Genomic DNA, 144,179 nt, shown 5'->3' with positions numbered 1-144,179 from the left:
CCCTTCACCTGGCCGAATAATGGTCACCAACAAGGAGCAAATTTGAAGCTAAGCTCAGGTTAAACGGACAGTCAAAGAGATGAGCTTATCAGCAGCTCATCAACAGGTAGCCAGGTGAAGTGGATTTGAAGGGATTGCCAGAGGGAGGGAGTGAAGTGACGGAGACGAGGGAACTGGGAATAAGCAGCAATCCAGAGCCTGGGATGGCAGGGGGCTGGCCGGGAGGTGTCACTGACAGAAGGAGCAGCTGAGGGGTGGAGGGAGCTGAGGGTGGAGGGAGCTGAGGGTGGAGGGATGGAGGGGTGGAGAGAGCTGAGGGTGGAGGGAGCTGAGGGTGGAGGGATGGAGGGGTGGAGAGAGCTGAGGGTGGAGGGAGCTGAGGGTGGAGGGGCAGAGGGAGCTGAGGGTGGAGGGAGCTGAGGGTGGAGGGATGGAGGGGTGGAGAGAGCTGAGGGTGGAGGGAGCTGAGGGTGGAGAGAGCTGAGGGTGGAGAGAGCTGAGGGTGGAGGGAGCTGAGGGTGGAGGGAGCTGAGGGTGGAGAGAGCTGAGGGTGGAGAGAGCTGAGGGTGGAGGGATGGAGGGGTGGAGGGAGCTGAGGGTGGAGAGAGCTGAGGGTGGAGGGATGGAGGGGTGGAGAGAGCTGAGGGTGGAGGGATGGAGGGGCGGAGGGAGCTGAGGGTGGAGGGAGCTGAGGGTGGAGAGAACTGAGGGTGGAGAGAGCCGAGGGTGGAGGGATGGAGGGGTGGAGAGAGCTGAGGGTGGAGGGAGCTGAGGGTGGAGAGAGCTGAGGGTGGAGAGAGCTGAGGGTGGAGGGATGGAGGGGCGGAGAGAGCTGAGGGTGGAGGGAGCTGAGGGTGGAGGGAGCTGAGGGTGGAGGGAGCTGAGGGTGGAGAGAGCTGAGGGTGGAGAGAGCTGAGGGTGGAGGGAGCTGAGGGTGGAGGGAGCTGAGGGTGGAGGGATGGAGGGGTGGGGAGAGCTGAGGGTGGAGAGAGCTGAGGGTGGAGGGAGCTGAGGGTGGAGGGAGCTGAGGGTGGAGGGAGCTGAGGGTGGAGGGATGGAGGGGTGGGGAGAGCTGAGGGTGGAGGGAGCTGAGGGTGGAGGGAGCTGAGGGTGGAGGGAGCTGAGGGTGGAGAGAGCTGAGGGTGGAGAGAGCTGAGGGTGGAGGGAGCTGAGGGTGGAGGGAGCTGAGGGTGGAGGGAGCTGAGGGTGGAGGGGCAGAGGGAGCTGAGGGTGGAGGGATGGAGGGGTGGAGAGAGCTGAGGGTGGAGGGAGCTGAGGGTGGATAGAGCTGAGGGGTGGAGGAAGCTGAGGGTGGAAGGATGGAGGGGTGGAGAGAGCTGAGGGTGGAGAGAGCTGAGGGTGGAGGGATGGAGGGGTGGAGAGAGCTGAGGGTGGAGGGAGCTGAGGGTGGAGAGAGCTGAGGGTGGAGAGAGCTGAGGGTGGAGGGATGGAGGGGCGGAGAGAGCTGAGGGTGGAGGGAGCTGAGGGTGGAGGGAGCTGAGGGTGGAGAGAGCTGAGGGTGGAGAGAGCTGAGGGTGGAGGGAGCTGAGGGTGGAGGGATGGAGGGGTGGGGAGAGCTGAGGGTGGAGGGAGCTGAGGGTGGAGGGAGCTGAGGGTGGAGGGAGCTGAGGGTGGAGGGATGGAGGGGTGGGGAGAGCTGAGGGTGGAGGGAGCTGAGGGTGGAGGGAGCTGAGGGTGGAGGGAGCTGAGGGTGGAGAGAGCTGAGGGTGGAGAGAGCTGAGGGTGGAGGGAGCTGAGGGTGGAGGGAGCTGAGGGTGGAGGGGCAGAGGGAGATGAGGGTGGAGGGATGGAGGGGTGGAGAGAGCTGAGGGTGGAGGGAGCTGAGGGTGGATAGAGCTGAGGGGTGGAGGAAGCTGAGGGTGGAAGGATGGAGGGGTGGAGAGAGCTGAGGGTGGAGAGAGCTGAGGGTGGAGGGATGGAGGGGTGGAGAGAGCTGAGGGTGGAGGGATGGAGGGGCGGAGGGAGCTGAGGGTGGAGGGAGCTGAGGGTGGAGGGAGCTGAGGGTGGAGGGAGCTGAGGGTGGAGAGAGCTGAGGGTGGAGAGAGCTGAGGGTGGAGGGAGCTGAGGGTGGAGGGAGCTGAGGGTGGAGGGAGCTGAGGGTGGAGGGATGGAGGGGTGGGGAGAGCTGAGGGTGGAGGGAGCTAAGGGTGGAGGGAGCTGAGGGTGGAGGGAGCTGAGGGTGGAGAGAGCTGAGGGTGGAGAGAGCTGAGGGTGGAGGGAGCTGAGGGTGGAGGGAGCTGAGGGTGGAGGGAGCTGAGGGTGGAGGGATGGAGGGGTGGGGAGAGCTGAGGGTGGAGAGAGCTGAGGGTGGAGGGAGCTGAGGGTGGAGGGAGCTGAGGGTGGAGGGAGCTGAGGGTGGAGGGATGGAGGGGTGGGGAGAGCTGAGGGTGGAGGGAGCTGAGGGTGGAGGGAGCTGAGGGTGGAGGGAGCTGAGGGTGGAGAGAGCTGAGGGTGGAGAGAGCTGAGGGTGGAGGGAGCTGAGGGTGGAGGGAGCTGAGGGTGGAGGGAGCTGAGGGTGGAGGGGCAGAGGGAGCTGAGGGTGGAGGGATGGAGGGGTGGAGAGAGCTGAGGGTGGAGGGAGCTGAGGGTGGATAGAGCTGAGGGGTGGAGGAAGCTGAGGGTGGAAGGATGGAGGGGTGGAGAGAGCTGAGGGTGGAGAGAGCTGAGGGTGGAGGGATGGAGGGGTGGAGAGAGCTGAGGGTGGAGGGAGCTGAGGGTGGAGAGAGCTGAGGGTGGAGAGAGCTGAGGGTGGAGGGATGGAGGGGCGGAGAGAGCTGAGGGTGGAGGGAGCTGAGGGTGGAGGGAGCTGTGGGTGGAGGGAGCTGAGGGTGGAGAGAGCTGAGGGTGGAGAGAGCTGAGGGTGGAGGGAGCTGAGGGTGGAGGGAGCTGAGGGTGGAGGGAGCTGAGGGTGGAGGGATGGAGGGGTGGGGAGAGCTGAGGGTGGAGAGAGCTGAGGGTGGAGGGAGCTGAGGGTGGAGGGAGCTGAGGGTGGAGGGAGCTGAGGGTGGAGGGATGGAGGGGTGGGGAGAGCTTAGGGTGGAGGGAGCTGAGGGTGGAGGGAGCTGAGGGTGGAGGGAGCTGAGGGTGGAGAGAGCTGAGGGTGGAGAGAGCTGAGGGTGGAGGGAGCTGAGGGTGGAGGGAGCTGAGGGTGGAGGGAGCTGAGGGTGGAGGGGCAGAGGGAGCTGAGGGTGGAGGGATGGAGGGGTGGAGAGAGCTGAGGGTGGAGGGAGCTGAGGGTGGATAGAGCTGAGGGGTGGAGGAAGCTGAGGGTGGAAGGATGGAGGGGTGGAGAGAGCTGAGGGTGGAGAGAGCTGAGGGTGGAGGGATGGAGGGGTGGAGAGAGCTGAGGGTGGAGGGATGGAGGGGCGGAGGGAGCTGAGGGTGGAGGGAGCTGAGGGTGGAGGGAGCTGAGGGTGGCGAGAGCTGAGGGTGGAGGGAGCTGAGGGTGGAGGGAGCTGAGGGTGGAGGGATGGAGGGGTGGGGAGAGCTGAGGGTGGAGGGAGCTGAGGGTGGAGGGGCAGAGGGAGCTGAGGATGGAGGGGTGGAGAGAGCTGAGGGTGGAGAGAGCTGAGGGTGGAGGGAGCTGAGGGTGGAGGGATGGAGGGGTGGAGGGAGCTGAGGGTGGAGAGAGCTGAGGGTGGAGGGAGCTGAGGGTGGAGGGATGGAGGGGTGGAGAGAGCTGAGGGTGGAGAGAGCTGAGAGTGGAGGGAGCTGAGGGTGGAGGGATGGAGGGGCGGAGGGAGCTGAGGGGAAGAGAGAGCTGAGGGTGGAGGGATGGAGGGGCGGAGGGAGCTGAGGGTGGAGAGAGCTGAGGGGCGGAGGGAGCTGAGGGGTGGAGGGGTGGAGGGAGCTGAGGATGGAAACAGCTCGGACGATTTGATGGGGTCAGGAATCTGGAAGAGGAGAGTGTGGGGACGCACGAGACTGAGTGTGGTAGGCGGCTCAACCCTAGAGGGGGCAGAACCGTTCCAGAGAACACAACGGCGATAACGTAAAATAAATTATATCGTTCCCTTTTACCCGCTGTGTACTGTACATGTACAGGAGACACTGAGACACACACGGGCCGTACAGTACCAGACGGGAGTGAATTGTTCCCTTTTACCCGCTGTGTGCTGTACATGTACAGGCGACACTGAGACACACACGGGCCGTACAGTACCAGACGGGAGTGAATCGTTCCCTTTTACCCGCTGTGTACTGTACATGTACAGGCGACACTGAGACACACACGGGCCGTACAGTACCAGACGGGAGTGAATCGTTCCCTTTTACCCGCTGTGTACTGTACCTGTACAGGAGCTGACACCGAGACACACACGGGCCGTACAGTACCAGGCGGGAGTGAATTGTTCCCTTTTACCCGCTGTGTACTGTACATGTACAGGAGCTGACACTGAGACACACACGGGCCGTACAGTACCAGACAGGAGTGAATCGTTCCCTTTTACCCGCTGTGTACTGTACATGTACAGGAGCTGACACTGAGACACACACGGGCCGTACAGTACCAGACGGGAGTGAATCGTTCCCTTTTGCCTGCTGTGTACTGTACATGTACAGGAGACACTGAGACACACACGGGCCGTACAGTACCAGACGGGAGTGAATCGTTCCCTTTTACCCGCTGTGTACGGTACATGTACAGGAGACACTGAGACACACATGGGCCGTACTCTACTAGATGGGACTGAATCGTTCCCTTTTACCCGCTATGTATTGTCGAGACACACACGGGCCGTACAGTACCAGACAACAACAACAACTTGTATTTATATAGTGCCTTTAACATAGTAAAACATCCCAAGGTGCTTCACAGGAGCGATTATCAAACAAAATTTGACACAGATCCACATAAGGATAAATTAGGGCAGGTGACCAAAAGCTTGGTCGAAGAGGCAGGTTAAAGGAGCATCTTAAAGGAGGAGAGAGAGGTGGAGAGGTTTAGGGAGGGAATTCCAGAGCTTAGGGCCTCGGCAGCTGAAGGCACGGCCGCCAATGGTGGAGCGATTATAATCAGGGATTCTCAAGAGGGCAGAATTAGAGGAGCGCAGATATCTCGGGGGGTTGTGGGGCTGAAGGAGATTACAGAGGTAGGGAGGGGCGAGGGCATGGAGGGATTTGAAAACAAGGATGAGAATTTTGAAATCGAGGCTTTGCTTAACCGGGAGCCAATGTAGGTGAGCGAGCACAGGGTCGAGACTGGAGTGAATGATTGCCTTGTACCCAGTCTGTATTATGTTTGAATATTTGGATTGAGTTGCAGTTTCGGAAACATCATCATGACTGTGTGATGTTGTTAAGACCATGAACTATGGAACCTCCTCAGGGTGCAGGCACCCGCTGCAGACCGAGACGTGAAGCCACAGCCATGTGTGGGTACGGGGCTCCGAGTGTGACTCGATCTGGACTGTCATCCACAAACACAGCCCAACAGAAAGGTCAGTGGTGATTCATTATCTCCACCATTTCTGCTATCAACACTTGGCAATCTCCCAAACACAGAGCCTCGGTGTACTGTGAGCTACCTGTGTGTGCACAGTTCACACCCGCCCCCTCTGATTCATTCACACAAATGACACTCTGCACTGAACATCAGGCCATGTTGGCTCGCTGTTCCGAGTTCAGTCGCATTCTCGAACTTTCCAGAAACTTCCTCGGAGCCCGAGGTCGGAATCCTTGTTTAGGAAAGCATCGCGTCCAGTGGTTATACCAGGACCAGTGAGTGTGTCAGGGCCAGTGAGTGTGTCAGGGCCAGTGAGTGTGTCAGGGCCAGTGAGTGTGTTGGGGCCAGTGAGTGTGTCAGGGCCAGTGAGTGTGTCAGGACCAGTGAGTGTGTCCGGGCCAGTGAGTGTGTCCGGGCCAGTGAGTGTGTCTGGGCCAGTGAGTGTGTCAGGACCAATGAGTGTGTCAGGACCAGTGAGTGTGGGAGGGCCAGTGAGTGTGTCGGGGCCAGTGAGTGTGTCGGGGCCAGTGAGTGTGTCGGGGCCAGTGAGTGTGGGAGGGCCAGTGAGTGTGTCAGGACCAATGAGTGTTGGAGGACCAGTGAGTGTGTCAGGGCCAGTGAGTGTGTCAGGGCCAGTGAGTGTGTCGGGACCAGTGAGTGTTTCAGGGCCAGTGAGTGTGTCAGGGCCAGTGAGTGTGGGGTGACCAGTAAGTGTGTTAGGGCCAGCGAATGTGTCAGGACCAGCGAGTGTGTCAGGACCAGCGAGTGTGTCAGGGCCAGCGAGTGTGTCAGGGCCAGTGAGTGTGGGGTGACCAGTGAGTGTGTCAGGGCCAGTGAGTGTGGGAGGACCAGTGAGTGTATCAGGACCAGTGAGTGTGTCAGGGCCAGCGAGTGTGTCAGGGCCAGTGAGTGTGGGGTGACCAGTGAGTGTGTTAGGGCCAGCAAATGTGTCAGGGCCAGCGAGTGTGTCAGGGCCAGTGAGTGTGTCAGGACCAGCGAGTGTGTCAGGGCCAGCAAGTGTGTCAGGGCCAGTGAGTGTGTCAGGGCCAGTGAGTGTGTCAGGACCAGTGAGTGTGGGAGGACCAGTGAGTGTGTCAGGGCCAGTGAGTGTGGGAGGACCAGTGAGTGTATCAGGACCAGTGAGTGTGCGAGGACCAGTGAGTGTGCGAGGACCACTGAGTGTGTCAGCGCCAGTGAGTGTGTCAGGGTCAGTGATTGTGCAAGGACCAATGAGTGTGCCAGGACCAAGGAGTGTGTGAGGACCAGTGAGTGTGTCAGGGTCAGTGAGTGTGTCAGGACCAGTGAGTGTGCAAGGACCAGTGAGTGTGTTAGGACCAGTGAGTGTGCGAGGACCAGTGAATGTGCAAGAACCCATGAGTGTGTCAGGACCAGCGAGTGTGTCAGGACCAATGACTGTGTCAGGACCAGTGAGTGTGTCAGGACCAGTGAATGTGTCAGGGCCAGCGAGTGTGCGAGGACCAGTGAGTGTGTCAGTACCAATGAGTGTCAGGACCAGTGAGTGTGTCAGGACCAGTGAGTGTGCAAGGACCAGTGAGTGTGTCAGGACCAGCGAGTGTGGAAGAACTGGTGAGTGTGCCAGGACCAGTGAGTGTGGGAGAACCAGTGAGTGTGTCAGGACCAGTGAGTGTGTGAAGACCAGTGAGTGTGTCAGGACCAGCGAGTGTGAGAGGACCAGTGAGTGTGTCAGGATGGTGAGTGTGCGAGGACCAGTGAGTGTGCCAGGACCAGTGAGTGTGCGAGGACTGGTGAGCGTGTCAGTGCCAGCGAGTGTGCGAGGACATGTGAGTGTGTGAGGATCAGTGAGTGTGTCATGACCAATGAATGTGTCAGGACCAGTGAGTGTGTGAGGCCCAGTGAATGTGTCCAGACCAGTGAGTGTGTCAGGACCAGTGAGTGTGCAGGGACCAGTAAGTGTGCAAGGCCCAGTTAGTGTGTCAGGAGCAGCGAGTGTGTCAGGACTAGCAAGTGTGCGAGGAACAGCAAGTGGTCAAGGACCAATGAGTGTGCGAGGAACAATGAATGTGTCAGAGCCAGTGAGTGTGCGAGGACCAGTGAATGTGTCAGGACCAGTGAGTGTGTCAGGACCAATGACTGTGTCAGGACCAGTGAGTGTGTCAGGACCAGCGAGTGTGCGAGGACCAGTGAGTGTATAAGAACATAAGAACATAAGAAATAGGAGCAGGAGTAGGCCAATCGGCCCCTCGAGCCTGCTCCGCCATTCAATAAGATCATGGCTGATCTGATCCTAACCGCCAATCTACTATCACAGAACCATCTCCTGAATCTAACAGAATTAGACACACGAAATAGGAGCAGGATCAGGCTACACGGCCCCTGGGCCCGCTCCGCTACCCACAGGGCCATGTCCGATCCGAACCTAGACTCATGTCCAAATTCCTGCCCGCTCCCCGTAACCCTTAATTCCCTTTACTTCAAGGAAACTGTCTATTTCTGTTTTAAATTTATGTAATGATGTAGCTTCTACAGCTTTTTGGGGCAGCATATTCCATGGACCTACCACCCTCTGAGTGAAGTAGTTCCTCCTCATCTCAGTTTTGAAAGAGCAGCCCCTTATTCTAAGACTATGCCCCCTAGTTCTAGTTTCACCCATCATCGGGAACATCCTCCCCGCATCCACCTGATCCAACCCCTTCACAATCTTATATGTTTCAATAAGATCGCCTCTCATTCTTCTGAACTCCAATGAGTAGAGTCCCAACCTCTCCTCATATGTCCATCCCCTCATCCCCGGGATTAACCGAGTGAACCTTCTTTGTACTGACTCGAGAGCAAGTATGTCTTTTCTTAAGTATGGACACCAAAACTGTATGCAGTATTCCAGGTGCAGTCTCACCAATACCTTGTACAACTGAAGCAATACCTCCCTATTTTTATATTCTATCCCCCTAGCAATGAAAGCCAACATTCCATTGGCCTTCTTAATCATTTGCTGCACCTGCATACTAACCTTTTGAGTTTTGTGCACCAGGACCCCCAGATCCCTTTGTACTTCAGTACTTTCCAGTTTCTTGCCATTAAGACAATAACTTGCTCTATGATTTTTCCTGCCAAAGTGCATAACCTCACACTTTCCAGTATTGTATTCCATCTGCCAAATCTCTGCCCACTTACTTAGCCTGTCTATGTCCCCTTGCAGGTTTTTTATGTCCTCCTCACTCATTACTTTCCCTCCCATCTTAGTATCATCTGCAAAGTTTGATATGTTACACTCAGTCCCCTCCTCCAAATCGTTAATATAGATTGTAAAGAGTTGGGGACCCAGCACTGACCCCTGCGGAACACCACTAGTTACTGATTGCCAGTCTGAGAATGAACCATTTATCCCAACTCTCTGCCTTCTGTTAGATAGCCAATCCTCTATCCATGCCAGAATATTACCCCCAATCCTGTGATTTTTTATCTTAAGCAATAATCTTTTGTGTGGCACCTTGTCAAATGCCTTTTGGAAGTCTAAATACACTACGTCCACTGGTTCCCCTCTATCCACCCTATATGTTACTTCCTCAAAGAACTCCAGCAAATTTGTCAAACATGACTTCCCCTTCATAAAACCATGCTGACTTTGTCCTATTAAATTATGATTATCCAAATGTCCTGTTACTGTCTCCTTAATAATGGACTCCAAAATTTTACCTACCACAGATGTTAGGCTAACCGGTCTATAGTTTCCAGCCTTCTGTCTACTGCCCTTTTTAAATAAGGGTGTTACATTAGCAGTTTTCCAGTCTGCCGGGACCTTTGCCGAGTCCAGGGAGTTTTGGAATATTATTACCAATGCAGCCACAATCCCTACCGCCACTTCCCTCAAGACCCTAGGATGTAAGCCATCAGGTCCAGGTGATTTATCCGCCTTGAGTCCCATTATTTTACCGAGTACCACTTCCTTAGTGATTTTGATCGTGTTTAGCTCCTCCCCCCCTATAGCCCCCTGTTTGTCCAGTGTTGGGATATTCTTAGTGTCCTCTACTGTAAAGACTGATACAAAATATTAATTCAGTGTTTTTGCCATCTCCATATTTCCCACCATTAATTTCCCGGTCTCATCCTCTAAGGGACCAACATTTACTTTAGCCACCCTTTTTCTTTTTATATAACTATAAAAGCTCTTACTATCTGTTTTTATATTTTTTGCTAATTTACTTTCATAATCTATCTTCCCTTTCTTAATCAATCTTTTTGTTATTTTTTGCTGTCTTTTAAAGTTTTCCCAATCCTCTATCCTCCCACTAGATTTGGCTACCTTATATGCCCTTGTTTTTAGTCGAATACTATCCTTAATTTCTTTACTTAGCCACGGATGGCTGTCTTTTCTTTTGCACCCTTTTCTTCTCAGTGGAATATATATTTTTTGGAAGTTGTAAAATAACTCCTTAAATGTACACCACTGATCATGTATCGTCTTACCCTTTAATCTATTTTCCCAATCCACTCTACTCAATTCCACTCTCATACCTTCATAGTCTCCTTTATTCAAGCTTAGCACGCTTGTTTGAGATCCAACCTTCTCACCCTCTAATTGAATATGGAATTCAACCATGTTATGGTCACTCATTCCAAGGGGATCAATGAGTGTCAGGACCAGTGAGTGTGGGAGAACCAGTGAGTGTGTCAGGACCAGTGAGTGTGCAAGGACCAGTGAGTATGTCAGGACCAGCAAGTGTGGAAGAACTAGTGAGTGTGTCAGGACCAGTGAGTGTGGGAGAACCAGTAAGTGTGTCAGGACCAGTGAGTGTGTGAAGAGCAGTGAGTGTGTCAGGACCAGTGAGTGTGTGGGGACCAGAGATTGTGTCAGGACCAGCGAGTGTGGGAGAACCAGTGAGTGTGTCAGGATGAGTGAGTGTGCGAGGACCAGTGAGTGTGTCAGGTCGGTGAGTGTGAGATGACCAGTGATAGTGTCAGGACCAGTGAGAGTGTGAGGACCAGCGAGCGTGAGAGGACCAGTGAGTGTGTCAGGATCAGCGTGTGTGTCAGGAGGGTGAGTGTACGAGGACCAGTGAGTGTGCGAGGACCGGTGAATGTGTCAGGGACAGAGAGTGTGTGAGGACAAGTGAGTGTGCAAGGATCAGTGAGTGTGTCATGACCAATGAATGTGTCAGGACCCGTGAGTGTGCAAGGCCCAGTGAGTGTGCCAGGACCAGCAAGTGTGCAAGGCCCAGTGAGTGTGTCCAGACAAGCAAGTGTGTCAGGTCCAGTGAGTGTGCAGGGACCAATGAGTATGCAGGGCCCAGTGAGTGTGTCCAGACCAGCGAGTGTGTCAGGACCAGTGAGTGTGCAGGGCCCAGTGAGTATGCAGGGCCCAGCAAGTGTGTCAGGACCAGCGAGTGTGTCAGGACCAGCGAGAGTGTCAGGACCAGTGAGTTTGCAAGGAACAGCGAGTGTACGGGGATCAATGAGTGTGCAAGGACCAATAAATGTGCCAGGACCAGTGAGTGTGCAAGTACCAGTGAGTGTGTGAGGACCAGCAAGTACGTCAGGACCAGTGAGTGTGCGAGGTCCAGTAAGTGTGTGAGGACCAGTGAGTGAGTCAGGACCAGTGAGTGTGCCAGGACCAGCGAGTGTGCAAGGCCCAGTGAGTGTGTCCAGACAAGCGAGTGTGTCAGGTCCAGTGAGTGTGCAAGGACCAGTGAGTATGCAGGGCCCAGTGAGGGTGTCCAGACCAGCGAGTGTGTCAGGACCAGTGAGTATGCAGGGCCCAGCGAGTGTGTCAGGACCAGCGAATGTGTCAGGACCAGCGAGTGTGTCAGGACCAGTGAGTTTGCAAGGAACAGCGAGTGTACGGTGACCAATGAGTGTGCGAGGACCAATGAATGTGTCAGGACCAGTGAGTGTGCGAGTACCAGTGAGTGTGTGAGGACCAGCGGGTACGTCAGGACCAATGAGTGTGCGAGGTCCAGTAAGTGTGTGAGGACCAGTGAGTGAGTCAGGACCAGTGAGTGTGCAAGGACTAGTGAGTGTGGGAGGACCTATGAATGTGTGAGGACCAGTGCGTGTGTGAGGACCAGCGAGTGTGTCAGGACCAGTGAGTGTGTGAGATTCAGTAAGAGTGTGAGGACCAGCGAGTGTATCAGGACCAGTGAGTGTGCGAGGACTAGCGAGTGTGTCAGGACCAGTGTGTGTGGGTAGACCAGTGAGTGTATTAGGATCAGTGAGTGTGCGAGGACCAGTGAATGTGTGAGGAACAGTGAGTGTGTCAAGGCCAGCGAGTGTGCGAGGACCAGTGAGTGTACGAGGACCAGTGAGTGAGTCAGGACCAGTGAGTGTGTGAGGACTTGTGAGTGTGCGAGGACTTGTGAGTGTGCGAGGACCAGTGCGAACAATCACTGCCCTTTAAAGTTCCGTTAAAAGACTTGACCATATGCAACTGTCATTGGCTCACGTTTGGATTTCATAAAATCATAGAAGGAAACAGCACAGCAGGAGGCCATTCGGCCCATCATGACAGTACCGGCACTTTGAAAGCTATCCAATCAGTTTCACTCCAATGCCTTATCCCCACAGCCCTGTAAATGTTGCACCTTCAAGTATTTATCCATTTTTGCTGGTGATTTTATTGTCAGGTTCAACAGATTCCGATCAGTTTAATTTCGAGAGCTGTCAGAGTTTCATGGGGGGTGAGGGGAAACTGGCACTGTGATCGAATGGGAAATTTTATGCCAACTGTCCCATCAAACACTCCCAGGGTAGGTACAGCACAGGTTAGATACAGAGTAAAGCTCCCTCTACACTGTCCCATTAAACACTCCCAGGGCAGGTACGGCACGGGTTAGATCCAGAGTAAACCTCCCTCTACACTGTCCCATCAAACACTCCCAGGGCAGGTACAGCACGGGTTAGATACAGAGTAAAGCTCCCTCTACACTGTTCCGTCAAACACTCCCAGGGCTTGTACAGCATGCGTTAGATATAGAGTAAAGCTCCCTCTACACTGTCCCATCAAACACTCCCAGGGCAGGTACAGCACGGGTTAGATATAGAGTAAAGCTCCTTCTACACTGTCCCATCAAACACTCCCAGGGCAGGTACAGCAGGGGTTAGATACAGAGTAAAGCTCCCTCTACACTGTCACATCAAACACTCCCAGGGCAGATACAGAGCGGGTTAGATACAGAGTAAAGCTCCCTCTACATTGTCCCATCAAACACTCCCAGGGCAGGTACAGCACGGGGTTAGATACAGAGTAAAGCTCCCTCTACACTGTCCCATCAAACACTCCCAGGGCAGGTACAGCACGGGTTAGATACAGAGTAAAGCTCCCTCTACATTGTCCCATCAAACACTCCCAGGGCAGGTACAGCACGGGTTAGATACAGAGTAAAGCTCCCTCTACACTGTCCCATTAAACACTCCCAGGGCAGGTACGGCACGGGTTAGATCCAGAGTAAACCTCTCTCTACACTGTCCCATCAAACACTCCCAGGGCAGGTACAGCACGGGTTAGATACAGAGTAAAGCTCCCTCTACACTGTTCCGTCAAACACTCCCAGGGCTTGTACAGCATGCGTTAGATATAGAGTAAAGCTCCCTCTACACTGTCCCATCAAACACTCCCAGGGCAGGTACAGCACGGGTTAGATATAGAGTAAAGCTCCTTCTACACTGTCCCATCAAACACTCCCAGGGCAGGTACAGCACGGGTTAGATACAGAGTAAAGCTCCCTCTACACTGTCACATCAAACACTCCCAGGGCAGATACAGAGCGGGTTAGATACAGAGTAAAGCTCCCTCTACATTGTCCCATCAAACACTCCCAGGGCAGGTACAGCACGGGGTTAGATACAGAGTAAAGCTCCTTCTACACTGTCCCATCAAACACTCCCAGGACAGGAACAGCACGGGTTAGATACAGAGTAAATCTCCCTCTACACTGTCCCATCAAACACTCCCAGGGCAGGTACAGCACGGGTTAGATACAGAGTAAAGCTCCCTCTACACTGTCCCATCAAACACTCCCAGGGCAGGTACAGCACGGGTTAGATACAGAGTAGAGCTCCCTCTACATTGTCCCATCAAACACTCCCAGGGCAGGTACAGCATGGGTTAGATACAGAGTAAAGCTCCCTCTACATTGTCCCATCAAACACTCCCAGGGCAGGTACAGCATGGGTTAGATACAGAGTAAAGCTCCCTCTACATTGTCCCATCAAACACTCCCAGGGCAGGTACAGCACGGGTTAGATAGAGAGTAAAGCTCCCTCTACACTGTCCCATCAAACACTCCCAGGGCAGGTACAGCACGGGGTTAGATACAGAGTAAAGCTCCTTCTACACTGTCCCATCAAACACTCCCAGGGCAGGTACAGCACGGGGTTAGATACAGAGTAAAGCTCCTTCTACACTGTCCCATCAAACACTCCCAGGACAGGAACAGCACGGGTTAGATACAGAGTAAAGCTCCCTCTACACTGTCCCATCAAACACGCCCAGGGCAGGTACAGCACGGGTTAGATACAGAGTAAAGCTCCCTCTACATTGTCCCATCAAACACTCCCAGGGCAGGTACAGCACGGGTTAGATACAGAGTAAAGCTCCCTCTACATTGTCCCATCAAACACTCCCAGGGCAGGTACAGCACGGGTTAGATACAGAGTAAAGCTCCCTCTACATTGTCCCATCAAACACTCCCAGGGCAGGTACAGCACGGGTTAGATACAGAGTAAAGCTCCCTCTACATTGTCCCATCAAACACTCCCAGGGCAGGTACAGCACGGGTTAGATACAGAGTAAAGCTCCCTCTACACTGTCCCATCAAACACTCCCAGGGCAGGTACAGCACGGGTTAGATACAGAGTAAAGCTCCCTCTACACTGTCCCATCAAACACTCCCAGGGCAGGTACAGCACGGGTTAGATACAGAGTAAAGCCCCCTCTACACTGTGTGTGTCTGTCTGTATTTGGTGTGTATATGTAACGTGAGTCATGCTCCCGGACAACACTCGCTGTCGGGATGCTAACATGCGAATGACAGTCACATTCAGGGGAGTGAGGGGAGAAGTGGCGGTGCTTGGAGTTACTGAGCCAATGAGACAAGCTCTGAGGTGGTCAACTCGATCCAAGTTGTCCGAAAACTGGTCACAGCAGTTGAAGGGAAGCTCACCGATGTACACAGGATTTTTAATTGTTTGGATGTGAATAGAGGAAAGTAAGAGTTTCAGTCTCTGAGTCACCCTCACACTGATGAGCAAAGCAGAAGTGAAACGTTTTACTTCAAATAAACCGAAGTAGAATTCCTTTAATTTCTCTATTTTCGCATGATTTCCCTCTGTATGTTTTTATCCAAAACATAAACACTATCACAATGTCACTTTCTGACTGAAGGATCCCTACACGTGTTCCAGACCCGGAGACACAGGCCCTTCAGACAGATGCATGTCCTTGGAAACTCTGCTAACCGTGTGAGCTATCCCGAGTGTTGTGTTAAACATGCTGCAGGGATTCTCGGGTGACAGTTCCCCCCGGTCCTCACTCATCGCACAACACCACCAACTGGCAGAGCATTCGTGGGATGGCTCCATGCTCCCAGCGGGGGCAACAGCCTCGGGTCGAGTGAGTCAGGGACACAACCACAAATATTGACAAATGACGGAGAGAGAGGGTCAGAGGTTGGAGTGAGAGAGGGTCAGAGGTTGGAGTGAGAGAGGGTCAGAGGTTGGAGTGAGAGAGGGTTCGAGGTTGGAGTGAGAGAGGGTTCGAGGTTGGAGTGAGAGAGGGTTCGAGGTGGGAGTGAGAGAGGGTTCGAGGTTGGAGTGAGAGAGGGTTTGAGGTTGGAGTGAGTGAGGGTTCGAGGTTGGAGTGAGAGAGGGTTCGAGGTTGGAGTGAGTGAGGGTTCGAGGTTGGAGTGAGAGAGGGTTCGAGGTTGGAGTGAGAGAGGGTTCGAGGTTGGAGTGAGTGAGGGTTCGAGGTTGGAGTGAGAGAGGGTTCGAGGTTGGAGTGAGAGAGGGTTCGAGGTTGGAGTGAGAGAGGGTTCGAGGTTGGAGTGAGAGAGGGTTCAGAGGTTGGAGTGAGAGAGGGTTTCGAGGTTGGAGTGAGAGAGGGTTCAGAGGTTGGAGTGAGAGAGGGTTCAGAGGTTGGAGTGAGAGAGGGTTCAGAGGTTGGAGTGAGAGAGGGTTTCGAGGTTGGGGTGAGAGAGGGTTCAAGGTTGGAGTGAGAGAGGGTTTTGAGGTTGGAGTGAGAGAGGGTTCGAGGTTGGAGTGAGAGAGGGTTCGAGGTTGGAGTGAGAGAGGGTTCGAGGTTGGAGTGAGAGAGGGTTCAGAGGTAGGAGTGAGAGAGGGTTTCGAGGTTGGAGTGAGAGAGGGTTTCGAGGTTGGAGTGAGAGAGGGTTCGAGGTTGGGGTGAGAGAGGGTTTCGAGGTTGGAGTGAGAGAGGGTTTCGAGGTTGGAGTGAGAGAGGGTTCGAGGTTGGAGTGAGAGAGGGTTTCGAGGTTGGAGTGAGAGAGGGTTCGAGGTTGGAGTGAGAGAGGGTTCGAGGTTAGAGTGAGAGAGGGTTTCGAGGTTGGAGTGAGAGTGGGTTCGAGGTTGGAGTGAGAGAGGGTTCGAGGTTGGAGTGAGAGAGGGTTCGAGGTTGGAGTGAGAGAGGGTTCGAGGTTGGAGTGAGAGAGGGTTCGAGGTTGGAGTGAGAGAGGGTTTCGAGGTTGGAGTGAGAGAGGGTTCGAGGTTGGAGTGAGAGAGGGTTCGAGGTTGGAGTGAGAGAGGGTTCGAGGTTGGAGTGAGAGAGGGTTCGAGGTTGGAGTGAGAGAGGGTTCGAGGCTGGAGTGAGAGAGGGTTCGAGGTTGGAGTGAGAGAGGGTTCGAGGTTGGAGTGAGAGAGGGTTCGAGGTTGGAGTGAGAGAGGGTTCGAGGCTGGAGTGAGAGAGGGTTCGAGGTTGGAGTGAGAGGGTTTGAGGTTGGAGTGAGAGAGGGTTCGAGGTTGGGGTGAGATAGGGTTTTGAGGTTGGAGTGAGAGAGGGTTCGAGGTTGGAGTGAGAGAGGGTTCGAGGTTGGAGTGAGAGAGGGTTCAAGGTTGGAGTGAGAGAGGGTTTGAGGTTGGAGTGAGAGAGGATTCAAGGTTGGAGTGAGAGAGGTTTCGAGGTTGGAGTGAGAGAGGGTTTCGAGGTTGGAGTGAGAGAGGGTTTTGAGGTTGGGGTGAGAGAGGGTTTCAAGGTTGGAGTGACAGAGGGTTCGAGGTTGGAGTGAGAGAGGGTTCGAGATTGGAGTGAGAGAGGGTTTCGAGGTTGTAGTGAGAGAGGGTTCGAGGTTGGAGTGAGAGAGGGTTCGAGGTTGGAGTGAGAGCGGGTTTGAGGTTGGAGTGAGAGGGGGTTCGAGGTTGGAGTGAGAGGGGGTTCGAGGTTGGAGTGAGAGAGGGTTCGAGGTTGGAGTGAGAGAGGGTTCGAGGTTGGAGTGAGAGAGGGTTCGAGGTTGGAGTGAGAGAGGTTTCAAGGTTGGAGTGAGAGAGGGTTCGAGGTTGGAGTGAGAGTGGGTTTTGAGGTTGGAGGGAGTGAGGGTTTCGAGATTGGAGTGAGAGAGGGTTCGAGGTTGGAGTGAGAGAGGGTTCGAGGTTGGAGTGAGAGAGGGTTCGAGGTTGGAGTGAGAGAGGGTTCGAGGTTGGAGTGAGAGAGGGTTCGAGGTTGGAGTGAGAGAGGGTTCGAGGTTGGAGTGAGAGAGGGTTTCGAGGTTGGAGTGAGAGAGGGTTCAGAGGTTGGAGTGAGAGAGGGTTCGAGGTTGGAGTGAGAGAGGGTTCCGAGGTTGGAGTGAGAGAGGGTTCGTGGTTGGAGTGAGAGAGGGTTCGAGGTTGGAGTGAGAGAGGGTTTCGAGGTTGGAGTGAGAGAGAGTTTCGAGGTTGGAGTGAGAGAGGGTTCGAGTTTGGAGTGAGAGAGGGTTCGAGGTTGGAGTGAGAGAGGGTTCGAGGTTGCAGTGAGAGAGGTTTCGAGGTTGGAGTGAGAGAGGGTTCGAGGTTGGAGTGAGAGAGGGTTCGAGGTTGGAGTGTGAGAGAGGGTTTCGAGATTGGAGTGAGAGAGGGTTCAGAGGTTGGAGGGATGGAGGTTTCGAGGTTGGAGTGAGAGAGGGTTCGAGGTTGGAGTGAGAGAGGGTTTCGAGGTGGGAGTGAGAGAGGGTTCAGAGGTTGGAGTGAGAGAGGGTTCGAGGTTGGAGTGAGAGAGGGTTCAGAGGTTGGAGTGAGAGAGGGTTCGTGGTTGGAGTGAGAGAGGGTTCGAGGTTGGAGTGAGAGAGGGTTTCGAGGTTGGAGTGAGAGAGAGTTTCGAGATTGGAGTGAGAGAGGGTTCAGAGGTTGGAGGGATGGAGGTTTCGAGGTTGGAGTGAGAGAGGGTTCGAGGTTGGAGTGAGAGAGGGTTTCGAGGTGGGAGTGAGAGAGGGTTCAGAGGTTGGAGTGAGAGAGGGTTCGAGGTTGGAGTGAGAGAGGGTTCAGAGGTTGGAGTGAGAGAGGGTTCGTGGTTGGAGTGAGAGAGGGTTCGAGGTTGGAGTGAGAGAGGGTTTCGAGGTTGGAGTGAGAGAGAGTTTCGAGGTTGGAGTGAGAGAGGGTTCGAGGTTGGAGTGAGAGAGGGTTCGAGGTTGGAGTGAGAGAGGGTTCGAGGTTGCAGTGAGAGAGGTTTTGAGGTTGGAGTGAGAGAGGGTTCGAGGTTGGAGTGAGAGAGGGTTCGAGGTTGGAGTGAGAGAGGGTTTCGAGATTGGAGTGAGAGAGGGTTCAGAGGTTGGAGGGATGGAGGTTTCGAGGTTGGAGTGAGAGAGGGTTCGAGGTTGGAGTGATGCAGGTTTCGAGGTTGGAGTGAGAGAGGGTTCGAGGTTGGAGTGATGGAGTGTTCAAGGTTGGAGTGATGGAGGGTTTGAGGTTGGAGTGATGCAGGTTTCGAGGTTGGAGTGATGGAGGGTTCGAGGTTGGAGTGATGGACGGTTCAAGGTTGGAATGATGGAGGGTTCGAGGTTGGAGTGATAGAGGGTTCGAGGTTGGAGTGATGGAGGGTTTGAGGTTGGAGTGATGCAGTTTATTGAGGTTGGAGTGATGGAGTTTTCGATGTTGGAGTGATGGAGGGTTTCAGGTTGGAGTGAGAGAGGGTTCCGAGGTTGGAGTGAGAGAGGGTTCGAGGTTGGAGTGAGAGAGGGTTCGAGGTTGGAGTGAGAGAGGGTTCGAGGTTGGAGTGAGAGAGGGTTCGAGGTTGGAGTGAGAGAGGTTTCGAGGTTGGAGTGAGAGAGGGTTCGAGGTTGGAGTGAGAGAGGGTTCGAGGTTGGAGTGAGAGAGGGTTCGAGGTTGGAGTGATGCAGGTTTCGAGGTTGGAGTGAGAGAGGGTTCAAGGTTGGAGTGATGGAGGGTTTAAGATTGGAGTGATGGAGGGTTCGAGGTTGGAGTGATGGAGGGTTCGAGGTTGGAGTGATGGAGGGTTTGAGGTTGGAGTGAGAGAGGGTTCGAGGTTGGAGTGAGAGAGGGTTTCGAGGTTGGAGTGAGAGAGGGTTTCGAGGTTGGAGTGAGAGAGGGTTCGAGGTTGGAGTGAGAGAGGGTTTCGAGGTTGGAGTGAGAGAGAGTTTCGAGGTTGGAGTGATGCAGGTTTCGAGGTTGGAGTGAGAGAGGGTTCGAGGTTGGAATGAGAGAGGGTTCGAGGTTGGAGGGATGGAGGGTTCGAGGTTGGAGTGAGAGAGGGTTCGAGGTTGGAGTGATGCAGGTTTCGAGGTTGGAGTGAGAGAGGGTTCGAGGTTGGAGTGATGGAGGGTTCAAGGTTGGAGTGATGGAGGGTTTGAGGTTGGAGTGATGCAGGTTTTGAGGTTGGAGTGATGGAGGGTTCAAGGTTGGAGTGATGGAGGGTTCAAGGTTGGAGTGATGGAGGGTTCGAGGTTGGAGTGATGGAGGGTTCGAGGTTGGAGTGATGGAGGGTTCGAGGTTGGAGTGATGCAGTTTATCGAGGTTGGAGTGATGGAGTTTTCGAGGTTGGAGTGATGGAGGGTTTGAGGTTGGAGTGAGAGAGGGTTTCGAGGTTGGAGTGAGAGAGAGTTTGGAGGTTGGAGTGAGAGAGGGTTTCGAGGTTGGGGTGAGAGAGGTTTTGAGGTTGGAGTGAGAGAGGGTTCGAGGTTGGAGTGAGAGAGGGTTCGAGGTTGGAGTGATGCTGTTTTTGAGGTTGGAGTGAGAGAGGGTTCGAGGTTGGAGTGATGGAGGGTTCAAGGTTGGAGTGATGGAGGGTTTGAGGTTGGAGTGAGAGAGGGTTTGAGTTTGGAGGGATGCAGGTTTCGAGGTTGGAGTGATGGAGGGTTCAAGGTTGGAGTGATGGAGGGTTTGAGGTTGGAGTGATGGAGGGTTCGAGGTTGGAGTGATGGAGGTTTCGAGGTTGGAGTGATGCAGTTTATCGAGGTTGGAGTGATGGAGGGTTCAAGGTTGGAGTGATGCAGTTTATCGAGGTTGGAGTGATGGAGTTTTCGAGGTTGGAGTGATGGAGGGTTTGAGGTTGGAGTGATGGAGGGTTTATCGAGGTTGGAGTGATGGAGGGTTCGAGGTTGGAGTGATGCAGTTTATCGAGTTTGGAGTGATGGAGTTTTCGAGGTTGGAGTGATGGAGCATTTGAGGTTGGAGTGATGGAGGGTTTTTCGAGGTTGGAGTGAGGGAGGGTTCGAGGTTGGAGTGAGAGAGGGTTTGAGGTTGGAGTGAGAGAGGGTTCGAGGTTGGAGTGATGGAGGATTTGAGGTTGGTGTGATGGAGGGTTCGAGGTTGGAGCGAGAGAGGGTTCGAGGTTGGAGTGAGAGAGGGTTCGAGGTTGGCGTGAGAGAGGGTTTGAGGTTGGAGTGAGAGAGGGTTTAAGGTTGGAGTGATGGAGGGTTTGAGGTTGGAGTGATGGAGGGTTCGAGGTTGGAGTGATGGAGGGTTTGAGGTTGGAGTGATGGAGGGTTCGAGGTTGGAGTGATGCAGTTTTCGAGGTTGGAGTGATGGAGGGTTCGAGGTTGGAGTGATGCAGTTTATCGAGGTTGGAGTGATGCAGTTTTCGAGGTTGGAGTGATGGAGGGTTTGAGGTTGGAGTGATGGAGGGTTCGAGGTTGGAGTGATGGAGGGTTCGAGGTTGGAGTGATGGAGGGTTTGAGGTTGGAGTGATGGAGGGTTCGAGGTTGGAGTGATGCAGTTTATCGAGGTTGGAGTGATGCAGTTTTCGAGGTTGGAGTGATGGAGGGTTTGAGGTTGGCGTGATGGAGGGTTCGAGGTTGGAGTGATGGAGGGTTCGAGGTTGGAGTGATGGAGGGTTCGAGGTTGGAGTGATGGAGGGTTTGAGGTTGGAGTGATGGAGGGTTCGAGGTTGGAGTGATGGAGGGTTCGATGTTGGAGTGATGGACGGTTTGAGGTTGGAGTGCGAGGGTTTTTCGAGGTTGGAGTGCGAGGGTTTTTCGAGGTTGGAGTGCGAGGGTTTTTCGAGGTTGGTGTGATGGAGGGTTCGAGGTTGGAGTGATGGAGGGTTTGAGGTTGGAGTGATGGAGGGTTCGAGGTTGGAGTGATGGCGGGTTCGAGGTTGGAGTGATGCAGGTTTCGAAGTTGGAGTGATGGAGGGTTCGAGGTTAGAGTGATGGAGGGTTCGAGGTTGGAGTGATGGAGGGTTTGAGGTTGGAGTGATGGAGGGTTCAAGGTTGGAGTGATGGAGGGTTCGAGGTTGGAGTGATGGAGGGTTCGAGGTTGGAGAGCGAGGGTTTTTCGAGGTTGGTGTGATGGAGGGTTCGAGGATGGAGTGATGCAGTTTTCGAGGTTGGAGTGATGGAGGGTTCGAGGTTGGAGTGATGGAGGGTTCGAGGTTGGAGTGATGCAGTTTTTGAGGTTGGAGTGATGGAGGGTTTGAGGTTGGAGTGATGGAGGGTTCGAGGTTGGAGTGCGAGGGTTTTTCGAGGTTGGAGTGAGAGGGTTTTTCGCACCCACTTTGTGTGACCTCTCCCTCACAACAATATTGCTCAATATTGGCAGTTTCTCCAGATGGTGTCGGTTGATTCTGTCTTACAGTTGCGAAGTAGAAAGGCTTGAGTTTGGTTCTGGTAAAGATTCAGATTAACTTCAATTCAGTTCAATTTTATTTGTCATATATGCAGCAGACGTGTGTACTGCACAATGAAATGTTGATTTTTACGAGTCCTCCCAACATTGGAATAAATATGGCATAACAATGATAAAAATACTAATAGAAATACAGTAATAATAAATAAAACAACAGTAATAAATAATAATAAATTATACGTTCATGAGTCTTATGGCCTGGGGTTAGAAGCTGTTTCAAAACCTGCTGATACGAGACCGTATGCTTCGGTATCTCTTACCGGACGGGAGCAGGGCGAAGAGGTTGTGGCTGGGGTGGCTCGTGTCTTTAATGATTCTCAGGGCCTTCCCCCCGGCACCTCTCGGGGTAGATATCCTGCACAGCAGGTAGTTTAATTCCTATAGTATGTTGTGCAGCTTTCACCACCATCTGTAGAGCCTTGCGGTCTATGGCGGTGCAGTTGCCATACCAGGTAGTGATGCAACCGGACAGGATACTCTCGATGGTGCACCGGTAGAAGTTGGTGAGAATCTGGGGGGCCATTCCAAACTGTTGTCTTTGCAACAATGAGTGGAAGACTGTCTGGTCGAGTGACGGTGCCTCGTCAGCCTGGCCAGGAACGGTGAGATATTGAAAAACAAAAACAAAATGGAATCCTGTGGTTTAACAGGGATGAATACTTTGTCAGAAGAGCAGTGAGAAGCAGCTTGTGCAGACTGAGAGAGGACTCGGACTGATTGTCAGGTTCTGGAAGCTGCAATGTGGTGGTTATGGGTTTCAAGTTGGTGTTCTCATTATAGACGGGCTGTAATTTCACTGAAACAGGAGTGACATTTTACTATGTGATTGGGGCGGTTCTGTGTGAGTGAATTTGCTGTTTTCTGAGTTCACTTTATTAACATGAACAACACAGAGACAGTATATTAAAACTTCGTCACCCCTGTGACTCACGGGGTAAATGCGCTGCCCAGTGCGGTGCTCAGCCAACACAGCAGGAAGCATTTTAAAATATATTTGTTCTGTGGTTGTGGGTGTCAGTGGCGAGGCTGGATTTCTTGGCCATCACTAGTTGTACTGATGAGGTGGCGGTGGACCTTCTCCCTGAACCGCTGCAGTCCGTGTGGTGAAGGTACTTCCATGATGGTGTTAGGTGGGGAATTTCAGATATTGGCCCGGCAAAGAGGAAGGAACAATGATATATGTCCAAGTCAGGATGGTGTGTGACTTGGAGGGGAACTGGGAGCTGGTGGTGTTCCCATGCGCCTGCTGCCCTTGTCCTTCTCGGTGGTAGAGGTCGCGGATTTGGGAGGTTCTGGTGAAGTGACCTTGGCGAGTTGCTGCAGTGCATCTTGTAGATGGTACACACTGCAGCCACGGTGCACCGGTGGGGAAGGGAGTGGAGCGAGTCCAGTGGCAGGGACACCAATCAAGCAAAATTGACCTGTTCTGGATGGGTTTTAAGTGTTGGAGCTGCGTCCATCCAGGTGAGTGGAGACTATTCCAGCACACTCCTGACTTGTGCCTTGTAGATTTTTTTTAAAATTCGTATACGTGATGTGGGAGTCGCTGGCAAGGCCAGCATTTATTGCCCATCCCTAGTTGCCCTTGAGAAGGTGGTGGTTAGCCGCCTTCTTGAACCACTGCAGTCCGTGTGGTGAAGGTGCTCCCACAGTGCTGTTAGGGAGGGAGTTCCAGGATTTTGACCCAGTGACGATGAAGGATCGGCGATATACTTCCAAGTCAGGATGGTGTGTGACTCACAGGGGAGCTTGGAGGTGGTGGTGTTCCCATGCGCCTGCTGCCCTTGTTCTTCTAGCTCGTAGAGGCCGCGGGTTTGGGAGGTGCTGTCAAAGAAGCCTTGGTGAGTTGCTGCAGTGCATCTTGTAGATGGTGCACACTGCAGCCACGGTGCACCGGTGGTGGAGGGAGTGAATGTTTAAGGTGGTGGATGGGGTGCCAATCAAATGGGCTGCTTTGTCCCGGATGGTGTCGAGCTTCTTGAGTGTTGTTGGAGCTGCACTCATCCAGGCAAGTGGAGAGTGTTCCATCACACTCCTTACTTGTGCCTTGTAGATGGTGGAGAGGCTTTGAGGGGGTCAGGAGTCTGACCTGCTCTTGTAGCCATGGTCTTGACATGACTGGTCCAGTTCAGCTTATGGTCACTGGTGACCCGAAGATGTTGATGATGGGGTACTCGGCAACACTGGTGCTGTCAAAGGTGATGGCGAGGTGGCTGGGCTTGCTCCTGTTCCAGATGGTCACGACCCGGCCCTCGTGTACTGGGCCACACAGACCAGGTAGATATGCCTGTGTGCTTGAGCCAACTGATCTCAACCAAGGAAACAGCAGGAGTGCCACAATTAGCCACAGTGTCCGGAGCGAGAGCGGGGGAATAATCTGCCAGGGTTCCCCGCGATCACTAACCACCACCTCTGGTTGACTGGAAACAGCCACTGTGTGAATATCAGATGAGAACACAGTGGGATCCGTTGTGATGCCCTTCATGGTAGACACTCGCTGCCTAGATGCACGAGAGAAAATGTCCAGTGGATTGAGGTCCTGGAGGGGGACTGTAGTGGAACTGAACCCAGTACAAGCCAGTGCCTTCTGATGATGAGGGAAGAATGCTGGTATCATTATCAGACAGTCCTGTCTGCTCTGTTTACAGATGATTAACCATTTTAACTGTTTCTCATTTTGACAGTCTTCCTCTCGTCCTGAATCCCCTGGATTACTGGCTCTGATTGTGTCTTTCCATCTGACTTTTTAACTATAATTCTGAGACTTGTGTGGGCTTATACAAGCTGCTGTGGTTTTTGCAAAGCCGAGAGAATTCTCGAGCTATCGGGTCTGAACATCTTACGTTCATTCTTTGCGAAACCTGCAGAAAAGCTGCACTCTGCCTGTCTGGGTGCAGAATTAGTGCAGTTGGATCTCACAGACCTGGCCAGCTGCAGCGTGCAGGCTGGTGCTGCAGAACGCTGGTGACAACTGATGCTCTTCCTGTTCCCTCTTACCCGTGACTCTGGCACCAGCCCTCCTCAGTACCTCACCTCAATGCCATTCCCGCATGTGCCCAGAATTGTTTTTATAAAATTATTAATTCTCGGCATGTGGCAAGGCCGGCATTTATTGTCCATCCCAAGTTGCCCCAATACAACTGAGTGTCTTGCTCGGCCATTTCAGAGGGTGGTTTAGAGTCAACTATATTGCTGTGGGGCTGGAGTCACATATATCGGCCAGACCGGGTAAGGGTGGCAGATTTCCTTCCCTAAAGGACATTAGTGAACCAGTTGGGTTTCAATGACAATCCAACAGCTGCGTGGTCACTTTTACCGAGACCAGCGTTTTATTGCCAGATTATTTTAAAACTGAATTCAAATTCTCAAATTGCCACGGTGGGATTTGAGCTTCTATTTTCTGGATTATTAGTCCAGTAACAGAACCGATACACCACCGTGTCCAACACACACCCCAGGCGGAGTCGCTGGCCAGAGATCAGAAGCAGGAAGCCTGGCTGTCCGACCACCACCCCCCCCTCAAAGAGGTAGAAAGCCAATGAAAGTTCCCCCTCCCTCACCGCCATCTCCACTGAGATCAGTTGAGTCAGAAGCAGCTTGGGACTTTCCTGGGTCGTGTGTGTGTCACGTTGCACAGAGCATCCGCTCACCCAGAGAAGAGTGCAACTCCTGCTGTGCAATTTACATGCAAATTGTAGGAAGGGGCCTTTAGTGAGGGGTGGATGTCACTCGAGCCCAATGCACAGAGCAGCACTGAGGGGTGCAGGGATGTGCATTGGTCTGGTGGTGAATCATTTTCATGTGGGTTTTTACTGTGACTGTGACTGCAGCATGCAACGGCCTGAATCAACTCTCATTGCTCAGTGCTTCTTGTTTACACCCCAGCTGCAGCTGTTCTGCTTTAACTCAACACCACACTCACTGCTACTGCTCAAAAATAAAGAACTTTGTACATCTGCGGCTCAATTTACAGGCTCCCGCATGGGGGGAGGGGGTGATTCACCTGATCACTGTGTGTTCGCGGCTTCACAAAGCACAAAGACTTCTGCTGGTGATTCTCCGAGTGTCTGCCGACCATTCCTTGAGGATCCTCACTGGGAGCGCTAATGCTCCCCACCACATTCCCTAGGTGTCCCGGACAATATTCCTCCCTCAATCAACACCCCACCAAAAAAAACAGGTTAACTGGTCCTTCATCTCACTGCTGTTTGTGGGATCCTGCTATGCGCAGATTGGCTGCCGCACCAATCAAGGACAGAGAGACTTGTATTTCTCCCGAGCCTTTCACATAGAAACATAGAAACATAGAAGATAGGAGCAGGAGGAGGCCATTCGGCCCTTCGAGCCTGCTCCGCCATTCAATGAGATCATGGCTGATCATCCAAATTCAGTACACTGTCCCTGCCTTCTCCCCATATCCCTTGATCCCTTTAGCCTTAAAAAATAGATCCAACTCTTTCTTGAATATAACAACAGAAAATGCTGGAAAAACTCAGCAAGTCAGGCAACATCCGTGGAGAGAAATTTGAGTTGACGTTTCGGGTTTGACCCTTCTTCAAAACTGGAGAGAAAAGGAACTAGATCGAAGGCAGGGCTGCGATCGGACAAAAGAATAAAAGAACCAAAAGAAGTAAAAGAGATTAGAAGCTAGACGAGATGGTAATAGGCTGTGATTAGGTGTAAAGTGTACTGGCAGGGCAAAAGATAGCTGCCAGGTGTGAGAGAGAAACAAAAGGAAAGGGGGGGGGGGAAAGGAAAGGAGTGGAAAAATATAAGTGAAAATGAAATAGGGGCCGAGGTTATGATCTGAAATTGTTGAACTCGATATTGAGACCGGAAGGCTGCAGACTGCCTAATCGGAAGATGAATATACTTGAATATACTTAATGAACTGACCTCCACCGCCCTCTGTGGCAGAGAATTCCACAGGTTCACCACTCTCTGGGTGAAGAAATTCCTCCTCATTTCAGTCCTAAATGGCTTACCCCTTATCCTTAGACTATGACCCCTGGTTCTGGACTCCCCGGCCATCAGAAACATCCTTCCTGCATCTAGTCTGTCCAGGCCTGACAGAATTTTATAGCTTTCGATGAGATCCCCTCTCAATCTTCTAAACTCCAGTGAGTATAAGCCCAATCAACACAATCTCTCCTCGTACGTCATTCCTGCCATCCCAGGTATCAGTCTGGTGAATCTTCGCTGCACTCCTTCCATGGCAAGAACATCCTTCCTCAGGTAAGGCGACCAAAACTGCACACAATACTCAAGGTGCGGTCTCACCAAGGCCCTGTACAACTGTAGCAAGACATCCTTGTTCCTGTACTCGAACCCTCTTGTTACGAAGGCCAACATACCATTTGCCTTCTTAACCGCCTGCTGCACCTGCATGCTTACCTTCAGCGACTGGTGCACAAGAACACCCAGGTCTCTTTGCACTTCCCCTTCTCCCAATCTATTGCCATTCAAATAATAATCTGCCTTCCTGTTTTTGCCACCAAAGTGGATAACCTCACATTTATCCACATTATAGTGCATTTGCCATGTTTCTGCCCAATCACCCAACCTGTCCAAATCGTACTGGAGTTTCACGACATCCTCCTCACAGCATACCCTCCCCCCCAGCTTTGTGTCACAACCTCAGGACATCCCAAAGTGCTTTACAGCCAATGAAGTACTTTTTGAAGTGGAGTCACTGTTGTAATGTAGGAAACAAGGCAGCCAATTTGCGCACAGCATGATCCCACAAACAAATATGTGAAAATGACCAGATAATCTGTTTTAGAGATGTTGATTGAGGGATAAATATTAGTCGGGACACCGGGGATAACTCCCCTGCTCTTCTTTGAAATAGTGCCGTGGGATCTTTTACATCCACCTGAGAGAGCAAATGGGGGCCTCGGTTCAACGTCTCATCTGAAAGATGGCCCCTCCGACAGTGCAGCGCTCCCTCAGTACTGCCCCTCTGACAGTGCGGCGCTCCCTCAGTACTGCCCCCCCGACAGTGCAGCACTCCCTCAGTACTGCCACTCTGACAGTGCGGCGCTCCCTCGGTACTGCCCCCCCGACAGTGCAGCGCTCCCTCGGTACTGCCCCTCCGACAGTGCAGCGCTCCCTCGGTACTGCCCCTCCGACAGTGCGGCACTCCCTCAGTACTGCCCCTCCGACAGTGCAGCACTCCCTCAGTACTGCCCCTCTGACAGTGCGGCGCTCCCTCAGTACTGCCCCTCCGACAGTGCGGCGCTCCCTCAGTACTGCCCCTCCGACAGTGCAGCGCTCCCTCGGTACTGCCCCTCCGACAGTGCAGCGCTCCCTCAGTACTGCCCCTCCGACAGTGCGGCGCTCCCTCAGTACTGCCCCTCCGACAGTGCAGCGCTCCCTCAGTACTGCCCCTCCAACAGTGCAGCGCTCCCTCAGTACTGCCCATCCGACAGTGCGGTGCTCCCTCAGTACTGCCCCTCTGACAGTGCAGCACTCCCTCAGTACTGCCCCTCCGACAGTGCGGTGCTCCCTCAGTACTGCCCCTCTGACAGTGCGGCACTCCCTCAGTACTGCCCCTCCGACAGTGCAGCGCTCCCTCAGTACTGCCCCTCCAACAGTGCAGCGCTCCCTCAGTACTGCCCCTCCGACAGTGCAGCGCTCCCTCAGTACTGCCCCTCCGACAGTGCAGCGCTCCCTCAGTACTGCCCCACCGACAGTGCGGTGCTCCCTCAGTACTGCCCCTCTGACAGTGCGGCACTCCCTCAGTACTGCCCCTCCGACAGTGCAGCACTCCCTCAGTACTGCCCCTCCAACAGTGCAGCGCTCCCTCAGTACTGCCCCTCCGACAGTGCAGCACTCCCTCAGTACTGCATTGGAGTGTCAGCCTAGATTTTTATGCTGTAACAACAGTGACTGCACTTAAATAGTTCAACCTGGTTGTGAAAGATGTGGTCGGGTGCTATATGAACACTGGAATAATCCAGGGTATTTGCAAATGGTACCAACACAAGGCTGCCAGATTCCAGCTCCGCCCCATTCCCGGGTACATCTTGTGTATGGAGTTAAAAAGAGGGATTATATTCGTAAAACTGTCACTAGAAGCCGCTAAATGACAATTTAATAAAATAATATATCATGAAATGTCGCATCCTTCAAATAACGTCCTGCACTCTCAAAATTCCGCCCCCCAGCCACTGCCTTGGAGACTGGTGATGGTTCCACAGGCTGGCCTGTCCCCCGGGTTGGCTCTATATTTTTAACCTTAAACCACATCCTGACCTTTATCAATCTATGACAGAGATGACGTCAATGATATGTAAGAGTTATCTGAATGTTCCATATATTGAGTGCAGTCCCGAGAGAGGCACCTGGGGGCCTTTCAGTGCTGACCCTGCTCTGGTCCTGGGCCCCTGCCAGGGAGACGATGGCCAGCCAACAACATGGACACACAAGCCCTGCTTCTGATTCTGATTCCCACCGATGTCTCAAGCTGCCACTGACAGGCGGAGCGCCAGCCTGAGGGTTGCTTCTTGTGGCGAGTTGATGCAGGATCTGAGGCTGGTAAGTCAGTCAGTGTGTTGTGAGATGATCTGGAGGGTGGGGTGGGGCGGGGTGGGGAGACCCTCTGGTTGTCAGATGGGATGTGGCTTCACTTCTGCCCTCCCTGCTCACCGCAACAAACAGACTCGCCCTGTGGCTCATTCTGGTGCTTGGCCGAACTCCTCTGATTTCAGACCCTTGACCAAGCGGCTTGCCTTGGGGCTTGAGAGAAGTTCCTCGCCGACTGCTCCGGCGGCAATTCAATGAAGAGTGATTTGAAGGTGAGCTTTAAAACAAGTTCCCCGAGCTCCGAGGTGCAGGGTCGGGTCGAGCATTCTTTCCCCATGGCGATGAAGCAGGGCTGAAGGAGCAAGGCTGCGGGACGCCAGGAGCTTGGGAAGGAGTCACAGCGAAGGCGAGGGAACTCAGCCAGGGCAGCTCAGCTCAGCGGAGTTTCTGAGGGTGAGAATGGGGCAGGACAAGCAGAGGAACAGAGAACACTAAAGGGATTTAATTATGGAATATCTTTGTCGGGTTGAGCCCTGTCAGTGGAGGGAGAAGGCAATGCGAAATTCCCAGTGATCCTGTCTGGATTCCAATCAGGATCCAGAGGAAACTGGGCTGACAGTTCGGATCCCACTGGGCTGATGGTTTTTAGGACAGATGAAACCGAAAGTCTGGCTCTTCCACAACGGACTTTCTGCGGCAGAGAGCCCGAGAGAGGAGAGGGGCGGAGGTTGAATTCCTGGACCAGGTCCTGTGATCTGCTCAGAGGGCGAGTGTAAGCGGCCCCGGGGTTAGAATTAGAGATTGAAACCAGAGGTTTCTCCCAACACCTCCTCACACCATTCGGATTCCACTGTCATTGTATGTTGGAGAAATGGCAGAGCCCATGGATTGGCCACCGGATGCAGGAGTATCTGAGGGGAGGGTGGGTCCCAGTTAAAACCAGGATTGGCAGCTTCCAATACCAACCCCACTGCACACCGCAAACAGCGAGCCCCAGTGCCCACAGTCCCAGTGCCCACAGCCCCAGTGCCTGCAGTCCCAGTGCCCAAAGCTCCAGTGCCCAAAGCTCCAGTGCCCACAGCCCCAGTGCCCACAGCCCCAGTGTATCAATCCCAGTGCCCACAGCATCAGTGCCCACAGTCCCAGTGAATCAGCCCCAGTGCCCACAGTCCCAGTGTATCAATCCCAGTGCCCACAGTCCCAGTGTATCAATCCCAGTGCCCACAGTCCCAGTGCCCACAGTCCCAGTGAATCAGCCCCAGTGCCCACAGTCCCAGTGTATCAGTCCCAGTGTATCAATCCCAGTGCCCACAGTCCCAGTGCCCACAGCCCCAGTGCCCACAGTCTGTCCCACTCTCAGATACCAGCTCTTCCATCACCCACTCATTCTCTATAATATACACAGGGGCTGCTATTCTCTATAATATACACAGGGGCTGCTATTCCCTATAATATACACAGGAGCTGATATTCCCTATAATATACACAGGGGCTGCTATTCCCTATAATATACACAGGGACTGCTATTCCCTATAATATACACAGGGGCTGCTATTCTCTATAATATACACAGGGGCTATTCTCTATAATATACACAGGGGCTGCTATTCTCTATAATATACACAGGGGCTGCTATTCTCTATAATATACACAGGGGCTGCTATTCCCTATAATATACACAGGGGCTGCTATTCTCTATAATATACACAGGGGCTGCTATTCCCTATAATATACACAGGGGCTGCTATTCTCTATAATATACACAGGGGCTGCTATTCCCTATAATATACATAGGAGCTGCTATTCCCTATAATATACACAGGGGCTGCTATTCCCTATAATATACACAGGGGCTGCTATTCTCTATAATATACACAGGGGCTGCTATTCTCTATTATATACACAGGGGCTGCTATTCCCTGTAATATACACAGGGGCTGCTATTCCCTATAATATACACAGGGGCTGCTATTCTCTATTATATACACAGGGGCTGCTATTCCCTGTAATATACACAGGGGCTGCTATTCCCTGTAATATACACAGGGGCTGCTATTCTCTATAATATACACAGGGGCTGCTATTCTCTATTATACACACAGGGGCTGATATTCCCTGTAATATACACAGGGGCTGCTATTCTCTATAATATACACAGGGGCTGCTATTCTCTATAATATACACAGGGTCTGCTATTCCCTATAATATACACAGGGGCTGCTATTCCCTATAATATACACAGGGGCTGCTATTCTCTATAATATACACAGGGGCTGCTATTCTCTATAATATACACAGGGGCTGCTATTCTCTATAATATACACAGGGACTGCTATTCCCTATAATATACACAGGGGCTGCTATTCTCTATAATATAACACAGGGGCTGCTATTCCCTATAATATACACAGGGGCTGCTATTCACTATAATATACACAGGGGCTGCTATTCCCTATAATATATACAGGGGCTGCTATTCTCTATAATATACACAGGGGCTGCTATTCCCTATAATATACACAGGGGCTGCTATTCTCTATAATATACACAGGGGCTGCTATTCTCTATTATACACACAGGGGCTGATATTCCCTATAATATACACAGTGGCTGTCATTCCCTATAATAATCTTGAGGGAAGTGGCAGTAGGGATCGTGGATGCATTGGTAATAATTTTCCAAAACTCCCTGGACTCAGCAAAGGTCCCGACAGATTGGAAAACTGCTAATGTAACACCCTTATTTAAAAAGGGTAGTAGACAGAAGGCTGGAAACTATAGACCAGTTAGCCTAACATCTGTGGTTGGTAAAATTTTAGAGTCTATTATTAAGGAGACAGTAACGGGACATTTGGATAAACATAATTTAATCGGACAAAGTCAGCATGGTTTTACGAAGGGGAAGTCATGTTTGACAAAGTTGCTTGAGTTCTTTGAGGACGTAACATGCAGGGTGGATAAAGGGGAACCAGTGGACGTAGTGTATTTAGACTTCCAAAAGGCATTTGACAAGGTGCCACACAAAAGATTATTGCTCAAGGTAAAAAATCACGGGATTGGGGGTAATATTCTGGCATGAGTGGAGGATTGGCTATCTAACAGAAGGCAGAGAGTTGGGATAAATGGTTCATTCTCAGACTGGCAATCAGTAACTAGTGGTGTTCGCAGGGGTCAGTGCTGGGACCCCAACTCTTTACAATCTATATTAACGATTTGGAGGAAGGGACCGAGTGTAACATATCAAAGTTTGCAGATGATACAAAGATGGGAGGGAAAGTAGTGAGTGAGGAGGACATAAAAAACCTGCAAAGGGACATAGACAGGCTAAGTAAGTGGGCAGAGATTTGGCAGATGGAATATAATACTGGAAAGTGTGAGGTTATGCACTTTGGCAGGAAAAATCATAGAGCAAGTTATTATCTTAATGGCAAGAAACTGGAAAGTACTGCAGTACAAAGGGATCTGGGGGTCCTGGTGCACGAAACACAAAAAGTTAGTATGCAGGTGCAGCAGGTGATCAAGAAGGCCAATGGAATGTTGGCTTTTATTGCTATGGGGATGGAATATAAAAACAGGGAGGTATTGCTGCAGTTGTACAAGGTATTGGTGAGACCACACCTGGAATACTGCATACAGTTTTGGTGTCCATACTTAAGAAAAGACATACTTGCTCTCGAGGCAGTATAAAGAAGGTTCACTCGGTTAATCCCGGGGATGAGGGGGTTGACATATAAGGAGAGGTTGAGTAGATTGGGACTCTACTCATTGGAGTTCAGGAGAATGAGAGGCGATCTTATTGAAACATATAAGATTGTGAAGGGGCTTGATCGGGTGGATGCGGTGAGGATGTTCCCAATGATGGGTGAAACTAGAACTAGGGGGCATAACCTTAGAATAAGGGGCTGCTCTTTCAAAACTGAGATGAGGAGAAACTTCTTCACTCAGAGGGTGGTAGGTCTGTGGAATTTGCTGCCCCAGAGAGCTGTGGAAGCTACATCATTAAATAAATTTAAAACAGAAATAGACAGTTTCCTAGAAGTAAGGGGAATTAGGGGTTATGGGGAGTGGGTAGGATATCGGACTTGAGTCTAGGTTCGGATCGGTCATGGCCCTGTGGGTGGCGGAGCGGGCCCAGGGGCCGTGTAGCCTGGTCCTGCTCCTACTTCTTGTGTTCTAATTCTGTGTTAGATTTCAGGAGATGGTTCTATTCACAGGGATTAGTGGAGACCTCGGGAACAGGCTGCCAGCTAGGAGTCCTTCAAGAGTAAATTGGGCCTGTTCCTGGCTGGGGTGGAGATCACCTCTTACAGAAGGTAAGTACTGTAGAAAATACAGGGACAGAGTGATCTCCTGGATGAGTTTCGATCGCCTAGATGGGTCGGAGAGGAATTTCCCAGATTTTTTCTCCCAAATTGGCCATTGGGTTTTTATCTGGTTTTTCGCCTCTCCCAGGAGATCACATGGGTTCGGGTGGGATGGAGAGTGAAAGTAGATTTGAGGTTAGGATCAGATCAGCCATGATCTTATTGAATGGCGGAGCAGGCTCGAGGGGCCGATTGGCCTACTCCTGCTCCTATTTCTTATGTTCTTATGTTCTTATGTTAATACACACAGGGGCTGCTATTCTCTATAATATACACAGGGGCTGCTATTCTCTATAATATACACAGGGGCTGCTATTCTCTATAATATACACAGGGGCTGCTATTCTCTATAATGTACACAGGGGCTGCTATTCCCTATAATATACACAGGGGCTGCTATTCCCTATAATATACACAGGGGCTGCTATTCCCTATAATATACACAGGGGCTGCTATTCTCTATAATATACACAGGAGCTGCTATTCCCTATAATATACACAGGGGCTGCTATTCCCTATAATATACACAGGGGCTGCTATTCTCTATAATATACACAGGGGCTGCTATTCTCTATAATATACACAGGGGCTGCTATTCCCTATAATATACACAGGGGCTGCTATTCTCTATAATATACACAGGTGCTGCTATTCTCTATAATATACACAGGGGCTGCTATTCCCTATAATATACACAGGGGCTGCTATTCTCTATAATATACACAGGGGCTGCTATTCCCTATAATATACACAGGGGCTGCTATTCTCTATAATATACACAGGGGCTGCTATTCTCTATAATATACACAGGGGCTGCTATTCTCTATAATATACACAGAGGCTGCTATTCCCTATAATATACACAGGGGCTGCTATTCCCTATAATATACACAGGGGCTGCTATTCTCTATAATATACACAGAGGCTGCTATTCCCTATAATATACACAGGGGCTGCTATTCCCTATAATATACACAGAGGCTGCTATTCCCTATAATATACACAGAGGCTGCTATTCTCTAATATACACAGAGGCTGCTATTCCCTATAATATACACAGGGGCTGCTATTCTCTATAATATACACAGGTGCTGCTATTCTCTATAATATACACAGGGGCTGCTATTCCCTGTAATATACACAGGGGCTGCTATTCTCTATAATATACACAGGGGCTGCTATTCCCTATAATATACACAGGGGCTGCTATTCTCTATAATATACACAGGGGCTGCTATTCTCTATAATATACACAGGGGCTGCTATTCTCTATAATATACACAGAGGCTGCTATTCCCTATAATATACACAGGGGCTGCTATTCCCTATAATATACACAGGGGCTGCTATTCTCTATAATATACACAGAGGCTGCTATTCCCTATAATATACACAGGGGCTGCTATTCCCTATAATATACACAGAGGCTGCTATTCCCTATAATATACACAGAGGCTGCTATTCTCTAATATACACAGAGGCTGCTATTCCCTATAATATACACAGGGGCTGCTATTCTCTATAATATACACAGAGGCTGCTATTCCCTATAATACACACAGGGGCTGTCATTCCCTATAATACACACAACCATGCACCCTCTGTAAACTCAACCCCCCAAACCCCCATCCTCTGTAACTCACCTTTGCTCCCTCCCTGCCTGCCAGCAATCCCTTCTCTCGTGTTCTGTTCTCTATTTCTTCCCAACTTCGACCTCCTCCTTGCTGCTTGTGAAGACCTGTTTCCTGGATGTGATCTTTCTCCCAGGGTCAGTCATTGCCTGATCTACCTGGTGTGTGTGTGGTTTAGTAACTGATCTGCACTTCATCAAACAAGTGACCCTGACATTAAACATGGTGCTTTTCCTCCACAGAACGTTCCCACAATGAGCTGTCTCGGGAGGTCTCCACTGCCCATGCTCCTTCTGCTGTTCCTGTCTGGACGGACACAATGCAGTAAGTTTAAACTAATGACACCTTGGGTTCGATTTAAATTGTGCCAGCCTGTCGCCAGCGGGGGCGGGGTGGGGAGATTTTTCCGGGGCCACAAGAAGTCTTCATGCTATTAGCGGTTCCTCAAAGTTGTGCTGGCGTCTCCTGGATTAGCAAATGACAAACCGGCTTGTGGCTGAAACATGCAGGGGTCTGAGCTGCCCTGTCAGAGGCTCCCTATCAATATGGTGGTAATCATATCGCCAGGTTTTAACCCCCCGGGCAGATAGAATGAATATTAGCCCCCATTGTGTTATTTAAAAACCCATCAGAGACACTCATACACCCAAACTACATCAATCACCAAAAGCAAAACTGCTCCAGACATGTGTTTGTGCTTCAGCTGAAACAAGAATTACATTTACACGATAGCAAAATACTGCAGATGCTGGAAATCCGAAATAACAACAGAAAATGCTGGAAAAACTCAGCAGGCCAGGCAACATCTGTGGAGAGAAAATAGAGTCAACGTTAATTACATTTACACTCCGTTCAAAGCTCCTGAGCCACTAACAGACGCAGGCACTGTTAATGTGTACAATATATACAGAGGCTACTATTCTGTATGATATATACAGGCATTACTAGTTTGTGTAATTCCCACTTACCCGTTATTCGATATTAAAAAAACCCGAACCCCTCGATTAGATTCCGGCCTGTAACTCACTCCCGGGTATCTGTTATTCTATATATAAACCCCCTGAACCCCTCGATTAGATTCCAGCCTGTAACTCACTCCCGGGTATCTGTTCTATATATAAACCCCCCGAACCCCTCGATTAGACTCCGGCCTGTAACTCACTCCCGGGTATCTGTTATTCTATATATAAACCCCCCGAACCCCTCGATTAGATTCCAGCCTGTAACTCACTCCCGGGTATCTGTTATTCTATATAAAAACCCCCCGAACCCCTCGATTAGATTCCAGCCTGTAACTCACTCCCGGGTATCTGTTATTCTATATATAAACCCCCCGAGCCCCTCGATTAGATTCCAGCCTGTAACTCACTCCCGGGTATCTGTTATTCTAGATATAAACCCCCCGAACCCCTCGATTAGATTCCAGCCTGTAACTCACTCCCGGGTATCCGTTATTCTATATATAAACTCCCCGAACCCCTCGATTAGATTCCAGCCTGTAACTCACTCCCGGGTATCTGTTATTCTATATATAAACCCCCCGAACCCCTCGATTAGATTCCAGCCTGTAACTCACTCCCGGGTATCTGTTATTCTATATATAAACCCCCCGGACCGCTCGATTAGATTCCAGCCTGTAACTCACTGCCGGGTATCTGTTATTCTATATATAAACCCCCCGAACCTCTCGATTAGATCCCAGCCTGTAACTCACTCCCGGGTATCTGTTATTCTATATATAAACGCCCCGAACCCCTCGATTAGATTCCAGCCTGTAACTCACTCCCGGGTATCTGTTATTCTATATATAAACCCCTTGAACCCCTCGATTAGATTCCGGCCTGTAACTCACTCCCGGGTATCTGTTATCCTATATATAAACTCCCCGAACCCCTCGATTAGATTCCAGCCTGTAACTCACTCCCGGGTATCTGTTATTCTATATATAAACCCCCCGAACCCCTCGATTAGATTCCAGCCTGTAACTCACTCCCGGGTATCTGTTATTCTATATATAAACCCCCTGAACCCCTCGATTAGATTCCAGCTGTAACTCACTCCCGGGTATCTGTTACTCTATATATAAACACTCTGAACCCCTCGATTAGGTTCCAGCCTGTAACTCACTCCCGGGTATCTGTTATTCTATATATAAACCCCCCGAACCCCTCGATTAGATTCCAGCCTGTAACTCACTCCCGGGTATCTGTTATTCTATATATAAACCCCCCGAACCCCTCGATTAGATTCCAGCCTGTAACTCACTCCCGGGTATCTGTTATTCTATATATAAACCCCCCGATCCCCTCGATTAGATTCCAGCCTGTAACTCACTCCCGGGTATCCGTTATTCTATATATAAACCCCCCGAACCCCTCGATTAGATTCCGGCCTGTAACTCACTCCCGGGTATCTGTTATTCTATATATAAACTCCCCCGAACCCCTCGATTAGATTCCAGCCTGTAACTCACTCCCGGGTATCTGTTATTCTATATATAAACCCCCCGATCCCCTCGATTAGATTCCAGCCTGTAGCTCACTCCCGGGTATCTGTTATTCTATATATAAACCCCCCAAACCCCTCGATTAGATTCCAGCCTGTAACTCACTCCCGGGTATCTGTTATTCTATATATAAACCCCCCGAACCCCTCGATTAGATTCCAGCCTGTAACTCACTCCCAGGTATCTGTTATTCTATATATAAACCCCACCGAACCCCTCGATTAGATTCCAGCCTGTAACTCACTCCCGGGTATCTGTTATTCTATATATAAACCCCCGAACCCCTCGATTAGATTCCAGCCTGTAACACACTCCCGGGTATCTGTTATTCTATATATAAACCCCCCGAACCCCTCAATTAGATTCCAGCCTGTAACTCACTCCCGGGTATCTGTCATTCTATATATAAACCCCCCGATCCCCTCGATTAGATTCCAGCCTGTAACTCACTCCCGGGTATCTGTTATTCTATATATAAACCCCCTGAACCCCTCGATTAGATTCCAGCCTGTAACTCACTCCCGGGTATCCGTTATTCTATATATAAACCCTCCGAACCCCACGATTAGATTCCAGCCTATAACTCACTCCCGGGTATCTGTTATTCTATATATAAACCCCCCGAACCCCTCGAGTAGATTCCAGCCTGTAACTCACTCCCGGGTATCTGTTATTCTATATATAAACCCCCCCGAACCCCTCGATTAGATTCCAGCCTGTAACTCACTCCCGGGTATCTGTTATTCTATATATAAACCCCCCGAACCCCGCGATTAGATTCCAGCCTGTAACTCACTCCCGGGTATCTGTTATTCTATATATAAACCCCCCGAACCCCTCGATTAGATTCCAGCCTGTAACTCACTCCCGGGTATCTGTTATTCTATATATAAACCCCCCGAACCCCGCGATTAGATTCCAGCCTGTAACTCACTCCCGGGTATCTGTTATTCTATATATAAACCCCCCGAACCCCGCGATTAGATTCCAGCCTGTAACTCACTCCCGGGTATCTGTTATTCTATATATAAACCCCCCGAACCCCTCGATTAGATCCCAGCCTGTAACTCACTCCCGGGTATCTGTTATTCTATATATAAACCCCCTGAACCCCTCGATTAGATCCCAGCCTGTAACTCACTCCCGGGTATCTGTTATTCTCTATATAAACCCCCCGAACCCCTCGATTAGATTCCGGCCTGTAACTCACTCCCGGGTATCTGTTATTCTATATATAAACCCCCCGAACCCCTCGATTAGATTCCGGCCTGTAACTCACTCCCGGGTATCTGTTATTCTATATATAAACCCCCCGAACCCCTCGATTAGATTCCAGCCTGTAACTCACTCCCGGGTATCCGTTATTCTATATATAAACCCCCCGAACCCCTCGATTAGATTCCAGCCTGTAACTCACTCCCGGGTATCTGTTATTCTATATATAAACCCCCTGAACACCTCGATTAGATTCCAGCCTGTAACTCACTCCCGGGTATCTGTTATTCTATATATAAACCTCCCGAACCCCTCGATTAGATTCCAGCCTGTAACTCACTCCCGGGTATCTGTTATTCTATATATAAACCCCCTGAACCCCTCGATTAGATTCCAGCCTGTAACTCACTCCCGGGTATCTGTTATTCTATACATAAACCCCCCGAACCCCTCGATTAGATTCCAGCCTGTAACTCACTCCTGGGTATCTGTTATTCTATATATAAACCCCCCGGACCGCTCGATTAGATTCCAGCCTGTAACTCACTCCCGGGTATCTGTTATTCTATATATAAACCCCCGAACCCCTCGATTAGATCCCAGCCTGTAACTCACTCCAGGGTATCTGTTAATCTATATATAAACTCCCCGAACCGCCGATTAGATTCCGGCCTGTAACTCACTCCCGGGTATCTGTTATTCTATATAAACCCCCCGAACCCCTCGATTAGATTCCAGCCTCTAACTCACTCCCGGGTATCTGTTATTCTATATATAAACCCCCCGAACCCCTCGATTAGATTCCAGCCTGTAACTCACTCCCGGGTATCTGTTATTCTATATATAAACCCCCCGAACCCCTGGATTAGATTCCAGCCTGTAACTCACTCCCGGGTATCTGTTATTCTATATATAAACCCCCCGAACCCCTGGATTAGATTCCAGCCTGTAACTCACTCCCGGGTATCTGTTATTCTATATATAAACCCCCCGAACCCCTGGATTAGATTCCGGCCTGTAACTCACTCCCGGGTATCTGTTATTCTATATATAAACCCCCCGAACCCCTCGATTAGATTCCAGCCTGTAACTCACTCCCGGGTATCTGTTATTCTATATATAAACCCCCCGAACCCCTCGAGTAGATTCCAGCCTGTAACTCAGTCCCGGGTGTCTGTTATTCTATATATAAACCCCCCGAACCACTCGATTAGATTCCAGCCTGTAACTCACTCCCGGGTATCTGTTATTCTATATATAAACACCCCGAACCCCTCGATTAGATTCCAGCCTGTAACTCACTCCCGGGTATCTGTTATTCTATATAAACCCCCCGAACCCCTCGATTACATTCCAGTCTGTAACTCACTCCCGGGTATCTGTTATTCTATATATAAACCCCCCGAACCCCTCGATTAGATTCCAGCCTGTAACTCACTCCCGGGTATCTGTTATTCTATATATAAACCCCCCGAACCCCTCGATTAGATTCCAGCCTCTAACTCACTCCCGGGTATCTGTTATTCTATATATAAACCCCCCGAACCCCTCGATTAGATTCCAGCCTGTAACTCACTCCCGGGTATCTGTTATTCTATATATAAACCCCCCGAACCCCTGGATTAGATTCCAGCCTGTAACTCACTCCCGGGTATCTGTTATTCTATATATAAACCCCCCGAACCCCTCGATTAGATTCCAGCCTGTAACTCACTCCCGGGTATCTGTTATTCTATATATAAACCCCCCGAACCCCTCGATTAGATTCCAGCCTGTAACTCACTCCCGGGTATCTGTTATTCTATATATAAACCCCCCGAACCCCTGGATTAGATTCCGGCCTGTAACTCACTCCCGGGTATCTGTTATTCTATATATAAACCCCCCGAACCCCTCGAGTAGATTCCAGCCTGTAACTCAGTCCCGGGTGTCTGTTATTCTATATATAAACCCCCCGAACCCCTCGATTAGATTTCAGCCTGTAACTCACTCCCGGGTATCTGTTATTCTATATATAAACCCCCCGAACCCCTCGATTAGATTTCAGCCTGTAACTCACTCCCGGGTATCTGTTATTCTATATATAAACCCCCCGAACCCCTCGATAAGATTCCAGCCTGTAACTCACTCCCGGGTATCTGTTATTCTATATATAAACCCCCTGAACCCCTCGATTAGATTTCAGCCTGTAACTCACTCCCGGGTATCTGTTATTCTATATATAAACCCCCCGAACCCCTCGATAAGATTCCAGCCTGTAACTCACTCCCGGGTATCTGTTATTCTATATATAAACCCCCCGAACCCCTCGATTAGATTCCAGCCTGTAACTCACTCCCGGGTATCTGTTATTCGATATATAAACCCCCCGAACCACTCGATTAGATTCCAGCCTGTAACTCAATCCCGGGTATCTGTTATTCTATATATAAACTCCCCGAACCCCTCGATTAGATTCCAGCCTGTAACTCACTCCCGGGTATCCATTATTCTATATATAAACCCCCCGAACCCCTCGATTAGATTCCGGCCTGTAACTCACTCCCGGGTATCTGTTATTCTATATATAAACCCCCCGAACCCCTCGATTAGATTCCAGCCTGTAACTCACTCCCGGGTATCTGTTATTCTATATATAAACCCCCCGAACCCCTCGATTAGATTCCAGCCTGTAACTCACTCCCGGGTATCTGTTATTCTATATATAAACCCCCTGAACCCCTCGAGTAGATTCCAGCCTGTAAATCACTCCCGGGTATTTGTTATTCTATATATAAACCCCCCGAACCCCTCGATTAGATTCCAGCCTGTAACTCACTCCCGGGTATCTGTTATTCTATATATAAACCCCCCAAACCCCTCGATTAGGTTCCAGCCTGTAACTCACTGCCGGGTATCTGTTATTCTATATATAAACCCCCCGAACCACTCAATTAGATTCCAGCCTAACTCACTCCCGGGTATCTGTTATTCTTTATATAACCGCCCCCCCCCCCCCCCCACCGAACCCCTCGATTAGATTCCAGCCTGTAACTCACTCCCGGGTATCTGTTATTCTATATATAAACACCCCGAACCCCCCGATTAGATCCCAGCCTGTAACTCACTCCCGGGTATCTGTTATTCTATATATAAAACCCCCGAACCCCTCGATTAGATTCCAGCCTGTAACTCACTCCCGGGTATCTGTTATTCTATATATAAACCCCCTGAACCCCTCGAGTAGATTCCAGCCTGTAAATCACTCCCGGGTATTTGTTATTCTATATATAAACCCCCCGAACCCCTCGATTAGATTCCAGCCTGTAACTCACTCCCGGGTATCTGTTATTCTATATATAAACCCCCCAAACCCCTCGATTAGGTTCCAGCCTGTAACTCACTGCCGGGTATCTGTTATTCTATATATAAACCCCCCGAACCACTCAATTAGATTCCAGCCTAACTCACTCCCGGGTATCTGTTATTCTTTATATAACCGCCCCCCCCCCCCCCCACCGAACCCCTCGATTAGATTCCAGCCTGTAACTCACTCCCGGGTATCTGTTATTCTATATATAAACCCCCCGAACCCCCCGATTAGATCCCAGCCTGTAACTCACTCCCGGGTATCTGTTATTCTATATATAAACCCCCCGAACCCCTCGATTAGATTCCAGCCTGTAACTCACTCCCGGGTATCTGTTATTCTATATATAAACCCCCCGAACCCCCCGATTAGATCCCAGCCTGTAACTCACTCCCGGGTATCTGTTATTCTATATATAAACCCCCCGAACCCCTCGATTAGATTCCGGCCTGTAACTCACTCCCGGGTATCTGTTATTCTATATATAAACACCCCGAACCCCTCGATTAGGTTCCAGTCTGTAGCTCACTCCCGGGTATCTGTTATTCTATATATAAACCCCCCTGAACTCCTCGATTAGATTCCAGTCTGTAACTCACTCCCGGGTATCTGTTATTTTATATATAAACCCCCGAACCCCTCGATTAGGTTCCAGCCTGTAACTCACTGCCGGGTATCTGTTATTCTATATATAAACCCCCCGAACCACTCAATTAGATTCCAGCCTAACTCACTCCCGGGTATCTGTTATTCTTTATATAACCGCCCCCCCCCCCACCGAACCCCTCGATTAGATTCCAGCCTGTAACTCACTCCCGGGTATCTGTTATTCTATATATAAACCCCCCGAACCCCTCGATTAGATTCCAGCCTGTAACTCACTCCCGAGTATCTGTTACTCTATATATAAACCCCCGAACCCCTCGATTAGATTCCAGCCTGTAAATCACTCCCGGGTATCTGTTATTCTATATATAAACCCCCCCGAACCCCTCGATTAGATTCCAGCCTGTAACTCACTCCCGGGTATCTGTTATTCTATATATAAACCCCCCGAACCCCTCGATTAGATTCCAGTCTGTAACTCACTCCCGGGTATCTGTTATTCTATAAATAAACCCCCCGAACCCCTCGATTAGATTCCAGCCTGTAACTCACTCCCGGGTATCTGTTATTCTATATATAAACCCCCCCGAACCCCTCGATTAGATTCCAGTCTGTAACTCACTCCCGGGTATCTGTTATTCTATAAATAAACCCCCCGAACCCCTCGATTAGATTCCAGCCTGTAACTCACTCCCGGGTATCTGTTATTCTATATATAAACCCCCCGAACCCCTCGATTACATTCCAGTCTGTAACTCACTCCCGGGTATCTGTTATTCTATATATAAACCCCCCGAACCCTCGATTAGATTCCAGCCTGTAACTCACTCCCGGGTATCTGTTATTCTATATATAAACCCCCCGAACCCCGCGATTAGATTCCAGCCTGTAACTCACTCCCGGGTATCTGTCATTCTATATGTAAACTCCCCGAACCCCTCGATTACATTCCAGTCTGTAACTCACTCCCGGGTATCTGTTATTCTATATATAAACCCCCCGAACCCCTCGATTAGATTCCAGCCTGTAACTCACTCCCAGGTATCTGTTATTCTATATATAAACCTCCCGAACCCCTCGATTAGATTCCAGCCTGTAACTCACTCCCGGGTATCTGTTATTCTGTATGTAAACCCCCCGAACCCCGCGATTAGATTCCAGCCTGTAACTCACTCCCGGGTATCTGTTATTCTATATATAAACCCCCCGAACCCGTCGATTAGATTCCAGCCTGTAACTCACTCCCGGGTATCTGTTATCCTATATATAAACCCCCCGAACCCCGTGATTAGATTCCAGCCTGTAACTCACTCCCGGGTATCTGTTATTCTATATATAAACCCCCCGAACCCCTCGATTAGATTCCAGCCTGTAACTCACTCCCGGGTATCTGTTATTCTATATATAAACCCCCAAACCCCGCGATTAGATTCCAGCCTGTAACTCACTCCCGGGTATCTGATATTCTATATATAAACCCCCCGAACCCCTCGATTACATTCCAGTCTGTAACTCACTCCCGGGTATCTGATATTCTATATATAAACCCCCCGAACCCCTCGATTAGATTCCAGCCTGTAACTCACTCCCGGGTATCTGTTATTCTATATATAAACCCCCGAACCCCTCGATTAGATTCCAGTCTGTAACTCACTCCCGGGTATCTGTTATTCTATATATAAACCCCCCGAACCCCGCGATTAGATTCCAGCCTGTAACTCACTCCCGGGTATCTGTTATTCTATATATAAACTCCCCCGAACCCCTCGATTAGATTCCAGCCTGTAACTCACTCCCGGGTATCTGTTATTCTATATATAAACCCCCCGAACCCCGCGATTAGATTCCAGCCTGTAACTCACTCCCGGGTATCCATTCATTCAGTCACTGTGGTGAGGGGTTCAAATGCTCTGGGATAAATAAACAATGAGTCAGTCAAGAGTAAGATACAATGTTCGGGAACATTTTCATGCAAAGGGTAAAACAATGCAGAATATATTATCAGGGAGGGAAAGTGTAAGTTAGTTCACAAGATAATTTGATGTGTTTCTGGAGAGAGAGAAGGGAATCAGGAGTATGGGGAGAAGGTGGGTGGGTGGGGTTGAGTGATTGGGGAGATGGTGGGTGGGTGGGGTTCAGGGAGATCGGGAGAAGGTGGGTGGGTGGGGTTGAGGGATTGGGGAGAAGGTGGGTGGGTGGGGTTGAGTGATTGGGGAGAAGGTGGGTGGGTGGGTTGATCTGTTAGAAAGGGAATGGTTTGTTGGCCGTCTCCAGTTTGTTTTCTTTAAATTAGTTTTCAGGATGTGGGTGACTCTGGGTGACTCTGGGTGACACTGGGTGACTCTGGGTGACACTGGGTGACACTGGGTGACACTGGGTGACTCTGGGTGACACTGGGTGACACTGGGTGACTCTGGGTGACACTGGGTGACTCTGGGTGACACTGGGTGGGTGACACTGGGTGACACTGGGTGACTCTGGGTGACACTGGGTGACTCTGGGTGACACTGGGTGACTCTGGGTGACACTGGGTGACTCTGGGTGACACTGGGTGACTCTGGGTGACTCTGGGTGACACTGGGTGACTCTGGGTGACACTGGGTGACACTGGGTGACTCTGGGTGACACTGGGTAACTCTGGGTGACTCTGGGTGACTCTGGGTGACACTGGGTGACTCTGGGTGACTCTGGGTGACTCTGGGTGACACTGGGTGACTCTGGGTGACTCTGGGTGACTCTGGGTGACTCTGGGTGACACTGGGTGACACTGGGTGACTCTGGGTGACTCTGGGTGACACTGGGTGACTCTGGGTGACTCTGGGTGACACTGGGTGACTCTGGGTGACACTGGGTGACTCTGGGTGACTCTGGGTGACACTGGGTGACTCTGGGTGACTCTGGGTGACTCTGGGTGACACTGGGTGACTCTGGGTGACACTGGGAGACTCTCGGTGACACTGGGTGACACTGGGTAACTCTGGGTGACACTGGGTGACACTGGGTGACTCTGGGTGACACTGGGTGACACTGGGCGACACTGGGTGACTCTGGGTGACACTGGGTGACTCTGGGTGACACTGGGTGACACTGGCTGACTCTGGGTGACTCTCGGTGACACTGGCTGACACTGGGTGACTCTGGGTGACTCTGGGTGACGCTGGGTGACGCTGGGTGACACTGGGTGGCTCTGGGTGACACTGGGTGACACTGGGTGACGCTGGGTGACGCTGGCCAGGCCTCCTGTATTGCCCATCCCTAGTTGCCCCCAGGGCATTAAGAGTCCTGCACACACTGGGACTGGAGTCACACTGGGACCAGACTGGGTAAGGGCAGCAGGTCCCCCAAAGGACATTGGTGAACCAGTTGGGTTTTTACACCAATCCAACAGTTTTCAATTTCATTTTTTGCTGCCAGCCACAAAGCCTCAGATTGTTTGAATTCAGTCTCACTAATTGTCATGGTGGGATTTGAACTGGCGACCTCTGGATTCCTGGTCCAGAGCCCGGAATCTGGCTTCAGGAGGACACGGGACAAAGCCCTTTCTCAGGTGACGCTGGCTTGGCTCTCTTTATAAGTCAGCAGTAACGATATTTGAAGGTGGAAAGTGGTGAAATGCGAGAGAGGGTCTCTCCCCTCTTAGAAACAGAGCTATTTTGGAAAATGACGAGCATTAACTGAGGAGGATTCCCCCATCTGAGACCACCTCACTGACACCTCCCAGAACAGAGCTGCATAAGAACATAAGAATTAGGAGCAGGAGTCGGCCATTCGGCCCCTCTAGCCTGCTCTGCCATTCAATACAATCATGGCTGATCTTCTACCTCATCTTCACTTTCCTGCACTATCCCCATATCCCTTGATTCCCTTAATATACAAAAATCTATCGCTCTCTGTCTTGAATATACTCAACGACTGAGCCTCCAGAGCCCTCTGGGGCAGAGAATTCCAAAGATTCACCACCCTCGGAGTGAAGAAATTTCTCCTCATCTCAGTCCTAAATGGCCGACCCCTTATCCTGAGACTGTGCTCCCGAGTTCTAGACTCCCCAGCCAGGGGAAACATCCTCCCGGCATCTACCCTGTCAAGTCCTCCAAGAACATTATGGGGGTAAAATTGGGTGGCGACCCTTTTGGGATGCTAATGTCATCGACGGCGGCGCATCGCCACGGGGTGCTATGCGCTACCGCCGGCGATAGCCTCCCGCTGAATTTCGCAGCAGGCGTTAGTGGCACCGCACCCAGGCACTAGGGGTTTTGCGCCCCATTAGCGCCCCCCACCACCCCCCCCCCGGGAGTGTGAGCCTGCGGGATGAGAGGGATAGATACACAAATCTTTAAAAGTGGGAGGACAAGTTGATAAAGCTGCTTCTTTTTAAAGAATATGAGATCCTCGGTTATATAAATAAGCGTGGAAGGCAAAAATAAAGAGACAATGTTAAACCTCTTCACATCAATGGGTCTAAGGATATCCATTCTCAAAGGACCAACAGGCATAATGGACCAAATGGGGAAAGGGCAAAGGAATGGGACTAACTGGATATCACTTTCAGAGAGCCAGCACAGGTGTGATGGGCTGAACGGCCTCCTTCTGTGCTGTATAATTCCATGATCCTGACACTGAGGGAACCATTCATGCAGAGAGGGGACTGATGATCCCAACAGGATCACCATAATTCACCTCAGTCACAGTCCTGGACCGAGCCCTCGTCTCACGGGACCGGTGGAACCAAACTGCCCTCAACTCCCAGCAGCTGTAGTACGAATCTCTCTGCACTCAGGGTGAGGGACGATCAGTGCTACTAACACTGGAGGCCTGCAACTTGATTGGCACCCCATCCACCACCTTAAACATTCGCTCCCTCCACCACCGGTGCACCATGGCTGCAGTGTGGACCATCTACAAGATGCACTGCAGCAACTCGCCAAGGCTTCTTCGGCAGCACCTCCCAAACCCGCGACCTCTTCCACCTAGAAGGACAAGGGCAGCAGGCGCACGGGAACACCACCACCTCCAAGTTCCCCTCCAAGTCACACACCATCCTGGCTTAGAAGTATATCGCCGTTCCTTCATCGTCACTGGGTCAAAATCCTGGAACTCCCTCCCTAACAGCACTGTGGGAGCACCTTCACCACACGGACTGCAGCGGTTCAAGAAGGTGGCTCACCACCACCTTCTCGAGGGGCAACTAGGAATGGGCAATAAATGCCGGCCTTGCCAGCGACACCCACATCCCGAGAATGAATAAAAAAAACTTGTGGAAGATGTGATGAAATATCCCATTCATCACTCATCAGTATTTCTCTGCCTGTGACTGTGGTTGGTTTCAGTTTCATTTCCATTGTATTGTACTGTGTGTAGGGCTCCGCCCATACCTGGCTCCTATGTAAGCTGGCCCAGCCTGCAGCACATCCAGTACAGCAGACCTCTGGATGGAAGATACATTCTCCTCTGTGTGTTACCTTCTAAGTCAATAAAAGCCTTGTTTTGTTTCGCTAACATCGAGTCTCGGATTTATTGAGGCACATCAGAAGATATTTAAATAACTGTAGCTCATGTGCTGCTTTTAACAGTTACTGAGAAAAGTTAATTTTTAATGAAAGATTTTCATTTATATCAAGCCCTTATCTTCTTGGGCTTCACACACACAATGAGTTACTTTGTTAGTGCAATGACTGTTAGCATATAGGCAGCCATCTTACACACAACAACATCAGGCAAACAGCAGTGAATGGTCTGTATATGTGGTGCTAGTTGCGGGAGGACGCGATACTCCAGTCTGAGTCAGTATACTCAGAGGGGAACGGCTGTTAAACCCCACTGAAAGCATCTTCCAATTCTCTCCTTCCAGCTACAAGTTGTGACAGTCTAACCTGTGTCACCGACTACTTAGAACACATAACCTGCAACTGGAGAGTCGCAGTCCCACCCAAGCCCGGAGTTTCTTACCATCTTACTGCAATATCGTAAGTACCGAATTATTCAAACTCTCACAACACTCACAGCTTTGGTGATCTGTGACATTGTGGAGCAAAAATAAAACCAAATATCAAACAAACCACAGACATCACATCACTCGCTGTGACATCACTCGCTGTGACATCATTCACTGTGACACCATTCACTGTGACATCACTCGCTGTGACACCACTCGCTGTGACATCACTCGCTGTGACACCACTCGCTGTGACACCACTCGCTGTGACACCACTCGCTGTGACATCACTCACTGTGACGCCACTCGCTGTGACATCACTCGCTGTGACACCACTCGCTGTGACACCACTCGCTGTGAAACCACATCACTCGCTGTGACATCACATCACTCGTCATAACATCACTCGCTATGACATCACATTACTCGCTGTGACATCATTCGCTGTGACATCATTCGCTGTGACATCACTCACTGTGACATCATTCGCTGTGACATCATTCGCTGTGACATCACTCGTTGTGCCATCACTTGCTGTGACATCACTCGCTGTGACATAATTCGCTGTGACATTTGCTGTGACATCATTCGTTGTGACATCACTTGCTGTGACATAATTTGCTGTGACATAATTTGCTGTGACATCGCTCGCTGTGACATCACTCGCTGTGACGTCATTCGCTGTGACATCACATCACTCGCTGTGACATTACTCGCTGTGACATCACCGGCCTGTACACACGCTGAGAGTGAACTCCAGGCAGCAGAAACAGATTCCCGGAGTTACAGGCTGCTGATTGAATCACTTGCTGAGTTGAACAATGAGTTGAACACCTGTGAAAACACACACACACGTGTGCATCACTGGTACACCTGGCCATTCAGCCCATCAAATCCATCCTTCCAGGAGAAGAATCCAGTCCCACAGGGCAGGGCACCGGGGGAAGGGCCCAGTCCCACAGGGCACCGGGGGAAGGGCCCAGTCCCACAGGACACCGGGGGAAGGGCCCAGTCCCACAGGGCACCAGGGGAAGGGCCCAGTCCCACAGGACACCGGGGGAAGGGCCCAGTCCCACAGGACACCGGGGGAAGGGCCCAGTCCCACAGGACACGGGGGAAGGGCCCAGTCCCACAGGACACCGGGGGAAGGGCCCAGTCCCACAGGACACCGGGGGAAGGGCCCAGTCCCACAGGACACGGGGGAAGGGCCCAGTCCCACAGGGCACCGGGGGAAGGGCCCAGTCCCACAGGACACCGGGGGAAGGGCCCAGTCCCACAGGGCAGGACACCGGGGGAAGGGCCCAGTCCCACAGGGCACCGGGGGAAGGGCCCAGTCCCACAGGACACCGGGGGAAGGACCCAGTCCCACAGGACACCGGGGGAAGGGTCCAGTCCCACAGGGCACCGGGGGAAGGGCCCTGTCCCACAGGACACCGGGGGAAGGGCCCAGTCCCACAGGACACCGGGGGAAGGGCCCAGTCCCACAGGACACCGGGGGAAGGGCCCAGTCCCACAGGACACCGGGGGAAGGGCCCTGTCCCACAGGACACCGGGGGAAGGGCCCAGTCCCACAGGGCACCGGGGGAAGGGCCCAGTCCCACAGGGCACCGGGGGAAGGGCCCAGTCCCACAGGGCTCCGGGGGAAGGGCCCAGTCCCACAGGGCACCGGGGGAAGGGCCCAGTCCCACAGGACACCGGGGGAAGGGCCCAATCCCACAGGACACCGGGGGAAGGGCACAGTCCCACAGGGCACCGGGGGAAGGGCCCAGTCCCACAGGACACCGGGGGAAGGGCCCAGTCCCACAGGGCTCCGGGGGAAGGGCCCAGTCCCACAGGACACCGGGGGAAGGGCCCAGTCCCACAGGGCACCGGGGGAACGGCCCAGTCCCACAGGACACCGGGGGAAGGGCCCAGTCCCCACAGGGCTCTGGGGGAAGGGCCCAGTCCCACAGGGCACCGGGGGAAGGGCCCAGTCCCACAGGACACTGGGGGAAGGGCCCAGTCCCACAGGACACTGGGGGAAGGGCCCAGTCCCACAGGACACCGGGGGAAGGGCCCAGTCCCACAGGACACTGGGGGAAGGGCCCAGTCCCACAGGACACCAGGGGAACGGCCCAGTCCCACAGGGCACCGGGGGAAGGGCCCAGTCCCACAGGGCACCGGGGGAAGGGCCCAGTCCCACAGGGCAGGACACCGGGGGAAGGGCCCAGTCCCACAGGGCTCCGGGGGAAGGGCCCAGTCCCACAGGGCACCGGGGGAAGGGCCCAGTCCCACAGGGCACCGGGGGAACGGCCCAGTCCCACAGGGCACCGGGGGAAGGGCCCAGTCCCACAGGACACCGGGGGAAGGGCCCAGTCCCACAGGACACCGGGGGAAGGGCCCAGTCCCACAGGGCACCGGGGGAACGGCCCAGTCCCACAGGACACCGGGGGAAGGGCCCTGTCCCACAGGACACCGGGGGAAGGGCCCAGTCCCACAGGACACCGGGGGAAGGGCCCAGTCCCACAGGGCACCGGGGGAAGGGCCCAGTCCCACAGGGCACCGGGGGAAGGGCCCAGTCCCACAGGACACCAGGGGAAGGGCCCAGTCCCACAGGACACCGGGGGAAGGGCCCAGTCCCACAGGACACCGGGGGAAGGGCCCAGTCCCACAGGACACCGGGGGAAGGGCCCAGTCCCACAGGACACCGGGGGAAGGGCCCAGTCCCACAGGACACCGGGGGAAGGGCCCAGTCCCACAGGGCACCGGGGGAAGGGCCCAGTCCCACAGGACACCGGGGGAAGGGCCCAGTCCCACAGGGCTCCGGGGGAAGGGCCCAGTCCCACAGGACACCGGGGGAGGGGCTGAGGGCACCACCAAGGTTGAAAGGAAAAGGAGAAGATGAGGTGAACAAGGAAGCACTGACACCGAGGTTGGCTTTAGAGGCGGCAGATTGCATTGACGGAGTGGGATGAAGAGAGCCACAGTTTTGAGATCCTGGGAAGAATGATTTAAAGTCATAGGGGTTGATTTTGTCGAACCTGTCGGGAAGAAGGTGGGACTTCCCCTTTCGGGTTTCTGACCCGCCTACTTTGACGTCCGGCCAATCCGCACGATTTTCCCTTGATTGACCTTGTTGAGCCCGCCCAGCGGGCTCAGCAGGCCAATTAAGGGCCACCCGGCAACAGGTGACGTCACAGATTGATAATTCATCTGTCAAGATTTCTGACAGATGAAATATCAGTGTTTCACAGATGTTTGAAGCTGTCAAACACTGACAGTCTGATTTCTCAGATGAGTCCTTCTGCACAGACTCATTTAGAAATCTCAGCAGCACTAAAAGCTGAAGGCTATCACTTTTCACAGATCGCAGCCGTTCAGCTTTCAGTTCCGGCTGAGTGATGGGCTCCCGACGGCTACAGGAAGAAAGGCTGTTAAGGTAAGTAAAGGTAAGTAAAAGTTCTTTACACACTTTAGACACACCAAACACACTTACCTTTGCACTCATGCACCCATCACTCACCTGAACACCGACATCGCGACCCCTCCAACTCCTTCAACCCGACGGCCCGCCTGCTCTAACCTGGCGTGGTTTGGAGCTGCCGGGAATCCCACACGAAACCCCATAAAATAGGGATTAGGCTAAAAACTGCCTGTTAACTACCTGTTAACAGGCAGTTAATTGGCACTAATCCCTTCCCGCCTGGTTTTGGCGGGTCCCAGTGCGGGGCAGGTACCTGCCGCCCCTGAAACTTACGTGGGGCGGGGTTTTGGGCGGGATGGTGTCGGGACCCCCAAAGTCGGGATTTCTCCCCCCCCCCACACGCCTGAAACCCCGCCTGACGGCTCCCCGAAAATCTAGCCCATAGAGTGAGAGAGAGCAGCAGATAGTTGGAGAGACAGATAGAGGGAGAGTGACAAATAGAGAGAGCAGGACCGTGTAATAGAGGGACCAGATGGAGAGAGAAACATGAGAACATAAGAATTAGGAGCAGGAGTCTGCCATACAGCCCCTCGAGCCTGCTCCGCCATTCAATAAGATCATAGCTGATCATCGACCTCAACTCCACTGTAGCGGCGCTCCGTAGTTTTCAATATGCAGCCACTGAGCTTTAGCTTTGAGGCTTTTAGCAACGAGTAGACGCGTGTCGAAATAAAACGTTCCAAAATGTAACTTTGTCTTTTAACTGTTTACTGTAATACATTTCAAACAGGATTTCAAAGTAAAACACGTTTAAACACGATCAAAAACTGGATTGCTCCACAGCCATCAAAGCTTCTACCTTTCCTAGCCTCGTGGTGCTTGAACTATAAAAATGGCTGGATATGTCATGTGACAAGCTTAAGGACTATACCATTGGAGCAAGAATAAAGGGGGTCTCTCAGAATATACTATTGGAACAAGAAAAGAGGGGGTTTCTCAATACAATAAGTCAGTCAGCTAAATTAACTATATTATACTAGAATATGCATCAATAATAAATAAATGTACATACATACTGTACCATAATATTTAACCAATATTTTAAGGTATTTTCTTTCTTCTTTACACTTTCTTAAACTTTCATGACTCTTACATCCACTTTCCCGCCCGATCTCCATATCCCTTGATTCCCCTAGAGTCCAAAAATCTATCGATCTCAGCCTTGAATATACTCAGACTCAGCCTCCACAGCCCTCTGGGGCAGAGAATTCCAAAGATTCACAACCCTCTGAGTGAAGAAATTCCTCCTCATCTCAGTCTTAAATGGCCGACCCCTTATCCTGAGACTGTGACCCCTGGTTCTAGACACTCCAGCCAGGGGAAACAGCCTCTCAGCATCTACCCTGTCAATCCCCCTCAGAATCTTGTATGTTTCAATGAGATCACCTCTCATTCTTCTAAACTCCAGAGAGTATCGGCCCATTCTACACAATCTCTCCTCATAGGACAGCCCCCTCATCCCAGGAATCAATCTAGTGAACCTTCATTACACCGCCTCCAAGGCAAGTATATCCTTCCTTAGATAAGGAGACCAGAACTGTGCCCAGTACTCCAGGTGTGGTCTCACCAAGGCCCTGTACAATTGGAGCAAGACTTCCTCACTCTTATACTCCAACCCCCTTGCAATAAAGGCCAACATGCCATTTGCCTTCCTAATTGCTTGCTGTACCTGCATGCTAACTTTCTGTGTTTCTTGCACAAGGACCCCCTAATCTCTCTGAACACCAACATTTGAAAGTTTCTCACCATTTAAAAAGTATTCTGTTTTTCTATTCTTCCTACCAAAGTGAGTAACCTCACATTTCCCTACATTATACTCCATCTGCCACCTTACTGCCCACTCACTCAGTCTATCGATATCCCTTTGCAGACTTTGTGTTCTCCTCACAGCTTACTGTCCCACCTAGCTTTGTATCATCAGCAAACTTGGATACATTACACTCGGTCCCTTCATCTAGGTCATTAATATAGATTGTAAATAGCTGAGGCCCCAACACTGATCCTTGCGGCACCCCACTAGTTACAGCCTGCCAACCTGAAAAAGATCAATTTATCCCGACTCTCTGTTTTCTGTCCGTGAACCAATCCTCAATCCACGCTACTATATTACCCCCAATCCCATGAGTCCTTATCTTGCATAACAACCTTTTATGTGGCACCTTATCAAATGCCTTTTGGAAATCCAAATATACTACATCCACTGGTTCCCCTTTATCTACCCTGCTAGTTACATCCTCAAAAAACTCTAATAAATGTGTTAAACACGATTTCCCTTTCATAAAACCATGTTGACTCTGCTTAATCATGTTATGATTTTCTAAGTGACTTAATACCACTTCCTTAACAAAGGATTTCAGCATTTTCCCTACTACTAATGTCAAGCTAACTGGCCTGTAGTTCCCTGTTTTTTCTCTCCCTCCTTTCTTGAATTGCGGGGTTATATTTGCTACCTTCCAATCCGCTGGGATCGATCTAGAATCTAGGGAATTTTGGAAGATCACAACCAATGCATCCACTATCTCGGCAGCCACCTCTTTTCGAACCCTAGGATGTAGGCTATCAGGTCCAGGGAATTTGTCAGCTTTTAGTCCCATTATTTTCTCAAGTACTTTTTCTATACAGATATTCTTTACTTTAAGTTTTTTTTAAATTCATTCATGGGATGTGGGCGTCGCTGGCAAGACCAGCATTTATTGCCCATCCCTAATTGCCCTTGAGAAGGTGGTGGTGAGCCGCCTTCTTGAACCACTGCAGTCCGTGTGGTGAAGGTGCTCCCACAGTGCTGTTAGGGAGGGAGTTCCAGGATTTTGACCCAGCGACGATGAAGGAATGGCAGCATACTTCCAAGTCAGGATGGTGTGTGACTTGTAGGGGAACTTGGAGGTGGTGGTGTTCCTATGCGCCTGCTGCCCTTGTCCTTCTAGGTGGAAGAGGTCACGGGTTTGGGAGGTGCTGCCGAAGAAGCCTTAGTGAATTTTGCAGTGCATCTTGTAGATGGTACACACTGCAGCCACGGTACGCCGGTGGTGGAGGGAGTGAATGTTTAAGGTGGTCGATGGGTTGCTAATCAAGTGGGCTGCTTTGTCTTGGATGGTGTCGAGCTTCTTGAGTGTTGTTGGAGCTGTACTCATTCAGGCAAGTGGAGAGTATTCCATCACACCCCTGACTTGGGCCTTGTAGATGGTGGAAAGGCTTTGAGGAGTCAGGAGGTGAGACACTCGCCACAGAATACCCAGCCTCTGACCTGCTCTTGTTGCCACAGTATTTATGTGGCTGGTCCAGTTATGTTTCTGGTCAATGGTGACCCCCAGGATATTGATGGTGGGGAATTCGGCGATGGTAATGCCATTGAATGTCAAGGGGCGGTGGTTAGACTCTCTTGTTGGAGATAGTCATTGCCTGGCACTTCTGTGACATGAATGTTACCTGCCACTTATCAGCCCAAGTCTGAATGTTGTCCAGGCCTTGCTGCATGCGGGCATGGACTGCTTCATTATCTGAGGAGTTGTGAATGGCACTGAACACTGGGCAGTCATCAGATAACATCCCCACTTCTGACCTTATGATGGAGGGAAGGTCATTAATGAAGCAGCTGAAGATGGTTGGGCCTAGGACACTGCCCTGAGGAACTCCTGCAGCGATGTCCTAGGGCTGTGATGATTGACCTCCAACCACCACAACCATCTTCCTTTGTGCCAGGTATGACTCCAGCCAGTGGAGAGCTTTCCCCCCGATTCCCATTGACTTCAGTTTTACTAGGGCTCCTTGATGCCACACTTGGTCAAATGCTGCCTTGATGTCAAGGGCAGTCACTCTTACTTCACCTCTGGAATTCAGCTCCTTTGTCCATGTTTGGACCAAGGCTGTAATGATGTCGGGAGCCGAGTGGTCTTGGTGGAACCCAAACTGAGCATCAGTGAGCAGGTTATTGGTGAGTTAAGTGCTGCTTGATAGCACTGTCGATGACACCTTCCATCACTTTGCTGATGATTGAGAGTAGACTGATGTGGCAGCAATTGGCCAGATTGGATTTGTCCTGCTTTTTGTGGACAGGACATACCTGGGCAGTTTTCTACATTGTCGGATAGATGCTGGTGTTGCAGCTGTACTGGAACAGCTTGGCTAGAGGCGTGGCTAGTTCTGGAGCACAAGTCTTCAGCACGATAGCCGGGATGTTGTCGGGGCCCATAGCCTTTGCTGTGTCCAGTGCACTCAGCCGTTTCTTGATATCACGTGGAGTGAATCGAATTGGCTGAAGACTGGCTTCTATGATGTTGGGGACCTCAGGAGAAGGCCGATATGGATCATCCACTCGGCACTTCTGGCTGACGATGGTTGCAAACGCTTCAGCCTTGTCTTTTGCACTCACGTGCTGGGCTCCACCATCATTGAGGATGTGGATATTCATGGATCCTCCTCCTCCTGTTAGTTGTTTAATGGTCCACCACCATTCACGACTGGATGTGGCAGGACTGCGGAGCTTTGATCTTATCCGTTGATTGTGAGATCGCTTAGCTCTGTCTATAGCATGCTGCTTCCACTTTTTAGCATGCATGTAGTCCTGTGTTGCAGCTTCCCCAGGTTGGCACCTCATTTTTAGGTACGCCTGGTGCTACTCCTGGCATGCTCTTCTACACTCCTTATTGAACCAGGGTTGGTCCCCTGGCTTGATGGTAATGGTAGAGTGAGGGATATGCCAGGCCATGAGGTTACAGATTGTGGTGGAATACAATTCTGCTGCTGCTGATGGCCCACAGCGCCTCATGGATGCCCAGTTTTGAGCTGCTAGATCTGTTCTGAATCCATCCCATTTGACACAACGGAGGATGTCCTCAGTGTGAAGATAGGACTTTTTCTCCACAATGACTGTGCGGTGGTCACTTCTACCAATGCTGTCATGGACAGATGTATCTGCGACAGGTAGATTGGTGAGGACGAGGTCAAGTAGGTTTTTCCCTCGTGTTGGTTCTCTCACCACCTGTTGCAGCCCAGACTGGCAGTTGTGTTCTTCAGGACTCGGCCAGCTCGGTCAGTAGTGGGGTTACTGAACCATTCTTGGTGATGGACATTGAAGTCCTCCACACAGAGTACATTCTGTGCCCTTGCTACTCTCAGTGCGTCTTCCAAGTGGTTTTCACCATGGAGGAGTACTGATTCATCAGCTGAGGGAGGGCGGTAGGCGGTAATCAGCAGGAGGTTTCCTTGCCCATGCTTGACCTGAAGCCATGAGACTTCATGGGGTCCGGAGTCAATGTTGAGTCAATGTCAAGTTCCTCACTCTTAATAGCCCCTTGGTTTCCCGCTAATGTTGGTATACTTTTTGTGTCTTCTATTGTGAAGACAGATACAAATATTTGTTTAAAATCTCTGTCATTTCCTTATTCCCCAGTATAATTTCACCAGACTCAGCCGCCAAGAGACCAACGTTTACTTTTGCTACTGTCTTCCTTTTTACATACTTGTAGAAGCTCTTACAAAATGTTTTTATATTTCTTGCTAGTTTACTCTCATTCTATTTTCTCCCTTTTAATCAATTTCTTGGTCCTCCTTTGCTGGTTTCTAAAGCTCTCCCAACCCTCAGGCTGACTACTCTTCATCACAACATTATAAGCCTCTTCTTTTAACCTAATACTATCCTTAACTTCTTTAGTTAGCCACGGATGGATCACTTTTCCCATGGAGTTTTTATTTCTCAATTAAATGTATATTCGTTGAGCAGTTTGGAATATTTCTTTAAATGCTAGCCACTGCTTATGTAAGAGGTCGTTTTAACGAGCTTATGGTGTGCTAGATCGGTTTTGATTTTCGCACTACTCGTGAGCGGTTTCGAAGCGCTCCCCCCTCACGGTTCTAGACACTGGGCTTATTGCCAGACAACCGACTTACTCGTGAGTCGGAAGACAAATGGTCAGATGAGACAGATTGAGTTTTAAATCAAAACGATCTTTATTTTTGAAAGAGAATGTACACAGAGAAAAATGGCGAGAATAAATGCAGACGAAAAATAACGTTTCTCACAGAGGACTAAATTATACACTGAGAAAAATAACTTATAGCATATAAACAGTTCTAAAATAGCGATAAGCTAAAAGCGGGGGTGAGGGAAGCGCACGGACACATCGAGGGATAAATCACACTCCTGACTTACAAATACCCTTAACGTTACAAACCCTCCCGTTACTGAATATACCTCAATTATGTCAGTTAGGTAGAGTTGGGCCTTTATGCTCACCAGAATTTCAAAACCCTTCTGGACCTTGGTACTTCTTGTTACGTCTGGAATTTTCGATCTTCCTTATGGGACCGGCTCCTGGACCCTGTTACTTGGTGTCGTCCGGGACCTCCGACCTTCCTTATGGGACCGGCTCCTGGACTCGCTCTCCTGTACAAACTTTGGAAGTCCTCCGAAATCCTCGAGCCGTTTTCTGTTCCGCACGGTCCTCGAACTCCTGATGGTAACTGGACTTGGACTTCACGGTGTGAACCGTCTCCGGAGGAGTCTTCCTTACTCTGGTCGAATCTTAGACTGACTTGCTGACGATTTACCTGAACGGTTATACTCTTTTCTGGCCCTAATCTTGGCGCCAAATCAACCGTTTTCCTTTGTTAAGGTTGCTTTAACAAAAGCAAGCACATTAATTTTAACTGCTCGCAAATCGAACTAATGGGAATCCGTTTAGTGTCTCTCCGTTTGTGTGTGCTCAGCAGTTTCTGAGATCGGTTACCGCTTTGTCATAATGGGAATCCGTTTAGTGTCTCTCCGTTTGTGTGTGCTCAGCGGTTTCTGAGATCGGTTACCGCTCTGCCAGTGATTAGCGCACCTCCAGGTGCTAATAGTTTTGTTTACTGCTGTAACCACATTACAATATCAAAAACAGTAAGGTTCTGGATTCTTCTAATCGATGATGACTCAGACTGCTTTAAGGTACTGTGTGTGTGTCCTTTTGAATTGGGCCATGAGAACTGCCAACTCCCTTCTGTGTTCTCACAATGTGGTCACTTCAGGGGCCCTACCCGTATACTGTATTTCATGGATTTTTGCAAATCCTACACTTATCTACCATCATACCTTTTAATTTAATTTCCCAATCTACCTTAGCCAACTCGCCCCTCACACATACAGTCTGTAAGACACAGAGAGAGGGCAGGATGAATGAACAGAGAACATAAGAACATAAGAAATAGGAGCAAGAACAGGCCACTTGGCCCCTCGAGCCTGCTCTGCCATTCAATAAGATCATGGCTGATCTTGGGCTCAAAGCCACTTCCCTGCCCGCTCCCCATAACCCTTCACTCCCTTCTCTTGCAAAAATCTGTCTATCTCCACCTTAAATGTATTTAATGACCCAACCTCCACCGCTCTCTGGGGCAGAGAATTCCACAGATTTACGACCCTCTGAGAGAAGAAATTCCTCCTCATCTCAGTTCTAAAAGGGCGACCCTTTATTCTGAAACTGTGCCCCCGAGTTCTAGATTTCCCCACAAGGGAAACATCCTCTCGGCATCTACCTTGTCGAGCCCCCTCAATATCTGATATGTTTCAATAAGATCACCTCTCATTCTTCTAAGTTCCAATGAGTATAGGCCCAGCCTGCTCAACCTTTCCTCATAAGTCAACAGAACAATAGATAGCGAGAAGGACAGAGACAGACAGCAAGAGTGTATACAGGATGGTTTTCTGGACCAATATGTCGAGGAAACAACTAGAGATCAGGCCATCTTAGACTGGGTATTATGTAATGAGAAAGCATTAATTAGCAATCTTGTTGTGCGAGGCCCCTTGGGGAGGAGCGATCATAATATGATCAAATTCTTCATTAAAATGGAGAGTGAAGTAATTGACTCAGAGACTAGGGTCCTGAATTTAAATAAAGGAAACTACAATGGTATGAGACGCGAGTTGGCTAGGATGGATTGGGGAATGTTACTTAAAGGGTTGACAGTGGATAGGCAATGGCAAACATTTAAAGATCGCATGGATGAACTACAGAATTTGTTCATCCCTGTTTGGCATAAAAATAAAACAAAAAAGGTGACTCAACCATGGCTAACAAGGGAAATTAGGGATAGCATAAGATCCAAGGAGAGGACATATAATTTGGCCAGAAAAACCAGCAAACCTGAGGATTGGGAGCAGTTTAGGATTCAGCAAAGGAGGACAAAGGGATTAATCAAGAGGGGGAAAATAGAGTATGAGAGTAAGCTTTCAGGGAACATAAAAACTGACTGTAAAAGCTTTTATAGATATGCGAAGAGAAAAAGCTTGGTGAAGTCAAGCGTAGGTCCTTTGCAGTCAGAATCAGGGGAATTTATAATGGGGAACAAAGAAATGGCTGACCAATTAAATACATACTTTGGTTCTGTCTTCACAAAGGAGGACACAAATAACCTCCCAGAGATGTCGGGGAACATAGGGTCTAATGAGAGGGAGGAACTGAATGAAATCAGTATTTGTAGGGAAATGGTGTTAGGAAAATTGACGGGATTGAAGGCCGATAAATCCCCAGGGCCTGATAATCTACATCCTAGGGTATTAAGGAAGTGGCCCTGGAAATAATAGATGCATTGCTGGTCATCTTCCAAAATTCTATAGACTCTGGAACAGTTCCCATGGATTGGAGGATAGCTAATGTAACCCCACTATTTAAAAAAGGTGGTAGAGAGAAAACGGGGAATTATAGACCGGTAAGTCTGACATCGGTAGTGGGGAAAATGCTAGAGTCCATTATAAAAGATGTAATAGCAGAGCACTTGGAAAGCAGTGACAGGATCGGACAAACTCAACATGGATTTAGAAAAGGTAAATCGTGCTTGACTAATCTACTGGAATTTTTTGAGGATGTAACTGGTAGAATAGATAAGGGAGAACCAGTGGATGTGGTGTATTTGGACTTTCAGAAGGCTTTCGATAAGGTCCCGCATAAGAGATTAGCGTGCAAAATTAAAGCACATGGGATTGGGGGTAAGGTACTGACTTGGATAGAGAACTGGTTGGCAGACAGGAAGCAAAGAGTTGGAATAAACGGGTCTTTTTCCGAGTGGCAGGCAGTGACTAGTGGGGTACCGCAGGGATCGGTCCTTGGGCCCCAGCTATTCACAATATATATACATGATCTAGACGAGGGAACTAGATGTAATATCTCCAAGTTTGCAAACGACACAAAGCTGGGCAGGCGTGTGTGCTGTGAGGAGGATGCCGAGAAACTCCAGGATGATTTGGACAGGTTGGGTGATTGGGCAGAAGCATGGCAGATGCAGTATAATGTGGATAAATGCGAGGTTATCCACTTTGGTGGCAAAAACAGGAAGGCAGATTATCTGAATAGCAATAGATTGGGAAAAGGGGAAGTGCAACGAGACCTGGGTGTCCTTGTGCACCAGTCACTGCAGGTAAGCATGCAGGTGCAGCAGGCGGTTAAGAAGGCAAATGGTATGTTGGCCTTCATAGCGAGAGGATTCGAGTACAGGAGCAAGGATGTCTTGCTGCAGTTGTACAGGGCCTTGGTGAGACCACACCTTGAGTATTGTGTGCAGTTTTGGTCGCCTTATCTGAGGAAGGATGTTCTTGCCATGGAGAGAGTGCAGCGAAGATTCACCAGACTGATACCTGGGATGGCAGGAATGACGTATGAGGAGAGATTGGGTCGATCAGGCTTATATTCGCTAGAGTTTAGAAGAATGAGAGGGGATCTCATTGAAACTTATAAAATTCTAACAGAACTAGACAGACTCGATGCAGGAAGGATGTTCCCGATGGCGGGGGAGTCCAGAACCAGGGGTCATAGTCTAAGGATAAGGGGTAAGCCATTTAGGACTGAGATGAGGAGGAATTTCTTCACCCAGAGAGTGGTGAACCTGTGGAATTCTCTACCACAGAAGGCAGTGGAGGCCAATTCATTAAATATATTCAAGAAGGAGTTAGATATATTTCTTAAGGCTAAAGGGATCAAGGGATATGGGGAGAAAGCAGGGACCGGGTACTGAATTTGGATGATCAGCCGTGATCTCATTGAATGGCGGAGCAGGCTCGAGGGGCCGAATGGCTGACTCCTGCTCCTATCTTCAATGTTTCTATGTAAGAGAAAGATAGAGAGACAACAGATGAGTGGGTGGATGGACAGAGAGTTGGACAGAGAAAAAAGGGACACACAGATGGACAGAGAGCCGGGGTATCGAGAAAGCACAGTAGACAGTCCGAGCTGTCAATGTGTTTGAGGTCAGGCTGACTGTTGGGAGGTCTGAGCTCAGCCTGTGGTTTCCCCCGAGATTGCGAGCTGTGTTTGAAGCGCAGTCTGTGCTGAGTTAGTGTCAGTGCGGTGCGGAGAGGACAACTCAGGAAAACACCACACAAGCCCTCACTCTGTGTCTGGTATAAATAGATTGATAAAATTGGCTCAGAGAACCACCGGTGCGAATATAACTGACACTTCCGCCAACGCAACATCGCACGAGTAGAGTGACATCACGAAACATTCCGCTGACTTATTCAGGCTTAAACAACAAAAATACTCACGATCTTTTTAAACTTCTGTGGCTGTGGGGAATCCCAGTACCCACAGGTCGAACATTTTTAAAAAGGTTTTACTTCAAGCTAATTATATCACAATAAGATTTTTTGAATATCAGGAGTAGTTTCATTTCTCAGACAGTAAAACTTACTTAAAATTAAAGTTTCCTTCTGCATCTCGCTATTCCACCATTATCTCTTATTATCTTAATATCGTTTCAATTTTTGACAATTTATTCCAGCAGAACTCATGTAACTTTCCTCCACTGTGTCAGTGGTGGCTCAGTGGGCAGCACTCTCACCTCTGAGGCAGAAGGTCGAGGGTTCAAGTCCCACTCCAGAGACTTGAGCACAAAATGCAGTCAGTACTGAGGGAGCGCTGCACTGTCGGAGGGGCAGTACTGAGGGAGCGCCGCACTGTCGGAGGGGCAGTACTGACTGAGCGCCGCACTGTCGGAGGGGCAGTACTGAGGGAGCGCCGCACTGTCGGAGGGGAAGTACTGAGGGAGCGCCGCACTGTCGGAGGGGCAGTACTGAGGGAGCGCCGCACTGTCGGAGGGGCAGTACTGAGGGAGCGCCGCACTGTCGGAGGGGCAGTACTGAGGGAGCGCCGCACTGTCGGAGGGGCAGTACTGAGGGAGCGCCGCACTGTCGGAGGGGCAGTACTGAGGGAGCGCCGCACTGTCGGAGGGGCAGTACTGAGGGAGCGCCGCACTGTCGGAGGGGCAGTACTGAGGGAGCACAGCACTGTCGGAAGGGCAGTACTGAGGGAGCGCCGCACTGTCGGAGAAACGGTACTGAGGGAGCGCCGCACTGTCGGAGGGGCAGTACTGAGGGAGCGCCGCAATGTCGGAGGGGCAGTACTGAGGGAGCGCCGCACTGTCGGAGGCGCAGTATTGAGGGAGCGCCGCACTGTCGGAGGGGCAGTACTGAGGGAGCGCCGCACTGTCGGAGGGGCAGTACTGAGGGAGCGCCGCACTGTCGGAGGGGCAGTACTGAGGGAGCGCCGCACTGTCGGAGGGGCAGTACTGAGGGAGCGCCGCACTGTCGGAGGTGCAGTACTGAGGGAGAGCTGCACTGTCGGAGGTGCAGTACTGAGGGAGTGCTGCACTGTCGGAGGGTCAGTATTGAGGGAGTGCTGCACTGTCGGAGGAAGAGTACTGAGGGAGTGCTGCACTGTTGGAGGGGCAGTACTGAGGGAGTGCTGCACTGTCGGAGGAACAGCACTGAGGGAGCGCTGCACTGTCAGAGGAACAGTACTGAGGGAGCACCGCACTGTCGGAGGGGCAGCACTGAGGGAGCGCTGCACTGTTGGAGGAACAGTACTGAGGGAGTGCTGCACTGTCGGAGGGGCAGTACTGAGGGAGCGCTGCACTGTTGGAGGAACAGTACTGAGGGAGTGCTGCACTGTCGGAGGGGCAGTACTGAAGGAGTGCTGCACTGTCGGAGGGGCAGTACTGAGGGAGCGCTGCACTGTCGGTCTGGCATTACTGAGGGAGCGCTGCACTGTCGGAGGGGCAGTACTGAGGGAGCTCCGCACTGTCGGAGGGGCAGTACAGAGGGAGCATCGCACTGTCGAAGCGGCAGTACTGAGGGAGCACTGCACTGTCGTTGGGGCAGTACTGAGGGAGCGCTGCACAGTCGGAGGAACAGTACTGAGAGGGCGCCGCACTGTCGGAGGGGCAGTACTGAGGGAGCGCCGCACTGTCGGAGTGGCAGTACTGAGGGAGCGCTGCACTGTCGCAGTGGCAGTACTGAGGGAGCGCTGCACTGTCGGAGGAACAGTACTGAGGGAGCGCCACACTGTCGGAGGGGCAGTACTGAGGGAGCGCCGCACTATCGGAGGGGCAGTACTGAGGGAGCGCCGCACTGTCGGAGAGGCAGTACTGAGGGAGCGCTGCACTGTCGGAGGGGCGGTACTGAGGGAGCACTGCATTGTCGAAGGGGCAGTACTGAGGGATCGCTGCACTGTCGGAGGAACAGTACTGAGGGAGTGCTGCACTGTCGGAGGAACAGTACTGAGGGAGTGCTGCACTGTCGGAGAAACAGTACTGATGGAGTGCTGCAATGCCGGAGGGGCAGTACTGAGGGAGCGCTGCACTGTCGGAGGTGCAGTACTGAGGGAGAGCTGCACTGTCGGAGGTGCAGTACTGAGGGAGTGCTGCACTGTCGGAGGGGCAGTAGTGAGGGAGCACCGCACTGTCGGAGGGGCAGTACTGAGGGAGCGCTGCACTGTTGGAGGAACAGTACTGAGGGAGTGCTGCACTGTTGGAGGAACAGTACTGAGGAAGTGCTGCACTGTCAGAGGAACAGTACTGAGGGAGCACCGCACTGTCGGAGGGGCAGTACTGAGGGAGTGCTGCACTGTTGGAGGAACAGTGCTGAGGGAGTGCTGCACTGTCGGAGGGGCAGTACAAGGAGTGCTGCACTGTCGGAGGGGCAGTACTGAGGGAGTGCAGCACTGTCGGAGCGGCAGTACTGAGGGAGCGCTGCACTGTCGGAGAGGCAGTACTGAGGGAGCGCCGCAATGTCGGAGGGGCAGTACTGAGTGAGTGCTGCACTGTCGGAGGGGCAGCACTGAGTGAGTGCTGCACTGTCGGAGGTGCAGTACTGAGGGAGCGCCGCACTGTCGGAGCGGCAGTACTGAGGGAGCGCTGCACTGTCGGAGAGGCAGTACTGAGGGAGCGCCGCAATGTCGGAGGGGCAGTACTGAGGGAGCGCTGCACTGTTGGAGGGGCAGTACTGAGGGAGCGCCGCACTGTCGGAGGGGCAGTACTGAGGGAGCGCCGCACTGTCAGAGGTGCAGTACTGAGGGAACGCCGCATTGTCGGAGGGGCAGTACTGAGGGAGCGCCGCACTGTCGGAGGGGCAGTACTGAGGGAGCGCTGCAGTGTCGGTGGGGCAGTACTGAGGGAGCGCCGCATTGTCGGAGGAACAGTACTGAGGGAGTGCTGCACTGTCGGAGGGGCAGTACTGAGGGAGTGCTGCACTGTCGGAGGAACAGCACTGAGGGAGTGCTGCACTGTCAGAGGAACAGTACAGAGGGAGCACCGCACTGTCGGAGGGGCAGTACTGAGGGAGCGCTGCACTGTTGGAGGAACAGTACTGAGGGAGCGCTGCACTGTCGGTGCGGCATTACTGAGGGAGCGCTGCACTGTCGGAGGGGCAGTACTGAGGGAGCGCCGCACTGTCGGAGGGGCAGTACTGAGGGAGCGCCGCACTGTTGGAGAGGCAGTACTGAGGGAGCGCCGCACTGTCAGAGGGTCAGTACTGAGGGAGCATCTGACTGTCGGAGCGGCAGTACTGAGGGAGCGCTGCACTGTCGGAGGGGCAGTACTGAGGGAGCGCCGCACTGTCAGAGGTGCAGTACTGAGGGAGCGCCGCACTGTCGGAGAGGCAGTACTGAGGGAGTGCTGCACTGTCGGAGGGGCAGTACTGAGGGAGCACTGCACTGTCGGAGGGGCAGTACTGAGGGAGCGCTGCACTGTCGGAGGAACAGTACTGAGGGGGCGCCGCACTGTCGGTGGGGCAGTACTGAGGGAGCGCCGCACTGTCGGAGGGGCAGTACTGAGGGAGCGCCGCACTGTCGGAGGGGCAGTACTGAGGGAGCGCCGCACTGTCGGAGTGGCAGTACTGAGGGAGAGCTGCACTGTCAGAGGTGCCGTCTTTCGGATGAGATGTTAAACCGAGGCCCCGTCTGCCCTCTCAGGTGAATGTAAAAGATCCCATAGCACTATTTCAAAGAAGAGCAGGAGAGATCTCCTAGATTCCTCGTCAATATTTATCCCTCAACCAACATCACTAAAACAGATTATCAGATCATTGGGGGAGAAATTGGGTTGTTTGCGCCTCCAGTTAGCACCCGAAGCAAAGCAACTAGCGCCGGGCGCGGCGCCGCCAACACCTCCCGCGTGATGTTAGCGGCGGCACTCTGCCGTAGCGTCCCACGGCGCTGCGCCCCCGGCAATGACATCATCACCATGCGCAGCACCTCGCTTGCACCCCGGCCGTGATCTTCGGGAAAGCCCCCTGACTTACCGCCGGACGCCACGTCCGCCGGGGACAGGGGGGCCTACCTGCGGCCGGGGTCAGGGGGGCCTACCTACGGCCGGGGACAGGGGGGGCCTACCTGCGGCCGGGGACAGGGGGGGCCTACCTGCGGCCGGGGACAGGGGGGGCCTACCTGCGGCCGGGGACAGGGGGGCCTACCTGCGGCCGGGGACAGGGGGGGCCTACCTGCGGCCGGGGACAGGGGGGCCTACCTGCGGCCGGGGACAGGGGGGGCCTACCTGCGGCCGGGGACAGGGGGGGCCTACCTGCGGCCGGGGACAGGGGGGCTACCTGCGGCCGGGGACACGGGGGGCCTACCTGCGGCCGGGGACAGGGGGGGCCTACCTGCGGCCGGGGACAGGGGGGGCCTACCTGCGGCCGGGGACAGGGGGGGGCCTACCTGCGGCCGGGGACAGGGGGGCCTACCTGCGGCCGGGGACAGGGGGGGCCTACCTGCGGCCGGGGACAGGGGGGCTACCTGCGGCCGGGGACAGGGGGGCCTACCTGTGGCCGGGGACAGGGGGGGCCTACCTGCGGCCGGGGACAGGGGGGCCTACCTGCGGCCGGGGACAGGGGGGCTACCTGCGGCCGGGGACAGGGGGGCCTACCTGTGGCCGGGGACAGGGGTCTACCTGCGGCCGGGGACAGGGGGGCCTACCTGCGGCCGGGGACAGGGGGGCCTACCTGCGGCCGGGGACAGGGGGGTGTACCTGCGGCCGGGGACAGGGGGGTGTACCTGCGGCCGGGGACAGGGGGGCCTACCTGCGGCCGGGGACAGGGGGGCCTACCTGCGGCCGGGGACAGGGGGCTGTACCTGCGGCCGGGGACAGGGGGGCGTACCTGCGGCCGGGGACAGGGGGGGCCTACCTGCGGCCGGGGACAGGGGGGTGTACCTGCGGCCGGGGACAGGGGGGCGTACCTGCGGCCGGGGACAGGGGGGTGTACCTGCGGCCGGGGACAGGGGGGTACCTGCGGCCGGGGAGGCGCAATTTAAAGGCGAGGTGTGGGGCAGCCATTTTTGTAGCTGTCCGCCTGCCAGCACCTGCTTGCGCTCCCGTCCCCGGCCTCCTTTAACGCCCCCCCCCCCCGCCGTGCCGGACTCTTTTGCCGGCACTCCCGATCCCCGGGTGCCCAGCTGGGCCCCGGATCGCGCTGCGCAAGGCCCCTCCCCTTTAAGAAGGGGAGGAAGTCCTGCAATACCGCTGCAGCATGTAGCGCCGCGATATTGACTCTCAGCGCGCTCAAGAGGGACGCGGGGCACTTCCAGTAGCGCCCCTCTACCCTCTTGGGGTGCAATCATTCAATTTCCGGTGCGGGTGCGCTAATTTTTGCGCGGGGCACTACTCAATTTTTAGCCCTGGGTGTTTGTGGGATCTTGCTGTGCGCAAATTGGCTGCTGCCTTTCCTACATTACAGCAGTGATCAGACTTCAGAAGTACTTCATTGGCTGTAAAGCACTTTGGGGTGTCAGGTGGCTGTGAAAGGCGCTATATAAATGCAAGTCTTTCTTTGCTGACCATTTTTCATGTGTGAGTTTGGAGAGCGAGTGATCTCGGTGGTCACAGCCAGGCCTGGTGCTGCCCGCGCTCGAGGTCCACACACCTTCTAGCAGGAGACATTGGAGAGCAGTCAGGAGCAGAAACCCTGGGGGATGATTTCCTCCCCCCGGAGACGCCAGCTCCAGCACCATTACCACCTGTTGCTTGAGAATCCAACATTGCATCCGGAACCTTGCTGAGCTGTGGGGCTGAGAACCACACCCATTCCACAGCTCCCACAACCGACTGTCAATCGTGTGTCATTTCTTCCCCTTTCCCACTCTAGGCAGGACGACGAGATTTCCTGCAATCTGGCCATGACGTCCTGCTCCGATGGGCACAGCGATCTCACCGAGTACACCTGTAAACTCTACCAAGAAATAGGAATTACAATGGAAAACTACACCGTCAGTATCAAGACAAAGAGCAGAGGACTGGAGATAAGCAGCGAAACATGTCCGTACTTCGACACGGCGCAAAACAGTAAGTGTGAAAGCACAACAGGGTCAGTGCCAAATGGGACCGTCATCGCAAAGTTAGTGACTGAGGGAGGCGTCTTAGTGCTGGGGAATGAAACACCATTCGACATTTAGGCTGACCTATCAAACACTCCCAGGGCAGGTACAGCACAGGTTAGATACAGAGTAAAGCTCCCTCGACACTGTCCCATCAAACACTCCCAGGGCAGGTACAGCACAGGTTAGATACAGAGTAAAGCTCCCTCGACACTGTCCCATCAAACACTCCCAGGGCAGGTACAGCACGGGTTAGATACAGAGTAAAGCTCCCTCTACACTGTCCCATCAAACACTCCCAGGGCAGGTGCAGCACGGGTTAGCTCCAGAGTAAAGCTCCCTCTACACTGTCCCATCAAACACTCCCAGGGCAGGTACAGCACAGATTAGATACAGAGTAAAGCTCCCTCTACACTGTCCCATCAAACACTCTCAGGGCAGGTACAGCACGGGTTAGATACAGAGTAAAGCTCCCTCTACACTGTCCCATCAAACACTCCCAGGGCAGGTGCAGCACGGGTTAGATACAGAGTAAAGCTCCCTCTACACTGTCCCATCAAACACTCCCAGGGCAGGTACAGCACAGATTAGATACAGAGTAAAGCTCCCTCTACACTGTCCCATCAAACACTCTCAGGGCAGGTACAGCACGGGTTAGATACAGAGTAAAGCTCCCTCTACACTGTCCCATCAAACACTCCCAGGGCAGGTACAGCATGGGTTAGATACAGAGTAAAGCTCCCTCTACACTGTCCCATCAAACACTCCCAGGGCAGGTACAGTACGGGTTAGATACAGAGTAAAGCTCCCTCTACACTGTCCCATCAAACACTCCCAGGGCAGGTACAGCATGGGTTAGATACAGAGTAAAGCTCCCTCTACACTGTCCCATCAAACACTACCAAGGCAGGTACAGCATGGTTTAGACACAGAAAAAATCTCCCTGTACACTGTCCCATCAAACACTCCCAGGGCAAGTACAGCACGGGTTAGATACAGAGTAAAGCTCCCTCTACACTGTCCCGTCAAACACTCCCAGGGCAGGTACAGCACGGGTTAGATACAGAGTAAAGTTCCCTCTACACTGTCCCGTCAAACACTTCCAGTGCAGGTACAGCACGGAGTTAGATACAGAGTAAAGCTCCCTCTACACTGTCCCATCAAACACTCCCAGGGCATGTACAGCACGGGTTAGATACAGAGTAAAGCTCCCTCTACACTGTCCCATCAAACACTCCCAGGGCAGGTACAGCACGGGTTAGATACAGAGTAAAGCTCCCTCTACACTGTCCCATCAAACACTCCCCGGGCAGGTACAGCACGGGTTAGATACAGAGTAAAGCTCCCTCTACACTGTCCCATCAAACACTCCCAGGGCAGGTACAGCACGGGTTAGATACAGAGTAAAGCTCCCTCTACACTGTCCCATCAAACACTCCCAGGGCAGGTACAGCACGGGTTAGATACAGAGTAAAGCTCCCTCTACACTGTCCCATCAAACACTCCCAGGGCAGGTACAGCACGGGTTAGATACAGAGTAAAGCTCCCTCTACACTGTCCCATCAAACACTCCCAGGGCAGGTACAGCACGGGTTAGATACAGAGTAAAGCTCCCTCTACACTGTCCCATCAAACACTCCCAGGGCAGGTACAGCACGGGTTAGATACAGAGTAACGCTCCCTCTACACTGTCCCATCAAACACTCCCAGGGCAGGTACAGCACGGGTTAGATACAGAGTAAAGCTCCCTCTACACTGTCCCATCAAACACTCCCAGGGCAGGTACAGCACGGGTTAGATACAGAGTAAAGCTACCTCTACACTGTCCCATCAAACACTCCCAAGGCAGGTACAGCACGGGTTAGATACAGAGTAAAGCTCCCTCTACACTGTCCCATCAAACACTCCCAGGGCAGGTACAGCACGGGTTAGATACAGAGTAAAGCTCCCTCTACACTGTCCCATCAAACACTCCCAGGGCAGGTACAGTACGGGTTAGATACAGAGTAAAGCTCCCTCTACACTGTCCCATCAAACACTCCCAGGGCAGGTACAGCACAGGTTAGATACAGAGTAAAGCTCCCTCTACACAGTCCCATCAAACACTCCCAGGGCAGGTACAGCACGGGTTAGATACAGAGTAAAGCTCCCTCTACACTGTCCCATCAAACACTCCCAGGGCAGGTACAGCACGGGTTAGATACAGAGTAAAGCTCCCTCTACACTGTCCCATCAAACACTCCCAGGGCAGGTACAGCACGGGTTAGATACAGAGTAAAGCTACCTCTACACTGTCCCATCAAACACTCCCAAGGCAGGTACAGCACGGGTTAGATACAGAGTAAAGCTCCCTCTACACTGTCCCATCAAACACTCCCAGGGCAGGTACAGCACGGGTTAGATACAGAGTAAAGCTCCCTCTACACTGTCCCATCAAACACTCCCAGGGCAGGTACAGCACGGGTTAGATACAGAGTAAAGCTCCCTCTACACTGTCCCATCAAACACTCCCAGGGCAGGTACAGCACGGGTTAGATACAGAGTAAAGCTACCTCTACACTGTCCCATCAAACACTCCCAGGGCAGGTACAGCATGGGTTAGATACAGAGTAAAGCTCCCTCTACACTGTCCCATCAAACACTCCCAGGGCAGGTACAGCACGGGTTAGATACAGAGTAAAGCTCCCTCTACACTGTCCCATCAAACACTCCCAGGGCAGGTACAGCACGGGTTAGATACAGAGTAACGCTCCCTCTACACTGTCCCATCAAACACTCCCAGGGCAGGTACAGCACGGGTTAGATACAGAGTAAAGCTCCCTCTACACTGTCCCATCAAACACTCCCAGGGCAGGTACAGCACGGGTTAGATACAGAGTAAAGCTACCTCTACACTGTCCCATCAAACACTCCCAAGGCAGGTACAGCACGGGTTAGATACAGAGTAAAGCTCCCTCTGCACTGTCCCATCAAACACTCCCAGGGCAGGTACAGCACGGGTTAGATACAGAGTAAAGCTCCCTCTACACTGTCCCATCAAACACTCCCAGGGCAGGTACAGTACGGGTTAGATACAGAGTAAAGCTCCCTCTACACTGTCCCATCAAACACTCCCAGGGCAGGTACAGCACAGGTTAGATACAGAGTAAAGCTCCCTCTACACAGTCCCATCAAACACTCCCAGGGCAGGTACAGCACGGGTTAGATACAGAGTAAAGCTCCCTCTACACTGTCCCATCAAACACTCCCAGGGCAGGTACAGCACAGGTTAGATACAGAGTAAAGCTCCCTCTACACAGTCCCATCAAACACTCCCAGGGCAGGTACAGCACGGGTTAGATACAGAGTAAAGCTCCCTCTACACTGTCCCATCAAACACTCCCAGGGCAGGTACAGCACGGGTTAGATACAGAGTAAAGCTCCCTCTACACTGTCCCATCAAACACTCCCAGGGCAGGTACAGCACGGGTTAGATACAGAGTAAAGCTACCTCTACACTGTCCCATCAAACACTCCCAAGGCAGGTACAGCACGGGTTAGATACAGAGTAAAGCTCCCTCTACACTGTCCCATCAAACACTCCCAGGGCAGGTACAGCACGGGTTAGATACAGAGTAAAGCTCCCTCTACACTGTCCCATCAAACACTCCCAGGGCAGGTACAGCACGGGTTAGATACAGAGTAAAGCTCCCTCTACACTGTCCCATCAAACACTCCCAGGGCAGGTACAGCACGGGTTAGATACAGAGTAAAGCTACCTCTACACTGTCCCATCAAACACTCCCAGGGCAGGTACAGCATGGGTTAGATACAGAGTAAAGCTCCCTCTACACTGTCCCATCAAACACTCCCAGGGCAGGTACAGCACGGGTTAGATACAGAGTAAAGCTCCCTCTACACTGTCCCATCAAACACTCCCAGGGCAGGTACAGCACGGGTTAGATACAGAGTAACGCTCCCTCTACACTGTCCCATCAAACACTCCCAGGGCAGGTACAGCACGGGTTAGATACAGAGTAAAGCTCCCTCTACACTGTCCCATCAAACACTCCCAGGGCAGGTACAGCACGGGTTAGATACAGAGTAAAGCTACCTCTACACTGTCCCATCAAACACTCCCAAGGCAGGTACAGCACGGGTTAGATACAGAGTAAAGCTCCCTCTGCACTGTCCCATCAAACACTCCCAGGGCAGGTACAGCACGGGTTAGATACAGAGTAAAGCTCCCTCTACACTGTCCCATCAAACACTCCCAGGGCAGGTACAGTACGGGTTAGATACAGAGTAAAGCTCCCTCTACACTGTCCCATCAAACACTCCCAGGGCAGGTACAGCACAGGTTAGATACAGAGTAAAGCTCCCTCTACACAGTCCCATCAAACACTCCCAGGGCAGGTACAGCACGGGTTAGATACAGAGTAAAGCTCCCTCTACACTGTCTCATCAAACACTCCCAGGGCAGGTACAGCACGGGTTAGATACAGAGTAAAGCTGTCTCTACACTGTCCCATCAAACACTCCCAGGGCAGGTACAGCACGGGTTAGATACAGAGTAAAGCTCCCTCTACACTGTCCCATCAAACACTCCCAGGGCAGGTACAGCACGGGTTAGATACAGAGTAAAGCTACCTCTACACTGTCCCATCAAACACTCCCAAGGCAGGTACAGCACGGGTTAGATACAGAGTAAAGCTCCCTCTACACTGTCCCATCAAACACTCCCAGGGCAGGTACAGCACGGGTTAGATACAGAGTAAAGCTCCCTCTACACTGTCCCATCAAACACTCCCAGGGCAGGTACAGTGCGGGTTAGATACAGAGTAAAGCTCCCTCTACACTGTCCCATCAAACACTCCCAGGGCAGGTACAGCACAGGTTAGATACAGAGTAAAGCTCCCTCTACACTGTCCCATCAAACACTCCCAGGGCAGGTACAGCACAGGTTAGATACAGAGTAAAGCTCCCTCTACACAGTCCCATCAAACACTCGCAGGGCAGGTACAGCACGGGTTAGATACAGAGTAAAGCTCCCTCTACACTGTCCCATCAAACACTCCCAGGGCAGGTACAGCACGGGTTAGATACAGAGTAAAGCTCCCTCTACACTGTCTCATCAAACACTCCCAGGGCAGGTACAGCACGGGTTAGATACAGAGTAAAGCTCCCTCTACACAGTCCCATCAAACACTCCCAGGGCAGGTACAGCACGGGTTAGATACAGAGTAAAGCTCCCTCTACACTGTCCCATCAAACACTCCCAGGGCAGGTACAGCACGGGTTAGATACAGAGTAAAGCTACCTCTACACTGTCCCATCAAACACTCCCAAGGCAGGTACAGCACGGGTTAGATACAGAGTAAAGCTCCCTCTACACTGTCCCATCAAACACTCCCAGGGCAGGTACAGCACGGGTTAGATACAGAGTAAAGCTCCCTCTACACTGTCCCATCAAACACTCCCAGGGCAGGTACAGCACAGGTTAGATACAGAGTAAAGCTCCCTCTACACTGTCCCATCAAACACTCCCAGGGCAGGTACAGCACAGGTTAGATACAGAGTAAAGCTCCCTCTACACAGTCCCATCAAACACTCGCAGGGCAGGTACAGCACGGGTTAGATACAGAGTAAAGCTCCCTCTACACTGTCCCATCAAACACTCCCAGGGCAGGTACAGCACGGGTTAGATACAGAGTAAAGCTCCCTCTACACTGTCCCATCAAACACTCCCAGGGCAGGTACAGCACGGGTTAGATACAGAGTAAAGCTCCCTCTACACAGTCCCATCAAACACTCCCAGGGCAGGTACAGCACGGGTTAGATACAGAGTAAAGCTCCCTCTACACTGTCCCATCAAACACTCCCAGGGCAGGTACAGCACGGGTTAGATACAGAGTAAAGCTCCCTCTACACTGTCCCATCAAACACTCCCAGGGCAGGTACAGCACGGGTTAGATACAGAGTAAAGCTACCTCTACACTGTCCCATCAAACACTCCCAAGGCAGGTACAGCACGGGTTAGATACAGAGTAAAGCTCCCTCTACACTGTCCCATCAAACACTCCCAGGGCAGGTACAGCACGGGTTAGATACAGAGTAAAGCTCCCTCTACACTGTCCCATCAAACACTCCCAGGGCAGGTACAGTACGGGTTAGATACAGAGTAAAGCTCCCTCTACACTGTCCCATCAAATACTCCCAGGGCAGGTACAGCACAGGTTAGATACAGAGTAAAGCTCCCTCTACACTGTCCCATCAAACACTCCCAGGGCAGGTACAGCACAGGTTAGATACAGAGTAAAGCTCCCTCTACACAGTCCCATCAAACACTCCCAGGGCAGGTACAGCACGGGTTAGATACAGAGTAAAGCTCCCTCTACACTGTCCCATCAAACACTCCCAGGGCAGGTACAGCACGGGTTAGATACAGAGTAAAGCTCCCTCTACACTGTCCCATCAAACACTCCCAGGGCAGGTACAGCACGGGTTAGATACAGAGTAAAGCTCCCTCTACACTGTCCCATCAAACACTCCCAGGGCAGGTACAGCACGGGTTAGATACAGAGTAAAGCTACCTCTACACTGTCCCATCAAACACTCCCAAGGCAGGTACAGCACGGGTTAGATACAGAGTAAAGCTCCCTCTACACTGTCCCATCAAACACTCCCAGGGCAGGTACAGCACGGGTTAGATACAGAGTAAAGCTACCTCTACACTGTCCCATCAAACACTCCCAAGGCAGGTACAGCACGGGTTAGATACAGAGTAAAGCTCCCTCTACACTGTCCCATCAAACACTCCCAGGGCAGGTACAGCACGGGTTAGATACAGAGTAAAGCTCCCTCTACACTGTCCCATCAAACACTCCCAGGGCAGGTACAGTACGGGTTAGATACAGAGTAAAGCTCCCTCTACACTGTCCCATCAAACACTCCCAGGGCAGGTACAGCACAGGTTAGATGCAGAGTAAAGCTCCCTCTACACTGTCCCATCAAACACTCCCAGGGCAGGTACAGCACAGGTTAGATACAGAGTAAAGCTCCCTCGACACAGTCCCATCAAACGCTCGCAGGGCAGGTACAGCACGGGTTAGATACAGAGTAAAGCTCCCTCTACACTGTCCCATCAAACACTCCCAGGGAAGGTACAGCACGGGTTAGATACAGAGTAAAGCTCCCTCTACACTGTCCCATCAAACACTCCCAGGACAGGTACAGCACGGGTTAGATACAGAGTAAAGCTCCCTCTACACAGTCCCATCAAACACTCCCAGGGCAGGTACAGCACGGGTTAGATACAGAGTAAAGCTCCCTCTACAGTGTCCCATCAAACACTCCCAGGGCAGGTACAGCATGGGTTAGATACAGAGTAAAGCTCCCTCTACACTGTCCCATCAAACACTCCCAGGGCAGGTACAGCATGGGTTAGATACAGAGTAAAGCTCCCTCTGCACTGTCCCATCAAACACTGCCAGGGCAGGTACAGCACAGGTTAGATACAGAGTAAAGCTCCCTCTACACTGTCCCATCAAACACTCCCAGGGCAGGTACAGCACGGGTTAGATACAGAGTAAAGCTCTGTCTACACTGTCCCATCAAACACTCCCAGGGCAGGTACAGCACGGGTTAGATACAGAGTAAAGCTCCCTCTACACTGTCCCATCAAACACTCCCAGGGCAGGTACAGCACGGGTTAGATACAGAGTAAAGCTCCCTCTACACAGTCCCATCAAACACTCCCAGGGCAGGTACAGCACGGGTTAGATACAGAGTAAAGCTCCCTCTACACTGTCCCATCAAACACTCCCAGGGCAGGTACAGCACGGGTTAGATACAGAGTAAAGCTCCCTCTACACAGTCCCATCAAACACTCCCAGGGCAGGTACAGCACGGGTTAGATACAGAGTAAAGCTCCCTCTACACTGTCCCATCAAACACTCCCAGGGCAGGTACAGCACGGGTTAGATACAGAGTAAAGCTCTCTCTACACTGTCCCATCAAACACTCCCAGGGCAGGTACAGCACGGGTTAGATACAGAGTAAAGCTCCCTCTACACTGTCCCATCAAACACTCCCAGGGCAGGTACAGCACGGGTTAGATACAGCGTAAAGCTCCCTCTACACTGTCCCATCAAACACTCCCAGGGCAGGTACAGCACGGGTTAGATACAGAGTAAAGCTCCTTCTACACTGTCCCATCAAACACTCCCAGGGCAGGTACAGCACGGGTTAGATACAGAGTAAAGCTCCCTCTACACTGTCCCATCAAACACTCCCAGGGCAGGTACAGCACGGGTTAGATACAGAGTAAAGCTCCCTCTACACTGTCCCATCAAACACTCCCAGGGCAGGTACAGCACGGGTTAGATACAGAGTAAAGCTCCCTCTACACTGTCCCATCAAACACTCCCAGGGCAGGTACAGCACGGGTTAGATACAGAGTAAAGCTCCCTCTACACTGTCCCATCAAACACTCCCAGGGCAGGTACAGCACGGGTTAGATACAGAGTAAAGCTCCCTCTGCACTGTCCCATCAAACACTCCCAGGGCAGGTACAGCACGGGTTAGATACAGAGTAAAGCTCCCTCTACACTGTCCCATCAAACACTCCCAGGGCAGGTACAGCACGGGTTAGATACAGAGTAAAGCTCCCTCTACACTGTCCCATCAAACCCTCCCAGGGCAGGTACAGCACGGGTTAGATACAGAGTAAAGCTCCCTCTACACTGTCCCCTCAAACACTCCCAGGGCAGGTACAGCACGGGTTAGATACAGAGTAAAGCTCCCTCTACACTGTCCCATCAAACCCTCCCAGGGCAGGTACAGCACGGGTTAGATACAGAGTAAAGCTCCCTCTACACTGTCCCCTCAAACACTCCCAGGGCAGGTACAGCACGGGTTAGATACAGAGTAAAGCTCCCTCTACACTGTCCCATCAAACACTCCCAGGGCAGGTACAGCACGGGTTAGATACAAGCCTATCCAATCTTTCCTCATAGCTAAAATTCCCCAGTCCAGGCAACATCCTTGTAAATCACCTCTGTACCCTCTCTAGTGCAATCACATCCTTCCTGTAATGTGGTGACCAGAACTGCACGCAGTATTCTAGCTGCGGCCTAACTAGTGTTTTATACAGTTCAAGCATAACCCCCCTGCTCTTATATTCTATGCCTCAGCTAATAAAGGGAAGTATCCCGTATACCTTCTTAACCACCTTATCTACCTGTCCTGCTACCTTCAGGGATCTGTGGACATGCACTCCAAGGTCCCCCTGATCTTCTGCACTTCTCAGTATCCTACCATTAATTGTGTATTCCCTTGCCTTGTTAGCCCTCCATAAATGCATTACCACACACTTCTCCGGATTGAATTCCATTTGCCACTGTTCTGCCCACCTGACCAGTCCATTGATATCTTCCTCCAGTCTACAGCTTTCTTCCTCACTATCAGTCACACGGCCAATTTCTGTATCATCTGCAAACTTCCTAGTCATTCCCCCTACAGGAAGTCTAAATCATTGATATATACCACAAAAAGCAAGGGGCCCAGTACTGAGCCCTGCGGAACCCCACTGGGAACAGCCTTCCAGTCACATAGTTGAGGTCGAAGATCAGCCATGATCTCATTGAATGGCGGAGCAGGCTCGAGGGGCCGAATGGCCGACTCCTGCTTCTGTTTCTTATGTTCTTATGTCACAAAAATACCCGTCAACCATTACCCTTTCCTTCCTGCCACTGAGCCAATTTCGGATCCAACTTGCCACTTTCCCTTGGATCCCATGGGCTTTTACTTTTCTGACCAGTCAGCCATGTGGGACCTTGTCGAAAGCCTCGCTAAAATCCATGTAGACTACATCAAATGCGCTACCCTCATTGACCCTCCTTGTTACCTCCTCAAAAAATTCAATCAAGTTAGTCAGACACAACTATCCCTTAACAAATCCATGCTGACTGTTCTTGATTAAGACGATTAATACGGTCCTTCAGAATTTTTTCCAATAATTTGCCCACCACCGAGGTTAGGCTGACTGGCCTGTAATTACTCGGTCTATCCCTTTCTCCCTTTTTAAACAACGGTACCACGTTAGCAGTCCTCCAGTCCTCCGGCACCACACCTGTAGCCAGAGAGAATTGGAAAATGATGTTCAGAGCCTCTGCTATTTCCTCCCTGCCTCTCTTAACAGCCTGGGATCATCTATCTCTCTCTCCCTCTCTCCCTCTCTCTCTCTCTCTCTCTCTCTCGGAATACATCCTATTGTATCTTGATTCCATTTTATCCACTTCAAGGTTCTACCCTAGAAACTAATTCCATGACTCTCTTACCCTTGGGTGGAAAAGTTCCTTACGACTTCCCTGCTTACTCCTCCTGTTTAACTTCTGTCCATCTGCGATTCTCCATAACCAGCATCAAGTTGGTCAATTCGTTTCACTACCCCCGCCCTTCACACAACCTCAACCACTTTTGCAGTGTCGGACCCCACGGGGAACTTCTGATCTGCAGTATTGTTCATTTTGGATTTCATAATTCAAACTTCTGAACAGAATCTTTCTCTCCACAGTAAAACTTCTTGCACCGTTCAATCTGACCATCTCGCAAGACGCCCCCTGCGAAATGTACAACTTCTCCTGGCTAATGGCCTACGGTGAGGAGCACTATTTAGAGGACTTCGACTACGAGCTGAGATTCAAGAGAACACAAGATAGATGGGAGGTAGGACTGCGGCCTAATCCCTCTCTGATACTTAACATTAACTTTCCCTCGTCCCAGAGGTTCCGTCCATTGTACCCGCACGGCACTGTCAGTGTATTCGTTGCCCTCCCCTTTGGTACTAAAAGCACCGACACACCCTGGGGTACGGGTCCCAAACACTGACTCTCACTGGGGTACGGGTCCCAAACACTGACTCTCACTGGGGTACGGGTTCCACAGACACTGACTCTCACTGGGGTACAGTTCCACACACACTGACTCTCACTGGGGTACAGTTACACACACACTGACTCTCACTGGGGTACAGTTCCACAGGCACTGACTCTCACTGGGGTACAGTTACACACACACTGACTCTCACTGGGGTACAGGTCCCACACACTGACTCTCACTGGGGTACAGTTACACACACACTGACTCTCACTGGGGTACAGTTCCACAGGCACTGACTCTCACTGGGGTACAGTTACACACACACTGACTCTCACTGGGGTACAGTTACACACACACTGACTCTCACTGGGGTACAGGTCCCACACACTGACTCTCACTGGGGTACAGTTACACACACACTGACTCTCACTGGGGTACAGTTCCACAGGCACTGACTCTCACTGGGGTACAGTTACACACACACTGACTCTCACTGGGGTACAGTTACACACACACTGACTCTCACTGGGGTACAGTTACACACACACTGACTCTCACTGGGGTACAGTTCCACAGACACTGACTCTCACTGGGGTACAGTTCCACAGACACTGACTCTCACTAGGGTACGGGTTCCACACACACTGACTCTCACTGGGGTACAGTTCCACACACACTGACTCTCACTGGGGTACAGTTCCACACACACTGACTCTCACTGGGGTACTGTTCCACAGACACTGACTCTCACTGGGGTACGGGTTCCACAGACACTGACTCTCACTGGGGTACAGGTCCCACACACTGACTCTCACTGGGGTACAGTTCCACACACACTGACTCTCACTGGGGTACTGTTCCACAGACACTGACTCTCACTGGGGTACGGGTTCCACAGACACTGACTCTCACTGGGGTACAGTTCCACAGACACTGACTCTCACTGGGGTAGGGTTCCACACACACTGACTCTCACTGGGGTACAGTTCCACACACACTGACTCTCACTGGGGTACAGTTCCACACACACTGACTCTCACTGGTGTACGGGTTCCACATGCACTGACTCTCACTGGGGTACAGTTCCACAGGCACTGACTCTCACTGGGGTACGGGTTCCACATGCACTGACTCTCACTGGGGTACAGTTCCACAGACACTGATTCTCACTGGTGTACAGTTCCACCGACACTGACTTTCACTGGGGTACAGTTCCACAGACACTGTCTCTCACTGGGGTACAGTTCCACAGACACTGACTCTCACTGGGGTACAGTTCCACAGACACTGTCTCTCACTGGGGTACAGTTCCACAGACACTGACTCTCACTGGGGTACAGTTCCACAGACACTGATTCTCACTGGGGTACAGTTCCACAGACACTGACTCTCACTGGGGTACAGTTCCACAGACACTGACTCTCACTGGGGTACTGGTTCCACAGACACCGACTCTCACTGGGGTACAGTTCCACAGACACTGACTCTCACTGGTGTACGGGTCCCACAGACACTGACTCTCACTGGGGTACAGTTCCACAGACACTGACTCTCACTGGGGTACAGTTCCACAGACACTGACTCTCACTGGGGTACAGTTCCACAGACACTGACTTTCACTGGGGTACAGTTCCACAGACACTGGCTCTCACTGGGGTACGGGTTCCACAGACACTGACTCTCACTGGGGTACAGTTACACAGACACTGACTCTCACTGGGGTACAGTTACACAGACACTGACTCTCACTGGGGTATGGATATTAAATGGTACAGGGAGTGAGGGGGAGAGTGGGATTGGATTGGGTGGGATATTAAACGGTGTGGGGAGTGAGGGGGAGAGTGGGATTAGACTGGGTGGGATATTAAAGGGTACGGGGAGTGAGGGGGAGAGTGGGATTAGACTGGGTGGGATATTAAAGGGTGTGGGGAGTGAGGGGGAGAGTGGGATTAGACTGGGTGGGATATTAAAGGGTACGGGGAGTGAGGGGGAGAGTGGGATTAGACTGGGTGGGATATTAAAGGGTACGGGGAGTGAGGGGAAGAGTGGGATTAGACTGGGTGGGATATTAAAGGGTGCGGGGAGTGAGGGGGAGAGTGGGATTAGACTGGGTGGGATATTAAAGGGTGTGGGTAGTGAGGGGGAGAGCGGGATTAGACTGGGTGGGATATTAAAGGGTACGGGGAGTGAGGGGGAGAGTGGGATTAGACTGGGTGGGATATTAAAGGGTGCAGGGAGTGAGGGGGAGAGTGGGATTAGATTGAGTGGGATATTAAATGGTATGGGGAGTGAGGGGGAGAGTGAGATTGGACTGGGTGGGATATTAAAGGGTGCGGGGAGTGAGGGGGAGAGTGGGATTAGACTGGGTGGGATATTAAAGGGTACGGGGAGTGAAGGGGAGAGTGGGATTAGACTGGGTGGGATATTAAAGGGTACGGGGAGTGAGGGGGAGAGTGGGATTAGACTGGGTGGGACATTAAAGGGTACGGGGAGTGAGGGGGAGAGTGGGATTAGACTGGGTGGGATATTAAAGGGTGCGGGGAGTGAGGGGGAGAGTGGGATTAGACTGGGTGGGATATTAAAGGGTGCGGGGAGTGAGGGGGAGAGTGGGATTAGGCTGGGTGGGATATTAAAGGGTGCGGGGAGTGAGGGGGAGAGTGGGATTAGACTGGGTGGGATATTAAAGGGTGCGGGGAGTGAGGGGGAGAGTGGGATTAGACTGGGTGGGATATTAAAGGGTACGGGGAGTGAGGGGGAGAGTGGGATTTGACTGGGTGGGATATTAAAGGGTGCGGGGAGTGAGAGCGAGAGTGGGATTAGACTGGGTGGGATATTAAAGGGTACGGGGAGTGAGGGGGAGAGTGGGATTAGACTGGGTGGGATATTAAAGGGTACGGGGAGTGAGGGGGAGAGTGGGATTAGACTGGGTGGGATATTAAAGGGTACGGGGAGTGAGGGGGTGAGTGGGATTAGACTGGGTGGGATATTAAAGGGTGCGGGGAGTGAGGGGGAGAGTGGGATTAGACTGGGTGGGATATTAAAGGGTGTGGGGAGTGAGGGGGAGAGTGGGATTAGACTGGTGGGATATTAAAGGGTGCGGGGAGTGAGGGGGAGAGTGGGATTAGACTGGGTGGGATATTAAAGGGTACGGGGAGTGAGGGGGAGAGTGGGATTAGATTGGGTGGGATATTAGAGGGTATGGGGAGTGAGGGGGAGAGTGGGATTAGACTGGGTGGGCTATTAAAGGGTGCGGGGAGTGAGGGGGAGAGTGGGATTAGATTCGGTGGGATATAAGAGGGTATGGGGAGTGAGGGGGAGAGTGGGATTAGACTGGGTGGGCTATTAAAGGGTGCGGGGAGTTAGGAGAGAGTGGGATTAGACTGGGTGGGATATTAAAGGGTAGGGGAGTGAGGGGGAGAGTGGGATCAGACTGGGTGAGATATTAAAGGGTGCGGGGAGTGAGGCGAGAGTGGGATTAGACTGGGTGGGATATTAAAGGGTACGGGGAGTGAGGGGGAGAGTGGGATTAGACTGGGTGGGATATTAAAGGGTGCAGGGAGTGAGGGGAAGAGTGGGATTAGACTGGGTGGGATATTAAAGGGTGCGGGGAGTGAGGGGGAGAGTGGGATTGGACTGGGTGGGATATTAAAGGGTACGGGGAGTGAGGGGAGATGGGGATTAGACTGGGTGGGATATTAAAGGGTGCGGGGAGTGAGGGGGAGAGTGGGATTAGACTGGGTGGGATATTAAAGGGTACGGGGAGAGTGGGATTAGACTGGGTGGGATATTAAAGGGTGCGCGGAGTGAGGGGGAGAGTGGGATTAGACTGGGTGGGATATTAAAGGGTGTGGGGAGTGAGGGGGAGAGTGGGATTAGACTGGGTGGGATATTAAATGGTACGGGGAGTGAGGGGGAGAGTGGGATTAGACTGGGTGGGATATTAAAGGGTGCGGGGAGTGAGGGGGAGAGTGGGATTAGACTGGGTGGGATATTAAAGGGTGCGGGGAGTGAGGGGGAGAGTGGGATTAGACTGGGTGGGATATTAAAGGGTGCGGGGAGTGAGGGGGAGAGTGGGATTAGACTGGGTGGGATATTAAAGGGTGCGGGGAGTGTGGGATTAGACTGGGTGGGATATTAAAGGGTGCGGGGAGTGAGGGAGAGAGTGGGATTAGACTGGGTGGGATATTAAAGGGTGCGGGGAGTGAGGGGGAGAGTGGGATTAGACTGGGTGGGATATTAAAGGGTGCGGGGAGTGAGGGGGAGAGTGGGATTAGACTGGGTGGGATATTTAAGGGTGTGGGGAGTGAGGGGGAGAGTGGGATTAGACTGGGTGAGATATTAAAGGGTGCGGGGAGTGAGGGGGAGAGTGGGATTAGACTGAGTGGGATATTAAAGGGTGCGGGGAGTGAGGGGGAGAGTGGGATTAGACTGGGTGGGATATTAAAGGGTGCGGGGAGTGAGGGGGAGAGTGGGATTAGACTGGGTGGGATATTTAAGGGTGTGGGGAGTGAGGGGGGAGAGTGGGATTAGACTGGGTGGGATATTAAAGGGTACAGGGAGTGAGGGGGAGCGTGGGATTAGACTGGGTGGGGTATTAAAGGGAACGGGGAGTGAGGGGGAGAGTGGGATTAGACTGGGTGGGATATTAAAGGGTACGGGGAGTGAGGGGGAGAGTGGGATTAGACTGGGTGGGATATTAAAGGGTACGGGGAGTGAGGGGGAGAGTGGGATTAGACTGGGTGAGATATTAAAGGGTGTGGGGAGTGAGGGGGAGAGTGGGATTAGACTGGGTGGGATATTAAAGGGTGCGGGGAGTGAGGGGGAGAGTGGGATTAGACTGGGTGGGATATTAAAGGGTACGGGGAGTGAGGGGGAGAGTGGGATTAGACTGGGTGGGATATTAAAGGGTACGGGGAGTGAGGGGGAGAGTGGGATTAGACTGGGTGGGATATTAAAGGGTGTGGGGAATGAGGGGGAGAGTGGGATTAGACTGGGTGGGATATTAAAGGGTGCGGGGAGTGAGGGGGAGAGTGGGATTAGACTGGGTGGGATATTAGAGGGTACGGGGAGTGAGGGATTAGACTGGGTGGGATATTAAAGGGTACGGGGAGTGAGGGGGAGGGTGGGATTAGACTGGGCGGGATATTAAAGGGTGCGGGGTGAGGGGGAGAGTGGGATTAGACTGGGTGGGATATTAAAGGGTACGGGGAGTGAGGGGGAGGGTGGGATTAGACTGGGTGGGATATTAAAGGGTGCGGGGTGAGGGGGAGAGTGGGATTAGACTGGGTAGGATATTAAAGGGTACGGGGAGTGAGGGGGAGAGTGGGATTAGACTGGGTGGGATATTAAAGTGTGTGGGGAGTGAGGGGGAGAGTGGGATTAGACTGGGTGGGATATTAAAGGGTGTGGGGAGTGAGGGGGAGAGTGGGATTAGACTGGGTGGGATATTAAAGGGTGTGGGGAGTGAGGTGGAGAGTGGGATTAGACTGGGTGGGATATTAAAGGGTACGGGGAGTGAGGGGGAGAGTGGGATTAGACTGGGTGGGATATTAAAGGGTGTGGGGAGTGAGGGGGAGAGTGGGATTAGACTGGGTGGGATATTAAAGGATACAGGGAGAGAGGGGGAGAGTGGGATTAGACTGGGTGGGATATTAAAGGGTGCGGGGAGTGAGGGGGAGAGTGGGATTAGACTGGGTGGGATATTAAAGGGTGCGGGGAGTGAGGGGGAGAGTGGGATTAGACTGGGTCGGATATTAAAGAGTACGGGGAGTGAGGGGGAGAGTGGGATTAGATTGGGTGGGATATTAGAGGGTACGGGGAGTGAGGGGGTGAGTGGGATTAGACTGGGTGGGCTATTAAAGGGTGCGGGGAGTGAGGAGAGAATGGGATTAGACTGGGTGGGATATTAAAGGGTAGGGGAGTGAGGGGGAGAGTGGGATCAGACTGGGTGAGATATTAAAGGGTGCGGGGAGTGAGGCGAGAGTGGGATTAGACTGGGTGGGATATTAAAGGGTACGGGGAGAGTGGGATTAGACTGGGTGGGATATTAAAGGGTGCGCGGAGTGAGGGGGAGAGTGGGATTAGACTGGGTGGGATATTAAAGGGTGTGGGGAGTGAGGGGGAGAGTGGGATTAGACTGGGTGGGATATTAAAGGGTACGGGGAGTGAGGGGGAGAGTGGGATTAGACTGGGTGGGATATTAAAGGGTGCGGGGAGTGAGGGGGAGAGTGGGATTAGACTGGGTGGGATATTAAAGGGTGCGGGGAGTGAGGGGGAGAGTGGGATTAGACTGGGTGGGATATTAAAGGGTGCGGGGAGTGAGGGGGAGAGTGGGATTAGACTGGGTGGGATATTAAAGGGTGCGGGGAGTGTGGGATTAGACTGGGTGGGATATTAAAGGGTACGGGGTGTGAGGGGGAGAGTGGGATTAAACTGGGTGAGATATTAAAGGGTACGGGGAGTGAGGGGGAGAGTGGGATTAGACTGGGTGGGATATTAAAGGGTGTGGGGAGTGAGATTAGACTGGGTGAGACATTAAAGGGTACGGGGTGTGAGGGGGAGAGTGGGATTAAACTGGGTGAGATATTAAAGGGTACGGGGAGTGAGGGGGAGAGTGGGATTAGACTGGGTGGGATATTAAAGGGTGCGGGGAGTGAGGGGGAGAGTGGGATTAGACTGGTTGGGATATTAAAGGGTGCGGGGTGAGGGGGAGAGTGGGATTAGACTGGGTGGGATATTAAAGGGTGCGGGGAGTGAGGGGGAGAGTGGGATTAGACTGGGTGGGATATTTAAGGGTGTGGGGAGTGAGGGGGAGAGTGGGATTAGACTGGGTGAGATATTAAAGGGTGCGGGGAGTGAGGGGGAGAGTGGGATTAGACTGAGTGGGATATTAAAGGGTGCGGGGAGTGAGGGGGAGAGTGGGATTAGACTGGGTGGGATATTTAAGGGTGTGGGGAGTGAGGGGGAGAGTGGGATTAGACTGGGTGAGATATTAAAGGGTGTGGGGAGTGAGGGGGAGAGTGGGATTAGACTGGGTGGGATATTAAAGGGTGCGGGGAGTGAGGGGGAGAGTGGGATTAGACTGGGTGGGATATTTAAGGGTGTGGGGAGTGAGGGGGAGAGTGGGATTAGACTGGGTGGGATATTAAAGGGTACGGGGAGTGAGGGGGAGAGTGGGATTAGACTGGGTGAGATATTAAAGGGTGTGGGGAGTGAGGGGGAGAGTGGGATTAGACTGGGTGGGATATTAAAGGGTACGGGGAGTGAGGGGGAGAGTGGGATTAGACTGGGTGAGATATTAAAGGGTGTGGGGAGTGAGGGGGAGAGTGGGTTTAGACTGGGTGGGATATTAAACGGTGCGGGGAGTGAGGGGGAGAGTGGGATTAGACTGTGTGGGATATTAGAGGGTACGGGGAGTGAGGGGGAGAGTGGGATTAGACTGGGTGGGATATTAAAGGGTACGGGGAGTGAGGGGGAGGGTGGGATTAGACTGGGTGGGATATTAAAGGGTGCGGGGTGAGGGGGAGAGTGGGATTAGACTGGGTGGGATATTAAAGGGTACGGGGAGTGAGGGGGAGGGTGGGATTAGACTGGGTGGGATATTAAAGGGTGCGGGGTGAGGGGGAGAGTGGGATTAGACTGGGTAGGATATTAAAGGGTACGGGGAGTGAGGGGGAGAGTGGGATTAGACTGGGTGGGATATTAAAGGGTGTGGGGAGTGAGGGGGAGAGTGGGATTAGACTGCGTGGGATATTAAAGGGTGTGGGGAGTGAGGGGGAGAGTGGGATTAGACTGGGTGGGATATTGAAGGATACAGGGAGTGAGGGGAGAGTGGGATTAGACTGGGTGGGATATTAAAGGGTACGGGGAGTGAGGGGAGAGTGGGATTAGACTGGGTGGGATATTAAAGGGTGCGGGGAGTGAGGGGGAGAGTGGGATTAGACTGGGTGGGATATTAAAGGGTGCGGGGAGTGAGGGGGAGAGTGGGATTAGACTGGGTGGGATATTAAAGAGTACGGGGAGCGAGCGGGGAGTGTGGGATTAGACTGGGTGTGATATTAAAGGGTGCGGGGAGTGAGGGGGAGAGTGGGATTAGACTGGGTGGGATATTAAAGGGTGTGGGGAGTGAGGGGGAGAGTGGGATTAGACTGGGTGGGATATTAAAGGGTGCAGGGAGTGAGGGGGAGAGTGGGATTAGACTGGGTGGGATATTAAAGGGTGTGGGGCGTGAGGGGGAGAGTGGGATTAGACTGGGTGGGATATTAAAGGGTACGGGGAGTGAGGGGGAGTGGGATTAGACTGGGTGGGATATTAAAGGGTACGGGGAGTGAGGGGGAGAGTGGGATTAGACTGGGTGGGATATTAAAGGGTGCGGGGAGTGAGGGGGAGAGTGGGATTAGACTGGGTGGGATATTAAAGGGTACGGGGAGTGAGGGGGAGTGGGATTAGACTGGGTGGGATATTAAAGGGTGTGGGGAGTGAGGGGGAGAGTGGGATTAGACTGGGTGGGATATTAAAGGTTGCGGGGAGTGAGGGGGAGTGGGATTAGACTGGGTGGGATATTAAAGGGTGTGGGGAGTGAGGGGGAGAGTGGGATTAGACTGGGTGGGATATTAAAGGGTGCGGGGAGTGAGGGGGAGAGTGGGATTAGACTGGGTGAGATATTAAAGGGTGTGGGGAGTGAGGGGGAGAGTGGGATTAGACTGGGTGGGATATTAAAGGGTACGGGGAGTGAGGGGGAGAGTGGGATTCGACTGGGTGGGATATTAAAGGGTACAGGGAGTGAGGGGGAGAGTGGGATTAGACTGGGTGGGATATTAAAGGGTGTGGAGAGTGAGGGGGTGAGTGGGATTAGACTGGGTGGGATATTAAAGGGCACGGGGAGTGAGGGGGAGAGTGTGATTAGACTGGGTGGGATATTAAAGGATGCGGGGAGTGAGGGGGAGAGTGGGATTAGACTGGGTGGGATATTAAAGGGTGCGGGGAGTGAGGGGGAGAGTGGGATTAGACTGCGTGGGATATTAAAGGGTGTGGGGAGTGAGGGGGAGAGTGGGATTAGACTGGGTGGGATATTAAAGGGTACGGGGAGTGAGGGGGAGCGTGGGATTAGACTGGGTGGGATATTAAAGGGTACGGGGAGTGAGGGGGAGAGTGGGATTAGACTGGGTGGGATATTAAAGGGTGTGGGGAGTGAGGGGGAGAGTGGGATTAGACTGGGTGGGATATTAAAGGGTGCGGGGAGTGAGGGGGAGAGTGGGATTAGACTGGGTGGGATATTAAAGGGTACGGGGAGTGAGGGGGAGAGTGGGATTAGACTGGGTGGGATATTAAAGGGTACGGGGAGTGAGGGGGAGAGTGGGATTAGACTGGGTGGGATATTAAAGGGTGTGGGGAATGAGGGGGAGAGTGGGATTAGACCGGGTGGGATATTAAAGGGTGCGGGGAGTGAGGGGGAGAGTGGGATTAGACTGGGTGGGATATTAGAGGGTACGGGGAGTGAGGGGGAGAGTGGGATTAGACTGGGTGGGATATTAAAGGGTACGGGGAGTGAGGGGGAGGGTGGGATTAGACTGGGTGGGATATTAAAGGGTGCGGGGTGAGGGGGAGAGTGGGATATTAAAGGGTACGGGGAGTGAGGGGAAGAGTGGGATTAGACTGGGTGGGATATTGAAGGGTGCGGGGAGTGAGGGGGAGAGTGGGATTAGACTGGGTGGGATATTGAAGGGTGCGGGGAGTGAGGGGGAGAGTGGGATTAGACTGGGTGGGATATTAAAGGGTGCGGGGAGTGAGGGGGAGAGTGGGATTAGACTGGGTGGGATATTAAAGAGTACGGGGAGCGAGCGGGGAGTGTGGGATTAGACTGGGTGTGATATTAAAGGGTGCGGGGAGTGAGGGGGAGAGTGGGGATTAGACTGGGTGGGATATTAAAGGGTGTGGGGAGTGAGGGGGAGAGTGGATTAGACTGGGTGGGATATTAAAGGGTGCGGGGAGTGAGGGGGAGAGTGGGATTAGACTGGGTGGGATATTAAAGGGTGCGGGGAGTGAGGGGGAGAATGGGATTAGACTGGGTGGGATATTAAAGGGTGTGGGGAGTGAGGGGGAGAGTGGGATTAGACTGGGTGGGATATTAAAGGGTGTGGGGAGTGAGTGGGAGAGTGGGATTAGACTGGGTGGGATATTAAAGGGTGCGGGGAGTGAGGGGGAGTGGGATTAGACTGGGTGGGAAATTAAAGGGTTGTGGGGAGTGAGGGGGAGAGTGGGATTAGACTGGGTGGATATTAAAGGGTGCGGGGAGTGAGGGGGAGTGGGATTAGACTGGGTGGGATATTAAAGGGTGTGGGGAGTGAGGGGGAGAGTGGGATTAGACTGGGTGGGATATTAAAGGGTACGGGGAGCGAGGGGGAAGAGTGGGATTAGACTGGGTGGGATATTAAAGGGTACGGGGAGTGAGGGGGAGTGGGATTAGACTGGGTGGGATATTAAAGGGTGTGGGGAGTGAGGGGGAGAGTGGGATTAGACTGGGTGGGATATTAAAGGGTGCGGGGAGTGAGATTAGACTGGGTGGGATATTAAAGGGTGTGGGGAGTGAGGGGGAGAGTGGGATTAGACTGGGTGGGATATTAAAGGGTGCGGGGAGTGAGGGGGAGAGTGGGATTAGACTGGGTGAGATATTAAAAGGGTGCGGGGAGTGAGGGGGAGAGTCGGATTAGACTGGGTGGGATATTAAAGGGTACGGGGAGTGAGGGGGAGAGTGGGATTAGACTGGGTGGGATATTAAAGGGTACGGGGAGTGAGGGGGAGAGTGGGATTCGACTGGGTGGGATATTAAAGGGTACGGGGAGTGAGGGGGAGAGTGGGATTAGACTGGGTGGGATATTAAAGGGTGTGGAGAGTGAGGGGGTGAGTGGGATTAGACTGGGTGGGATATTAAAGGGTGCGGGGGAGTGAGGGGAGAGTGGGATTAGACTGGGTGGGATATTAAAGGGTACGGGGAGTGAGGGGGAGCGGAGGATTAGACTGCGTGGGATATTAAAGGGTACGGGGAGTGAGGGGGAGTGTGGGATTAGACTGGGTGGGATATTAAAGGGTGCGGGGAGTGAGGGGGAGAGTGGGATTAGACTGGGTGGTTTATCTGGACTGGACAGGCTGAGTGCTGCAACATTCTCTGGCCCCGCGTCTGCTTCGCTCCATTCCCGGGTTTATCCCAGGTGTGAGTGTCGCCCTGGAGCCTCCGGCACTGCCTCTTCCTGACAGGAGAATCGTTTCCTCCCAATTCTGGGGCTCCCTCCACGTCCCGCATTGAGGGGAGGGTTTGAGTCGTTAATGTGCCTCTCCCCTCGGGGGCTCTCGGGGCCTTTTGGAAGGAGCCCGGTTGCCGAGGAGATGGAGTCACGGTCCGCAGGAAGCCGCCGGTTCAGTTGCAATGATTAATGAAGCGATTGCCTTCCATTGACAGCCTCAGAAGCTCAAGCGTGTGTCCAGTAACCAGAGGATTGTGCCGCTGGAGCGCTCAGAGCTGGAGTCGGACACGGAGCATTCGGCGCAGATCCGGAGCCGCCCTGCCCAGGGCTCTGGGTACAGCGGCACCTGGAGCGACTGGAGCCCCCCGTCAAGTGGAGGACAGGTTAGTCACACACTGAGAGTCTCCAGCCCCGATCCTGGGCAGCATCGGACAATGCTGAGCTACCACAACCCTGACCTGAACTCCATGTTAGCAGAATATCAGGGAGGGGAGGAGAGGAGAGGAGGGGGGAGTGGGGGAGGGGGAGGGGAGAGTGGGGGAGAGTGAGTGCGAGGGGGCCCATGGGGTGGGAGGGTGAGAGGGGTAAGGAGGGGGAGAGTGGAGGAGGGGGTGAGGGGAGAGTGGGGGAGGGCGAGAATGGGGGAGGGGGAGAATGGGGGAGAGTGGGGGAGGGGGTGAGGGGAGAGTGGGGGAGGGGAGAGTGGGGGGAGGGGGATGGGAGAGTGAGGGGGGTGGGGAGGCGAGGGTGAGGGGTGTGAGAGAGGGGTGGGGGGTGAGGGGAGAGTGGGGGAGGGGGAGGGGAGAGTGGGGTAGGGGGGAGGGGAGAGTGGGGGAGGGGGAGAATGGGGGAGGGGTGAGGGGGAGAGTGGGGTAGGGGAGAGTGGGGGAGGGGGAGAATGGGGAGGGGTGAGGGGAGAGTGGGGGAGGGTGATGGGAGAGTGGGGTAGGGGAGAGTGGGTGAGGGGAGAGTGGGGGAGGGGTGAGGGGAGAGTGGGGGAGGGTGAGGGGAGAGTGGGGGAGGGTGAGGGGAGAGTGGGGGAGTGGGGGAGGGGAGAGTGGGGGAGGGGGAGAGGTGAGGGGAGAGTGGGGGAGGGTGAGGGGAGAGTGGGGGAGGGGAGAGTGGGGTAGGGGTGAGGGGAGAGTGGGGGAGGGAGAGAGTGGGGGAGGGGTGAGGGGGAGAGTGGGGTAGGGGAGAGTGGGGGAGGGGGAGAATGGGGGAGGGGTGAGGGGAGAGTGGGGGAGGGTGATGGGAGAGTGGGGGAGGGTGAGGGAGAGTGGGGGAGTGGGGGAGGGGAGAGTGGGGGAGGGTGAGGGGAGAGTGGGGGAGGGGGAGGGGGAGAGTGGGGGAGTGGGGGAGGGGAGAGTGGGGGAGGGTGAGGGGAGAGTGGGGGAGTGGGGGAGGGGAGAGTGGGGGAGGGTGAGGGGAGAGTGGGGGAGGGGGAGGGGGAGAGTGGGGGAGGGTGAGGGGAGAGTGGGGGAGGGGGAGGGGGAGAGTGGGGAGGGTGAGGGGAGAGTGGGGGAGGGTGATGGGAGAGTGGGGTAGGGGAGAGTGGGGGAGGGGGAGAATGGGGGAGGGGTGAGGGGAGAGTGGGGGAGGGTGAGGGGAGAGTGGGGGAGGGTGAGGGGAGAGTGGGGGAGTGGGGGAGGGGAGAGTGGGGGAGGGTGAGGGGAGAGTGGGGGAGGGGGAGGGGGAGAGTGGGGGAGGGTGAGGGGAGAGTGGGGGAGGGGGAGGGGGAGAGTGGGGGAGGGTGAGGGGAGAGTGGGGGAGGGGGAGAGTGGGGGAGGGGAGAGTGGGGAGGGTGAGGGGAGAGTGAGGTGAGGGGCTGCGATGGGGAGGGGGTCCCGATCTGGGCCTCTCACTCTGCTCCCCGGTGTTATTGTTACTTTGATGAGACGCTAATTCTGGAGTGAGTCAGTGACCGGTAGAATCTTGTTTCCTGTTGTGTAAACTCTCCTCTGTCCCTCATGACATCACCCACTTTCCAGTGGGTCAGGGTAGCTTTGTTCCCCCTCGCTCCCCAGCCCCCCTCTGATCCCGAGGGTAGCCTCCTCGTTCTGGGGTTCAGTTCCACCGGCTCCGCCAGTTCCTGACCAAGTGGCCCTTCTCCGAGTGTTGGCAGGGTCAGAGGTCGCAGAGGCCTGCTTGGCCGAATACAGCCAAGGGGCCGCAGGGAGGGGGGAACTAAAGACAATCACTATCACTAAGGAAATAGTACTTGGTAAAATAATGGGACTAAAAGACGACAAGTCCCCTGGACCTGATGGCCTGCATTCCAGGGTCTTAAAAGAGGTGGCTGCAGAGATAGTGGATGCATTGGTTGCAATATACCAAAATTCCCTGGACTCTGGAGCGGTCCCAGCGGATTGGAAAACCGCTAATGTAACGCCCCTATTTAAGAAAGGAGGGAGACAGTAAGCAGGAAACTACAGACCAGTTAGCCTAACATCTGTTGTTGGGAAAATGCTGGAGTCCTTCATTAAGGAAGCAGTAGCAGGGCATTTGGAAAATCATAATGTAGTCAAGCAGAGCCAGCATGGTTTTAGGAAAGGGAAATCATGTTTAACAAACTTGCTGGAGTTCTTTGAGGATGTAACGAGCAGGGTGGATAAAGGGGAACCAGTAGATGTAGTGTATTTGGATTTCCAGAAGGCATTCGATAAGGTGCCACATAAAAGGTTACTGCACAAGATAAAAGCTCACAGAGTTGGGGGTAATATATTAGCATGGATAGAGAATTGGCTAACTAACAGAAAGCAGAGAGTCGGGATAAATGGGTCATTTTCCGGTTGGCAAACAGTAACTAGTGGGGTGCCACAGGGATCGGTGCTGGGGCCTCAACTATTTACAATCTACATTAATGACTGGGATGAAGGGACCGAGTGTAATGTAGCCAAGTTTGAGGATGATACAAAGATGGGTGGGAAAGCAAATTGTGCAGAGGACTCAAAGAACCTGCAAAGGGATAGAGACAGGCTAAGTGAGTGGGCAAACATTTGGCAGATGGAGTATAATGTGGGAAAGTGCGAGGTTATCCACTTTGGCAGGAAAAATAAAAAAGCCAATGATTATTTAAATGGAGAGAGATTACAAAATGCTACAGTTCAGAGGGACCTGGGGGTCCTTGGACATGAAACACAAAGGGCTAAAAATTCGGTGGCGCCGCGTTTGGGGCACCAAGCTCGCCTGGGCGCCGGAATTTGTGCTCCGGGCGGAGCCGCTTGCGCCCTCCCGATATTCAGTTTCAGCGCCCCAAACGGAAGCAGGGCGCTGCTCGAGGTGCCCCGTGTCCTGCTTGGGGCGCTCAAACTGAATATCGCAGCGCTACGTGCCGCAGCGCCACATGCTGCGGCACGGCGCGCTGCGGTACTGCGGGCCTTCCTCCCCTTCTTAAGGGGGAGGGGCCTGCACCAGCGCGATGACCAATCGCGAGTGCCGGCAAAAGAGCCCGGCACCGAGGAGAAGTGCCGGGCGCTCGGGACACAGCCGGCACTGCCCGGGGCGGGGGGGGGGGAGATCAGGAGGCCGGGGAGGGCGGCGCGAGGAGGTGCTGGCAGGCGGCCATCGAAAAAAATGGCCACCCCGCACCTCCCCCTTAAGTAACGCCACTACCGCCACAGGTAAGCCCCTCTGTACCGGTCGCGAATTGCGACTGGCGCTACAGTGGGGGGCGCGACCCAATATTGCGCTCGGGGCGGTAGCGGGGCGCTGCGCACACTGATGATGTCATCGGTGGCGGCGCAGCGCTACAGGCTAACGCCGCCATTAGCGCCCCGCTAAATATTGTGGGAGGCGTGGCCAGTGGCGCTAAAGTCACTGAGTGCCCTCTTTAGGCGCTAACTGGTGGCGCAGCCGACCGAATTTCTAGGCCAAAAAGTTAGCCTGCAGGTACAGCAAGTAATCAAAAAGGCAAATGGAATGTTGGCCTTTATTGCAAGGGGGTTGGAGTATAAAAGCAGGGAAGTCCGGCTACAACTGTACAGAGTATTGGTGAGACCACACCTGGAGCACTGCGTACAGTTTTGGTTTCCTTATTTAAGGAAGGCTATACTTACATTGGAGGCAGTTCAGAGACGATTCACTCGGTTAATTCCAGAGATGAGGTGGTTGACTTATGAAGAAAGGTTGAGCAGGCTGGGCCTATACTCACTGGAATTTAGAAGAATGAGAGATGATCTTATTGAAACATATAAGATACTGAGGGGGCTCGACAGGGTAGATGCAGAGAGGATGTTTCCCCTCGTGGGGAAATCTAGAACTCGGGGGCACAGTTTCAGAATAAAGGGTCGCCCTTTTAGAACTGAGATGAGGAGGAATTTCTTCTCTCAGAGGGTCGTAAATCTGTGGAATTCTCTGCCCCAGAGAGCGGTGGAGGTTGGGTCATTAAATACATTTAAGGTGGAGATAGACAGATTTTTGCAAGATAAGGGAGTGAAGGGTTATGGGGAGCGGGCAGGGAAGTGGCTTTGAGCCCAAGATCAACCATGATCTTATTGAATGGCGGAGCAGGCTCGAGGGGCCAAGTGGCCTATTCCTGCTCCTATTTCCTATGTACAGGAGCACTGGTCTATCCCCCACTCCTGCCCAGCAGACTCTTGCCTGGGGTACAGTTACACCAGTGCCAGTCCCTCACCTAAGCGTACATCCTTCATGTGTGAGCCTAAACAGTGAGTGTCTGGCGGCTGTTTGACTATGGTGAGCGTCGCAGGTCAGCCCACTTCAATGGTTGCTCTCCCGCCCCCCGCTCGTATCTGCATATCCCAGCCAGCTGCCTCAATAGTGATCGAGCACTGGGACACTGGCTGCTGTGTCCTCACTCCATTACCCAGGCACAACCAGGCCAGGTATCCGAGCAGCTGCTTGTACAGCACTGGTCTGGGCCTGGGTCTGGATCTGGGTCTGGGTCTGGGCCTGGGTCTGGGCCTGGGTCTGGGTCTGGGCCTGAGTCTGGGTCTGGGTCTGGGTCTGGGTCTGGGCCTGGGTCTGGGTCTGGGCCTGAGTCTGGGCCTGGGTCTGGGTCTGGGTCTGGGCCTGGGTCTGAGTCTGGGTCTGGGCCTGGGTCTGGGCCTGGGTCTGGCTCTGGCTCTGGGTCTGGGCCTGGGTCTGGGCCTGGGTCTGGGTCTGGGCCTGGGTCTGGCTCTGGCTCTGGGTCTGAGTCTGGGTCTGGGCCTGGGTCTGGGCCTGGGTCTGGCTCTGGCTCTGGGTCTGGGCCTGGGTCTGGGCCTGGGTCTGGGTCTGGGCCTGGGTCTGGCTCTGGCTCTGGGCCTGGGTCTGGGTCTGGGTCTGGGTCTGGGCCTGGGTCTGGGTCTGGGCCTGAGTCTGGGCCTGGGTCTGGGTCTGGGTCTGGGCCTGGGTCTGAGTCTGGGTCTGGGCCTGGGTCTGGGCCTGGGTCTGGCTCTGGCTCTGGGTCTGGGCCTGGGTCTGGGCCTGGGTCTGGGTCTGGGCCTGGGTCTGGCTCTGGCTCTGGGTCTGGCTCTGGGTCTGGCTCTGGGTCTGGGTCTGAGTCTGGGTCTGGGTCTGGGTACAAGCCTTCAGAAAGCACCATTAAAACTGCCACCTTTAATTGAACAACCTTGACTTTCTCTGTACTCTCCAGCGACCTGCAAGACAGATCTTGACCAGAACCCCTGGCTCCCACTGCTCTGCTTCCTTGTACCTGCGCTGATTCTTGTCGTGGTATCCGTGGCATGTAATGTACCCCAAAGGTAAGACCACCTGGCATCTCCCTCACCTCCTGCACCGTGCACTAGTTCTTTCACAGCCCAGATTCAGTAGGTAGGATGTGGGAATGATGGCGCCTTACCTCCTGCTTCACTCCCGCTGTACAATGCAGTAACTTCCCTGTTACTGTCTTTCTGTGTGTGACTCCCCATAGAGACACTCTGACACATACACTCCCCAAACCCTCTCCCGCTCTCTCTCCTGATCCCTCTCCCACTCTCTCTCCTAAACCCTCTCCCACTCTTTCTTGGACTCTCCCGGTCTCTCCTCGACTGTCAGCTCTCAGTTGTGCTGCGGTGTTGCAGAAATAACCAGAGTTGATGAGATGCTGCAGAGGAGTGTAGATTATGAATCTTATTATAGAGATCAATTTCAGAGAAACTTGAGATCGTCACTCATTCCTGGGATGTCTGCAGTTTGTAGAGAGGCTGATCTCACCCTAACGATTCCAATCGATTAATAACTGAAACTGACCTGCAGTAAACTTATTGCAATCCTAAATAATGAACGTCTGAAATGTTCTATTCCACCACATCCTCACTCAACCGTCTCAACTGGTCCTTTCAATCAACACAATCAAACAGAAATACAACGTTGGTGGAGCTGAAAAGCATCACCGTGGGGAGTGTGACCGAGTTGAGCAGTTGCCTCTCAGGTTACTTTCCACACAGTGTGTCATCCATGAGTTTAAATCCCTCCATGTCCTCGTCCCTCCCTATTGCTTTAACCTCCTCCAGCCCCACAACCCTCCAATATCTCTGCGCTCCTCCAATTATACAGAATCCCAATGGGCCAAACCCCTTCCCATTCACTCCCATTGTACACAATCCCAATGGACCAAACCCCTTCCCACTCACTCCCATTGTATAGAATCCCAATGGGCCAAACCCCTTCCCATTCACTCCCAGTGTACAGAATCCCAATGGGCCAAACCCCTTCCCATTCACTCCCAGTGTACAGAATCCCAATGGGCCAAACCCCTTCCCATTCACTCCCAGTGTACAGAATCCCAATGGACCCAAACCCCTTCCCATTCACTCCCATTGTACAGAATCCCAATGGACCCAAACCCCTTCCCATTGCTCCCATTGTACAGAATCCCAATGGACCAAACCCCTTCCCATTCACTCCCATTGTACAAATCCCAATGGACCAAACCCCTTCCCATTCACTCCCACTGTACAGAATCCCAATGGACCAAACCCCTTCCCACTCACTCCCATTGTACAGAATCCCAATGGACCCAAACCCCTTCCCATTCACTCCCATTGTATAGAATCCCAATGGACTCCCATTGTACAGAATCCCAATGGACCAAACCCCTTCCCATTCACTCCCACTGTACAGAATCCCAATGGACCAAACCCCTTCCCATTCACTCCCATTGTACAGGATCCCAATGGGCCAAACCCCTTCCCATTCACTCCCATTGTACAGAATCCCAATGGACCAAACCCCTTCCCATTCACTCCCATTGTACACAATCCCAATGAACCAAACCCCTTCCCATTCACTCCCATTGTACAGAATCCCAATGGAACAAACCCCTTCCCACTCACTCCCATTGTACACAATCCCAATGGACCACACCCCTTCCCATTCACTCCCATTGTACACAATCCCAATGGACCCAAACCCCTTCCCACTCACTCCCACTGTACAGAATCCCAATGGACCAAACCCCTTCCCACTCACTCCCACTGTACAACATCCCAATGGACCAAACCCCTTCCCATTCACTCCCATTGTACAGAATCCCAATGGGCCAAACCCCTTCCCATTCACTCCCATTGTACAGAATCCCAATGGGCCAAACCCCTTCCCACACACTCCCACTATACAGAATCCCAATGGTCCAAACCCCTTCCCATTCACTCCCAATGTACAGAATCCCAATGGACCCAAACCCCTTCCCATTCACTCCCATTGTACAGAATCCCAATGGACCACACCCCTTCCCATTCACTCCCATTGTACACAATCCCAATGGACCCAAACCCCTTCCCACTCACTCCCACTGTACAGAATCCCAATGGACCAAACCCCTTCCCACTCACTCCCACTGTACAACATCCCAATGGACCAAACCCCTTCCCATTCACTCCCATTGTACAGAATCCCAATGGGCCAAACCCCTTCCCACTCACTCCCATTGTACAGAATCCCAATGGACCCAAACCCCTTCCCATTCACTCCCATTGTACAGAATCCCAATGGACCAAACCCCTTCCCACTCACTCCCATTGTACAGAATCCCAATGGTCCAAACCCCTTCCCACTCACTCCCATTGTACAGAATCCCAATGGACCAAACCCCTTCCCATTCACTCCCATTGTATAGAATCCCAATGGACCAAACCCCTTCCCACTCACTCCCACTATACAGAATCCCAATGGTCCAAACCCCTTCCCATTCACTCCCATTGTACAGAATCCCAATGGACCAAACCCCTTCCCATTCACTCCCATTGTACACAATCCCAATGGACCCAAACCCCTTCCCACTCACTCCCACTGTACAGAATCCCAATGGACCCAAACCCCTTCCCACTCACTCCCATTGTACAGAATCCCAATGGACCAAACCCCTTCCCACTCACTCCCATTGTACACAATCCCAATGGACCAAACCCCTTCCCATTCACTCCCATTGTACAGAATCCCAATGGACCCAAACCCCTTCCCACTCACTCCCATTGTACAGAATCCCAATGGACCCAAACCCCTTCCCACTCACTCCCACTGTACAGAATCCCAATGGACCAAACCCCTTCCCATTCACTCCCATTGTACAGAATCCCAATGGACCAAACCCCTTCCCACTCACTCCCATTGTACACAATCCCAATGGACCCAACCCCCTTCCCATTCACTCCCATTGTACAGAATCCCAATGGACCAAACCCCTTCCCACTCACTCCCAATGTACAGAATCCCAATGGACCAAACCCCTTCCCACTCACTCCCATTGTACACAATCCCAATGGACCACACCCCTTCCCATTCACTCCCATTGTACACAATCCCAATGGACCCAAACCCCTTCCCACTCACTCCCACTGTACAGAATCCCAATGGACCAAACCCCTTCCCACTCACTCCCATTGTACACAATCCCAATGGACCAAACCCCTTCCCATTCACTCCCATTGTACAGAATCCCAATGGACCCAAACCCCTTCCCACTCACTCCCATTGTACAGAATCCCAATGGACCAAACCCCTTCCCACTCACTCCCATTGTACAGAATCCCAATGGACCAAACCCCTTCCCACTCACTCCCATTGTACAGAATCCCAATGGACCCAAACCCCTTCCCATTCACTCCCATTGTACAGAATCCCAATGGACCAAACCCCTTCCCACTCACTCCCATTGTACAGAATCCCAATGGTCCAAACCCCTTCCCACTCACTCCCATTGTACAGAATCCCAATGGACCAAACCCCTTCCCACTCAGTCCCACTGTATAGAATCCCAATGGACCAAACCCCTTCCCACTCACTCCCATTGTACAGAATCCCAATGGACCAAACCCCTTACCATTCACTCCCATTGTACAGAATCCCAATGGACCAAACCCCTTCCCATTCACTCCCATTGTACAGAATCCCAATGGACCAAACCCCTTCCCACTCACTCCCATTGTACAGAATCCCAATGGACCAAACCCCTTCCCATTCACTCCCATTGTACAGAATCCCAATGGACCCAAACCCCTTCCCATTCACTCCCATTGTACAGAATCCCAATGGACCAAACCCCTTCCCATTCACTCCCACTGTACAGAATCCCAATGGACCAAACCTCGTCCCATTCACTCCCATTGTACAGAATCCCAATGGACCCAAACCCCTTCCCACTCACTCCCACTGTACAGAATCCCAATGGACCAAACCCCTTCCCATTCACTCCCATTGTACAGAATCCCAATGGACCCAAACCCCTTCCCACTCACTCCCATTGTACAGAATCCCAATGGACCAAACCCCTTCCCACTCACTCCCATTGTACAGAATCCCAATGGACCAAACCCCTTCCCATTCACTCCCATTGTACAGAATCCCAATGGACCCAAACCCCTTCCCATTCACTCCCATTGTACAGAATCCCAATGGACCAAACCCCTTCCCATTCACTCCCACTGTACAGAATCCCAATGGACCCAAACCCCTTCCCATTCACTCCCAGTGTACAGAATCCCAATGGACCCAAACCCCTTCCCACTCACTCCCATTGTACAGAATCCCAATGGACCCAAACCCCTTCCCACTCACTCCCATTGTACAGAATCCCAATGGACCAAACCCCTTCCCACTCACTCCCATTGTACAGAATCCCAATGGACCAAACCCCTTCCCATTCACTCCCATTGTACAGAATCCCAATGGACCAAACCCCTTCCCACTCACTCCCATTGTACAGAATCCCAATGGACCCAAACCCCTTCCCATTCACTCCCATTGTACAGAATCCCAATGGACCAAACCCCTTCCCACTCACTCCCACTATACAGAATCCCAATGGACCAAACCCCTTCCCATTCACTCCCATTGTACAGAATCCCAATGGACCAAACCCCTTCCCACTCACTCCCATTGTACAGAATCCCAATGGAACAAACCCCTTCCCACTCACTCCCACTATACAGAATCCCAATGGACCAAACCCCTTCCCATTCACTCCCATTGTACAGAATCCCAATGGTCCAAACCCCTTCCCATTCACTCCCAATGTACAGAATCCCAATGGACCCAAACCCCTTCCCATTCACTCCCATTGTACAGAATCCCAATGGACCAAACCCCTTCCCATTCACTCCCATTGTACAGAATCCCAATGGACCCAAACCCCTTCCCACTCACTCCCACTGTATAGAATCCCAATGGACCAAACCCTTTCCCATTCACTCCCATTGTACAGAATCCCAATGGACCAAACCCCTTCCCACTCACTCCCATTGTACACAATCCCAATGGAACAAACCCCTTCCCACTCACTCCCACTATACAGAATCCCAATGGACCAAACCCCTTCCCATTCACTCCCATTGTACAAATCCCAATGGACCAAACCCCTTCCCATTCACTCCCATTGTACAGAATCCCAATGGACCCAGACCCCTTCCCATTCACTCCCATTGTACAAATCCCAATGGACCAAACCCCTTCCCATTCACTCCCATTGTACAGAATCCCAATGGACCAAACCCCTTCTCATTCTTCATGCATGAAGCTGACAGTGACTATTGGCCGGATATTTCACCATGGGGGTCTCACAGGCCAGACCAATACTATCCTCAATGAAGAAAGACACAGACATTTCCAGTAGGGATAGGCGGAGTAATTCGTTGGCATTCCTTGCTGTTCCCTTACTGCCATTGCAGCCGAGAGGCACCAGCCCCGCACTGATTGGGGATCGAGTCCTGATGTTTTTGACTCAATTCATCAGCCATTGCATAATGAAATCGGCATTTAGGGGAACGAATGTTCTAAAATCAGGTTGCGTGGGTTTGGGGGCGTAGGCTGTATTACGCAGTGTGGAAAAACCTATCGAGACTGTACAGCACCTTTATCAAAGAGACATTCTGCTGGCTTGGCTGCTCTCCCTCGCCTCCTCCTCTCGGTTTTACTCAATCACATTTCCTCAGGAAGTTGCTCATCAGTTTTAGATCAAATATAAAAAGACAAGCAGGGCCAACAGACCCTAAAAATAAAACCCTGCAGCTGTGGCACCACCTCGAACCGTCCGTTAGCGTTCCTAAAGGCGGAAGTCACATCTGTCGAGTCCTCCTGGGTCCCACAGTAACTCACTTTCCAATCACAGAATAATGCAGCACCAAAGGAGGCCATTCAGCCCATCGAGCCTGTTCCACCCAGAGAGTGGTGAACCTGTGGAATTCTCTACCACAGAAGGCAGTGGAGGCCAATTCATTAAATATATTCAAGAAGGAGTTGGATATATTTCTTAAGGCTAAAGGGATCAAGGGATATGGGGAGAAAGCAGGAACAGGGGACTGAATTTGGATGATCAGCCATGATCTCATTAAATGGCGGAGCAGGCTCGAGGGGCCGAATGGCCTACTCCTGTTCCTATCTTCTATGTTTCTATGATCCGGCATTAGATCATGGATGATCAGCTCCATCTACCTGCCTTTGCTCCGTATCCCTCGATACTCTGACCGAACCAAAGTCCGTCAATCTCAGTCTTAAAAATTTCAATTGACCCCCAACATCTACAGCTTTTGGGGGAGCGAGTTCCAGATTTCCACAACCCTTTGTGTGAAAAAGTGCTTCAGAATTTCACTCCTAAACAGCCTGGCTCTAATTTAAAGATTGTGCCCCTTGTCCTGGACTCCCCCCACCTGAGGAAACAGTTGCTCCGGATCATTTTAAACACCTCGATCAGATCTCCCCTCAACCTTCGCAACTCGACCGAATACAAACCACATTTATGAAACCAGCCACCATATTTTAACCGTTAAAGCCCCGGGATCATTCCGGTGAATTTGCGCTGCACCCCCTGCAAGATCAGCATTTCCTCCCGGGGGTGCGGGGCCCTGAACTGAACGCAGTGTCCACATGGGGTCTGACCAAGGCTCCGTACAGCTGACCCACAGCTTCCTCCAATCCCAGCTCCCTCGAGATAAGGACAGACAGTTCATCAGACTTTGCTCCTCCACAGTTTCTGGACCCTCGCTGTTGAGAAAATATTCCAATTTGTCTTTCCCATGTCCAAGTGGAGTATCTCACACTTCCCCACCTGCTGCAGGTTCTTCCTCACTCACTGTCCATGTCCTTTGTAACTTCCTCTTCCCATCCACAAAGCTTGCTGGGATGTGCGGAGAGAGCGGGGCCGTGCGATTAGCTTTAGATTGCACTAGCAACGAGCCAGCACAGGCACGGTGGGCTGAATGGCCTCCAACGTCGCGAAGTGCCAGCTTCTTTCAGTTGGTAGCTCGGTCACTGACTCAAGGTTGTGGGGTCACTACAGACATGTCAGAGGGGCAGTACTGAGGGAGCGCCGCACTGTCGGAGGGGCAGTACTGAGGGAGTGCTGCACTGTCGGAGGGGCAGTACTGAGGGAGCGCTGCACTGTCGGAGGGGCAGTACTGAGGGAGCGCTGCACTGTCAGAGGGGCAGTACTGAGGGAGTGCTGCACTGTCGGAGGGGCAGTACTGAGGGAGTGCTGCACTGTCGGAGGGGCAGTACTGAGGGAGCGCTGCACTGTCAGAGGGGCAGTACTGAGGGAGCGCCGCACTGTCAGAGGGGCAGTACTGAGGGAGCGCTGCACTGTCGGAGGGACAGTACTGAGGGAGCGCTGCACTGTCGGAGGGACAGTACTGAGGGAGCGCTGCACTGTCGGAGGGGCAGTACTGAGGGAGCGCTGCACTGTCAGAGGGGCAGTACTGAGGGAGTGCTGCACTGTCGGAGGGGCAGTACTGAGGGAGCGCTGCACTGTCAGAGGGGCAGTACTGAGGGAGCGCCGCACTGTCAGATGGGCAGTACTGAGGGAGTGCTGCACTGTCGGAGGGTCAGTACTGAGGGAGCGCCGCACTGTCAGAGGGGCAGTACTGAGGGAGCGCTGCACTGTCGGAGGGACAGTACTGAGGGAGCGCTGCACTGTCGGAGGGGCAGTACTGAGGGAGCGCTGCACTGTCGGAGGGGCAGTACTGAGGGAGCGCCGCACTGTCGGAGGGGCAGTATTGAGGGAGCGCCGCACTGTCGGAGGGGCAGTACTGAGGGAGCGCCGCACTGTCAGAGGGGCAGTACTGAGGGAGAGCTGCACTGTCGGAGGGTCAGTACTGAGGGAGTGCTGCACTGTCGGAGGGTCAGTACTGAGGGAGCACTGCACTGTCGGATGGGCAGTACTGAGGGAGCGACGCACTGTCGGAGGGGCAGTACTGAGGGAGCACGGCACTGTCGGAGGGGCAGTACTGAGGGAGCACGGCACTGTCGGAGGGGCAGTACTGAGGGAGTGCCGCACTGTCGGAGGGGCAGTACTGAGGGAGCGCCGGACTGTCGGAGGGGCAGTACTGAGGAAGTGCCGCACTGTCGGAGGGGCAGTACTGAGGGAGTGCTGCACTGTCGGAGGGGCAGTACTGAGGGAGTGCTGCACTGTCGGAGGGGCAGTACTGAGGGAGCGCCGCACTGTCGGAGGGGCAGTACTGAGGGAGCGCTGCACTGTCGGAGGGGCAGTACTGAGGGAGTGCTGCACTGTCAGAGGGGCAGTACTGAGGGAGCGCTGCACTGTCGGAGGGGCAGTACTGAGGGAGCGCTGCACTGTCGGAGGGGCAGTACTGAGGGAGTGCTGCACTGTCAGAGGGGCAGTACTGAGGGAGCGCTGCACTGTCGGAGGGGCAGTACTGAGGGAGCGCTGCACTGTCGGAGGGGCAGTACTGAGGGAGCGCTGCACTGTCGGAGGGGCAGTACTGAGGGAGTGCTGCACTGTCAGAGGGGCAGTACTGAGGGAGCGCTGCACTGTCGGAGGGGCAGTACTGAGGGAGCGCTGCACTGTCGGAGGGGCAGTACTGAGGGAGCGCGCACTGTCGGAGGGGCAGTACTGAGGGAGTGCTGCACTGTCGGAGGGGCAGTACTGAGGGAGCGCTGCACTGTCGGAGGGGCAGTACTGAGGGAGCGCTGAACTGTCGGAGGGGCAGTCCTGAGGGAGAGCCGCACTGTCGGAGGGGGTATTAAGGAGAGGCCCCAATTACCTGTTCATGACCACGTGACTGTACTTTAAAAAGGAATTCTTTGCGTGCTGCATGCCTTTGGATGTGATGATGTGAGCTATAAATGCAGGCTCTGTCTCGCTCTCTCTCACTAACTCGTCTCCTTTTACAGAGTGCGGAGGAAGTTGTGGGTGATGACGCCCAACCCAGCCCCATTCTTCAGTCAGCTGTTTGAAGTATACGGAGGGAATTTCACGGTAACGTTCAACCACATGTTTGACGGGGGTTCGGGAACGGGGGATTCCCACAGCACGGAGCAAATGCCTCAACTCTAAGGCAGTGACACTGTGGGCAGTGAGGTGGGAGGAGGGCGCGTCCCAAAGACTCTCACTTGGAAATTTCTCCAGGATCATTTTCGGGCCTGAAATGGACCCCGCGCATGGAGTGAGCGCCCGAACTGGGAGGCCCGAGGCCGGCCCAGAATTGGGCCTCATTCCCATTAGCTGGGCCTGGGGTGGGTGGGGGTGCAATCAGGGAGCGCTCCGGCTCCTCCGCAAGGGCTTTTACAGGTTAGGCTGCAGCGACTCCCAGGGTAGAAGGCCCGACTCTCAGCTCTGCTCATTTCCCGAGGGGGCCTAACACGGGTTATTGGGCTCTCATTTACCTATGTAATGGGCCCAATGCCCGTTTTACACAGCCGTCAGCGACTAGTGAAAATGTGGTCGGGCGTATATCAGGCGTACTTTGGACACGGGACTTTGGTCCCGAAATTGGCCCTCATTACCCTCGTTTTACGCCCATAAAACGGCGCTATGAGGTCCAATTACTTCCATACTCTTTCAAAAGGAGCCCCAGATTCACTATTCTTTATTTGAAGGGTATTCTATGAGAAACTCTCTCTCTCCAGTACCTGCTTCTGATGGTGGGACGTTATCTTGGGGATGGGACGAGGTAGAATCCTGACGCTCATCTTACCGTCCCGCCCAGCCTGAAGGAACTCTCGGGCTCTAACTCGACTGGTCCGCAGTGAATGAGTTTAGGATTCTCTCCGCCAAACCGAAAAGGACTGAGCCCCGAACGCAAATACTAGCGGTAAATACCAATCTCAGCAGAGAGTGGGCAGGATAGAGAAACAGCTTGGACTCTGATGGTGATCCCCTCTCACAGTTCTAACCTCCAAACTTTCTCACTCTTTTCTCTATTTTACTGATCCCACTATGATCGGAACCTTTCCTTTTTACTCCTTCTAAAGTCCGGGTGCCTCATCATGCAATCTCCCTCCACCCAACATCCCGACTGTGTAAAATCAACACTTCTCGATTTACCTCAACTCCTGCACTACTCTCCCCAGCCATGGTGGTGCGGCGCCCTGCGGGACTGGCCCACAGTCCTGCACTCCTGTCCGGAAGACCCAGCCGTTCAGCTGGGGATCTCAATTCAAAACAGATAGCTGAACCTGATCAATGGGGACCAATCTCAATGTTTCACAAGTGGTCTCTGGTCGCTGCCTGCACTATTCCATTCCGCCAGCAGAGGTCAGGAGTGTACTGCAACCATCGCCTGTCGCCGTCAAACTGCTCTTCCGACCTCACACAATTCATTCCTTTCTGACACACACAGACTGTTAGGAAAAAGTTCAATAGCTGCAATAAGCTGCTTCAATTGCCATGAGTTACTTCCAATATAACAGATGACCAATCGGATGGGCACAGTGCGGGACCACTCAGAGTTCATTGTACATTGTCCCATGTGGTTTGAATATTGATATATCTACAAGTTATTTCTGACCCAGTGTCACAAAACATTCCCAGGGCAGGTACACCACGGGTTAGTTACAGAGTAAAGCTCCCTCTACACTGTCCCATCAAACACTCCAGGGCAGGTACAGCACAGGTTAGATACAGAGTAAAGCTCCCTCTACAATGTCCCATCAAACACGCCCAGGGCAGGTACAGCACGGGTTAGATACAGAGTAAAGCTCCCTCTACACTGTCCCATCAAACACTCCCAGGGCAGGTACAGCACAGGTTAGATACAGAGTAAAGCTCCCTCTACAATGTCCCATCAAACACGCCCAGGGCAGGTACAGCACGGGTTAGATACAGAGTAAAGCTCCCTCTACACTGTCCCATCAAACACTCGCAGGGCAGGTACAGCACAGGTTAGATACAGAGTAAAGCTCCCTCTACACTGTCCCATCAAACACTCGCAGGGCAGGTATAGCACAGGTTAGATACAGAGTAAAGCTCCCTCTACACTGTCCCATCAAACACTCCCAGGGCAGGTACAGCACAGATTAGATACAGAGTAAAGCTCCCTCTACACTGTCCCATCAAACACTCGTAGGGCAGGTATAGCACAGGTTAGATACAGAGTAAAGCTCCCTCTGCACTGTCCCATCAAACACTCCCAGGGCAGGTACAGCACGGGTTAGATACAGAGTAAAGCTCCCTCTACACTGTCCCATCAAACACTCCCAGGGCAGGTATAGCACGGGCTAGATACAGAGTAAAGCTCCCTCTAAACTGTCCCATCAAACACTCCCAGGGCAGGTACAGCACGAGTTAGATACAGAGTAAAGCTCCCTCCACACTGTCCCATCAAACACTCCCAGGGCAGGTACAGCACGGGTTAGATACAGAGTAAAGCTCCCTCTACACTGTCCCATCAAACACTCCCAGGGCAGGTACAGCACGGGTTAGATACAGAGTAAAGCTCCCTCTACACTGTCCCATCAAACACTCCAGGGCAAGTACAGCACGGGGTTAGATACAGAGTAAAGCTCCCTCTACACTGTCCCATCAAACACTCCCAGGGCAGGTACAGCACGGGTTAGATACAGAGTAAAGCTCCCTCTACACTGTCCCATCAAACACTCCCAGGGCAGGTACAGCACGGGTTAGACACAGAGTAAATCTCCCTCTACACTGTCCCATCAAACACTCCCAGGGCAGGTACAGCACGGGTTAGATACAGAGTAAAGCTCCCTCTGCACTGTCCCATCAAACACTCCCAGGGCAGGTACAGCACGGGTTAGATACAGAGTAAAGCTCCCTCTACACTGTCCCATCAAACACTCCCAGGGCAGGTACAGCACGGGCTAGATACAGAGTAAAGCTCCCTCTACACTGTCCCATCAAACACTCCCAGGGCAGGTACAGCTTGGGTTAGATACAGAGTAAAGCTCCCTCTACACTGCCCCATCAAACACTCCCAGGGCAGGTACAGCACGGGTTAGATACAGAGTAAAGCTCCCTCTACGCTGTCCCCATCAAACACTCCCAGGGCAGGTACAGCACGGGTTAGATACAGAGTAAAGCTCCCTCTACACTGTCCCATCAAACACTCCCAGGGCAGGTACAACACGGGTTAGATACAGAGTAAAGCTCCCTCTACACTGCCCCATCAAACACTCCCAGGGCAGGTACAGCACGGGTTAGATACAGAGTAAAGCTCCCTCTACGCTGTCCCCATCAAACACTCCCAGGGCAGGTACAGCACGGGTTAGATACAGAGTAAAGCTCCCTCTACACTGTCCCATCAAACACTCCCAGGGCAGGTACAGCACGGGTTAGATACAGAGTAAAGCTCCCTATACACTGTCCCATCAAACATTCCCAGGGCAGGTACAGCACCGGTTAGATACAGAGTAAAGCTCCCTCTGCACTGTCCCATCAATCACTCCCAGGGCAGGTACAACACGGGTTAGATACAGAGTAAAGCTCCCTGTACACTGTCCCATCAGCACTCCCAGGGCAGGTACAGCACGGGTTAAATACAGAGTAAAGCTCCCTGTACACTGTCCCATCAAACACTCCCAGGGCAGGTATAGCACGGGGTTAGATACAGAGTAAAGCTCCCTCTCCACTGTCCCATCCAACACTCCCAGGGCAGGTACAGCACAGGTTAGATACAGAGTAAAGCTCCCTCTACACTGTCCCATCAAACACTCCCAGGGCAGGTACAGCACAGGTTAGATACAGAGTAAAGCTCCCTCTACAATGTCCCATCAAACACGCCCAGGGCAGGTACAGCACGGGTTAGATACAGAGTAAAGCTCCCTCTACACTGTCCCATCAAACACTCCCAGGGCAGGTACAGCACGGGTTAGATACAGAGTAAAGCTCCCTCTACACTGTCCCATCAAACACTCCCAGGGCAGGTATAGCACAGGTTAGATACAGAGTAAAGCTCCCTCTACACTGTCCCATCAAACACTCCCAGGGCAGGTATAGCACAGGTTAGATACACTGTGGAGTTGGCAAATTCTAAGGGGCTTATATGGCACCTGCCCCCACCCCCCACCTCCAAACCAGGCCATCTCACTCTCTCCACCTCGTCCTGTATCAATCCCCAAATCAATCCCACTGCCCCGCTCTCCCCATAGTCCTGTATCAATCCCAAACTAATCCCACTTCTCATCGCCCCCCCCGCCCCCAGGACCCAATGCCGCCCCTCACCCCATCACCTCCCCGCCCCCCGGACCCAATGCCGCCCCTCACCCCATCACCTGCCCGCCCCCCGGACCCAATGCCGCCCCTCACCCCATCACCTCCCCGCCCCCCGGACCCAATGCCGCCCCTCACCCCATCACCTGCCCGCCCCCCGGACCCAATGCCGCTCCTCCCCGCCCCCCGGACCCAATGCCGCCCCTCACCCCTTTGCCCCCCCCCGCCCCCCGGACCCAATGCCACCCCTCACCCCATCGCACCCCCGCCCCCCGGACCCAATGCCGCTCCTCCCCGCCCCCCGGACCCAATGCCGCCCCTTACGCCATCGTACCCCCGCCCCCGCCCCCCGGACCCAATGCCACCCCTCACCCCATCGCACCCCCGCCCCCCGGACCCAATGCCGCTCCTCCCCGCCCCCCGGACCCAATGCCGCCCCTCACGCCATCGTACCCCCGCCCCCGCCCCCCGGACCCAATGCCCCTCACCCCATCACCAATGCTGGTTGATGCTGAGCATCAGGTGCATTCCCAAAATGCCTTGCACCAAGTTGAATCTTCCGTCGAATGGCGGTTGTCTTTCGAGGTGGAGTGTGATTGGTCGCTGACTCTACATCAAAGGGATGTTCAAAAAAATCTTCGATGCCCACAGGTGCCAACTGCCTACCTTATTAGGTCAAAGAGAATCAAAACATCCGGCACTTGCTGCGGGACAGGAAGCTCAGCTGTACGTAGTTTGTAGGGCAAGTAGATGACACGCTCAGATACTTGAAGATGAAGGAGATAGACTTCCTACAAACTGCCAACAGTGGTAAAGGAGGAGGCAGTTGCTCTTTCAATGAGATCCCCTCTCATTCTGCTAAACTTCAGAGAGTACAGGCCCAATCTACTCAGGAGAGGAGGGGGCCTGAACCACAGTGAGGGTCTGCTCTTTCAGGAGTGATGGGGGCCTGAAAAAGCTGGTATCAGTAATGGTGTCCATGAAACGACTGAATTGTCGTAAAAAACAATCTGGCTCACTGATGTCCTTTAGGGAAGGAAATCTGCCGTCCTTACCCGGTCTGGCCTACATGTGACTACAGACCTGCAGCAATGAGGTTGACCTCTGCCCTCTGAAATGGCTGAGCGAGACACTCAGCTGTACCAAACCGCTACAAAGAAATATACTAAGAATAAAACCGGATGGACCATGACAGCGGCACACCCAGCCCAGTCGACCCTGCAATGTCCTCCTCACTAACATCTGGGAACTTGTGCCAAAATTGGGAAAACCTACTTGACCTCGTCCTCATCAATCTACCTGTCGCAGATGCATCTGTCCATGACAGCATTGGTAGCAGTGACCACCGCACAGTCATTGTGGAGACAAAGTCCCGTCTATACACCGAGGACACCCTCCGTCGTGTTGTGTGGCACTACCACCGTGTTAAATGGGATAGATTCAGAACAGATCTAGCAGCTCAAAACTGGGCATCCATGAGGCGCTGTGGGGCCATCAGCAGCAGAATTGTATTCCACCACAATCTGTAACCTCATGGCCCGGCATATCCCTCACTCTACCATTACCATCAAGTCAGGGGACCGACCCTGGTTCAATAAGGAGTGTAGAAGAGCATGCCAGGAGCAGCACCAGGTGTACCTAAAAATGAGGTGCCAACCTGGGGAAGCTGCAACACAGGACTACATGCATGCTAAACAGCGGAAGCAGCATGCTACAGGCAGGGCTAAGCGATCCCACAATCAACGGATAAGATCAAAGCTCTGCAGTCCTGCCACATCCAGTCGTGAATGGTGGTGGACCATTAAACAACTAACGGGAGGAGGAGGCTCCATGAATATCCCCATCCTCAATGATGGTGGAGCCCAGCACGTGAGTGCAAAAGACAAGGCTGAAGCGTTTGCAACCATCTTCAGCCAGAAGTGCCGAGTGGATGATCCATATCAGCCTCCTCCTGAGGTCTCCACCACCACAGAAGCCAGTCTTCAACCAATTCGATTCACTCCACGTGATATCAAGAAACGGCTGAGTGCACTGCATACACCAAAGGCTATGGGCCCTGACAACATCCCGGCTATCTTGCTGAAGACTTGTGCTCCAGAAGTAGCCGTGCCTCTAGCCAAGCTGGTCCAGTACAGCTACAACACTGGCATCTATCCGACAATGTGGAAAACTGCCCAGGTATGTCCTGTCCACAAAAAGCAGGGCAAATCCAACCCGGCCAATTACCGCCCCATCAGTCTACCCTCAATCATCAGCAAAGTGATGGAAGGTGTCATCGACAGTGCTATCAAGCGGCACTTACTCACCAATAACCTGCTCACTGGTGCCCAGTTTGGGTTCTGCCAAGACCACTCAGCTCCAGACCTCATTACAGCCTTGGTCCAAACATGGATAAAAGAGCTGAATTCCAGAGGTGAGGTGAGAGTGACTGCCCTTGACATCAAGACAGCATTTGACCGAGCGTGGCATCAAGGAGCCCTAGTAAAACTGAAGTCAATGGGAATCAGGGGGAAAACTCTCCACTGGCTGGAGTCATACCTAGCACAAAGGAAGATGGTTGTAGTTGTTGGAGGTCAATCATCACAGCCCCAGGACATCGCTGCAGGAGTTCCTCCGGGGAGTGTCCTAGGCCCAAGCATCTTCAGCTGCTTCATCAATAACCTTCCCTCCATCATAAGGTCAGAAATGGGGATGCTCGCTGATGATTGCACAGTGTTCAGTGCCATTCACAACTCCTCAGATAATGAAGCAGTCCATGCCTGCATGCAACAAGACCTGGACGACGTTCAGGCTTGGGCTGATAAGTGGCAGGTAACATTCGCGCCACAGAAGTGCCAGGCAATGACTATCTCCAACAAGCAAGAGTCTAACCACCGCCCCATGACATTCAACGGCATTACCATCGCTGAATTCCCCACCATCAACATCCTGGGGGTCACCATTGACCAGAAACTTAACTGGACCAGCCACATAAATACTGTGGCAACAAGAGCAGGTCAGAGGCTGGGTATTCTGCGGCGAGTGTCTCACCTCCTGACTCCCCAAAGCCTTTCCACCATCTACAAGGCACAAGTCAGGAGTGTGATGGAATACTCTCAACTTGCCTGGGTGAGTGCAGCTCCAACAACACACAAGAAGCTCGACACCATCCAGGACAAAGCAGCCCGCTTGATTGGCACCCCATCCACCACCTTAAACATTCACTCCCTCCACCACCGGCGCACCGTGGCTGCAGTGTGTACCATCTACAAGATGCACTGCAGCAACTCGCCAAGGCTTCTTCGGCAGCACCTCCCAAACCCGCGACCTCTTCCACCTAGAAAGACAAGGGCAGCAGGCGCATGGGAACACCACCACCTCCAAGTTCCTCTCCAAGTCACACACCATCCTGACTTGGAAGTATATCGTCGATCCTTCATCGTCGCTGGGTCAAAATCCTGGAACTCCCTCCCTAACAGCACTGTGGGAGTACCTTCACCACACGGACTGCAGCGGTTCAAGAAGGCGGCTCACCACCACCTTCTCAAGGGGCAACTAGGGATGGGCAATAAATGCTGGCCTCGCCAGCGACTCCCACATCCCAGGAATAAATAAAAGAAAAACCCCAGGAGAGGAGGGGACCCGTACCCCAGTGAGAGTCAGCACTTTCAGGAGAGGAGGGGACTTGTACCCCAGTGAGAGTCAGCACCTTCAGGAGAGGAGGGGACCCGTACCCCAGTGAGAGTCAGCACCTTCAGGAGAGGAGTGGACCCGTACGCCAGTGAGAGTCAGCACCTTCAGGAGAGGAGGGGACCCGTACCCCAGTGAGAGTCAGCAGCTTCAGGGGAGGAGGGGACCCGTACACCAGTGAGAGTCAGCACCTTCAGGAGAGGAGGGGACCCGTACCCCAGTGAGAGTCAGCACCTTCAGGAGAGGAGGGGACCCGTACCCCAGTGAGAGTCAGCACCTTCAGGAGAGGAGGGGACCCGTACCCCAGTGAGAGTCAGCACCTTCAGGAGAGGAGGGGACCCGTACCCCAGTGAGAGTCAGCAGCATCAGGAGAGGAGGGGACCCGTAACCCAGTGAGAGTCAGCACCTTCAGGAGAGGAGGGGACCCGTACCCCAGTGAGAGTCAGCAGCATCAGGAGAGGAGGGGACCCGTACCCCAGTGAGAGGCAGCACCTTCAGGAGAGGAGGGGACTCGTACCCCAGTGAGAGTCAGCACCTTCAGGAGAGGAGGGGGCCTGTACCCCAGTGAGAGTCAGCACCTTGAGGAGAGGAGGGGACCCGTACCCCAGTGACAGTCAGCACCTTCAGGAGAGGAGGGGACCCGTACCCCAGTGAGAGTCAGCACCTTCAGGGGAGGAGGGGACCCGTACACCAGTGAGAGTCAGCACCTTCAGGAGAGGAGTGGACCCGTACGCCAGTGAGAGTCAGCACCTTCAGGAGAGGAGGGGACCCGTACCCCAGTGAGAGTCAGCACCTTCAGGAGAGGAGGGGACCCGTACCCCAGTGAGAGTCAGCAGCATCAGGAGAGGAGGGGACCCGTAACCCAGTGAGAGTCAGCACCTTCAGGAGAGGAGGGGACCCGTACCCCAGTGAGAGTCAGCACCTTCAGGAGAGGAGGGGACCCGTACCCCAGTGAGAGTCAGCACCTTCAGGAGAGGAGGGGACCTGTACCCCAGTGAGAGTCAGCACCTTCAGGAGAGGAGGGGACCCGTACCCCAGTGAGAGTCAGCACCTTCAGGAGAGGAGGGGACCCGGACCCCAGTGAGAGTCAGCACCTTCAGGAGAGGAGGGGACCCGTACCCCAGTGAGAGTCAGCACCTTCAGGAGAGGAGGGGACCTGTACCCCAGTGAGAGTCCGCACCTTCAGGAGAGGAGGGGACCCGTACCCCAGTGAGAGTCAGCACCTTCAGGAGAGGAGGGGACCCGTACCCCAGTGAGAGTCAGCACCTTGAGGAGAGGAGGGGACCCGTACCCCAGTGAGAGTCAGCACCTTCAGGAGAGGAAGGGACCCGTACCCCAGTGAGAGTCAGAACCCTCCAGAGAGGAGGGGACCCGTACCCCAGTGAGAGTCAGCACCTTCAGGAGAGGAGGGGACCCGCACCTCAGTGAGAGTCAGCACCTTCAGGAGAGGAGGGGACCCGTACCCCAGTGAGAGTCAGCACCTTCAGGAGACGAGGGGACCCGTACCCCAGTGAGAGTCAGCACCTTCAGGAGAGGAGGCGACCCGTACCCCAGTGAGAGTCAGCACCTTCAGGAGAGGAGGGGACCCGTACCCCAGTGAGGAGTCAGCATCTTCAGGAGAAGAGGGGACCCATACCCCAGTGAGAGTCAGCACCTTCAGGAGAGGAGGTGGGGACCCGTACCCCAGTGAGAGTCAGCACCTTCAGGAGAGGAGGGGACCCGTACCCCAGTGAGAGTCAGCACCTTCAGGAGAGGAGGCGACCCGTACCCCAGTGAGAGTCAGCACCTTCAGGAGAGGAGGGGAGGAAATTGCTCCCCAAGGTAACTAGCATCAATTGCTAATTGGCCACCAGTATAACAAACCCGACCACATGCACCGAATGAGTTGAAAGGCGGAACACTCCTCATCCTTTGCAGAATTCTGATACCTCTACTGAGTTTCACAAGCTTTGGATTCAGCGATCACTCTTTCAGAAAGGATGTAGCCCTGGAGTGAATTCGCTGCCTGAGTGACACTGGATGACTTGCTAAGAAGCAAAAATGAGTCACTGGCTTGCAATGACCCCCTTCTCGATTTAGATTGGCTGCACCAGTTGCCATGCCGAGGTTTTGGTCTCAAGTTTTGTGCTATCCTCTCATCTGCTCTCGGCTTCCTCTGATAAAAATCAAAGCAACTCTGCAGTTGCCCAGAGAATTGAACATGCTGACACAAGGTCTCCACGTTGCAATGGCCTTGTGCAGGCTGACTGTTGGAGAGGAATAAACCGCAGCAAGAAAGATTTTCAATGAAGCTCACCGCTGCTCCACTTTAATCAGTCGGTTCCAACATCTGCCGGTATTGTGCCTCCGCTCATCACACGGTGAGCAACAGCTCCCGAGACTTGGGGGCTGGAGAAACACCGAAAACAAACTCAAATGCTGTTTGCAAGGTCACAAGAATGGATCAGATTGAGAAGGTCTTTCAGCCCAAGCGACCTTGGTCTTCCAGATGACCAACCCTACCCCATCAATGGTGGAGCCTGAAAGGTTTCAGATCCACTGATGTCAATGGCCATGCCCAACATGTAATGACTCCACTGCGAGTCATGTAGGTTGGCAACTGGACTCGATACACAGATCCAGGCCAGAGAATATTCTCCAGTTAAGCACTGGGCAGCACTACTGGGAGTTGAATCTGAACCGAGTTGGCTGTCATCATCGGCTGAGTTTAGCCGAATGTCAGTTAGCCCATTATACACTGCACTGGCCGGAGAAGGCTAAGGGTTCAAGCCCCACACTCGGGCTTCAGTTTATAATCCAGGCTGACACTCCAGTGCAGTAGTGAGCAGGTGCTGCACTGTCAGAGGTGCCGTCATTTAGATGAGACACTAAACTGAGGTCTGTTTGCTTGTTCAATGTGTTAAATATTTCCTAGCTCGGTTAGAAGAGCAGAGAGTTCTCCCGGTATCCTGGCCAGCATTCCTCCCTCAACCAACACTCCATGGTGTTCAATCCTAGCTGCTGGGCTTTACCTACAGAACAACACTCGCTGAACTCCAAGGCACTCACAGCGTGAAGCACTTAGAAATGTTCCAAAGTGATGGGCACAATTAGTGCAAGTGTTATTTGAAATACGTTTGCCATGGACATCCGTCCTCCGACCGACCTGTTCAACAAGTCAGGGATCTGCTCAGATACCAGTCCAAGAGAAACAAGGAGGGGGCGTCAGGAAGGGAAATGGCAGGTGTGGGGGTGGCGTGGGGAGCAGTTGGGAATAAATCATTGTTCATAGTTTGAGTTGGAGAGAAATAATGTTATCATCAGGGCTCCTTTCACCGAGGGAGGGTCACCATTCAGGTCCCCTTTTTGAAAGGTTGGAATGTCACCATTTGGACCTCCTTTAACGAGAGAGTCTCACCCCATTGCCCCTGTGCTGGCTCTTTGAAAAGAAATATCCACTTGATCCCAATCCCTGCCCTCTTCCCAGATCATTTTATTTTTCAAGTATTTGTCCACTTCCTTGTTAAAAGCTATTCTGGGTTCTGCGTCCCCCACTGTTTCTGTTTGGACATCCCATGTCTTTTGTGTAAAAAAAGATTTCCTTTGTTCTTGAACTTCAATTTATTCCCGCTGGTTACTGACTCATCGACCATCATGGTAGAATAGATAAGGGAGAACCAGTGGATGTGGTGTATTTGGACTTTCTGAAGGCTTTCGATAAGGTCCCGCATAAGAGATTTACGTGTAAAGTTAAGGCACATGGGATTGGGGGTAAGGTACTGACTTGGATCGAGAACTGGTTGGCAAAGAGTTGGAATAAATGGGTCTTTTTCCGAGTGGCAGGCAGTGACTAGTGGGGTACCGCAGGGATCGGTCCTAGGACCCCAGCTATTCACAATATATATTAATGATCTAGACGAGGGAACTAGATGTAATATCTCCAAGTTTGCAGACGACACAAAGCTGGGTGGGCGTGTGTGCTGTGAGGAGGATGCCGAGAAACTCCAGTATGATTTGGACAGGTTGGGTGATTGGGCGGATGCATGGCAGATGCAGTATAATGTGGATAAATGCGAGGTTATCCACTTTGGTGGCAAAAACAGGAAGGCAGATTATTCTCTGAACGGCAATAGATTGGGAGAAGGGGAAGTGCAATGAGACCTGGGTGTCCTGGTGCACCAGTCGCTGAAGGTAAGTATGCAGCTGCAGCAGGCGGTTAAGAAGGCAAATGGTATGTTGGCCTTCGTAGCAAGAGGGTTCGAGTACAGGAACAAGGATGTCTTGCTGCAGTTGTACAGGGCCTTGGTGAGACCACACCTTGAGTATTGTGTGCGGTTTTGGTCGCCTTACCTGAGGAAGGATGTTCTTGCCATGGAGGGAGTGCAGCGAAGATTCACCAGGCTGATACCTGGGATGGCAGGAATGACGTATGAGGAGAGATTGGGTTGATTGGGCTTATACTCGCTGGAGTTTAGAAGAATGAGAGGGGATCTCATTGAAACTTATAACATTCTAACAGGACTGGACAGACTAGATGCTGGAAGGATGTTCCCGATGGCAGGGAGTCCAGAACCAGGGGTCACAGTCTAAGGATAAGGGGTAAGCCATTTAGGACAGAGATGAGGAGGAATTTCTTCACCCAGAGAGTGGTGAACCTGTGGAATTCTCTACCACAGAAGGCAGTTGAGGCCAATTCATTAAATATATTCAAGAAGGAGTTAGATATATTTCTTAAGGCTAAAGGGATTAAGGGATATGGGGAGAAAGCAGGGACAGGGTACTGAATTTGGATGATCAGCCATGATCTCATTGAATGGCGGAGCAGGCTCGAGGGGCCGAATGGCCTACTCCTGCTCCTATCTTCTATGTTTCTATGTTTCTATGATTGAACCCCTCTATCAGATCTCCTTTTCTCTTCTAATGAAAAGAACCCCAATTTCTCTAATCTCTCCTCATAACTAAAGCCTCTCATCCCTGGAATCACCTTAGTGAATCTCTTCTGCACCCGCTCCACAGCCTTAACATTCTTCCCAAAGCAAGATGCCCAAAATATTCCAACTGCAAACTAACATACTTAGGAGAACTATCGGTGGAGGCAGACACAGGGCTGAGGTACTAAATGAGTACTTTGCATCGGTGTTTACCAAGGAAGAGGACTTTGCCAAAGCTATGGTAAACGAGGAGGTTGCTGGGATATTGGATGGGATAAAAATAGATAAAGGGGAGGTACTAGAAAGGCTGTAGTACTTAAAGTAGATAAGTCACCCGGTCCGGATGGGATGTATCGAGGTTGCTGAGGGAAGTAAGGGTGGAAATTGCGGAGGTGTTGGCCACAATCCTCCAATCCTCCTTAGATACAGGGGTGGTGCCAGAGGACTGGAGGATTGCAAATGTTACAACTTTGTTCAAGAAAGGGAAGAAGGATAAACCCAGCAACTACAGGCCAGTCAGTTTGACCTCGTTGGTGGGGAAGCTTTTAGAAACAATAATCCAGGAGAAAATGAACAGCCACTTGGACAAGTATGGACGGCAAATCGTGTTTAACTAACTTCATTGAGGTTTTTGATGAGGTAACAGAGAGGATGGATGAGGGCAGTGTGGTGGATGTTGTGTATATGGACTTTCAAAAGGCATTTGATAAAGTGCCACGTACTCGGCTTGTTAGCAAAACTGAAGCTCGTGGGATAAAAGGAGCAGTAGCAGCATGGATAGAAAAATTGGCCAAGTGACAATAAACAGAGCGTTGTGGGGAATGGCTGTTTTTTGGACTGGAGGGAGGTATACAGTGGCGTTCCCCAAGGTTCAGTACTAGGACCACTGCTGTTTTTGATGTACATTAATGACTTGGACTTGGGTGTACAGGGCACAATTTTGAAATTTGCAGATGACACGAAACTTGGAAGTATAGTGAACAGTGAGGAGGAGAGTGATAGACTTCAGGAGGACACAGACAGGCTGGTGGAATGGGCGGACACGTGGCAAATGAAATTCTACACAGTGAAGTGAGAAGTGATCCATTTTGGTAGGAAGAACGAGGAGAGGCAATATAAACTAAAGGGTACAATCCTAAAGTGGGTGCAGGAACAGAGAGACCCGGGGGTGCTTGTGCACAAATCGTTGAAGGTGGCAGGGCATTTTGAGAAGGCTGATAAAAAAAGCGTACAGAATCCTTGGCTTTATTAATAGAGGAATAGAATACAAAAGCAAGGAAGTTATGCTGAACCTTTATAAATACTGGTTAGAGCTCAGCTGGAGTATTGTGTCCTATTCTGGGCACCGCACTTTAGGAAGAGCGTGACGGCTTTGGAGAGGGTGCAGAAAGTGGTGGATAGAGTCAATAGTCGCCTTCAAAGGGGAATTGGATAAATACTCAAAGGAGAAAAAATTGCAGGGCTGTGGGGAAAGAGCGGGGGAGTGGGACTAACTGGACTGGTCTTCGAAAGAGCTGGCGCAGACTCGATGGGCCGAATGGCCTCCTTCTGTGCTGTGCTATTCTAGGATTCTAGGACCAGGAGGAGGCCATTCAGCCCCTCGAGTCTTTTCTGCCATTCTATTAGATCGTGGCTGATCCGTACCTCGCCTCCATTTACCTGCTTTTGTTCCCCGTCCCTTACCTAACAAAATTCTGTCGATCGCAGTCTAGAAAATGACAATGTTGTTGGACACAACATGACTTTTACAAATCTGTATCGGTTGCCATCCTCTTTCTTGGTATTCATTTAATCCAGTGTTACAGCTGCTAAAAGGATCCCTTTGAAAGGAATCTCACCATCTGCACCCACTTTTTAGGAGCGCGCTCTAGTGGCTAGAGTGAGCCAAGTCCAAGTACTGGTCTGTTCTGAATTGACTATTCAGAGCCAGGGCAGGTAAGGAGCGCTAGGATGTGTCACTGGCCTAAGGACGACATTCCCATTCCTAATTATTATACATTCACTCCTGCTGGGAGATGCAGCCACCAGCACTGGGTGAGAACAGAATTGTAATGCCTCCCATAGCCAAATAGCCACTGCCAATCACTCTCCAGGTTCTCACAGGAACAGTGAGTATCCTCTCCACAGGCAACTGGTGAAATGCACCCAGTGTGGAACTCCGCCTGTAGCAGAAAAGAGGAAGTTGAAGAGATTAAAAGAGTTCCCGCTGCACAGAGTTGCCAGTTATTTTGCAGATTCCCAGCCTGAGATGAAGCCTGTATTTAAATGGATAAGCTTATCGGGACACGAGTTAGCTGGATGCATGCACAGATACACACACGGTTTGCACTCACACAGACACACACTCACACTCACTCACACTCACTCACACTCACTCACTCACACTCACTCACACTCACACAAACACACACTCACACGCACTCACTCACACTCACTCACTCACTCACACTCTCAAGCACTCTCACTCACTCACTCACTCACACAGACACACACGCACTCACACACACTCACACAAACACACACTCACTCACACACTCACTCACACACTCACTCACACTCACATGCACTCACTCACACGCACTCACTCACTCACACGCACGCACTCACTCGCACGCACTCACTCACTCACACTCACTCACTCACACGCACTCACTCACACGCACTCACTCACACGCACTCACACGCACTCACACGCACTCACTCACACGCACTCGCACGCACTCACGCACTCACTCACACGCACTCACTCACACGCACTCACTCACACGCACTCACTCACACGCACTCACTCACGCACTCACTCGCACGCACTCACACTCACGCACTCACTCGCACGCACTCACTCGCACGCACTCACTCGCACGCACTCACTCGCACGCACTCACTCGCACTCACTCACACGCACTCACTCACACGCACTCTCACACGCACTCACTCACACGCACTCACTCACACGCACTCACTCACACGCACTCACTCACACGCACTCACTCACGCACTCACTCACACGCACTCACACACACGCACTCACTCACACGCACTCACTCACACTCACACAAACACACACTCACTCACACTCACACGCACTCACTCACACGCACTCACTCACACGCACTCACTCACACTCACACAAACACGCACTCACTCACACGCACTCACTCACGCACTCGCACGCACTCACTCACTCGCACGCACTCACTCGCACGCACTCACTCACACGCACTCACTCACTCGCACGCACTCACTCACACGCACTCACTCACACGCACTCACTCACGCACTCACTCACACGCACTCACTCACACGCACTCACTCACACGCACTCACTCACACGCACTCACTCACACGCACTCACTCACGCACTCACTCACACGCACTCACTCACACGCACTCACTCACTCACACGCACTCACTCACACGCACTCACTCACACGCACTCACTCACTCGCACGCACTCACTCACACGCACTCACTCACACGCACTCACTCACTCACTCACTCACTCACGCACTCACTCACACGCACTCACTCACACGCACTCACTCACACTCACTCACACGCACTCACTCACACGCACTCACTCACACGCACTCACTCACGCACTCACTCACACGCACTCACTCACACGCACTCACTCACTCACACGCACTCACTCACACGCACTCACTCACACGCACTCACTCACACGCACTCACTCACACGCACTCACTCACACGCACTCACTCACACGCACTCACTCACACGCACTCACTCACACGCACTCACTCACTCACACGCACTCACGCACTCGCTCGCACGCACTCACTCGCACGCACTCACTCACTCGCACGCACTCACTCGCACTCACTCGCACGCACTCACTCGCACGCACTCACTCGCACGCACTCACTCGCACGCACTCACTCGCACGCACTCACTCGCACGCACTCACTCACACGCACTCACTCACGCACTCACTCACACGCACTCACTCACACGCACTCACTCGCACTCACTCGCACTCACTCACTCGCACTCACTCACACGCACTCACTCACACGCACTCACTCACTCGCACTCACTCACTCGCACTCACTCACTCGCACTCACTCACTCGCACTCACTCACTCGCACTCACTCACTCGCACTCACTCACTCGCACTCACTCACTCGCACTCACTCACTCGCACTCACTCACTCGCACTCACTCACTCGCACTCACTCACTCGCACTCACTCACTCGCACTCACTCACTCGCACTCACTCACTCGCACGCACTCACTCGCACGCACTCACTCGCACGCACTCACTCGCACGCACTCACTCGCACGCACTCACTCGCACGCACTCACTCGCACGCACTCACTCGCACGCACTCACTCGCACGCACTCACTCGCACGCACTCACTCGCACGCACTCAAGCACTCACTCACACTCATTCACACGCACTCACACGCACTCACTCACACTCACTCACACAGACACACACTCACTCACACACACACAGACTCACACTCACAGGCACTCACTCACACAGACACACACTCACACTCACACACACAGACTCACACTCACATGCACTCACTCGCACTCACATGCACTCACTCACACTCACTCACACACACAGACACACACTCACACTCACCCACACTCACCCACACAGACTCACACTCACACGCACTCACACACTCACTCACACTCACACACACAGACTCACACTCGCATGCACTCACTCACTCACTCACACAGACACACACTCACACTCACACACACAGACTCACACTCACATGCACTCACACTCACACGCACTCACGCACTCACACGCACTCACACGCACTCACGCACTCACTCACACGCACTCACTCACACGCACTCACTCACACGCACTCACTCACGCACTCACTCACGCACTCACTCACGCACTCACTCACACGCACTCACTCACACGCACTCACTCACGCACTCACTCACGCACTCACTCACACGCACTCACTCACACGCACTCACTCACACGCACTCACTCACACGCACTCACTCACACGCACTCACTCACACGCACTCACTCACACGCACTCACTCACACGCACTCACTCACACGCACTCACTCACACGCACTCACTCACACGCACTCACTCACACGCACTCACTCACACGCACTCACTCACACGCACTCACTCACGCACTCACTCACACGCACTCACTCACGCACTCACTCACACGCACTCACTCACACGCACTCACTCACACGCACTCACTCACACGCACTCACTCACACGCACTCACTCACACGCACTCACTCACACGCACTCACTCACACGCACTCACTCACACTCACACAAACACGCACTCACTCACTCGCACTCACTCGCACGCACTCACTCGCACGCACTCACTCGCACGCACTCACTCGCACGCACTCACTCGCACGCACTCACTCACTCACACGCACTCACTCACACTCACACAAACACACACTCACTCACACTCACGCACTCACTCACACGCACTCACTCACACGCACTCACTCACACGCACTCACTCACACGCACTCACTCACGCACTCACTCACACTCACACAAACACACACTCACTCACACACTCACTCACACGCACTCACTCACACGCACTCACTCACTCGCACTCACTCACTCACACGCACTCACTCACACAAACACACACACTCACACTCACGCACTCACTCACACGCACTCACTCACACGCACTCACTCACACGCACTCACTCACACTCACACAAACACACACTCACTCACACTCACGCACTCACTCACACGCACTCACTCACACGCACTCACTCACACGCACTCACTCACTCGCACTCACTCACTCACTCACACGCACTCACTCACACGCACTCACTCACACGCACTCACTCACACGCACTCACACACACGCACTCACACACGCACTCACTCACGCACTCACTCGCACGCACTCACTCGCACGCACGCACTCGCACGCACTCACTCGCACGCACTCACTCACACGCACTCACTCACTCTCACGCACTCACACGCACTCACTCACGCACTCACACGCACGCACTCACTCACACGCACTCACTCACACGCACTCACTCACACGCACTCACTCACTCGCACTCACTCACTCGCACTCACTCACTCGCACTCACTCACTCGCACTCACTCGCACTCACTCACTCGCACTCACTCACTCGCACTCACTCACTCGCACTCACTCACTCGCACTCACTCACTCGCACTCACTCACTCGCACTCACTCACTCGCACTCACTCACTCGCACTCACTCACTCGCACTCACTCACTCGCACTCACTCACTCGCACTCACTCACTCGCACTCACTCACTCGCACTCACTCACTCGCACTCACTCACTCGCACTCACTCACTCGCACTCACTCGCACTCACTCGCACTCACTCGCACTCACTCGCACTCACTCGCACTCACTCGCACTCACTCGCACTCACTCGCACTCACTCGCACTCACTCGCACTCACTCGCACTCACTCGCACTCACTCGCACTCACTCGCACTCACTCGCACTCACTCGCACTCACTCGCACTCACTCGCACTCACTCGCACTCACTCGCACTCACTCACTCGCACTCACTCACTCGCACTCACTCACTCGCACTCACTCACTCGCACTCACTCACTCGCACTCACTCACTCGCACTCACTCACTCGCGCACTCACTCACTCGCGCACTCACTCACTCAAGCACTCACTCACTCAAGCACTCACTCACTCAAGCACTCATTCACACGCACACACACACTCACTCACACTCACTCACACAGACACACACTCACTCACACACACACAGACTCACACTCACAGGCACTCACACACAGACACACACTCACACTCACACTCACACACAGACTCACACTCACATGCACTCACTCGCACTCACTCACACTCACACACACAGACTCACACTCACATGCACTCACTCGCACTCACCCACACTCACCCACACAGACTCACACTCACACGCACTCACACACTCACTCACACTCACACACACAGACTCACACTCGCATGCACTCACTCACTCACACGCACTCACGCACTCACACGCACTCACATGCACTCACTCACACTCACACGCACTCACATGCACTCACTCACACTCACACACGCACTCACTCACACGCACTCACTCACACGCACTCACTCACACGCACTCACTCACACGCACTCACTCACACGCACTCACTCACACGCACTCACTCACTCGCACTCACTCACTCGCACTCACTCACACGCACTCGCACGCACTCACTCGCACGCACTCACTCACACGCACTCGCACGCACTCGCACGCACTCACTCGCACGCACTCACTCGCACGCACTCACTCACACGCACTCACACGCACGCACTCACACTCACACTCACACGCACTCACTCACACTCACTCACACTCGCACTCGCACTCACACGCACTCACTCACACTCACACACACACTCACTCACACAGACACACACTCGCTCACACTCACCCCCAGCCCTGGATCAGAAACCATGAAGTGTTGTTCGTGTTTTTTCCTGTTTGATGGCCCTTTGAGATAATGCGACCGATCAGCACCACAGCTGTCAAAATAACAATAGCAAGTGAGAAAACCTCGAAGCTAGCTCAAAACTTTCACACAGAGAGAGGGAGAGAGAGAGGCGCCACAACAGTTTCCTCTCGAGAGCGAAGCAGATCGGCAGCACGTACCAGGAAGGAGCAGGAATTGTCGTGTAGGACCCGCTGTCGCTGTGGTGATGCTGCTAACCTTGCGGGTTTATCGTATTCGCAGAATCAGACTCTTGCTTTCATTTATTTTAAACCCATTCCTAACTGTCATAGAATCTCACAGCACAGAAGGAGGCCATTCGGCCCATCAAGCCTGTGCCGGCTCTTTGAACGAGCTCTCCAATTAGTCCCACTCCCCCGCTCTTTCCCCATAGTCCTGAAATTTTTTTCCCTTCAAGTATTTATCCAATTCCCTTTTGAAAGTTACTATTGAACCTGCTTCCACCGCCCTTTCAGGCAGCGCGTTCCAGATCACAACAACTCGCTGCGTAAAAAAAATGTTTCCTCATCTCTCCCTCTGGTTCTTTTGCCAATCATCTTAAATCTGTGTCCTCTGGTTCTCGACCCTTCCGCCAATGGGAACAGTTTCTCCTTATTTACTCCATCAAAACCATTCATGATTTTGAACACCTCGATCAAACCTCCTCTCAACCTTCTCTGCTCCAAGGAGAACAACCCCAGCTTCTCCAGTCTATCCACGTAACTGAAGTCCCTCATCCCTGGAATCATTCTCGTAAATATTTTCTGCACCCTCTCTAAGGCCTTCACATCCTTCCTAAAGTGCGGTGCTCAGAATTGGACACAATACTCCAGTTGGGGCCGAACCAGTGTTTTATAAAGGTTCATCATAACTTCCTTGCTTTTGTACTCTCTATACCTCTATTAATAAAGTCAAGGATCCCATAAGCCTTTTTAACCGCTTTCTGAACCTGTCCTGCCCCCTTCAGAGGTTTGTGCACACATACCCCCAGGTCTTTCTGTCCACACACCCCCTTTAAAATTGTACCATTAAGTTCATAAGTGACTAAAGTAGTGGACAGGGGAATGTTGATGGATGTTGTTTATATGGACTTCCAGAAGGCATTGGATAAGGTTCCACATAAGAGACTGTTAGCTAAAGTTGAAGTTCATGGAATTGAGGGCAAATTATTGACCTGGTTATGAGATTGGCTGAGTGGCAGGAGACAGATAATAGGGATAATGGGCAGGTACTCAAATTGGCAGGATGTGACTAGTGGTGTCCCGCAGGGATCGGTGTTGGGGCCTCAACTATTCACAAGATTTATTAATGACTTAGATGACGGGATGGAGAGCCACATATCCAAGTTTTCTAAGACACAAAGAAAGGTGGCATTGGAGGCAGTGTAGATGGAAGCATAAAATTACAAAGAGATATCGATAGATTGAATGGGCAAAACTGTGGCAAATGGATTTCAATGTAAGCAAATGTGAGGTCATCCACTTTGGACCAGAAAAGGATAGAACAGGGTACTTTCTAAATGGTGAAAAACTAGAAGCAGTCAGGATATTAAGGGGAACAGATAGGGTAGATAGAGAGAAACTATTTCCGCTGGTTGGGGATTCTAGGACTAGGGGGCAGAGTCTAAAAATTAGAGGCAGACCTTTCGGAGTGAAATTAGGAAACACTTCTACACACAAAGGGTGGTCGAAGTTTGGAACTCTCTTCTACAAATGGCAGTTGATGCTAGATCAATTGTTAATTTTAAATCTGAGATTGAAAGCTTTTTGTTAACCAAAGGTATTGAGGGATATGGGGCAAAGGCGGGCGGATGGAGTTCGGTCGCAGATCAGCCGTGATCTCATTGAATGGCGGAACAGGCTCGAGGGGCTGAATCCTGTTCCTCTATCGCCTCTCCTCATTCTTCCTATCAAAATGTATCACTTCACACTTCTCTGCATTAAATTTCATCCGCCACGTGTCTGCCCATTTCACCAGTCTGTCTGTAGCCTCCTGAAGTCTGTTACTATTCTCCTCATTATTTACTGCATTTCCAAGTTTTGTGTCATCTGCAAACTTTGAAATGATGCCCTGAGTACCCATTAATATATATCAAAAAGAGCAGTGTTCTTAACACCGACCCCGGGGAACACCACTGTGTACCTCCCCCCAGTCTGAGAAACAACTGTTCACCACTACTCTCTGCTTTCTGTCCCGTAGTCAATTTTGTGTCCATGCTGCCACTGTCCCTTTAATCCCAGGAGCTTTAATTTTGCTAACAAGTATATTACGTGGTACTTTGTCAAACGCCTTTTGAAAGTCCATATACACAACATCAACCGCACTACCCTCATCAACCCTCTCCATTACTTCATCAAAGCAGTTAGTCACACGTGATTTGCCTTCAACAAATCTATGCTTTCATTCAGCCCATACTTTTCCAAATGCCAATGAATTTTGTCCCAGATTATTGTCTCTAACAGTTTCCCCACCACCGACGTTAGGCTGTCTGGCTTGTAGTTGCCGGGTTTATCCCTCTCCCCTGATTTAAACAGGGCTGTAACATTTGCAATCCTCCAGTCCTCGGGCACCACCCCCACATCCAAGGAGGATTGGAAGGTTGTGACCAGAGCCTCCGCAATGTCCACCCTTCCTTCCCTCAGTAAACGAGGAGTCCCTTCCCGACTGAGTGACTTTTCTACTTTGAGGACTGCAAGTCTTTTAAGTTCCTCCTTTTTATCTATTTTTATCCTGTCCAATATCGCTACTGTCTCCTCCTTTACTGCTACATTGGCAACATCCTCTTCTCCAGTGAAGACAGATGCAAAGTCCTCATTTAGTGCCTCAGCCATGCCCTCTGCCTCCACAAGATCTCCTTTTTGTCCCTAATCAGCCCCACCCTTCCTCTGACTAACCTTTTACTATTTATGTGTTCATAAAAGACTTTTTGGCTTTTATGTTAGTCACTAATCTATTCTCATACTCTCTCTTTGTCTCTCTTATTCCCTATTTTAGATCTCCTCTGTACTTTCTATATTCAGTTGGTTCTCTACTGTATTATCAACCTGACATTTATCAGAAGCCTCCTTTTTCTGCCTCATTTTAATCTCTATGGGGCGAAATTCGCCTCCGTTAGTGCCTCCGGGGGCGCCCACCGAGAAATTTGTTGGGGTGCTACTGAGGCGTTAGCCGATAGCGCGGAGCGGCCACGTAGCACTCCGGCGCTACCGCACTTTGTGCCACGGGCACCGCCCCGAGAGGACGTGGAGCGCCCGAGATAGCGCTCCGCTTCCTTGCCAGGGCGGTACTCCCGCACCAAGTGCTAAATGTCTGGCGATAATCCGGTTACGGCCCCCAAACGGGGCAATACCAAATTTTGCCCCCAATACCTTTAACCATCCAGGGAGCTCGAGCTTTGGGTGTCCTTCCTTTCCCCCTCATGGGAATGTGTCTACTCTGTACCCAAACCATCCCTTCTTTGAGGGCCTCCCATTGTTTAATTACTGTTTTGTCTACCAATTTTTGATTCCAATCCACCTGGACCAGATCCTTTTTCAACTCACTGAAGTTAACCCTCCTCCAGTTAAGTAGTTTTATGCTTGATTGTATCCTGTCCTTTTCCATAACTATTCTAAACCTGAAGATATTGTCATCACTGTTTCCCAAATGCTCTCCCACTGAGACATGCTCCATTTGCCCCACTTCATTCCCCAGAACTAGACCCAGCGTTGCTTCCTTCCTTGTTGGGCTGGAAACACACTGATCAAGAAAATCCTCTCGTACACGTTTCAGGAATTCCTCCCCCTCTTTTCCCTTTACACTGTCTATATTAGGATAATTGAAGTCCCCCATTATCACATATCTGTAGTTCTAGCATAGAATGGTTACAGCACAGAAGGAGGCCATTCGGCCCGTCGCGCCCGTGCCGGCTCTCTGCAAGAGCACTTCAGCTAGTCCCACTCCCCCACCCTTTCCCCGGAGCCCTGCAAATGTTTTTCCTTCAGGTACTTATCCAACTCCCTTTTGAAAGCTACGATTGAATCTGCCTCCACCACCCTCTCATTCCTCATGTCGCCTTTGGTTCTTTTGCCAATCACCTTAAATCTGTGTCCTCTGGTTCTCGACCCTTCTGCCAATGGGAACAGTTTCTCTCTCTCTACTCTGTCCAGACCCCTCATGATTTTGAACACCTCTATCAAATCTCCTCTCAATCTTCTCTGCTCCAAGGAGAACAACCCCAGCTTCTCCAGTCTATCCATGTAACTGAGGTCCCTCATCCCTGGAATCATTCTCGTAAATCTTTTCTGCACCCTCTCTAAGGCCTTCACATCCTTCCTAAAGTGCGGTGCCCAGAATTGGACACAATACTCCAGTTGAGGCCGAACCAGTGTTTTATAAAGGTTCATAATAACTTCCTTGCTTTTGTACTCTGTACCTCTATTTGTGAAATCCAGGATACCGTATGCTTTTTTAACTATTTTCTCAATGGATTTGTCAAAGGCAAATTGTGTTTAACTAATTTGATTGAGTTTTTTGATGAGGTAACAGAGAGAGTTGATGAGGGTAATGCGGTTGACGTGGTGTACATGGATTTCCAAAAGGCATTCGACAAAGTGCCACATAATAGGCTCGCCAGCAAAGTTGAAGCCCATGGAATAAAAGGGACAGTGGCAGCTTCAACAATTTGTGCACATACACCCCCGGGTCTCTCTGTTCCTGCACCCCCTTTAGGATTGTACCCTTTAGTTTATATTTCCTCTCCTCGTTCTTCCTACCAAAAAGTATTGCTTCGCACTTTTCTGCGTTAAATTTCATCTGCCACGTGTCCGTCCATTCCACCAGCCTGTCTGTGTCTTCCTGAAGTCTATCACTCTCCTCCTCACTGTTCACTATACTTCCAAGTTTTGTGTCATCTGCAAATTTTGAAATTGTGCCCTGTACACCCACATCCAAGTCATTAATATATATCAAGAAAAGCAGTGGTCCGAGTACCGACCCCTGGGGAACACCACTGTATACCTTCCTCCAGTCCGAAAAACAACCGTTCACCTCTACTCTCTGTTTCCTGTCACTTAGCCAATTTCCTATCCATGCTGCCACTGAAGCAGAAAACTATTTTATCCTGACTGGTATCCAATAGAGAAGCAGAGACAAACAGAGAGACAGATGGAGGGGGAGACAGAGAGACGGACAGAGAGAGGGAGAGAGACACAGAGAGACAGACAGAGAGGGGGATAATCGGTTTTAGTGATGTTGATTGAGGGATAAATATTGGCCAGGACACCGGGGATAACTCCCCTGCTCTTCTTCGAAATAGTGCCGTGGGATCTTTTACGTCCACCTGAGAGAGCAGACGGGGCCTCGGTTTAATCTCCCACAATACATAGTTAAAGTTTCTAATGTCGACATGTTTATAACAGCAGAGATCTATCTTAGTCAATATTCTAATCTTCACCAAATGTCGCTCCCAACACTATCTAAAATCATATCTTGCATCAAGAAAATGCAAGAGTAGTGGAAACAAAACCAGCCAGCGTGTTAAACCTTGTCGATAAGATAGATTGAAACCGATGTGGTTGATCCCAATCACTGAGCACTGGGCTATCAGCAGATTACCCGTTGCACCTCAGTCACATGCTTCTGCCTGGCTCAGAACCGACTGGTCAGCAGATCAGATCTGTTTACACAGAAGTTTCTGTGGAAAATATCACAGCCTTTATCAGTTCCGCCTTGTAGCTTTGTTTTTGGGCGATGAAGACAGAATTGGTAAGAGACTGGGTTCTACAATGAGTTAGATATTAGTCTTTCACCTCCAGAATCAGACTTCAAATTCAGCGGGGACGGATAACTTGCAGCCAATAACCGTCCTATGTAAAATGGGTTTGGGTCAGACATGATCCAGACACGATTCTGTCCCTTGTGGGATCCAGTCAGCGACACAGAACTGTCAATAATTTGGCACTAATTGGTACAATCCCATTCACACCCAGAGGATAGCTGGTGCAGAAAATGGAGATGTGTCACACAAGTGCAATGGGACCCAGGGAGTGTTTGATGGGACAGTGTAGAGGGAGCTTTACTCTATATCTAACCCGTGCTGTACCTGCCCTGGGAGTGTTTGATGGGACAGTGTAGAGGGAGCTTTACTCTGTATCTAACCCGTGCTGTACCTGCCCTGGGAATGTTTGATGGGGACAGTGTAGAGCGAGCTTTACTCTGTATCTAACCCGTGCTGTACCTGCCCTGGGAATGTTTGATGGGACAGTGTAGAGGGAGCTTTACTCTGTATCTAACCCGTGCTGTACCTGCCCTGGGAGTGTTTGATGGGACTGTGTAGAGGGAGCTTTACTCTATATCTAACCCGTGCTGTACCTGCCCTGGGAGTGTTTGATGGGACAGTGTAGAGGGAGCTTTACTCTGTATCTAACCCGTGCTGTACCTGCCCTGGGAGTGTTTGATGGGACAGTGTAGAGGGAGCTTTACTCTGTATCTAACCCGTGCTGTACCTGCCCCGGGAGTGTTTGATGGGACTGTGTAGAGGGAGCTTTTCTCTATATCTAACTCGTGCTGCACCTGCCCTGGGAGTGTTTGATGGGACAGTGTAGAGGGAGCTTTACTCTGTATCTAACCCGTGCTGTACCTGCCCTGGGAGTGTTTGATGGAACAGTGTAGAGGGAGCTTTACTCTGTATCTAACACGTGCTGTACCTGCCCTGGGAGTGTTTGATGGAACAGTGTAGAGGGAGCTTTACTCTGTATCTAACCCGTGCTGTACCTGCCCTGGGAGTGTTTGATGGGACAGTGTAGAGGGAGCTTTACTCTGTATCTAACCCGTGCTGTACCTGCCCTGGGAGTGTTTGATGGGACAGTGTAGGGGGAGCTTTACTCTGTATCTAACCCGTGCTGTACCTGCCCTGGGAGTGTTTGATGGGACAGTGTAGAGCGAGCTTTACTCTGTATTTAACCCGTGCTGTACCTGCCCTGGGAGTGTTTGATGGGACAGTGTAGGGGGAGCTTTACTCTGTATCTAACCCGTGCTGTACCTGCCCTGGGAGTGTTTGATGGGACAGTGTAGAGGGAGCTTTACTCTGTATCTAACCCGTGCTGTACCTGCCCTGGGAGTGTTTAATGGGACAGTGTAGAGGGAGCTTTACTCTGTATCTAACCCGTGCTGTACCTGCCCCGGGGGTGTTTGATGGGACAGTGTAGAGGGAGCTTTACTCTGTATCTAACCCGTGCTGTACCTGTCCTGGGAGTGTTTGATGGGACAGTGTAGAGGGAGCTTTACTCTGTATCTAACCCGTGCTGTACCTGCCCTGGGAGTGTTTGATGGGACAGTGTAGAGGGAGCTTTACTCTGTATCTAACCCGTGCTGTACCTGCCCCGGGGGTGTTTGATGGGACAATGTAGAGGGAGCTTTACTCTGTATCTAACCCGTGCTGTACCTGCCCTGGGAGTGTTTGATGGGACAGTGTAGAGGGAGCTTTACTCTGTATCTAACCCGTGCTGTACCTGCCCCGGGGGTGTTTGATGGGACAGTGTAGAGGGAGCTTTACTCTAACAATCCTTCTCTCAGCAGTAGTCTCCAGCCTCTCTCTACTTTCTTCTCCCTTAGTTTTATTGACAGTACCAGATTCACTGCTTCTCTATACTTTCCAGTCTTGTTTCATCTGAGATCCGAGTGTCCCAATGCTGTCTGATCTCCTCTCTTCAGCTTTGCGCCGGAGAAATCAAGTCTGATCAGAGTCTTCTGCTCTGACTGATTCTCTCCAGGTCCGAGCTCCTTTGAAATGCCTTCCTTCCCTTAGTCTTCCCTTCCACAATCAACAGACTTTTAAAACCTGTCGCTACTTGACCATTACTCCTTCATTTGCCTCATCGTCTGTTATTCTCTTCAATCATTACAACAGTGACTGCACTTGTAAAGTGCTTCATTGGCTGTGAAGCGCTTTGGAACGTCCTGAGGTGGTGAAAGGCGCTGGAGAAAAGGAAGTTTTTGCTTTCTGTCTTGGCACTGTGTCCTTCACCTGGGTTTCTGTAGTTTAAAAAAGGCAGACGTGATCGCCACTCCTTGTTCAACAATGCTGACTGTTATCATGTTAACTTACTTCCTTTGATCGGAGTGGGCCTTTGGCGTAGCGGTAGCATCCCCACCGCTGGGCCAGAAGGTGTAGGGTTTCGAACCCCGCTCCAGACCGTCCCGGCAAGTGGAGTCGGAGCTCCGGCTCTAAATTCTGGGTTGACATCCAGCGGGATACTTGCGTCCGTGGGTGTGGGTGGCCCCCCCCCCCCCCCCTCGTATGGGTTGTGGGAGCCTGTAAAACCCTCCCGCCATAGGACTAACCACCCTAATGGCTGGTACAAAGATGGTTACGGTCACGGAAGGAGTGTTAATCGCGGCCAGAAATCCTTCCACCACTTTATACAGTTCCAAAAGGGAACAGTGTGAAGACACGTACGACGACGACATCCTTTGATCCAACATCGTGCCGCAGGATGGTTTTATATAGAACTGGCGTTCTGAGATGTGTGATGCTGTGGAATTTGTGGTATGAACTAATTGATGATATTGGTTGATCAATGTTAGTTGATTTATATTACTGTAAGAAGTTGATCAGCTACATTACCGATCTGTATAGTGCACTCCATATCAATATTCAAATATCCGGATTGCCTGACAAAAGTTTACCTGTAAAAATATTGAAATACAAGTCCACGACTTGTCGTCTTTAGCTGCTTTTAACCAGGGCTCTCTTTCCTGTTTCAGAATTGGGTTAATGCTCAGCACCCAGATGTGTTGTTTGAAGTCAATGAGAAAAATGCAATGGTCTTGGAGAAGGGGGACATTGTACAAGTCTACGATGGACCGATTGCGCTTGAGAAAGCGTTGATGATGGAATTGAAACCCTGGGACAAACAGTCTGAGATTCATTCCTCGTGGCAGGCCTTGTGTGGCCCGAGTTCCTGTCTTTCATCTCACTCTCGGGGCCAATTTGGAAACAACATTGAGCAGTGGAAGGATAAATCCTATGGGCGGGTATCTATCGACACTGTGACAGTGACCGATGAGGTCGTACCTTGTCCCCAATGCAGTTACAAATGCAAGCCAACCAGACCGCCCTACTTGACCCAATGTAATAGTAATTCTGACAGAGACAATCCCAATGTGCAGGATTATCCCACCAGCCAGCAATTGTTCAGTCATCTGCAGCCAGTTACATCAGGAACCCCTCAGCACTGCGACAGCACCACGCCACTGAACACCATGATGTCCCTGTTAACATCGTCTGATGGCCAAAATGGGACAAGTGGGAATGTTTTAGATCTTCAGTGTCTCAACATGGCTGACTGGGGACCAGAAAATGAACCTTTTCCTTTGAATGATGGTGAAGATGCCTCCTGGGATGACAGAAATGTAGGCGAAGGTGGTTCTTGGAGCGATGGAAGTTTAGATACCATCTCATCGTGCAGTAGGCTCGAACCAGACCTTGGTTATCCGAAGATATCACTGGATTTAGATACTGTTGACAGTGGATTCACTGAGACTGACACCGATTCAATGACCGCTGTCGATTCTGGATATAAATGTAACACAGGCACAGATGGAATAATCAGGGCAGAATACGGACAAGAGCCGGGCGATAACAGCGCTGTTAACTCAGAGCAGGAAGAGCAGTATTACAGAAGCTACGTCAAGCAGTGGGCCAAGTCCACGTCCGCCTGTACAGACTGCAGCAGTCATGAATAGCGGCCCTGGCTGGTTTCTAACCTCCTCTGGCAGGTGTGGCTCAATGGAGCTTAAAACCTGCCGCGATGTCAGAAATGTCTTTGCACTGGTGTCAGTCATTCCTACATAGCTAGAGATGAGAGCTGGGAGTGAAAAGATGCTCGGCATTTGTTTCCCTTTTCATGGATTCTGAATGGAGAAACAGGGAGTCGTGTCGCAGACCCTGACTTGCTACTTTTATTTTTTAGTGACACAGCCTGACATTGTCGCATTTTGTTTGGATTCCCCGCCTATCTGAAATTCTGCAGATTAACTCAATCTTGCAAAGCCTCTAACCTCCTCCATCCCCAGTGTTGTCATTTCAGTCAATGTAGGAAATAAAAACCTTGCAACACTCTGATCTTGTGAAATTGCTTTCAGTTAAGCCACAGATTGTTCCCAGAGGCAATAGTCAATGTGTAACAGAATCTATAATTATACTGCTGGCTGCTTCTCATCACGGACTGACTGGAAATTTCACACCCGCCATTACATGTCATACCATCCTAATGACTGCACTGACCTGCCAAGAGGATCGGAGCTCATCTCACACGAGTGACCCTTCATTCAGTATCCTGCTACTTTCACACTGACTCTCTGACCAAAGCTTGGTCCGGTACAGGAGCCAAACTACCGGCCATTAGTAAACCACCAGCCTCTGTCTACCTGTGTGTGTGAGGGGGCATCTCTTACAAATATCCGCACTCTCAACCCCCAGAGCCAGTGCGCACATACCGACACTCTCCCCCCAAGACCCCCCCCCGCCCCAGACCCCCCCCTGGAAATATCAACTCCCCCGCCACTGGAAAAATCAACCCCGCCCCCGAGACACCCCCCCTGGAAATATCAACCCCCCGCCCACCCAGACCCCCCCTGGAAAAATCAACTCCCCGCCCCCACTGGAAAAATCAACTCCCCGCCCCCGAGACCCCCCCTGGAAAAATCAACTCCCCGCCCCCCAGACCCCCCCTGGAAAAATCAACTCCCCCCCCCCCCCCCCCCCCACCCACTGGAAAAATCAACCCCGCCCCCGAGACACCCCCCTGGAAATATCAACTCCCCGCCCCCCCCACACCCCCCCTGGAAAAATCAACTCCTCCCCAGACCCCCCCTGGAAAATCAACTCCCCCCCCCCCCCCCCCCCCCCCCCCCACTGGAAAAATCAACCCCGCCCCCGAGACACCCCCCCTGGAAAAATCAACTCCCCGCCCCCCCAGAACCCCCCTGGAAAAATCAACTCCTCGACCCCCCCTGGAAATATCGACCCCCCGACCCCCAACCCCCCCCCCTGGAAATATCCCCTCTTCTTGTACAGCAACAGTAAAAACAGTCAACAATCAGAAAAACGTTGACTATAATTTCTCTCCACGGATGTTGCCTGGCCTGCTGAGTTTTTCCAGCATTTTCTGTTGTTATTTCAACAATGGGAAAAGTTGTGGAAGATGCTGACTGCAGAATCCGTGAGACACTGAGCTCACAGCCCAGATAAATCAGGCCCTGCTGAACGATCGGTGACCCCAGAACTTCCCCAGGCTACCTGTGGGCAGCAGGCAGCCCCTGGGCCAAATCTGGTCCACAAACCTCTTCCAACAAAATCCTGTGTTTTTTAAACACACAAAGCCAATTTCATTGGGAGCTGAAAGAACCAGAGTTAAATCCACTTAAGGTGAGGGAGCAGAGAGGGACGGTCGGGTCAACGCCTTCTCAATTCCTTGGACCTGGAGGACCAGAAAAAACCCTCAGCCATTGGTGGGTTTAGACCAATCAGGGAGCAGGGTTTTTCGGCTCTCTGGTCCAGATGTTTAAAGAAAGGGGGGGCTGAATTTTCCCAGTATTCAAGCTTTGGAAGATAGGGGGAAAGATAAGAGTGATGGCAGTGGGAAGAGCCTGAATATTTGAGTTTGGGGGCCTCACGGCACGATTGGGGTCTGACTTGTTCTGGGCTTTGAAATTCTGGCTTTTGTTGTGAATTGTTAGAATAGTTGTTGCTGTGAAGGCCAGAGCGCGCGGAGGACAGCCCGATAGACAGCGCGGGTTCCCTCAGCATCATCAATGGAGTCGTGTGACAAAAATGTGGCATCTATGTCTGGTAGATATCCCTTTAAATCCTGTTCCAGAACATTAGCAGTTTATTAACATCACCATTGTTGAGATTCTGAAACACAGAACCTTGGCCCTTCACTGAAAGAATAGATTCGCTTCAATCGCCTAAAAAAGAGAGAAAAAACTCCAACATTAAGTTTAGTATCGAGGCCGAGAGAGAAAGGAAATTCAACAAAGAATGAAGAATCTCTGTGTGAAGGTTCAAACTCGTTCTCGGATTTGGGATCTTTATTTTACCTTAAATAGACTTTCTGCTTTAATCACATTACTGGATTAGAGCCATCTTCTGTCTCCACCAGTCCTCTCACCATCTCGTCTCGTTTTGAATACCTCTTAATGTCTCTTCACTTCTCTTTTGTTCTCTCCCAGCCTGGCCTTTTAATCTATTTCATTTCCTGTGCTTCTCTAGTCTTGACAAAGGGTTTTGATCTGAAACATTAACTCTGTTTCTCTCTCCTGGCCTGGCCTGCTGAGTTTTTCCAGCATTTTCTGTTGTTATACTGGATTATACAAGTGACCTTGGCTTGTGTTTCTTAAATAAATTTGCTCATGTTTTAACCGAAATCGAAGTCTGAAAGATGTGATGTTCTATTCACTCATCGAATTTCAAAGAGATCCTGCAAAGGCAATCGGTAAGTGCAGTGGCTAAAAGCGATTACCAGACAGGTTCTTCTGGGCACATTATCTGGACCCTGAGGGTAAGGTGGACACTCTTGACAGTCCAGGGGCGATTTTCTCAGCCCCGAGGAGGTGGGACTGCCGGGAAAATGGCAGAATTTGGGGGCGGGTGCCCAACCCGCCTCCATGCCATCTTCCTAGGAGGCAGGTAGCCGCCCCGCGTCGGGTCCCGTCTCCTTGGAGGCGGGAAGATATTAAAGCCTATTAACTGCCTGTTAACAGGCAGAAAATAGGATTATCCCCTTTTTGCCCTCACAAGTGCAGGCTTCCCGAAGGTTCTGAAACCCACCAGCTCAGCGAGGCAAGTAGTGGGTCTGCGGGGGTCGGGGGGGGGTGCGGTGCAAAAGTGTGGTGTGAAGGTAAGTGATGGGTGCAAGAGTGGAGAGGTGAGAATCTGAGGTAAGTGCAAAGTGTTTTTAAAAGTGTACTTACCTTTGTTTCTGCCTGCAGTCTTCAGTTGGTGTGTATGTGGAGAGTCTCGCACCTCTGCGTTGCAGATAAGAGATGGCCGTTGTATTCTCAGATGCAACAACCATCTCATTTCTGTAAAAGAAAGAAGGTTGATGAGGTCTTGTATGTATGTTGGAGACAAGGGCTACTCCCTGAAGAAGTGGCTAATGACACCGATCAGGAGGCCAGCTAACGAGGCTGAAGAACGCTACAACGCCAGCCACATTTCGACCAGGTCCATCATCGAACAAACCATCGGCTTGCTGAAGATGCGCTTCAGATGCCTTGACCGATCAGGTGGAGCCCTGCAGTACTCAGCAGCCAGGGTCTCCAGAATGGTCGTGGTCTGCTGTGCACTTCACAACATGGCACAGCGTCGTGGCTTGCAGCTTCCTGAGGAGCAAGTGGCTCAGTACACAGCCTCCTCAGATGAAGAGGAGGAGGAGGAGGAGAATGGTGACCAAGCGGCAGCAGCACGTGAGCACATTGCTGGCCGAAATGTAAGGGATGCACTCGTCTTGGCCAGGTTTGCTTAGGCTGCCCATTCTAGCACATGTGCTTGGCTCCTTCTTAACACAAGATACACAATGGACATGACTCTCTGGCTTCCTCTCACTCTGACCATCAACCTGACCAAGCAAGTCTCGGTGAGGCCGAAATGTGGAACTCCCAAAACCGAATTCACAGAGGCCAAAACGTCAACAGTTTGCCATCACCAGAGTTTAATACATTGACAAAGGGATGACAAAAAAACACACAAGTGACTGCTCGTGTGACTAATTGTGCTTTATCTTCCTCTTATGCTCCTACGTGGTGCTTCCCCTATGGCTTCAGCAGATGTGGAGGCCCCTTGCTCACTTTTATGCTGCTCCTGCTTCGACACCTTTGGTGGGCATCCTCTGGGATTGCGAGCCTGTGAGGGCTCACCAACAGTCTGCTTCTCCTGCAGCTGTCCAGGGGTTGAGACGTCTATCTCAGTTGGGTGAGGACTCTGGGGCTCTGATCGAGGGCTCCACAGTGGCATGGACGTGTGAGCGCTTGGAGAGGAGCCCCCACTTCCTTGTTCTCTGCCACCAACATCGCTCTCATGGGTCAGGTCCCCCTCAGCGCTTGCAAGTAGCTTGAGAGCACCTTGCTGCACATCAGGGGGGCCATGAGGACCTGTATCTGCACTGGCAGTCCTACTGCTAAGGACTTCCATGAAGCTCTGGTCTCTCTGATCAGCTGGCCATTGCTCTTCCAGAGATGTCAGTCTATTCTGAACATTGACCATGTTTTCAACACTCTGGCGACTTATCTCCTCCATGGCCCTGGCCATCATCTGCAGAGAGGTAGCCATCGATACCACGGAGGTAGCCAACCTCTCCGAGGAGATGCATTCATGCGCCAATGACTCCACAAAGGCTCTGCTCATATTCGAGTTGGACTCCTCCATCCTCTCCACACATGCAGTGACCCTGGAGACAAAACCTGCCAGAGACTCCTGCACCTGTTCCTGGAGTTCCAGCACCACTCTCCTGGATGGACCCGGAGGCACAGGGTTTACATGCAGCTGAGCCGAGCTGGGAGAGTCCTGCGGCCTCCGACGAGGACTCTCCACTGCTGTCCCTGTCTCCACCACCTGCTGATGCTCACTTGTGAGCTGTGATAGACCAGGTGCCAACACTACTCTATGTCCTGAAGGTGCCCCTGAGGTGTGAGTGTCTGTGCTGGTGCTGGGTGCGCTTACATCTGCTGACACTGCGCCCTCAGAGGTTGCAGGTTCCTCTGAGGAGTCTTCCGCCTCAGGCTCTTCCTCCTGGACAGTGGGGAGGGGGGCTGTTGATGGTCGTGTGGGGGAGTAAAGGAATGAGTTAGAGATGTTACGGTAGTGTGGCATGCACATGCAATAGCCCAGATGATCAATTGCCATTCTATAAATATACATTCGCAGCCACTTTAGTGACTCCTGCAATGTAAAAGAGAGAGAAGCAAAACTATTGTCACCAGCTTGCTCTGCTGTGCCTGTCTGTCCATCCCCCACTTCCACCTCCACCTCAGCGCCAACGATCTCTAGGGCCGCCTCTTCAGCATTGGCCAAATGGGCGAGGGAAGGTGGCCCTCCTCCAGTCTTCGCCCTTTCCCTTTTATTGTGGGTTATCTTTTCCTGCAGTGAGGGAGACAAGTGGAGTTGGAGTGAGAATGATGGAGTGAGTGTAGAGAGTCCAGAGCATAGATGCTTAGAAGGAGTCAAAGATGGAGTGAGGTTCCATGTCCAAGGGCCCTCCCTGTGCGTTGTTAGTCGTTGTCATTGCACAACATTGACAGGGAGTGTGAGAGCAGCATAGTCGAATAGTCAAGTGATTGGGTTCATAGAGTGAGAGGGATGGCGAAGGGTGCAAGGGTTGTAAGGGTAAAGTGGGATGTGAAGGAGGAGGCTGACAATGCAGAGTGCTGCTGGTGAGAGGAGAAGGGGAGCAGAAGGAGGGTCAAGCTGAAGGTAGACTCACTTTGGCTGATCTTACACGGTCAGTGAACCTCTTGCGGCACTGCAGCCATAACATAAGAAATAGGAGCAGGAGTCGGCCATTCGGCCCCTCGAGCCTGCTCCGCCATCCAATGAGATCATGGCTGATCTTCTGCCTCAACTCCATTCACCGGCCCTATCGCCATATCCCTTGATGCCCTTACTAGTCAGAAATCTATCGACTTCTGTTTTGAATATACCCAATGACTGAGCCTCCACAGCCCTCTGGGGCAGAGAATTCCAAAAACTTACCACCCTCTGTGTGAAGAAATTTCTTCTCATCTCAGTCCTGAATGGCCTACCTTTTCTCTTGAGGCTGTGGCCCCTGGTTCTAGACTCCCCAGCCAAGGGAAACATTCTCCCAGCATCCACCCTACCAAGCCCTGTAATAATTTTGTATGCTTCAATGAGATCCCCTCTCATTCTTCTGAATTCAAGAGAAGACAGGCCTAGTTTACTCAATCTCTTCTCATACGACAGTCCCGCTATCCCAGGAATCTATCTCGTAAACCTTCGTTGCACTCCCTCTATGGCAAGTATATCCTTCCTTAGGTAAGGAGACCAAAATTGTACTCAGTACTCCAGGTGTGGTCTCACCAAGGCCCTATATAATTGGAGTAAGACTTCTTTACTCCTGTACTCAAATCCTCTTGTAATGAAGGCCAGCATACCATTTGCCTTCCTAATGGTTTGCTGCACCTGCACATTCACTTTCAGTGATTCATGTACAAGGACACCCAGGCCCTTTGAGCATCTGCATTCCCCAATCTTTCACCATTTAGGAAATACTCTGCCTTTCTGTTTTTTCTACAAATGTAAGAAGTCACACAACACCAGGTTATAGTCCAACAGTTTTATTTGAAATCACAAGCTTTCGGAGCGCTGCTCCTTCGTCAGGTGAAGTGGAGAGATGCATAAAGACACAGCTTATATAGTCAGAGAATAATGCCAGGTGATTACAGGTAATCTTTCTAACTGCCATTTATCACACCTCGGCAGAGAGATAATCACAGCAAACAAAGGTGTGAATGGTGTCCAAACAGGTTAGTCAGGAAAACATTACATCAAAGAACAATGAGGTGGGGTCACAAGGGGTCAAATGTTGCAGATGCTGGGGTCTGTATGAAAAACAATAAACAGACAAAAAAACATATTTTTTGCTGGAAATCACAGCAGGTCCGGCCGCATCTGTGTAGAGAGAACAAGCCAACGACGACTCGAGTCTGGTGGGGTTACATGTAGCGTGACATGAACCCAAGATCCCGGTTGAGGCCGTCCTCATGAGTGCGGAACTTGGCTATCAGTTTCTGCTCTACGATTTTGCGTTGTGTGTCTCGAAGGCCGCCTTGGAGAATGCTTACCCGAAGATCGGAGGCTGAATGTCCTTGACTGCTGAAGTGTTCCTCGACTGGGAGGGAACACTCCTGCCTGGTGATTGTTGCGCGGTGTCCATTCATCCGTTGTCACAGTGTCTGCATGGCCACGATGGATGTCTCGGCACTCTACACCAGTATCCCCCACGATGACAGCATCGCTGCGACAGCCTCAGTACTCAACACCAACAACAGCCAATCTCTAGACGCCATCTGTTAAGTCTGTGAGTTGTTCAAGTAATTAATACTCAGACTTAATCAGTAACAATAAAACAGGTCTTTACTGGTTGGAGGTAGGGACTATTCTGAATACAAGATTACTGCACAGTGCTTATATACCGGTGTGTTCACCCCCGGTATTACGTCTACAGCAGCCTGAGAAAGTAGTACATCTCTTAAGGTGGAACAGGTTACATACACAACACTCCTCCCTTCTTAGCTTTATAGTCATCCCCCCCATTTAACATAACGTAATAACATATATAACTTCATGTTTAACGTAACATATCACAGATTCAGTCTCTGCGGAAAACAGTTCACAGATTCAATCTCTGTGGTGTAGTCGGTTCACGTTACTCATTCAATAGTCCTTTCATGGATTTAACAGCTTGAACTTCCGAACTGATTTGGCTCCGTTCGGAGGGACCACGTGTGTGATCTGGTAGAGGTGATAATGGTTCAGATGGGTCATCTTCTGTTTTTACTTTTCCTTTTCTGCTTCTTGGAGACTCTCTGGGCTTCATTGTCAGCTGCCACAGCTGCCAGCTGCATGCGCAGTTCCTCCTTCTCTTCCTCCTTTTTTTTGTAGTAGAGCCACCTTCTCCCGATGTTCCGTAGACTTTCGGTGCTCCTCCATGATTTCTGTATGGTGGGAGTCGAAGTTACAAGTTGGGCAGGACAGGACATAGTAATATTCGGAGTCGTCCGACAGGTCAGCGAGAGGGTCGTCTATTTCCTCCATACCCAGCTGGACGTTAGCCAGCTCTTGTTCCAAATCCAGACATCTTTCCTGAAGAGACTTCTTCATGTGTACCTCTGCCTCCAGCTTTTTCTGGGCTTTCAGCAAGTCGTTTACTACTGACCTCATTTGTGATTTTAATTCTTCAACTTCCTTTGGAGATTGATTGATCGGACTATGCAAACCCTCTACCGGAGCAGCTGTTTCAGTGGTCTGTTGTTCTACATTGACGTGAGTCAGCGTACTTTTGGCATCCAATGGCTGCTCTGTTGCAGTCGTTTCAGTCTGTGTCGTCACACCAGCCATCTCAATGACTTTTGAGAGCTCCGAACCCTTTTCCTTTGAAGATCGCAGCTCGTGTTCAAGTTTTTCCCATTTCAAAGTCTTGTCCCTCAGCATATGAAGGAGTTTGCTGACCGTTAACTCTTCTGACACCAGATTATGGCACGCACCTTCAGAACCTGAATCAGCTTTGATTCGTTCGGCCTCCTCGCGCAGATGGTTGGTGTGCTCCTGCTCCATTTTCTCCATCAGTTGCTTCTGTTGCCTTTCCAGATTCTCCCACTCTGTAACAAAGAACTTTTTTATTTCATTC

General features: G+C 52.1%; 1 protein-coding gene across 1 annotated transcript; it reads left to right on the top strand.

The window, feature by feature from the left end:
- The first annotated feature begins 28,813 nt into the window (after window positions 1-28,813).
- LOC147110263 (interleukin-21 receptor-like) lies at window positions 28,814-135,877 on the top strand. The gene is given in 10 exon segments (XM_086000050.1): window positions 28,814-29,041; window positions 35,266-35,347; window positions 48,548-48,662; window positions 68,476-68,672; window positions 79,260-79,411; window positions 91,020-91,164; window positions 91,167-91,187; window positions 96,401-96,509; window positions 105,370-105,454; window positions 134,518-135,877. Coding segments are annotated over 10 exon segments (1,968 nt in total). The 5' UTR covers window positions 28,814-28,960; the 3' UTR covers window positions 135,499-135,877.
- The last annotated feature ends 8,302 nt before the right edge of the window (window positions 135,878-144,179 follow it).

Source organism: Somniosus microcephalus, chromosome 11, assembly GCF_052327205.1.
Source record: "Somniosus microcephalus isolate GS21.2 chromosome 11, FLI_Smic_1.0, whole genome shotgun sequence".
NCBI classification, from domain to species: Eukaryota; Metazoa; Chordata; class Chondrichthyes; order Squaliformes; family Somniosidae; genus Somniosus; species Somniosus microcephalus.
This window is presented reverse-complemented; position numbering and strand designations above follow the sequence as displayed.